At 44.8% G+C, this 144,179-nt stretch overlaps 2 protein-coding genes and 2 pseudogenes across 15 annotated transcripts; 2 read left to right on the plus strand and 2 right to left on the minus strand.

The window, feature by feature from the left end:
- Positions 1-18,126: 18,126 nt before the first annotated feature.
- Positions 18,127-75,101, minus strand: LOC129716391 (uncharacterized). 9 transcript variants are annotated; one of them, XM_055666260.1, is made up of 17 exons: positions 75,026-75,101; positions 73,441-73,464; positions 72,488-72,514; positions 69,498-69,573; positions 68,854-68,947; positions 64,673-64,705; positions 60,662-60,697; positions 51,817-51,852; positions 48,934-48,969; positions 48,710-48,745; positions 46,530-46,565; positions 44,413-44,448; positions 41,501-41,536; positions 35,724-35,759; positions 33,736-33,771; positions 26,918-26,959; positions 18,127-24,136 (listed from the first exon to the last, which is right to left on the minus strand). In XM_055666260.1, the coding sequence occupies exons 1-17, from the start codon at positions 75,075-75,077 to the stop codon at positions 24,020-24,022; spliced, it is 789 nt and encodes a 262-aa protein (XP_055522235.1). In that variant the 5' UTR covers positions 75,078-75,101; the 3' UTR covers positions 18,127-24,019. The 9 variants fall into 9 exon arrangements, with proteins under 9 accessions (XP_055522235.1, XP_055522236.1, XP_055522238.1 ...); XM_055666261.1 differs by lacking the exon at positions 72,488-72,514; XM_055666263.1 differs by lacking the exon at positions 48,710-48,745.
- Positions 75,102-86,155: 11,054 nt separating this feature from the next.
- Positions 86,156-86,306, plus strand: LOC129716393 (U1 spliceosomal RNA; annotated as a pseudogene).
- Positions 86,307-93,266: 6,960 nt separating this feature from the next.
- On the minus strand, positions 93,267-131,495 carry LOC129716387 (uncharacterized). 6 transcript variants are annotated; one of them, XM_055666254.1, is made up of 17 exons: positions 130,700-130,727; positions 129,700-129,732; positions 128,778-128,810; positions 127,859-127,891; positions 126,420-126,452; positions 122,347-122,379; positions 121,550-121,582; positions 120,594-120,626; positions 119,824-119,856; positions 114,538-114,570; positions 111,753-111,788; positions 109,094-109,126; positions 107,762-107,797; positions 102,955-102,990; positions 100,304-100,339; positions 98,216-98,257; positions 93,267-93,578 (listed from the first exon to the last, which is right to left on the minus strand). In XM_055666254.1, the coding sequence occupies exons 1-17, from the start codon at positions 130,709-130,711 to the stop codon at positions 93,438-93,440; spliced, it is 669 nt and encodes a 222-aa protein (XP_055522229.1). In that variant the 5' UTR covers positions 130,712-130,727; the 3' UTR covers positions 93,267-93,437. The 6 variants fall into 6 exon arrangements, with proteins under 6 accessions (XP_055522229.1, XP_055522230.1, XP_055522231.1 ...); XM_055666258.1 differs by lacking the exon at positions 122,347-122,379 and adding an exon at positions 123,611-123,643 and having other exon boundaries at positions 93,497-93,578; positions 130,700-131,495; XM_055666255.1 differs by lacking the exons at positions 122,347-122,379; positions 128,778-128,810 and adding an exon at positions 123,611-123,643.
- Positions 131,496-142,790: 11,295 nt separating this feature from the next.
- Positions 142,791-144,179, plus strand: part of LOC129716389 (nuclear distribution protein nudE homolog 1-like) — a 2,453-nt pseudogene continuing 1,064 nt past the window's right edge.

The raw sequence follows: 144,179 nt of genomic DNA on the forward strand, positions 1-144,179 counted from the left end.
CTTCTTCACGTATTCCCTCATCGTAACTCCTCATAAAATAAAGATCAAACTTCAAACTGGTAAATTCTCTTTTAATCTTACTATTAGATGGTACTAGCTTCTGATTTCTCAACCAAAGTGAACCAAAGCTAAGCTGAACTGCACTGAAATAGCCTGATCAGTAATGCACTGAACATAACTAAGCTAGATTAAAGTAATCTGAACTGCACTAAATTAAACGCAAAGGAAATGTATTATACTGCACTAAACTAAACTCAACTAACCTAACCTAAACTAAACTGAACTAAATGGAACTAAATGGAACTAAACAAAATCAAACCACATTAAACCAAACCACACTAAACTCAACTCAAATCAACTCACTGCACACAACTGAAACCTGGAGGGGAGCTTCGACCGCCGGCCCTGCAGTCTACGGTGCTTCTGCGGCCTACACCAACTTAAAGCCGCGGTCTCCGGTGAGGAAGAGCCGATCCTGGACTGACTCTGGACTCTGGTCCGGTCCACGGGGGGGGAAATGGAGGAGGACTGGCCAAATTTTTGTGCCTTCCACCACAGTGATGAATGCTGTGGTGGATGTTTGTGTTACATTTTTTATTGTGGTTGTGTGTTATTTATTATTGTATCGCTGCTGACAACCCAAAATTCCACCAGCCTGGCTGTGTGGTCATTAAAATACAATAGACTACAAAAAATTATTTACATTTGTAAATATATTCAAAATACAAAGCGATACGAACAAAGACACCACCATCATACAAATAAAACAAGTATTCTTCAATATCTTTGACTCCTTCATTGTTAAGGAAACATTTTAACCCGGGTGGCGCCCAGCGGTCCCGGGAAATCCTGAGGGTGACGTTGAACTGCACGTAATCCCTCTGTAGCACCACCCGGGCGCAGACATGACCCCGGGAAAGGGGCAGACAGCGGCTCGGGTGGAGCCCTCTTCCACCGAGGGCCATGATTCACGGATGGCCAGTTTGGCCAGGCCCAGGAGCAACCGAACCAGGACATCTTCAGCTCTGCCCAGTCAAATACGCTCAGGGAATCCAAAGATGAGGATGTTAGGTGTGAAGTGCAGCCAGAAGGCAAGGAGCTGCCCCCTTTGGATATTGGAACAGAGACTGCAACCTCACATTCTGCATATATACGTGGAACATAGACTAATCCAGGCCGCAAATGTGGTTGGTGAGTCTGTGACATAGAAACATAGAAAATAGGCGCAGGAGGAGGCCTTTCATTGTGATCACGGCTGATCGTCACCTATCAATAACCCGTGCCTGCCTTCTCCACATATCCCTTAACTCCACTAGCCCCTAGAGCTCTATCTACCCCTCTCTTAAATCCATCCAGTAATTTGGCCTCCACTGCCCTCTGTGGCAGGGAATTCCACAAATTCACAACTCTCTGGGTGAAAAAGTGTTTTCTCACCTCAGTCTTAAATGACCTCCCCCTTATTCTAAGACTGTGGCCCCTGGTTCTGGACTCGCCCAACATTGGGAACATTTTTCCTGCATATATCTGCGTTTTCTTGTGTCCACAGGTTTTATTGGAACCATCTAGATATTGCTGCTCCTTTCGCAGTTGCTACAATTCGACGGTGTAGGAAATGCATGTTTGCATTCATAGATGTATTCATAAGTTCATAAGTGATAGGTGCGGGATTAGGCCATTCGGGCTATCAAGATCGTGAATCCATGACAATTTACCTACCACCACATTAGATCATGGGGAATGCGATCTCGCTGGCTCTCCACTCAGCGCAGGACCACTTGGACCATAAAATCATAAACGTCAGGTTGTTGTCCCATAGCCACCAACGCCGCATTTATTGTGCCCACCTACACGTACACGGTTCGGTTGACAGTAGGTGCGTTAAGTCTTAGATTCACACAGGACAGAAACAGGCCCTAAAGATCAACTCGCTAATGGCAACCAAGATGCCCAATTCAATGTAGTTCATTTTGCCCACATGTGTGGCTATATGCCCTATTCCTCTAAACCTTTCCTGTCCATGTCCAAATAACATGAGATTCATTTCAGATCACCTCATCTACAGGGCGACACAGTGGTGCAGCAATAGAGTTGCTGCCTTAACAGCACCAAAGACCTGGGTTCAATCCTGACCACCGGTGCATTCTGTACAGAATTTGTACGTTCTCCCAGTAACATAGTTCAAGTTCAAGTTCAAGTGAGTTTATTGTCATGTGTCTCTGTATAGGACAATGAAATTCTTGCTTTGCTTCAGCAGACAGAACATAGTAGGCGTTTACTACAAAACAGATAAGTGTGTCCATATACCATAATAAATATATACACACATGAATAAATAAACTGATAAAGTGCAAATAACTTTATTTAGGGTGGTAAAGAAAGCTTTTGGTGTGCTGGTCTTTATAAATCAGAGCATTGAGTATAGAAGTTGGGATGTAATGTTAAATTGTACACGGCATTGGTGAGGCCAATTCTGGAATATGGTGTACAATTCTGGTCACCAAATTATAGGAAAGATGTCAACAAAATAGAGAGAGTACAGAGGAGATTTATTAGAATGTTGCCTGGGTTTCAGCACTTAAGCTACGGAGAAAGGTTGAACAAGTTAGGGCTTTATTCTTTGGAGTGCAGAAGGTTAAGGGGGGACTTGATAGAGGTCTTTAAAATTGTGTGAGTGATAGACAGAGTTGACATGGATAAAGTTTTTTTTTCATTGAGAGTTGGGAAGGTTCAAACAAGAGGACATGATTTGAGAATTAAGGGATGAAAGTTTAGGGGCAACATGAGGGGTAACTTCTTTACTCAGAGGGTGGTAGCTGTGTGGAATGAGCTTCCAGTGGAAGTGGTAGAGGCAGGTTTGATTTTATCATTTAAAAATAAATTGGATAGGTATATGGACGGGAAAGGAATGGAGGGTTATGATCTGAGTGCAGGTAGATGAGACTAGGGGAGAATAAGTGTTCGGCACGGACTAGATGGGCCGATATGGCCTGTTTCCGTGTTGTAATTGTTATATTGGTATATGGTTATAACAGAAAATGGGTTATTAATAATCAGAGTTTTGTCCGAGCCAGGTTTAATAGCCTTATGGCTGTGGGGAAGTAGCTATTCCTGAGCCTGGTTGTTGCAGTCTTCAGGCTCCTTTCTAGCTCAAGGTTGCAGGGAGATGAGTGTGTGGCCAGGATGGTGTGGGTCTTTGATGATACTGCCATCCTTTTTGAGGCAGCGACTGCGATAAATCCCCTCGATGGAAGGAAGGTCAAAGCCGATGATGGACTGGGCAGTGTTTACTACTTTTTGTAGTCTTTTCCTCTCCAGAGCGCTTAAATTGCCGAACCAAGCCATGATGCAACCGGTCAGCATGCTCTCTACTGTGCACCTGTAGAAGTTAGAGAGAGTCTTCATTGACAAACCGACTCTCCGTAATCTTCTCAGGAAGTAGTGGCGCTGATGAGCTTTCTTGATAATTGCATTAGTGTTCTCGGACTATGTATGGAAACATAGAAACATAGAAAATAGGTGCAGGAGTAGGCCATTCGGCCCTTCGAGCCTTCACCGCCATTCAATATGATCATGACTGATCATCCAACTCAGTATCCTGTACCTGCCTTCTCTCCATACCCCCTGATACCTTTAGCCACATGGGCCACATCTAACTCCCTCTTAAATATAGCCAATGAACTGGCCTCAAATACCTTCTGTAGCAGAGAATTCTACCGATTCACCATTCTCTGTGTGAAAAATGTTTTTCTCATCTCGATTCTAAAAGACTTCCCCCTTATCCTTAAACTGTGACCCCTTGTTCTGGACTTCCCCAACATCGGGAACAATCTTCCTGCATCTAGCCTGTCCAACCCCTTAAGAATTTTGTTCGTTTCTATTAGATCCCCCCTCAATCTTCTAAATTCTCTTGAGTACAAACCAAGTCTTTCCAGTCTTTCTTCATATGAAAGTCCTGCCATCCCAGGAATCAGTCTGGTGAACCTTCTCTGTACTCCCTCTATGGCAAGAATGTCTTTCCTCAGATTAGGAGACCAAAAACTGTGCGCAATACTCCAGGTGTGGTCTCACCAAGACCCTTTACAACTGTAGCAGAACCTCGCGGCTCCTATACTCAAATTTTACTTCGGAGGCACGTGAGTGACTAGGTGAAGAAGAACCCCACCTGGACGCATGCGTGTCATATCGCTACACGCATTGCGAAGCAGTCAGGCAGGGTGGAACGACTTTCCCCCTCAGCGGCAGTTTTAAAAGCCGGAACCTGCAGGTAAGAGATATTCTGCCGTCTTTTGTGTTGTTCGCATACTGATTTACAGGTGGGGATTCAATGGACAAGTCCAAGAAAACAACGAGGGCTGCGACAAAGCTGGCGGGGGAGGACCACGGAGTAGCGGGCAGCCAGCAGCGGCCAGCGGCACTTGAATCATCCGTAATGGGAACAGCTGTGCCCGACTTTGCCTCCGCACCGGCCAGATCCACTCCGCAGCCGGGCGGAAGGCAAAACAAAAAACTAGCAAAGTCGTTGACTCAGATGAGTCCAACTTAGAGCAGCCGCGAGTGGCCAGCGACCGTGAGCACTGGAGCCGGATGGAGCGGTGTGTGGAGCAGTTGCTCCATCGTGTCAGGCTCCGGGAGATGGAGTCTAGTCACTGTGGGCACTATGTTAAACCCACCGCAGCACCTCTTGTAGGGCTGCACAGTGCATCTCCCTCATCAGAGGGGAGTACTGGGGGTCAGTTCTGGGCTGATCCTGAAGAGGGGTTTGCAGAAGAGAAATCAAGTGTGTAAGGGGTGCAGGAACATGAAAATCTACTGGACATTGTGTCCAACTTCATACAGCCAGACAGGACTGGCCAAAACCTGGTACAAAAACTAGCTGCCAGTATAGATTATATGTCCTTTAACCAGCTACAGGAACAGGCTGTATTGGACACCACGGCAAGACACTTGGCACCTGGTAACTGTATATCCCTGAATGTTCCTGTTGTAAATAATTGCATATGGAAACATATCGGAGCAGGAGTTAGAGGCATGGATGTCAAACTCCAAAAGGTACTAAAGGCAAGGCAAGGCAAGTTAATTTGTATAGCACCATTCGTGCAAACAGCAATTCCAGGTGCTTTACAGGAAATAAAAAAATAAAATAGTCAATAATTAAAAATTGCAAAACAAGCAATACGACAAATGTATGAATAATAAAACAACGTCAATGAAACAATAAAACAATTTAAAAAAGCACATAAAAGGGTTTAAATTAGACGGTTAAGATTCCCTGCATGTCGGGTTATAAAGCTCCTAACAGCGGGAATAACAGCTTTCGCCTGCACAGTAGATGAGAAGGAGATGTCGCAGGACCAATAGGATGCACTGGCACTTCTTTGCAACACACAATATGAAATATTCAGCATCAGGAAGAGTGCCATCCGACCTGCTCTAAAACCCAAAATTCGCAGGTCTGTGCAAACCTGGAAACGTAAAACCACCAATTTTACTATTTGGAGGTAACCTATCGAAGCAAGTCAAGGAGCTCGATGAGGAGGCAAAAACCCTGGGGCTCATAAAAGCGACTTCATCAAAAACCTACTACGGCCATAAACAGCACCCTTACGCACCCACCAGTAGAACAACTCAAACTGGTGAAAGCTCAAGATTCAAGATTCAAGATTCAAGATTCAATTTATTTGTCATTTGGACCTCTTGAGGTCCAAACGAAATGACGTTTCTGCAGCCATACATTACAAACAAATAGACCCGAGACACAACATAATTTACATAAACATCCATCACATTGCTGTGATGGAAGGCCAAAAAAACTTATCTCGCCACTGCAACCCCCCCCCCCCCCCCCCCCGCTCGCTCCCCCCCCCCGAGGGCAGAGTCAAAGTCAAAGCCCCCAGCTGGCGATGGCGATTGTCCCGCGGCCATTAAAGCCACACCGGGTGATGCAAGGTCGCGCACCAGGTCTAGTTGTTAGAGGCCCCGGCGTGCGCTCGCAGAGTCCCGCGGCCATTCCAAGCCGCGGGGCGGTGCTGTAAGGCCCCGCTCCAGGAGCTCTTCAACCCCGCAACTCGGGCGGGAGAAGTCGCCGTTGCGGGAGCCCTGAAAAGCGGCCTCCCTCCAGGGACCCGCGGGCTCCCGGTGCCGCCGTCCACCAGACCCGCAGTTGCAGCCTCTGAATCTCCGGAGGTCGGGCCACAGCAGCGCTCCACCACCGCTCCACCCGCTCTGGACTCGGCCAGCTCCGCGACGGTGAGGTGAGTAGTCGGCACCAGAGCCCCCGGTCTTCCTGTTGGAGGCCGCTCCTCGTTGCAGCCCCAACGACAATGGAGACCCGACAAAGAAAAGGTCGGGTCTCCCGTGCAGGGAGAGATTTAAAAGTTACCCCCTCCCTCCCACCCCACCCCCACAACATATTGATACGTCAACATCAACGAAGGATTTACAAAAAGAAGTAAACTTGCCGCTGGTAACTATGGAGGTAGGTGGGTCTGGTTCCCTACAAATTGCAGGGAGCATGGAGGTTGGGGGGGAGATTACACTTCTTTCTGGATGCATGGAGTATGTTAACTACCAACACTTATATTTTAAGCAGTATCCAGGGATATACCATAGTATTTATACACAAATACAGCCCTCCAGTTCAGCATGTACCGAACCGAATGTTCGTACTTTCAGGCAAAGAAAAATCAGAAGCGCATGCTGAACTGGAACGGCTTTACGCAAAAGGGGTAATTGAAAAATCCCAACACGAATCGCTAGAATTCGTGTCCAATATCTTTACCAAAATCAAAAAAGATGGTGGTTGTCGCATCATCATAGATTTGACCAAATTGAATACATTTGTACAATATATTCATTTAAAAATGGAAACCTTTGTTGCAGCAAAACAATTGATTTCCAAAGATTATTTCATGACTAGCATCGATTTAAAAGATGCTTACTATTCAGTGCCTATACTGTGACCACAGATGTTACTTAATATTCCACTGGATGGGACAGCTCTGGCAGTATAGAGCGCTGCCAAATGAGTTAACATCAACCCCCAGGCTGTTCACAAACATTTTGAAACCAGCGTTTCTACGGAAACGAAAACACATGGTCATGGCATATCTAGATGACATACTTATTGTGGGCAAAACTTTGGAATTGTCCAAACAAACCATAACAGCCACAAAACAGTTATTTGAAAAATTGGGGTTTATTATCCATCCAGTTAAATCTAAATTAACGCCTTCCACTACTATGGACTATTTGGGGTTCACCATTGGCTCAGTTCACATGTCGGTGACTTTGCCAAAGGGAAAGGCTATAGAATTAATAGACGCTTGTAATAACCTAATTGACATCAGTAAACCGTCCATCAGATTGGTAGCAAAAGTAATTGGCAAAATGGTGGCTGCTTTTCCAGCCACACAATTCGGACCTTTACATTACCAAGATTTACAGAGAGCAAAAATACTAGCACTCAAAATTAATGCTGGTCATTTTGACAGACCAATGAAGCTACCAATCAAAGCTATAATGGAACTAAAATGGTGAAAAGATAACATTCGGCTTTGTTTCAATCCAATCATTATCAGAAACCCTTCTATGGTACTACAAACTGATGCCAGTGCACTTGGTTGGGGTGCCACCAATTCCATCTCCAGCTGTGGAGGTAGATGGACTGCACAGGAGGCATCATTATTACACACACTGGGCATAAACTACCTGGAAATGTTGGGTGCATTCCATGGCCTAAAGTCATATTGTTCTGGGTTATATCACCAGCATGTTAGACTACAGATTGACAATACCACCGTGGTAGCATATATCAACCACATGGGTGGAAACAAATCGACATCATGTGACAATCTGGCTAATACAATTTGGCAATGGTATATCCAGAGACATATTTGGATATCAGCTACTTACCTACCAGGTAAACTAAATTTAGTGGCAGACACCAGGTCACGCAAATTTAATGAAAACACCGAATGGATGTTGAATAAAAAAGTATTTGCTGAGATTACAACACGGTATGGAACACCAGATATCGATCTATTTGCATCCAGGCTTAATCACCAGTTATCAAACTATGTTTCATGGGAACCAGACCCTGGGGCAGCGGCGACAGATGCATTTTTGCTGCATTGGGGGAAATTGTTTGTTTATGCATTCCCTCCTTTCTGCCTCATCAGTCGGGTATTAAGGAAAATACAGCAAGACTCTGCGTCTGGTATTTTGGTAGTACCCGATTGGCCTACTCAACCATGGTTCCCTGTGATACTCAACATGGTATTAGAACCATGTTTCACCATCCCAAATAGACCAGATTTATTGGTTCATCCCGTAACAAGGGATAGCCACCCATGTCATAACTATATGAATTTATTAATTTGTAGAGTCTAAAAATACCTCTACTACAGCTGGGACTGACGGACCGAACAGTGAACATAATTTCGGCGGCCCACAAACAGTCCACCAATAAGCAGTATCTAGTCTATATCAGGAAATGGGAGATGTATTATCACAGAAACAGCATCACCTGCGGATCAATGAACATCCCGTCTGTTCTGGAATTCCTGGCAGGCCTCCATTATGATGAGGGGCTCAGTTATAGTGCCAGCAACTGCGCCAGAAGTGCCCTATCAACTTATCTATGACAAGCAACAGAGCGTCATGCTGTTGGGACTCACCCCCTGGTAACAAAACTTATGAGGGGAATTTTTAATACTAATCCCCCAAGAACCAGGTACTCTCAAATATGGGACGTGAGTATTGGCCTGACGATGCTAAGGAATTGGTCTCCAGCAACAGCTCTGTCCCTACATAGACTGACACTGAAAACAGTCATGCTAATGGCTTTGGTCACGGCACAAAGGGTACAGTCGTTACATAAATGAAGACTGGACAACATGACTTCTTCATCTGGAAATATTACGTTTCATATTTATGAATTAGTGAAACAGAACAGACAGTGATCAGCAGGCCTCAATATAGAATTTAGGTCTTACCCAATAGATGATCGTCTCTGTACAGTAAGACATTTGTTGTTATACATGGAGAACACGAAAATCATCAGAGAATAGAATAGAATAGAATGCTATTTATTGTCATTCAAACCTAGGTTTGAACGAAATGTCATTTCTATAGTTTTTTACATTACAAAACAAACCAAGACTCACACTTAACACAGTTTATATAACATAAACATCCATCACAGTGAGTCTCCAATATCTCCTCACTGTGATGGAAGGCAAAGTCTTTATCTCTTCCCTTTGTTCCTTCTCCCGTGGTCCAGCGGTCCAACTGCAGTGTCGAGGCGAACTGGGGCTCCGATGTTAAAGCCCCCGGCGGGCGATGGTAAGTCCTGAGGCCGTTTAAGCCGCGCCGGGCGATGTTAGGCCCCGGCTCCATGTCCTTAAACCCGCGATTCCAGCGGGAGAAGTCGCCGTTGCGGAGCTCGGAAAAGCGGTCTCCCACCAGGGACCTGCGAGCTCCCGATGTTCCCGTCCACCGGGTCTGCGGCCGGTGCCTCCGAACTCCAAAGTCAGGTCGCAGCCACGCGCCACCACAGCTCTTCCCACTCCGAAGTTGGCCAGCTCCGCGATGTCCATTCTGCAGGCTCTGCAACTGGAGCCCTCAGGTTAGTCCAGGCCCGAGGTCGCCGCCTGTTCCACGATGTTAGCCCCAACGACATCCGAGACCCGACAGGGAATAGTTGGGTGCCCGCACAGGGAAGAGATTCAAACGGTTTCCCCACAGCCCCCCCACCACCCCCCACATATACACAGTTAAAAAAAATAATAAAAACTGACTCAAAGACATACATTTAACAAGACAAAAATAAAAAAAGGGCAGACGACTGTAGTCGAGCCGCTGCCGTTAGGCGCCACCACTAACCAAAAAAAAAATGAGAGGCAATGAGAAGGCAGTTTTAATCAGCCACAAGCAACCACACAAAAAAGTGATGGTCCAGACCATCGCAAGATGGCTGAAATGGGTTCTAACACAGGCTGGGGTGGATACTAATATTTTTTAATCTCATTCCACTAGGGCTACAGCTACATCAGCAGCTATGCAGTTGGATGTACCAATGGACCAAATCCTCAAGACAGCAGGATGGTCAGGAGAATAAACATTCCAACTATTTTATCATAAACCAGTCATTAAACCTGGAACGTTTGCAGAAACAATTTTAAGTTCTGTAATTTAATTTACCCCATAAATAGGGGCTACAATTTGGTGTTAATAAATTTTTCATGGATTTCAATGTCGGATTCAATGTCTAAATTATGTTGACACAATTCCTCCCACAGTCATTAAGGCAGATGTGATGCATGGACTCGTTTCCACGGCATGAAATCACAGAGCTTTGAAATCTTCACGTAGTCACTCACGTGATTCCGAAGTAAAATAGTAAGATTAAACGAGAACTTACCCGTTCGAAGTTTGATCATTATTTTATGAGGAGTACGTTGAGGGAATACGTGCCCTCCGCTCCCACCCATGATCATATACTCAACTGGTATTTCTTCTCTAATCTTACTATGTTCAGTCATTACAGTTATCTGTGATTTCACACCGCTGCTTTGAAGAATGACACGCATGCGTCCTGGCGGGGTTCTTCTTCACGTATTCCCTCAACGTACTCCTCATAAAAGAACGATCAAACTTCGAACTGGTAAGTTCTCATTTAATCTTACTATTCTTTTGCTATGAAACGTGTGGGTGCAAAAGTCGTGCAGTATTTTAGGCACATTTGCTTCGGTAAAATATATAAGTTGTCCCTAGTGTGTACGATAGTGTTAATGTATGGGAATCGCTGGTCGTCCCCGACTCGGTCAACTAAATCAAACTATTCTCAACTAAACTAAACTACACACAACATATAAGGCCCATTATTTCATTGTCCCATTCGCATGTTACATTCATACAAAAAATGGGAATGTTGCATTTTCCGAAGTGTAACATGGGCACGGCCTGTATAATAAATGGTAGGGCACTGGGGAATTGGGTTGTCGAGCAGTGGGGTCTCGGAGTGCAGGTACATGGGTAGGACAGATTTAGAGGGCTATAGGTCAAACGCAGGCAGGTGGGACTAGTGTAGAAGGGAAATGTCGGTCGGTGTGGGCAAGTTGGCATGAAGGGCTTAGTTCCACATTGTATGGCACTGTGACTATAGCTCCATGCTTCACGCTCATTTGCCTTTGGCACAGCCCACATGCCAGGTTCCTGCCTCAAGCTTGGCAAAAGTGAGAGCCTGCAAAGGAATTGGCTGAACATGATGTGTTCTTTCTACTACAGATAATCATCTGAGAACAGTATGACCCTCATTTAATTTGCCATCGTCAAATAGTCGATACTCATGAACTCATGACTTGAATATAGGAGCAGGGAGGTTCTACTGCAGTTGTACAGGGTCTTGGTGAGACCACACCTGGAGTGTTGCGTACAGTTTTGGTCTCCTAATCTGAGGAAGGACATTCTTGCCATAGAGGGAGTGCAGAGAAGGTTCACCAGACTGATTGCTGGGATATCAGGACTTTCATATTAAGAATGACTGGATAGACTCGGCTTGTACTCGCTAGAATTTAGAAGATTGAGGGGGGATCTTATAGAAACTTACAAAATTCTTAAGGGATTGGACAGGCTAGATGCAGGAAGATTGTTCCCGATGTTGGGGAAGTCCTGTACCACCTTGTTTTAAACTTAAAAAAAGGAAAGTGGAGAGAGTTAGATAGGATAGTAAGTGCATGAAAGAGTGATCAGGAGAGCCGTAGAAACGTAAAACATGAAAAAGAGATAAAAGAAAACCAAAGAAAAAGAGAGAGAAAAATAGAGAACAGAAGATATAAGAAAGTACAATAAGATAAAAGGGATATACCTACTTCGTATCTTTACACACACCTCACCAGGTCCTGAAACCATTTATTTTCAAAGTTATGTTGCACCCTATACTTGAAATAACTCGAGAAATGGAGACCAAATCATTTGGAAATGGTCTGAAATGTTACACCTGGAAGACATGAGATTCCTCCTAGCAGGCAAATCAGACCATTTCCAAAAGATTTGTATCAATTTTTGAGGGGCCTACAACTGCTTCAGCATTGTAACATCGATTATCATAAAAATCATATTATCGGGGTGAATATTATCGGGGTGAATCACAGCTTAGCAACAGCTCCAACCAAGACAGCAAAAAAATTGCAGAGTATTGTGGACGCAGCCCAGCCGATCACACAAACCAACCTCCATTCGATTGACTCCGACTGCACCTCCACAATGCCACCAGCATAATCAAGGACTACTGTCACCCCGGACACTCCCTCGTCTCTCCTCTCCCATCGGGCAAGATATATAGAAGAGTGAAAATGCACACCTCCAGTTGCAGGGACAGTTTCTTCCCACCTGTTTTCAGGCAACTGTTCCATCCTACCAACAACTCGAGAACAGTCCTGAACTACTACCGATTTGGAGATGCTCGGACTATCTTTGATTGGACTTTACTGGCTTTATCTTGCACTAAATGCACCTCAATAATATCGCAGTCGCTGCCTCAAAAAGGCTGGCAGCATCATCAAAGACCCACACCATCCTGGCCACACACTCATCTCCCTGCTACCTTCAGGTAGAAGGTACAGGAGCCTGAAGACTGCAACAACCAGGTTCAGGAATAGCTACTTCCCCACAGCCATCAGGCTATTAAACCTGGCTCGCACAAAACCTTGATTATTAATAACCAATCATCTGTTATTTGCACTTTATCATTGTATTTATTCATGTGTGTATATATTTATATTATGGTATATGGACACACTGATTTGTTTTGTAGTAAATGCCTACTATGTTCTGTGTGCTGAAGCAAAGCAAGAATTTCATTGTCCTATCAGGGACACATGACAATAAACTCACTTGAACTTGAACCCCTCTATAATACACCTGAATAATATCACCACTCATCGCCACGCGCTACAAGGAATAAAGTATTTGCCTGCACACCCTCTCCCTGTAGCTCGGGAACCTACAGTCCTGGCAACCTCCTTGTAAATCTTTTCTACACCCTTTCCAGCTAAATAGCAACTTCCCTCCAAATATGTGCTTCTATAAAATCCTCTCAAACATTGTACCTGGCTCGTTCCAGGCATCCCCACCCTCTGTATGAAAAAAACACGCCCCGCTCATCTCATTTACGCTTTACCCCTCAGATGCCTCTGTCCCACTTAGGAAACCTGAACGGAAACCTCTGGAGACTTTGCGCCCCATCCAAGGTTTCCGTGCGGTTCCCGGAGATTTTTGTCAGTCTCCCTACCTGCTTCCACTACCTGCAACCACCTGCAACCTCCGGGAACTGCAGGGAAACCTTGGGTGGGGCGCAAAGTCTCCAGAGGTTTCCGTTCAGGTTTCCTAAGTGGGACAGGGGCATTACCTTTACGCCATGTCTTCTAGTCTGGTACATTTGCACCCTTGGGAAAAAGGTTTTTACTCTCCACCATATCTTTGCCTTTCATAATTTTAAATATTTTATCAAGTCTTCCCTCAACTTCCATCAGAAAATAATTCAAGTTTGTCCAACCTCTGCCTGTGCTCATACCCTCTCATCCCGGAAATGTCTAAGTGTATTGATCAAGCATGTGGAAAGGCCACCAAGAAAGTTTACCCAAGATTGCCACTAAATGCTCGAGTAACTCAGCGGGACAGGCATCATCTCTGCGTAGAAGGGTTGAATGACGTTTTTTGTCGAGACCCTTCTTCAGTCTGAAGAAGGGTCTCGACCCAAAACAGCACCCATTCCTTTTTTCCAGAGATGCCGCCAGTCCCGCTGAGTTACTCCATCATTTTGTGTAAATTTCCGGGGCAAACCAGCATATGCAGTTCCTTCCTAACAATAAAGGTTACCCATCCCAACTTTGGAAACTATGAATGGAATGTTCCTCCTTGCAACGAGCTGTCTCAGTAAATCTTCTTAACTCGCTATGGATGATGTTTGTAAATAATTTATATGTCATAAACCAATGTAAATTTTACTTTGGAGTCACGTGAGTGACTACGTGAAGAAGGCCGTCAGCCCGCATGCGCGTCATTACGTCTAACGCATGGCGCAACGACTGGCTGGCAGGCGCGTCGCTCCTCCAGCAGTAAGTTTCAAATCCTACAAGTAAGTTTTCAAACTTACTTTTCAGGTTGTCCTTTTGTTGCAGGAATCTCTTTTCGCAGAGTTTTCCTGCTGTATATTGTAATACGGGGCGAAACCCGGACAGACCGCGGGGGAAACTACAGACCGCGGGGGAACCGGCTATGGACTGCGGAAGTGCGGGTAGCCGGTGACTGTCGGGTTCGCTACCCAAGTCGCTGACAATGCGGTCAGCGACTTCGACTTCGGCAGCCCAAAATGTGGGCAACCACACGAAGTCGGAGAGGCCTGGGCTGGGATGAGACAGGCCAGGAGGGTTCCCCTCCGACATACAAGGGTACGTCCTCGGATGTTTAACCCATCCTGATACGGTCCACGAAATAGGGCCATATCAACGCAGGTCCTCGGGGGGGTGTACGGCAGCGCCTGCTTTCAGGGCTGCTTACAATTCGCCCTCTCTGTGGAGAGGAGTGCAAGGGGTCAGTGTGTTACTAACTCCAACCATGGAATTATGTCCATGGCACATACTGCAATTCATGAGCAAGATTCCAGGAAACCTGGGGGTGGGTGGCGGCACAGTTCCCCTCACGTTACTAACGGCAATAAACCCCACTACGCCACCAATGGCAGTAGCAATTCAGTGAAGCTGGTTGCAGCTTGGAAGCTGATCTCTGTGCAGAGGTCTAAGGCCTAGGCCCAAGCCGGCCTTCAGGGAAACTGTGTAATCCACGAACCCTGGCAGTTCTACCCTCCAAATCAAGGACGGGAATAGAACCTACATCAGGGGCCTCTGGGCTTACCTCAAGACCACCGGTAACTATGCAGGTACGTGAGTCTGAGTCTGGTTTTCCGAAACATGGGTTGTGTGGACCAGTTATAGTTATGTGTTAAAAGGGAGAAATTATCACTTACACCAATAAATTGTGTAGTGGAATAGGACCTGCCATGGTGGTCTAGAAGTACTAATCGGATCCAGGCACCGTAATCCATCCCGGGAGCGGGTCCCACACAATTTGAGCCGCCTTTCCTCGACACCCTTCGTCTCCCTCCAAGACGCAGGGAGGCGTGTCCTGTACAGGCTCCTCCTCCACACCCTGCACTTCCTCGCCCTGGTCCACCGTCCGGACACCAAGTGGCGGTCAGTGTTGCCTTCCGGTCGCGAGGGGGGTCCCCGGTGGGGGTCCCTCTACGCAGGGATTCTCCCCCTCTACATTGGGGACCTGGGGTGGAGGGTATTGCACCGAGGTGTTCCCTGCAACCTGTTTCTCTCGCAGTTCACAGACTCGCCAGCCGCCTGCCACTGTTGCGGGCTGGAAGAGTCTGTGTACCACGTGTACATGGAGTGTGTGAGGCTGCAGCCACTGTTTGAATATCTAAAGGGGCTGCTCCTTGCCTTCTGGCTGCATTTTTCACCCACCATCCTCATCTTTGGACACCCTGTGCGTAGGGGAGAGGGTAGGGCTGAAGATGTCCTGGTTGGGTTGCTCCTGGGCCTGGCCAAGCTGGCCATCCGCGAGTCACGGCGCCAGACGGCGGAGGGCTCTACCCGAGCCAGCTGCCTGCCCCTTTTCCGGGGTTACGTCCGTGCCCGGGTGGGATTAGAAAGGGAATACGCCCTGTCTGTGGGCACCCTGGGGGAGTTCCGGGACCGCTGGGCTCCGCAGGGTGTTGAATGTATCCTCAATAAGGATTGTATCATAATTGTATAATAGTTTATTATGGATATATGTTTGTATTGTATTTATGGTGGTGTGTTCTGGCTTGTTTTATTGTAGTGTAAATATTATTTTTTAATAATTGAATAAATATTTTGATTAAAAAAAAAAATAATAATAATAAAAATGGTGGTCTTGATCCCTGGCTTGGAAAGCCTTCTTAAGCTGTACCTATCAGTCACCTGTGCAAGCTACACATGGTGGCGTCATGGTAATTCTGCTCATTAAAGGGACTGTGGAAGATTCTTCCCCAAGACGCGGACTTCATTCATATCAATAAAGTGATCAAATCTCTGATTTAACTGGGATTGGCATCTTCATTCATGTAAACATCTTCGCCCATGACAAATAACTGGCAGGTTTTTTCCAGCATTTCTCCCACTATGTCTGGCGTACGGGGGCCAAAGGCGCCCCAGTCCTTCCCTATAGACTGCATTGGCATCGGAAAGGAGCAGGACTCGGCGTCACTAGCACATGCAGCCTGTTTGGGTAAAGAGGAAACCAACAAAGCATCGATTTGCACAGCTAGTCCTGGCGACTGCTGAAGGAAGCAACCTGCCAACCCCAACTCAGAGGGAGTGCCAAGTCTTGGGCATCTATGTCAGACAAGATTGTGACTCGTCGCAGTCAAAGAACGCTCCGTCTTAAGGCATGTCCGGCAGCAGCTCCTGGTTCAGGGTTGCAAATTTCCTCCCACTCAAATGAGCGGAGTGGTAGAGAGTGCTACAGAAGCGTGCACATATGCCTGAAGCAACGCCTGGTTCAGGGTTGCAAATTTCCTCCCACTCAAATGAGCGGAGTAGTGAAGAGGGTGCTACAGAGGTATGCACATGTGGCTGAAGCAACACCTGGTTCAGGGTTGCAAGTCCTCCACCTCGATTGAACATAGTGATGGAGATGGTGCTAAAATACACGCACACATGCCTGAGGCAGCTCCTGGTTCAGGGTACATAAGTCTTCCCATTCGGATGTATGAAAGATGAAGATGGTTGAGGCAGCTCCTGGTTCAGGTTGCATAATTTCTCCCATTCGGATGTATGACGGATGAAGGTGGAGCCACATATATTATGCCTCCTGTCACGGATGCATACACAGGCAGTTCAAGTCACATGCCTGCAGCTGCCTTGGTTCATGGTTTGCATTGCTTCCCATCCAAAAGACTATGGGAGATGGTGTCGTAAAACATGCTTGGTACAGAAGCATGCACACAGAATTTGAGGATGCAGATGGTACAACTGATTCAGGTGCAATCACTCCCACTCTAAAAGAGTGTCAAATGTTAGTATGGATTGACTCCAAAGAGGAACCCAAATATGACTATGTGCCGGGATCCCATGCTTGATGCATAATGTACAACAATCACATGAGGGAAAGCGGTGTGCTTTGCCTCTAATATTGCTGCTCCATTGGGGACGGACTAGCCACTACAAGAAAAGTTGGCCAGCAGCATCAGCAATCTAATGGAAATGACAACCATGATGGACAAAGTCTGCGAATGAAATTTCGCTGAAACTCCAGCAAAGGTAAGGGACCTGGAGTTAGAGACACTGGTAAGTAGGTCTCGTTATTTACCTCCATGAACTCTGAAGAGGTAATATCGAATTGTTTGCAGCTCAACTCAATCACCAGCTACCAAAGTGTGCAGACCCAGGGGCAATAGCGGTAGATGCATTCCCGTTACACTAGAGAGAAATGTCTTTCATACGTCCCCACCATGTTGCCTCATCATTCGGTGCTTGCTAAAGATCCAGCAAGACTCCGCCTCAGGCATTTTGGTAATGCCTGACTGGCCTACGCAGCCATGATTCCCACTCGCGTTGGGCATGAGAACAAAGCCTTTTAAGGCTGTTCCCAAACGCAGAAATCTGCTGGTTCACCCTGAGACTGGGAAGGACCATCCACTGCATGATTGAATCAAATCTTTGATTCAGAGTCTGAGAATACCTTACTTAGGGCTCGGTCGTACGTTGGTCATGATCACTGAGGCCTGAAGAGATAGTACCAAGAAATAGTGCATCCCCTATATCATTAAATGGGAAGTGTTCTGTTTATAGTCCAACATCTGTATGGCACGACACGTATAACAGATGTTTGCAATTCCTCTCTAAACTAATTTTGAGGAGGGATAGAGTTATAGTGCCATAATGTGTGCCAGTGGTGCCTTGTCGTCATACTTGTTGCTGGGATCGGGACATCACTCTGTCGGATCTCGCCCACTGATAACCAGATTTATGAAACGTATCTCCAACTCAAAATCTCCCAGGCCCAGGGACTCAGAGATATGGGATGTTGACATTGTGCTGGTGCTGCTTTGCTGGTGGGCTCCAACTACATCTCTGTCCTTGGTCAACTCACTTACAAAGTGGTTATGCACATGGTGCTGGTTTCAGTGCAACGGACCCAGTCGTTGCATAAGCTACGACTGGACAAAATGGTTACATCTGTAGCCAAAATAACATTCTATTTTATGACTTAGTCAAGCAGAGCAGACCAGGGACATCAGGTTTCAAACTAGAGGTTTTGGCATGCCCTATGGACCTTCGGCTGTGTGCGGTCACACATCTACAACAGTATGTTAAGGTCACCAAGAGCCTTAAAGGCTCTGAACTAGCTATGTTTGTTAGTTACATAAAACCTCATAAAAAAAAAAGTATCAGTACAGACCACCTCCAGGTGGCTAAAACGGGGTCTGGCTTGTGCAGGAATGAACACTGACAGTCTCAAATCTCACTCCACCAGGGCTGCAACAACATCAGCAGCAAGGGTTATGGACGTTCCGCTGGACCACATCCTAGCGGCTGCAGGATGGTCAAACGAAAGAACCTTTCCAAACATTTCATAACTAACCCATTGCCAGACCAGGGGTATTTGCCAACTCTATTTTAGGTTCTGTTTTATAGTTTCCTCCTGGATGAAAGGGGTTACTATTATTATTGTTTGTACATTTAATAGCATCAGCATGCTTTAAATCTATGTCATGACTGTATGTTTTTTTAATGTTCACTCATCTGTGGTCAACTGATGCAGTTGTGTTGTGTGGACTCGTGTGCACGGCATGAAATCACAGAGCTTTGAAATCTTCATGTAGTCACTCTCCGAAGTAAAATGGTAAGATTAAACGAGAACTTACCAGTTTGAAGTTTGATCTTTATTTTATGAGGAGTTACGATGAGCGATTACATCCGCTCCCAACCCTATTATCATAAAGGTCATCTGGTAGTTCTAGTTCTCTCCAATCTTACTATGTTCAGTTCAACACTGTTATCTGTGATTTCACACCGCTGCTTTGAAGATTGACGCGCATGCGGGCTGAAGGCCTTCTTCATGTATTCGCTCATCGTAACTTCTCATAAAATAAAGATCAAACTTCAAATTGGTAAGTTATCGTTTAATCTTATCATTTAATTCAGTCCCTTGCAAGGGGTGACATTGAAACAGGAGATGTGGAGTCAGTATGGATAGAACTAAGGAATTGTAAGGGTAAAAATACCCGAATGGGACTAATCTACAGGCCCCCAAACAGTAGCCTGGACATAGGGCGCAAGTTGAATCAGGAGTTAAAATTGGCATGTAGTAAAAGTAATGCTGAGGTTGTTATGGGAGATTTCAACATGCAGGTAGACTGGAAAAATCAGGTTGGTACTGGACCCCAAGAAAGGGACTTTGTAGAGTGCCTTCGTGATGGATTCTTAGAACAGCTTGTATTGGAGCCTACCAGGGAGAAGGCAATTCTGGATTTAGTGTTATGTAATTAATCGGATTTGATAAGGGACCTCGAGGTTAATGAGTCATTTGGAGGCAGAGACCATAGCATGGTCAGGTTTCATCTACAATTGGAGAGGGAGAAGAGTAGATCGGAGGTGTCAGTGTTGCAGTTGAATAAAGGAAACTATGAGGCCACGAGGGAGGAGCTGGACAAAGTTGACTGGAAAGATACACTAGCAGGGATGACAGTGGAACAAAAATGGCAGGTGTTTCTAGGAATAATACAGAAGATGCAGGGTCAGTTCATTCCTAGGAGGAAGAAAGATTCCAAGGGGAGAAAGGGGCGAGCATGGCTGACAAGGGACATCAGGGACAGTATAAAAATTAAAGCGAAGAGGTACAACATAGCACAGATGAGCGTGAAGCAAGAGGATTGGGCAATGTTTAAAGAACAACAGAATATAACCAAAAAGACAATACGGGGAGAAATGATGAGGTACGAAGGTAAGCTAGCCAAGAATATAAAGCAGGATAGTAAAAACTTCTTTAGGTATGTTAAGAGGAAAACAATAGTTAAGACCAAAGTTGGGCCCTTGAAGACCGAAAAAGGTGACTTTATTAATGGGTACATGAAAATGGCAGATAAGTTGCACAAGTACTTTGGATCTGTCTTCACTAAGGAGGACACAAACAATCTTTCTGATATAGTAGTGGCCAGAGGATCTGGGGTGACAGAGGAACTGATGGAAATCCACATTAGGCTTCATTAGGCAGGAAATCCACATTAGGCTTCTTTAGATATGTTTAGGGAAAAAGAGTAGCAAAGTCAAATGTGGGTCCCTTGAAGGCAGACACAGGTGAAATTATTATGGGCAACAAGGAAATGACAGAAGAGTTGAATAGGCACTTCGGATCTGTCTTCACTAAGGAAGACATAAACAATCTCCCAGATGTACTGGAGGACAGAGGATCCAAGGCGGTAGAGGAACTGAAATAAATTTCCATTAGGCGAGAAATAGTATTGGGTATGCTAATGGGACTGAAGGATGACAAATCCCCTGGGACTGATGGTCTGCATCCCAGGGTCTTCAGGTAGGTGGCTCTCGAAATAGTGAACGCATTGGTGATCATTTTCCAATGTTCAATAGATTCAGGATCAGTCCCTGTGGATTGGAGGATAGCTAATGTTATCCCACTTTTCAAGAAAGGAGCGAGAGAGAAAATGGGGAATTACAGACCAGTTAGCCTGACGTCAGTGGTGGGAAAGATGCTGGAGTCAATTATTAAAGAGGTAATAATGGGGCATTTGGATAGCAGTAAAAGGATTAGTCCAAGTCAACATGGATTTATGAAAGGGAAATCGTGCTTGACTAATCTTCTGGATTTTTTTGAGGATGTGACATGTAAAATGGATGAAGGGGTGCCAGTGGATGTAGTGTATCTAGACTTTCAGAAAGCCTTTGATAAGGTCCCGCACGGGAGACTGGTGACTAAAATGAGAGCACATGGTATTGGGGGTAGGGTGTTGACATGGATAAAAAAATTGGTTGGCAGACCGGAAGCAAAGTGTAGGAGTGAACGGGGTAATTTTCAGAATGGCATGCAGTGGCGAGTGGAGTGCCGCAAGGCTCGGTGTTGGGACCGCAACTGTTTACCATATATAATAATGATTTGGAAGAGGGAATTAGGAACAATACTAGCAAGTTTTTGGATGACACAAAGCTGGGTGGCAGTGTGAACAGTGAAGAGGATTTTAGGAGGTTGCAGGGTGACCGGGCCAGGTTGAGTGAGTGGGCAGATACAGTATAATATGGATAAATGTGAGGTTTTCCACTTTGGCGGCAAAAACAAAGGGGCAGATTATTATCTCAATGGGGTTAGGTCAGTTAAGGGGAGGTGCAGCGAGACATGGGCGTCCTTGTACACCGGTCATTGAAAGTTGGCTTACAGGTACAGCAGGCAGTGAAGAAAGCTAATGGAATGTTGGCCTTCAAAACAAGAGGATTTCAGTAAAGGAGTAAAGAGGTTCTTCTGCAGTTGTATAGAGCTCTGGAGAGACCACATCTGGAGTATTGTGTACAGTTTTGGTCTCCTAATTTGAGGAAAGACATCCTTGTGATTGAGGCAGTGCAGCGTAGGTTCACGAGATTGATCCCTGGGATGGCGGGACTGTCATATGAGGAAAGGTTGAAAAGACTAGGCTTGTATTCACTGGAGTTAAGAAGGATGAGGGGGTATCTTATAGAAACATATAAAATTATAAAAGGACTGGACAAGCTAGGACAATGCACGAAAAATGTTCCCAATGTTGGGCGAGTCCAGAACCAGGGGACAAAGGGGAATAATGGGGAGGTCATTTAAGGCTGGGGTGATAAAATACTTTTTCACCCAGAGAGTTGTGAATTTATGGAATTCCCTGCCACAGGGGGCAGTGGAGGCCAAATCACTGGAGGGATTTAAGAGAGAGTTGGATAGAGCTCTTGCGGCTAGTGGAGTCAAGGGATATGGGGAGAAGGCAGGCATGGGTTATTAATAGGGGACGATCAGCCATGATCAGAATGAATGGTGCTGCTGGCTCGAAGGGCCAAATGGCCTCCTCATACACCTATTTTCTAGGTTACTATATTTCTATGATGTTGGATAGACTGATGGGACTGAAGGCCGATGAATCCCCAGGGCCCGATGGTCTGCATCCCAGGGAATGCATCTTGAGGTAGTGGCTGTAGAAATCGTGGATGCATTGTCGATAATTTTCCAATGTTCTACAGACTCAGGATCGGTTCCTGTGTATTGGAGGATGGCTAAAGTTATCCCACTTTTTAAGAAAGGCGGGAGAGAATAAACAGAGAATTATCAACCAGTTAGCCTGACATCGTGCTGGGGAAGATGCTGGAGTCAATAATAAAAGATGAGATAGCCGCACATTTGGATAGCAGTAACAGGATCGGTCCGAGTCAGCATGGATTTACAAAGGGGAAATCATGCTTGACTAATCTTCTGGAATTTTTTGAGGTTGTAACTAGGAAAATGGATAAGGGAGAGCCAGTGGATGTAGTGTACCTAGACTTTCAGAGAGCATTTGATAAGGTCCCACATAGGAGATTAGCGGGCAAAATTAGGGCACATGGTATTGGGTGTTGAGTGCTGACATGGATAGAGAAGTGGTTGGCAGACAGGAAACAAAGAGTAGGGATTAACGGGTCCCTTTCAGAATGGCAGGCAGTGACTAGTGGGGTACCGCAAGGCTCAGTGCTGGGACCGCAGCTATTTACAATATACATCAATGATTTGGATGAAGGGATTCAAAGTAACATTAGCAAATTTGCAGATGGCACAAAGCGGGGTGGCAGTGTGAACTGTGAGGAGGATACAATGAGAATGCAGGGTGGCTTGGACAGGTTGGGGGAGTGGGCAGATGCATGGCAGCTGAAGTTTAATGCGGATAAATGTGAGGATATCCACTTTGGTAGCAAAAACAGGAACGCAGATTACTATCTAAATGGCGTCAAGTTGGGAAAAGGGGAAGTACAACGGGATCTGGGGGTCCTTGTTCATCAGTCTATGAAAGTAAGAATACAGGTACAGCAGGCAGTGAAGAAAGCAAACGGCATGTTGGCCTTCATAACAAGAGGAATCGAATATAGGAGCAAAGAGGACCTTCTGCCGTTGTACAGAGCCCTAGTGAGTGCACACTTGGAGTATTGTGTGCATTTTTGATCCCCTAATTTGAGGAAGGACATTCTTGCTATTGAGGGAGTGCAGCATAGGGTTACAAGGTTAATTCCCGGGATGGCGGGACTGTCATATGCTGAGAGAATGGAGCAGCTGGGCTTGTACACTGTGGAGTTTAGAAGGATGAGAGGGGATCTAATTGAAACATATAAGATTATTAAGGGCTTGGACACACTAGAGGCAGGAAACATGTTCCAGATGTTGGGGAGTCCAGAACCAGGGGCCACAGTTTAAGAATAAGGAGTAAGCCATTTAGAATGGAGACGAGGAAACACTTTTTTCTCTCAGAGAGTGGCGAGTCTGTGGAATTCTCTGCCTCGAAGGGCGGTAGAGGTAGGTTCTCTGGATACTTTCAAGAGAGAGCTAGATAGGGCTCTTAAAAATAGCTGAGTCGGGGGATATGGGGTGAATGCAGTAACAGGGTACTGATTGGGGATGATCAGCCATGATCACATTGAATGGCGGTGCTGGCTCGAAGGGCCAAATGGCCTCTACTCCTGCACCTATTGTCTATTGTCTATAATGCAAGAAACGCTGTTTTCATAATTGATGAGATCAGAATTAGGCCATTCGACCCATCAAGTCTACTCCTTCATTCAGGCTGATGTATCTCTCCTTCCTAACCCCATTCTCCTGCCTTCTCCCCATTCCCCCTAATATTCTGACGTGCTGTTTTACCAGCATCCCTCCACATTGCAATAAAACAGGCACCCACATTTTAATGATATCTTTTATTTTGCTAAGATGATTGTGTTTAAAGCCGTCTTTTCAAATCACAGTGAGAATGAACAATAAATGGGTTCATGAAGTCCATGCTAAGTAATAACAGCAACGCATTTTGTAGAGCTTTCAATCCGAGGGAACAGTTTGCCTGCAAAACAAAAAAAAAATACTTTTAATGGTAGACAAAAATGTTGGAGAAACTCAGCGGGTGAGGCCGCATTTATGGAGCGAAGGAACTAGGCAACGTTTCGGGTCTAACCCTTCTTTAGTCTGAAGAAAAGATGGCTCAAGCGACCATCTGGTTTGGGAATCGCTCTGCCCAGGACAAGAAGGCTCTGCAGAGAGTAGTGCGTTCGGCCAAACGCACTATGGGAACTTCACTCGCCCCCCTGCAGGAACTATACATTAGGAGGTGCAACTCCAGAGCCAATAAAATCATGGGAGACCCCTTCCACCCCTGCAACGGACTGTTCCAGCTGCTATGGTCAGGCAAACGCCTCCGTTGCCATGCTGTGAGAACGGAGAGGTTGAGAAGGAGTTTCTCCCCAGAGGCCATTAGGTCTGTAAACTCCTATCTCACCAGGGACTAACTTCTACTGTACCACTAACTGCTTTTCTATAAATTGCTGTTTTTTTCCCTTTTTCCTTCCGCCCACAATATTTAATATGTAAAAGAATATGTGATTCTTGTTTTTGTAGTTTGTTTGGTTGCTTGTTTGTTTGTCTTTTTGCACAAAGTCCGCGAGCATTGACACTTTTCATTTCACTGCACATCTCGTATGTGTGTGTGTGACGAATAAACTTGACTTGACTTGAGACAATTAACACTAGGGACAATTTACAATTGTACCAAGCCAAATTAACTACAAACCTGAAGGAATTTGGTATGTGGCAGGAATCTGGAGCACCTGGAGGAAACCAACGTGGCTCATGGGGAGAACGCACGAGCTCCGTACAGACAGCGCCCGTGGACACTATCGAACCAGGTTCTCTGGCGCTGTAACGCAGCAAGCCTACCGCTGTGCCACCGTGCACCGAGATGGGAACAGACTATTCTGGCAATGGTAGGCTGTCTGGCAGGAACTCTACAGAGTTTCATAACAGCAACATTTCATCGGGACGGGAGAAGATGTCAGACCATTTGTGCTTCTGCTCTTGTGTTTCTCTTACATTTGTTGCCGCTTCCTGGAAAGCCAGCCGTCGACTGCAGCAAGGGTTGCACGAGACGACATGCTGTACATCAGCATAGCAGCGGTAGAGTAAAGGGCCTGTCCCACCAGCATGCGACCTGCATACGGCGAGTGCGACCTAAAGGGCCGGTGCCCACCAGCATGTGGCAAGCGCGACCTGACGTGGTCGCTTGAGCCGTACGGCCTCGTGGGGCCGGTCCCACTTCGATCGCCGGAGCCGTATGGAGTTGTGCGGAGCTGGTCCCGACATCGCGCGGGGCTCCGAAAAACTGACCGTGTTCAAAAATTCCGCGCGGCAACGGCCTGCCGGCCCGCAGCCGTCTTGACGCCGTACGCAGCGCCTCAACGCAATGTCACTCACTCGACCTCCACGTGGCTCCCGCTTCTGGTTTGGTCGCACTTGGCGCATGCCGTATGGCTCAAGTGACCACGTTAGGTCGCGCTTGCCGCATGCAGGCGGACGCTGGTGGGACCGGCCCTTTAGGTCGCGCTTGCCGCATGCCGTACGGCTCAAGTGACCACGTTAGGTCGCGCTTGCCGCATGCTGGCGCACGCTGGTGGGACCGGCCCTTTAGGTCACGCTTGCCGCATGCAGGTCGCATGCTCGTGGGACAGGCCCTTTACTGCTTTACAGTGCCAGAGACCCAGGTTCGATCCTGACTACGCGTGCTGTCTGTTCAGAGTTTATCCACTCTCGCTGTGACTGCGTGCGTTTTCCCTGGGTACTTTCTTTTCCCCCTACACTCCAGAGAAGTGCAGGTTTGTAAATGAATTAATCTGGGATAACAGAACTAGTGAGAACGGATGCTTGTTGGTTGGCGCGGACTCAGTGGGTGGAAGAGTACGTTACCATGCTGTATAACTAATCTAAATTAATCTAAGATAAACAACACTAAACTAATATAATCCAAATTAAAATGCACTAAACTGAACGGCACTAAACTTAACTAAACTGAACTGCACTAAATTAAACTAAGTTGCATTGCACTAGACTGTTCTAATACAAACTGTGCTAAACTCAACTGCACTAATCTGAACAGCATTAAACTCAACTGCACATGAATAATCCAAACTGAAATGCACTAAATTAAACTAAAGTAAACTAAACTGAACTGTGCTAAACTACACAAAACTAAACTACACTAACCTAATTTAAAGTAAATTGAACCCAACTCGACCCAACCCAACTCACCCAACCCAACTCAACCCAATTTAAGTTCACTCCACTCCACTCATCACTACTCAATTCCACTCAACTCCACTCATCACTTCTCAACTACACTCAACTCATCACTACTCAACTCCTCTCCACTCAACTCCACTCCACTCAACTCTACTCCACTCTACTCCATCTACTCTACTCCACTCTACTCCACTCTACTCCACTCTACTCCACTCTACTCCACTCCACTCCACTCTACTCTACCCCAGTCAACTCCACTCCACTCCACTCCACTCAAATCAACCCAAGTAAATTCAACTCAGCCTAACACAACCAAACTCAATCCAATATCCCCAGTGTTGAACGCTAGGATTCCTGCTTAATTTAATATCCATTCACTCCCATGAACAGCCAAATGTGAGGGAATTCTCTCTGACAGGGTTTCTGCTGGCAGGACGTCGACATGAAACATTAAACTAGGTCCTCTGGCCTTCTGCATTATGAAAACATTGACTGTCACCTGTCCTTCAGTGTTTTGTGAAAACAGTGAAAAATACAATGAACACAATAAATTTACCATGTCCACCATCGTTATCATATCGAGATGATGATTAGTATCCTGTTGGAGAAACAGACTGGCATGAATAATGTTGGCAGGATTTAATTCGGAAATGAACATTTTAACTCAGTCGGTTACAGTTTATTTGTGGAATGGTCTGGAACAGGAGATAAAACTTAGCACAAACGTAATTCAGTTTAAAAAGATGTACAAAAACACTTTTTTTAAAGGACATCGGGATGAGGATAGATGATTGTGAATGGGATATTTGTTATACTGATTGAATTGGGAAGGGTGATTATAGGGTGATGGGTTGTATATATGACTAAGAGATACTGTGAGTATATGAGGGGTTTTTCTTTTCTTTTTTCTTTTTTTCTCTTTTTTGTATGGCTTTGTAAATATTTGATTAGTTCAAGTTCAAGTTTATTGGTCACGTACTCAATTATAGATGTATAACCAGTAGTGAAATGCTTAAGTGCCTGTCCAGTTGTGCATGGTTCCTCACTTACACATAACCCACATAAAACAATACCCACATATAACACATAATAAATATGTACCCCATAGATACCAAATAACCCACATAAAATAGTAAGATTAAACGAGAACTTACCAGTTTGAAGTTTGATCTGTATTTTATGAGGAGGAACGTTGAGGGAATACGTGAAGAACCCGCTTCCAATGCATGCGTGTCATTCTTCAAAGCAGCGGTGTGAGGTCACAGAAACTATAATGACCTAACATAGTAAGATTATCAAAGAGATACCAGTTTTTGATATGATCATAGGAGGGTGGGAGCAGAGGGCACGTATTCCCTCAACGTTCCTCCTCATAAAATACAGATCAAACTTCAAACTGGTAAGTTCTCGTTTAATCTTACTATTTTACTTCGGAGTCACGTGAGTGACTACGTGAAGATTTCAAAGCTCTTTGACCTCATGCCATGGAACGAGTCCATGCTTCACAACTGCCTTGGGTATTGGGAGAGAGTATCATTAGCAATTTTAAACACACTCATATAAAGACTTGTGTGATATAACGAAAAATAAATGTATTAAATTGAAATCATAGCCCTGTAACCTTTCGGGCAAATTATATTATTGAACGTAAAATGTTTTCAGAAAACGATGATGGCTCCAAAACTGGTTTGTTATAAAACCTTTGGAAAGTCCTTTCCGATGACCATCCTGTATGACTCGTGCAATGCGTGTAGCGATCTGACACGCATGCGTTGGAAGCGGGGTTCTTCACGTAGTCACTCACGTGACTTCGAAGTAAAACAATACCCACATATAACACATACCCCATAAATATACCACATAACAAGTAGTGCTGTTACAAGCAAAGTGACATTAGTGTATAAATGTAAATAATTTGGTGTACATATCGATGCTGGTGTACATGTGGTGTACATATAGCTGCTAAATTTGTATGATAATTATAAGCAGTTGAATAAGAGGTGGGAATTAATAAGCTTTGGCTTCTTCCTGCTCCTTTTCGGACACATACGATTTCATTTATTTATAGATATTGTTTATGACACATCATAAATATTCTTGTTTTGTTTTTTTGTATGCTGTTTCATACTTGCTTTTTATTCTTTTATTCTGTTCGAAATAAAGAATAAAATAAAATAAAAATAAAATCATCTTGGAGAATGACCCCTCATGACTTCCTCAATGAGTCCCTGGCCTGCTGATTTGATTTGATTTAATTTAATTTGTTGTCGTAGTCTTCAATTAAGAGACAACAAAATTATTTTTCTCTTAGTCATACAAATAATAATAAAAAACCCCACAAAAACACAGAGCACAGAAGTCTACAACACAAACATCCCCACAGCAGCACCAAAGTTCCCCACTGTGAGAGAAGGAACCAACGTCCAGTCAGCCTCCTCACTGATGTTCCCCAATGTTCACACGTGTTCGAGCACCCCGCAATCGCCGCTATGGGGGCCGGTTTTTCAGGCCCTCTCGCCGGGAATGACGGAACCCCGATGTCAAACGGGAGAACATCCTCAGCGGCCTTTAACTTTGAATCGGCCACCTTCCACCGATGTCCGCGGCTCCCGATGTCCACAGGCCGCGCTGGGCGGAGATTCGTGCTGGCGACCCCCGGCAAAAGATCCCAGGACTCCGCGATGTCGAGGTCAGCGCCGCCTGCGTAGGGAGCTCCGCACCCACAGCTCCGCGATGTTGGAGCAGCGGCCCAACACTCCGAGGTTCCAAGCGGCGTTCCAGGCAAGGCCTCGCCCGCTCCGCTCCGCTTTCCAGCATCTCGCCGCCGCCGCTGCTGAAGCTCTGGTCCAGTCCAGCAGGAAAGGCCGCGCCAATCCAGTAAGTAGGCCGCGATGGGGGGGGGGGGGGCAAGCGCGCGACTCAGATAACAGTCCCATCCTCGTCAGGAAGTGACTGAAGGACGGTTCCCCCTTGCCATACCATCTTCCCCCCACACAAAATACTGACCCCCCCCCCAAAAAAAACCCACACTTTACATATAGCAAAAAAAAAACCCAAAAGCCAACCAGACTGTGGGCGGAGGCAGCTAGTAACAACGCCACCGGATGTCCAGACTGACACAGTAATTTACTCATATTTTAACTAGCTTTGAACTACAGGATTCAATGTTGCACTAATATAACGGCAGGATCTCTGTGGGTTATTGAATAATAAACAGAGCCGTTCAAAAATTGAGCAGGTCAACTGGCATATATAGAGAAAGAGAGTCTGAAATGCCCCTGTCCCATTTAGGAAACCTGAACGGAAACCTCTGGAGACTTTGCGCCCCACCCAAGGTTTCCGTGCAGTTCCCGGAGGTTGCAGGTGGGTGCCGGAGGTTGCAGGTAGTGGAAGCAGGTAGGAAGACTGACAAAAACCTCCCGGAACCACACGGAAACCTTGGGTGGGGCGCAAAGTCTCCAGAGGTTTCCGTGCAGGTTTCCTAAGTGGGACAGGGGCATAATTAGACAGCGTGTTTAAGGATTGGGCCCAGACCCTCGCAAACTAAAACTACACCCCACAGTCAGAGAATTCATTATGCAGCCTCACAGCAATTTGGTTAGGGTGTATTGTGTTAAGTTATGGTCTCCCTAATACAAGAAGGATGTGAAAGTATTAGAAACTGTTTACCAGAATGACTCATAGATTAGTGAGTACTAGCTGCAGGTTACTAAACCATACTAATCCAAACTGAACCAAAGTAATCTGAACTGTACTGAAATAATCTAAACTAAAATGCACTCCGAGCAAACAATGCTAAGGGCACTGAACACGGGTGCACTACAAGAAAAGCTGCAGGCCCTGTATGGCACTGCACCAGAGTGAACTCAAAACCTGTGCTACAAAAGCATCAAGCTCCAGTGCTCACTACCATTACACTCAACTCTCTCCCATGGACAAGTCCGTGGTCCCTGCCTCAACCAAAAAATCCATACATCGTACCGGTAATACAAAACAATGCCTCCCCAGCCACCACCTGAATGACTACCGTCCGGTATTCTTGAATAACTACCTCGGTAGTCATGAAATGCTTTGAAACCTGAACGGAAACCTCTGGAGACTTTGCGCACCCATCTGCGCCCCGGAGGTTGCAGGTGGTTCGGAACATGGGAAGCAGGTTGCAGTTCGCATACTGACAAGAACCTCCCGCACGGAAACCTTGGGTCCAAAGTCTCCAGACGATTCCGTTCGGTTTCCTAAGTGGGACAGGGGCTAACTCCCCATGGACAGGTAATCCCTCTCTAGTACCACGTGGTCTCTCTAACCCCGGAAAAGAGGCAGCCAAGAAGGGGGTTCTCTTCCGCCTACGTGAGGGATGCCAGTTGGCATAGACTAACAGTCATAAGCCCTAGCCCGATGCTTCAATGTAACACGATAGCTAGAATTTACCAGACTGGCCGGGAAGCTACTGGAATTAGGGCTCAAGTGGTTGGACAGGCTCCCTGTGTTGTTCCTGGGTCCTGGAAGTCCACCGCCAAGGGGCCCAGGTAGTCAAGGATAAGGGGGAATACATCGAAGTCCCTCACCCTGAGCACAGGATCGCCCCAGGAGTGCGTGAATATTGTACTCCCTGTACACACATGACTGTGTTGAGGTTCAGCTCCAGTTCATTAATTAAGTTTGCTGGATGACACTGTGGTGGTGGCTATGATCTCAGACAATGATGAGAGACGGCCTACGGGAGGAGGAGGTGGCTGATCTAGCACTCTGCCAGGATAACAGCCTCCTCTGAACATCAAAAAAACGAAGGAGCTGATCATGGACTTTAGGAATGGCACATCATCCGAGGACGTTTCAATGTCCTATGCTGTATAAATGGGGATCCTGTGGATAGGGTGAACTGTTTTAAATATCTGGGAACCTCCACATCTCTGAGGATATGACATGGTCATCACACGCCTCGCAAAACAGTAAGGCAAGGCAGCGCCTTTGTGACCTCAGGAATTGAGGAAGATTCAGAGTGTCTCTGAGGATCCTCCAGTGCTTCTACGCAGCAAAGGGTGAGAAAGCATCTGCGTCCGGGGAACATTACCATCTGGTTCGGGAATTGCTCTGCCCAATGGACAAGAAGGCTCTTTCTGCAGAGAGTAGTGCCCTTCGGCCGAACGCACTATGGGAACTTCACTCACCCCCCTGCAGGAAGTATACAACAGGAGGTGCAACTCCAGAGCAAACAAAACCATGGAGATCTCTTCCCCCCTGCAACAGACTGAACCGCTTGGTTTTGTCAATAAAATCCGTTGCCATGCAGTGAGAACGGAGAGGTTGAGAAGGAGTTTTTTCCCAGAGGCAATTCGGACTGTAAACGCCTTTCTCACCAGGGACTAACTGTACAGAACGTTTTTCCTTCTATTATTTATTTGTAAAATAATATGTGTGTTATGATTGTGTTTATAATTTGTTTTCTTTGTTTTGAAATCGTGAGAGATTGCCACTTTCATTTCACTGCACATCTCGTATGTGTATGTGACAAATAAACTTGACTTGACTTGACTTGACTTGACTTGACTTGACTTGAAAGTATTAGAAACTGTATGTTTACCAGAATGACTCATAGATTAGTGAGTACTAGCTGCAGGTTACTAAACTATACTAATCCAAACTGAACCAAAGTAATCTGAACTGTACTGAAATAATCTAAACTAAAATGCACTAAATTAAACAATACTAAATTAAACTAAACTAAACTGCACTAAACTAAACTGTGCAGAACTGTAATATACTGCACCAGACTGAACTAATCAAAACTATACTAAACTAACATACAAAAGTGAATCAAACGACAGTAAAACAAAACCAAACCACACTCAACTCACTCCAACATGCACAGTGCTAAACCCTTTACTCAACCAATAATACATTTATTTAATTATATACATTAGTATGTATAATACAAAACAATACAAATAAATCCACCACCACAATTGAAGTAAAACTAATATTCTTGAATAACTATTTATTTCACCATCCGTACGCCCCTGTCCCACTTAGGAAACCTGAACGGAAACCTCTGGAGACTTTGCGCCCCACCCAAGGTTTCTGTGTGGTTCCCGGATGTTGCAGGTGGTTGCCGGAGGTTGCAGATAGTGGAAGCAGGTTGGGAGACTGACAAGAACCTCCGGGAACCGCACGGAAACCTTGGGTGGGGTGCAAAGTCTCCAGAGGGTTCCGTTCAGGTTTCCTAAGTGGGACAGGGGCTACCAACAGCGTGCCCATGGACAGCACGTAATCCCTCTCTAGTACCACGTGGTCGTGGACGTAACCCCGGAAAAGAGGCATGCAGCAAGCTCGGGCGGAGTTCTCTTCCGCCTGGCGCCGTGACTTGCGGATAGCCAGCTTGGCCTGGCCTAGGAGTAACCCAACCAGGACATCATAAGCCCTAACCAGTCCCGATGCTCAATGTATCCAAATATGGGGATGGTGGGCGTGTGCTCGCTAGAAATTAGAAGATTGAAGGGGGATCATATCGAAGCTTACAAAATTCTTAAGTGGTTGGACAGGCTAGATGCAGGAAGATTGTTCCCGATGTTGGGGAAGTCCAGAACAAGGGGTCACACGGTTTAAGGATAAGGGGGAAATCTTTTAGGACCGAGATGAGAAAAACATTTTTCACACAGAGAGTGGTGAATCTGTGGAATTCTCTGCCACAGAAGGTAGTTGAGGCCACAGTTCATTGGCTATATTTAAGAGGGAGTTAGATGTGGCCCTTGTGGCTATAGGGATCAGGAGGTATGTAGAGACGGCAGGTACGGGATACTGAGTTGGGTGATCAGCCATGATCATATTGAATGGCAGTGCAGGCTCGAAGGGCCGAATGGCCTACTCCTGCACCTATTTTCTATGTTTCAATGTTTCTATGCTGCAGCCAGAGGGCAAGTAGCAGCCCCTTTAGATATTTGAACAGATGTGGTAACCTCACACACACCTCATGTACGTGAAACATAGAGTGATCCAGCCCGCAAAACAGGCAGACGGCTGGCAAGTCTGTGAAACATGATAGATACAGATTACATGGGAGTCATCCATGAAGTACTCTCCACCCCCAGGTGTCCGATACAAAGGGGGAGAATCCCTGCGTCGAGGGACCTCCACTGTGGGGGCCTTTCATGGACTAAAGGCCCAATGCGTAAACCTAGGATTCCTGTTTCATTCACAAAACCCCTTCCCTCCATGAAGAGCCAGCCGTGAGTGAATTCTGTTCCTATCACTGGTGGGAAGTCTACTGGCATGTCATCGATATGAAACATTAACCCTGGTCCTCTGGCCTTCTATGTTTAACTCGAACATTGGTTTTGGAAATAAAATGAAGAATATATTGAACAACAATTAATTTACCGTAGTCACTCTTTTTCCCATATCCATCTGACGTTCCTGTAGGTGAAACAGACAGGTGTGAATAATGTTTGCAGGAATTGATTCGGAAAAAAAACATTTTAACTTAATCGATTGATTAACTTAAGTTGATTTCTTGGTTATGAAATCGTGGAGAATGACCCCTCACGAGTTCCTCGATGACTCCCTGGCCTGATACAGCCACTTGCTAATATTTTAACCAGCTTTGAACTAAATTACTCAATTTTGCACCATTATAATAGCAAGATGAGGGTGTATTATTGAATTAATGAACATTGCAGGTCAAACGCTGAGCAGATCAACTTGCATTTATAGAGAAACACAGTCTAATGGCCCTGTCCCACTTACGAAACCTGAAAGGAAACCTCTGGAGACTGCGCATCACCAAAAGTTGCCGTGTGGTTCCCGGAGGTTCAGTGTCCCGGAGGTTTTCTGTTAGTCTCCCTAATGGTTGAAAATGGTTTCTGATTCTTCTATGTTCCTGCGATTATTTCAAAAAATTCAAAGCCGGCTGCGACTAAAAATAGATTGCCGTTTTAAAAATCGGTAATTGTTTAGTCAAAGCTGGTTGGGATGCTAGTTGAAGGTGGTTCGGAAGGCCTTACCTTCCACTACCTGCAACCTGCAGAAACCACCTGCAACCTCCGGCAACCACCTTCAACTAGCATCGCAACCGGCTTCGACTAAAAAATTACCGATTTTTAAAACGGCAACCTATTTTTAGTCACGGCCGGTTTCGAATTTTTTGAAGTAATCGCAGGAACATAGTGGAAGTGGAAACCACTTTCGAACATTAGGGAGACTGACGAAAACCTCCGGGAACCGCACAGAAACCTTGGGTGGGGCGCAAGGTCTCCAGACGTTTCCGTTCAGGTTTCGTAAGTGGGACAGGGGCATAAGAGAGCATGTTCTCGGATCGGGCCCAAACCTTCCCAAACTAAAAATACATTGCATAGTCAGGAAAGTCATAAGGCAGCCCCACAGTAATTTGTTTCTGGTATATTATGTCAGTTATAGTCTCCCTAATACAGGAATTGTGTGCAGATTTAAAAAATAGTGTATGATTCCAATGATTCCTAGATTAGTGAGTACCAGCTACAGGTTACTGAATCAAACTAACCCAAACCCAGCTGAACTGCACTAAAATAATCGAAACTGAAATGCATCCCACTAAACTAAGCTAAATGAAACTAAATTGCACAAAATTGTAATGTAAGGCACTAAAGAGGAGATGAGTAAAACATTTTTCACAGATAGAGTGGTGAATCTCTGGAATTCCCTGCCACAGAAGGTAGTTTAGGCCAATTCATTGGCTATATTTAAGAGGGAGTTAGATGTGGCCCTTGTGGCTATAGGGATCAGGAGGTATGGAGAGACGGCAGGTACGGGATACTGAGTTGGGTGATCAGCCATGATCATATTGAATGGCAGTGCAGGCTCGAAGGGCCGAATGGCCTACTCCTGCACCTATTTTCTATGTTTCAATGTTTCTATGCTGCAGCCAGAGGGCAAGTAGCAGCCCCTTTAGATATTTGAACAGATGTGGTAACCTCACACACACCTCATGTACATGAAACATAAGGTGATCCAGCCCGCAAAACAGGCAGACGGCTGGCAAGTCTGTGAAACATGATAGATACAGATTACATGGGAGTCATCCATGAAGTACTCTCCACCCCCAGGTGTCCGATACAAAGGGGGAGAATCCCTGCGTCGAGGGACCTCCACTGTGGGGGCCTTTCATGGACTAAAGGCCCAATGCGTAAACCTAGGATTCCTGTTTCATTCACAAAACCCCTTCCCTCCATGAAGAGCCAGCCGTGAGTGAATTCTGTTCGTATCACTGGTGGGAAGTCTACTGGCATGTCATCGATATGAAACATTAACCCTGGTCCTCTGGCCTTCTATGTTTAACTCGAACATTGGTTTTGGAAATAAAATGAAGAATATATTGACAACAATTAATTTACCGTAGTCACTGTTTTTCCCATATCCATCTGATGTTCCTGTAGGTGAAACAGACAGGTGTGAATAATGTTTGCAGGAATTGATTCGGAAAAAAAACATTTTAACTTAATCGATTGATTAACGCAGGGATTCTCCCCCTTTGTATCGGACACCTGGGGGTGGAGAGTACTTCATGGATGACTCCCATGTAATCTGTATCTATCATGTTTCACAGACTTGCCAGCCGTCTGCCTGTTTTGCGGGCTGGATGATCCTATGTTTCAAGTTGATTTCTTGGTTATGAAATCGTGGAGAATGACCCCTCACGAGTTCCTCGATGACTCCCTGGCCTGATACAGCCACTTGCTAATATTTTAACCAGCTTTGAACTAAATTACTCAATTTTGCACCATTATAATAGCAAGATGAGGGTGTATTATTGAATTAATGAACATTGCAGGTCAAACGCTGAGCAGATCAACTTGCATTTATAGAGAAACTCAGTCTAATGGCCCTTGTCCCACTTACGAAACCTGAAAGGAAACCTCTGGAGACTGCGCATCACCAAAAGTTGCCGTGTGGTTCCCGGAGGTTCAGTGTCCCGGAGGTTTTCTGTTAGTCTCCCTAATGGTTGAAAGTGGTTTCTGATTCTTCTATGTTCCTGCGATTATTTCAAAAAATTCAAAGCCGGCTGCGACTAAAAATAGATTGCCGTTTTAAAAATCGGTAATTGTTTAGTCAAAGCCGGTTGGGATGCTAGTTGAAGGTGGTTCTGAAGGTCTTACCTTCCACTACCTGCAACCTGCAGAAACCACCTGCAACCTCCGGCAACCACCTTCAACTAGCATCGCAACCGGCTTCGACTAAAAAATTACCGATTTTTAAAACGGCAACCTATTTTTAGTCACGGCCGGTTTCGAATTTTTTGAAGTAATCGCAGGAACATAGAGGAAGTGGAAACCACTTTCGAACATTAGGGAGACTGACGAAAACCTCCGGGAACCGCACAGAAACCTTGGGTGGGGCGCAAGGTCTCCAGAGGTTTCCGTTCAGGTTTCGTAAGTGGGACAGGGGCATAAGACAGCATGTTCTCGGATCGGGCCCAAACCTTCCCAAACTAAAAATACATTGCATAGTCAGGAAAGTCATAAGGCAGCCACACAGTAATTTGGTTCGGGTATATTATGTCAGTTATAGTCTCCCTAATACAGGAATTGTGTGCAGATTTTAGAAATAGTGTATGTTTCCAATGATTCCTAGATTTGTGAGTACCAGCTACAGGTTACTGAATCAAACTAACCCAAACCCAGCTGAACTGGACTAAAATAATCGAAACTGAAATGCATCCCACTAAACTAAGCTAAATGAAACTAAATTGCACAAAATTGTAATGTAAGGCACTAAAGAGGAGATGAGTAAAACATTTTTCACAGATAGAGTGGTGAATCTCTGGAATTCCCTGCCACAGAAGGTAGTTTAGGCCAATTCATTGGCTATATTTAAGAGGGAGTTAGATGTGGCCCTTGTGGCTATAGGGATCAGGAGGTATGGAGAGACGGCAGGTACGGGATACTGAGTTGGGTGATCAGCCATGATCATATTGAATGGCGGTGCAGGCTCGAAGTGCCGAATGGCCTACTCCTGCACCTATTTTCTATGTTTCAATGTTTCTATGCTGCAGCCAGAGGGCAAGTAGCAGCCCCTTTAGATATTTGACCAGATGTGGTAACCTCACACACACCTCATGTACATGAAACATAGGATCATCCAGCCCGCAAAACAGGCAGACGGCTGGCAAGTCTGTGAAACATGATAGATACAGATTACATGGGAGTCATCCATGAAGTACTCTCCACCCCCAGGTGTCCGATACAAAGGGGGAGAATCCCTGCGTCGAGGGACCTCCACTGTGGGGGCCTTTCATGGACTAAAGGCCCAATGCGTAAACCTAGGATTCCTGTTTCATTCACAAAACCCCTTCCCTCCATGAAGAGCCAGCCGTGAGTGAATTCTGTTCCTATCACTGGTGGGAAGTCTACTGGCATGTCATCGATATGAAACATTAACCCTGGTCCTCTGGCCTTCTATGTTTAACTCGAACATTGGTTTTGGAAATAAAATGAAGAATATATTGAACAACAATTAATTTACCATAGTCACTGGTTTTCCCATATCCATCTGACGTTCCTGTAGGTGAAACAGACAGGTGTGAATAATGTTTGCAGGAATTGATTCGGAAAAAAAACATTTTAACTTAATCGATTGATTAACTTAAGTTGATTTCTTGGTTATGAAATCGTGGACAATGACCCCTCACGAGTTCCTCGATGACTCCCTGGCCTGATACAGCCACTTGCTAATATTTTAACCAGCTTTGAACTAAATTACTCAATTTTGCACCATTATAATGGCATTGGGGGTTCAGTATTGATGTGGATAGAGAACTGGCTGGCAAACAGGAAGCAAAGAGTAGGAGTAAACGGGTCCTTTTCACAATGGCAGGCAGTGACTAGTGGGGTACCGCAAGGCTCAGTACTGGGACCCCAGCTGTTTACAATATATATTAATGATCTGGATGAGGGAATTGAAGGCAATATCTCCAAGTTTGCGGATGACACTAAGCTGGGGGGCAGTGTTAGGTGTGAGGAGGATGCTAGGAGACTGCAAGGTGACTTGGATAGGCTGGGTGAGTGGGCAAATGTTTGGCAGATGCAGTTTAATGTGGATAAATGTGAGGTTATCCATTTTGGTGGCAAAAAATGGGAAAGCAGATTATTATCTAAACGGTGGCCGATTGGGAAAGGGGGAGATGCAGCGAGACCTGGGTGTCATGGTACACCAGTCATTGAAGGTAGGCATGCAGGTGCAGCAGGCAGTAAAGAAAGCGAATGGCATGTTGGCTTTCATAGCAAGAGGATTTGAGTAAAGGAGCAGGGAGGTTCTACTGCAGTTGTATAGGGTCTTGGTGAGACCACACCTGGAGTATTGCGTGCAGTTTTGGTCTCCAAATCTGAGGAAGGACATTATTGCCATAGAGGGAGTGCAGAGAAGGTTCACCAGACTGATTCCTGGGATGTCAGGACTGTCTTATGAAGAAAGACTGGATAGACTTGGTTTATACTCTCTAGAGTTTAGGAGATTGAGAGGGGATCTTATAGCAACTTACAAAATTCTTAAGGGGTTGGACAGGCTAGATGCAGGAAGATTGTTTCCGATGTTGGGGAAGTCCAGGACAAGGGGTCACAGCTTAAGGATAAGGGGGAAATCCTATAAAACCGAGATGAGGAGAACTTTTTTCACACAGAGAGTGGTGAATCTCTGGAACTCTCTGCCACAGCGGGTAGTTGAGGCCAGTTCATTGGCTATATTTAAGAGGGAGTTAGATGTGGCCCTTATGGCCAAGGGGATCAGAGGGTATGGAGAAAAGGCAGGTACGGGATACAGAGTTGGATGATCAGCCATGATCATGTTAAATGGCGGTGCAGGCTCGAAGGGCCGAATGGCCTACTCCTGCACCTAATTTCTATGTTTCTATGTTTCTATAATAGCAAGATGAGGGTGTATTATTGAATTAATGAACATTGCAGGTCAAACGCTGAGCAGATCAACTTGCATTTATAGAGAAACTCAGTCTAATGGCCCTGTCCCACTTACAAAACCTGAAAGGAAACCTCTGGAGACTGCGCATCACCAAAAGTTGCCGTGTGGTTCCCGGAGGTTCAGTGTCCCGGAGGTTTTCTGTTAGTCTCCCTAATGGTTGAAAGTTGTTTCTGATTCTTCTATGTTCCTGCAATTATTTCAAAAAATTCAAAGCCGGCTGCGACTAAAAATAAGTTGCCGTTTTAAAAATCGGTAGAGGAAGTGGAAACCACTTTCGAACATTAAGGAGACTGACAAAAAACCTCCGGGAACCGCACAGAAACCTTGGGTGGGGCGCAAGGTCTCCAGAGGTTTCCGTTCAGGTTTCGTAAGTGGGACAGGGGCATAAGACAGCATGTTTTCGGATCGGGCCCAAACCTTCCCAAACTAAAAATACATCGCATAGTCAGGAAAGTCATAAGGCAGCCACACAGTAATTTGGTTCGGGTATATTATGTCAGTTATAGTCTCCCTAATACAGGAATTGTGTGCAGATTTTAGAAATAGTGTATGTTTCCAATGATTCCTAGATTTGTAAGTACCAGCTACAGGTTACTGAATCAAACTAACCCAAACCCAGCTGAACTGCACTAAAATAATCGAAACTGAAATGCATCCCACTAAACTAAGCTAAATGAAACTAAATTGCACAAAATTGTAATGTAAGGCACTAAAGAGGAGATGAGTAAAACATTTTTCACAGATAGAGTGGTGAATCTCTGGAATTCCCTGCCACAGAAGGTAGTTTAGGCCAATTCATTGGCTATATTTAAGAGGGAGTTAGATGTGGCCCTTGTGGCTAAAGGGACCAGGTGTGTTATGGAGAGAAGGCAGGTACAGGATACTGAGTTGGATGATCAGCCATGATCATATTGAATGGCGGGCCGAATGGCCCACTCCTGCACCTATTTTCTATGTGTCTAAACTAAGCTATTTTAAACAAAAGTAATCTAGACTAAATTCAACTAACAGTAAAGCAAACCACACGAAACTCAACTCAACATAAATCAACACACATCCGCTGTGATTAACCATTTTTTAACCAATAATACATTTAATCAATTATTTACAATAATATGTATGATACAATGAAACCCACCACCATAATCCAAGTAAAGTAAATATTATTAAATAACTATTTTTCCATCCTTATTAAAGATGCATTCCACACCCAGTGGTCGCGGAATTTCGCCAGGGTTACAGTGGATAGCACACAGTCCCTCTCTAACACCACCCAGATGCAGACGTAACCCCAGAAAAGAGACAGGCGGCTGGGTCGGGCGGAGGCTTCAACATATGAGGATGGAGGGTGTGAAGGGCAGCCAGGAGACAAGGAGCAGCCACTTTAGATATTGGAATCAAGGCTGCAACCTCACATTCTCCTTCTCTCCGTGGAACACCGACTCATCCAGCCCGCAAAAGTGGCAGGCGTTTCACGAGTCTGTGAAGTGGAATAGAAACAAATTGCATGGGACTCGTCTGTGTAAACATAGAAACATACAAAATAGGTGCAGGAGGAGGCCATTCGGCCCTTCGAGCCAGCACCGCCATTCATTGTGATCATGGCTGATCATCCCCTATCAATAACCCGTGCCTGCCTTCTCCCCATATCCCTTGACTCCACTAGCCCCTAGAGCTCCATCTAACTCTCTCTTAAATCCATCCAGTGACTTGGCCTCCACTGCCCTCTGTGGCAGTGAATTCCATAAATTCACAACTCTCTGGGAGAAAAAGTGTTTTCTCACCTCAGTCTTAAATGATCTCCCCTTTATTCCAAGACTGTGGCCCCTGGTTCTGGACTCGCCCAACATAGGGAACATTTTTCCTGCATCTAGCTTGTAGTATCCTCCACCCTAGTTCCCCGATGTAAAGGGGGCTAATCCCTGCGGGGAGGGAACTGCACTGGGGGGCTCTCCACGGAAAAAAGGCACAGAGCTTAATCCTCGGATTCCTGCTTCATTCACTACCCCTTTCCCAAACGAACAGCCAACTGTTAGGGAATTCCACTCCTTTCATTGACAGGCTTTCTATTGGCAGGTCTCCGATATGAAACATTAACCCTGGTACTCTGGCCTTCAGCTTTATTGCAAAATTGACTGTCACCAGTCCTTCAGTGTTTTGTGAATAAAATGAAGAATATATTGATCAACAATTAATTTACCGTAGCCATCGTCTTTTTCATATCCATCTGACGTTCCTGCAGGAGAAAGAGACTGGTGTGAAGAATGTTCGCAGGAATTCATTCGGAAATAAACATTTTAACTCAGTCGAATACAGTTTATTTCTTGGTTATGTAATCCGAGAGTATGGCCCCTGGTGAGTTTCCCTTTGCCTGCCTGGCCTTGTACAGCCATCTGCTAATATTTTAACCAGCTTTGAACTAAATAGCTCAATGTTGCACAATTATAATGCCAAGATGTGGGTGGATTCTTGAATAAATAATCAGTGCAGGTCAAATGCTGAGCAGATCAACTTGTATTTATGCAGAACGAAGGTCCAAGAGCATGTTGTCAGATCGGGTCCAAACCTTCACAAACTAACAATACATCCCATAGTCAGGAAAGTCATGAGGCAGCCTCACAGTAATTTGATTGGCGTATATATCGTTCAGTTGTTGTCTCCCTAAGGATGTGGAGATTTCAGAAACAGTTTATGTTTACAAGGATTATTCCTAGATTTGTGAGTACTAGCTACAGGTTACCAAACCAAACTAAATCATACTGAACCAAACCCAGCTGAACTGCACTTAAATAATCTAAACTAAAATGCACTTAACTAAACTAAGCTAAATTCAACTAAACTAAACTGCACAAAACTGCACAGAACTAATCTAATCTGAACAAAAGTAATCTAAACATAGAAACATAGACAATAGGTGCAGGAGTAGGCCATTTCGGCCCTTCGAGCCTGCACCGCCATTCAATATGATCATGGCTGATCATCCAACTCAGTATCCTGTACCTGCCTTCTCTCCATACCCCCTGATCCCTTTAGCCACAAGGGCCACATCTAACTCCCTCTTAAATATAGCCAATGAACTGTGGCCTCAACTACCTTCTGTGGCAGAGAGTTCCAGAGATTCACCACTCTCTGTGTGAAAAAAGTTCTTCTCATCTCGGTTTTAAAGGATTCCCCCCTTATCCTTAAGCTGTGACCCCTTGTCCTGGACTTCCCCAACATCGGGAACAATCTTCCTGCATCTAGCCTGTCCAACCCCTTAAGAATTTTTTAAGTTTCTATAAGATCCCCTCTCAATCTCCTAAATTCTAGAGAGTATAAACCAAGTCCATCCAGTCTTTCTTCATAAGACAGTCCTGACATCCCAGGAATCAGTCTGGCGAACCTTCTCTGCACTCCCTCTATGGCAATAATGTACTTCCTCAGATTTGGAGACCAAAACTGTACTGAATACTCCAGGTGTGGTCTCACCAAGACCCTGTACAACTGCAGTAGAACTTCCCTGCTCCTATACTCAAATCGTTTTGCAATGAAAGCTAACATACCATTCGCTTTCGTTACTGCCTGCTGCACCTGCATGCCTACCTTCAATGACTGGTGTACCATGACACCAAGGTCTCGCTGCATCTCCCCCTTTCCCAATCTGCCACCATTTAGATAATAGTCTGCTTTCCCGTTTTTGCCACCAAAATGGATAACCTCACATTTATCCACATTATACTGCATCTGCCAAACATTTGCCCACTCACCCAGCCTATCCAAGTCACCTTGCAGTCTCCTAGCATCCTCCTCACAGCTAACACTGCCCCCCAGCTTAGTGTCATCCGCAAACTTGGAGATATTGCCTTCAATTCCCTCATCCAGATCATCAATATATATTGTAAATAGCTGGGGTCCCAGCACTGAGCCTTGCGGTACCCCCTAGTCACTGCCTGCCATTGTGAAAAGGACCCGTTTACTCCTACTCTTTGCTTCCTGTTTGCCAGCCAGTTCTCTATCCACATCAATACTGAACCCCCAATGCCGTGTGCTTTAAGTTTGTATATTAATCTCTTATGTGGGACCTTGTCAAAAGCCTTCTGGAAGTCCAGATACACCACATCCACTGGTTCTCCCCTATCCACGCTACTAGTTACATCCTCGAAAAATTCAATAAGATTCGTCAGACATGATTTACCTTTCGTAAATCCATGCTGACTTTGTCCAATGATTTCACCACTTTCCAAATATGCTGCTATCCCAACTTTAATAACTGACTCTAGCAGTTTCCCCACTACCGATGTTAGACTAACTGGTCTGTAATGCACCGTTCTCTCTCTCCCTCCCTTCTTAAAAAGTGGGGTTACGTTTGCTACCCGCCAATCCTCAGGAACTACTCCAGAATCTAAAGAGTTTTGAAAGACTATTTCTGGAACTACTTCCTTAAGTACTCTGGGATGCAGCCTATCTGGCCCTGGGGATTTATCGGCCTTTAATCCATTCAATTTACCCAACACCACTTCCCGGCTAACCTGGATTTCACTCAATTCCTCCAACTCCTTTGACCCGCGGTCCCCTGCTATTTCCGGCAAATTATTTATGTCTTCCTTAGTGAAGACGGAACCAAAGTAGTTATTCAATTGGTCCGCCATATCCTCGTTCCCCATGATCAACTCGATCCCCATGATTGCAGGCTCGAAGTGCTGAATGGCCTACTCCTGCACCTATTTTCTATGTTTCTATGTTTCTATCACCAGCTTGGCAAGGTCTAGGAGCCACCCAACCCATACATCTTCAGCCCTACCCAGTCCACGAAGCTTAGAGTATCAAAATATGAAGATGGTGGGTGTGAAGGGCTGCGAGGATGCAAGGTGTAGCCCCGTTAGATATTGGAACCGAGATTGCAACCACACACACACACACCGTTTCTTCGAAGAACACAGACTCATCCAGCCCGCAAAATTGGCAGGCGGCTGGCGAGTCTGTGAACCGGATTAGAAACAGATTGCATGGAACTCGTCGGTTTAGTACACTCCACCCCAGGTCCCTGATGCAAAGGGGGACAATCACCGCTTAGAGGGGACTCCACTGTGGGGGGGGGGGGGATATAAGAATATTGAACAACGATTAATTTACCGTAGCCACCGTCATTTTCGTATCCACTTGACGTTCCTGTAGGAGAAATAGGCTGTGGTGAATAATATTTGCAGAAATTCATTCGCGAATAAACATTTTAACTCAGTCGAATACTTTAATTCTTGGTTATAGAATCTTGGAGAATGACCCCTCATGAGTTCCTCTCTGACCCATTGGCCTGACACAGCCGCTTGCTAATATTTTAACCAGCCTTGAAATAACGGACTCAAATTTGCACAATTTAATGGAAGATGTGGGTGGATTATTGAATAAATCAACAGTGCAGATGAAACGCTGAGCAGATCAACGCATTGATGGAGAAAGAAATTCTAAGATAGCATGTTCTCAGATTGGGCCTACACCTTCACAACCTACAAATACATCCCATAGTCAGGAAAGTCATGAGGCAGCCGCACAGTAATTTGGATAGTGCATATTTCGTTCATCACATCACTGTGGAGGGATGAATATTGTTCCACACCTCCGCTCCATGCGACCTACAGCCCGTGGAGGGTGTCTGTAAGAGATTAGGGGTTGCCCCGAGGGATGCGCACCTTCCGCCGCTTACAACTTGGTGCTTGTGTTCAGATTGCCCAGTCACCTATTGCTTGTGTGGGAAAATGACCCACACCGTCCCTCCGTTGGAGACGGGAGCGTAGGGGTCATATTCCCATACAAGCCATAGGTGACTGGGAAATCTGAAACCGAGCACCAAGTTGTAAGGAGCTGAAGGAGCGCAACCCTCGGGGGGGGGGGGGAGGGGGGGGCGGAGGAGGAGTGGGAGGAAATAAAAGTGTTTGTTGTCATGCACACATCATCGGTCAGCCAAGGAACGTGTGCCCCCACCGTGTTTTAAAAGCGATTTACTAGGCCACGAGCCGACTGTCCCCATTGCCGTGGCGGGGGTGAATCACCCATTGTGTGTGTCAGGGTCCGGGGGGGGAATCGCCCTGGTGTGGGGGCTGGGATCCGATGGTGGTGCATCGTGGTCAGTGACTCTGGGTGAGCGGAGGGACCAGCCTGTCCAACAACTCTGCTCCACCCGACCCACAGCCCGTCACAGTGCGATCGCATGGGGGAGATGAGGCAGAGGGCGGTCGTGGCCGTGGGAGAGCGGGGGGTGTCCCGAGGGTACGCTCCTTCGGCCGATTACAAATTGGTGCTCGGGTTCAGGTTGCCCAGTCACCTATGGCTTGTGTGGGAAAATGACCCCCACCCACGCGTCTCTACCGGCAGGAGGGTGGGGGGTAATTTTCCCAATCAAGCCAAGCATCAAGCACCAAGTTGTAAGCGGGCAATGGTGCGCATCCCTCGGGACAGCCCCCTCTCTCCCACGGCCACCCTCCATGGGCTGTAGGTCGGATGGAGCGGAGGTGCAATACAATATTGCATTTAGGCATCCCATCCTTTCAGTTAGTTGGTGTTTCGGCTTTGTTTCCATTCCGTTATATGGTGTTTCGGTTTTGTTTCCATTCGGTTATTTGGCTTCAACTTCTTCGCTTCGGCATGTCGTCCGTCAGCGACACGCCCGCACACGCTCCCTAGTACCACCCAGGTGCAGACGTAACCCCAGAAAAGGGAAAGGCAGCCGGCTCAGGCGGAGTATCCTTCCACCTTGCGCCACCACTCGCTGATCACCAGCTTGGCCTAATCTAGGAGCAACCCCTTTAGATATTGGAACCGAGGCTGCAAACTCACACACTCCTTCTCCACATGGAACACAGACTCATCCAGTCCGCAAAAGTGCCAGGCGTTTGGCGAGTCTCTGAACCGGAATAGAAACAGATTGCATGGGACTCGTCGTTGTATTACCCTCCACCCCAGGCCCCTGATGCAAAGGGGGATAATCACTGCATAGGGGGAACTCCACTGGGGGGCAAAATGCACAGTGCTTAATCCTCGGAATCCTGCTTCATTCACGACCCCTTTCCTCCACGAACAACCAACTGTGAGAGAATTCCACTCTTTTCACTGACGGGGTTTCTACTGGCAGGTCGGCGATATGAAACATTAACCCTGGTTCTCTGGCAACCTGCGTTATTCCAACATTGACTGTCACCTATCCTTCAGTGTTTTGGGGAAAAAACGAAAAATAAATTGAACAACAATAAATATACCGTAGCCACCATCTTGTTCATATCCATCTGACGTTCCTGTAGGAGAAAAAAACTGGTCTGAATAATGTTTGCAGGAATTGATCCGCAAATAATCATTTTAACTCAATCGAATTCAGTTTAATTCTTAGTTATGGAATCTTAGAGAATGACCCATCATGAGTTAATCTTTCACCCCCTGGCCTTATCCAGCCATTTGCTAATATTGTAATCAGCTTTGAACTAAAGGACTCAATTTTGCACAATTATAATAGTAAGATGCGGATGGATTATTGAGTAATAGACAGTGAATTTCAAACGCTCAACAGATCAACTTGCATTTATGGAGAAATACATTCCAAGAAAACATGTTCTCAGATCGGGCCTAAACATTCCCAACCCAAAAATACATTCAGTACTCATAAAGGTCATGAGGCAGCCACACAGTAATTTGGTTAGGGTATATTGCGTTGGTTCTGGTCTCCCTAGTATCAGAAGGATGTAGAGATTTTATAAACAGTGTATGTCTACCAGAATTATTCCCAGATTTGTGAGTACTAGCTACAGGTTATTAAATCGAACTAAATCAAACTGAACCAAACCCAGCTGAACTGCACTAAAATAATCTAAACTGAAATCACTCAACTAAACCAAGTTCAATAAACTAAACTGCACAAAACGGCAATGTACTGCACTAAATTGATTTAAACAAAAGTAATCGAAACAAATCTAAACCAAATTAAACTAACAGTAATAATGCCCTTGTCCCACTTAGGAAACCTGAACGGAAACCTCTGGAGACTTTGTGCCCCATCCAAGATTTCCGTGCGGTTCCCGGAGGTTTTTGTCAGTCTCCGTACCTGCTTCAACTACCTGCAACCTCAGGCAACCACCTGCAACCTCCGGGAACCACACGGAAACCTTGGGTGGGGCGCAAAGTCTCCAGAGGTTTCCGTTCAGGTTTCCCAAGTGGGACAGGGGCATAAGCAAACCTCACGAAACTCAACACAACCAAACTCAACCCACATCCATAGAAACATAGAAACATAGAAAATAGGTGCAGGATAGAGGCCATTCGGCCCTTCGAGGCTGCACCACCATTCAATATGATCATGGCTGATCATCCAACTCAGTATCCTGTATCTGCCCTCTCTCCATACTCCCTGATCCCTTTAGCCACAAGGGCCACATCTAACTCCCTCTTAAATATAGCCAATGAACTGGCCTCAACTATCTTCTGTGGCAGAGAATTCCACAGATTCACCACTCTTGGTGTGAAAAATGATTTTCCGCAATGCTTGGTCCTTTCCTTTAAGCAATAATACATTTATTGTAATCAATTGTTGTAAATAATTAATCACAAAACAATACAAACAGACTCACCACCATATTACCAGTAGATTAAATATACTTTATACCTAATTAATAAATTGCTATTTTACCATCCTTAATAAAGATGCATTACAAACCCCGTGGTGCCCCGAAAATCCCCAGGGTGCCGGTGGACAGCGTGTAGTCCCTCTCTTGTACCACCCAGGCGCAGACATAACCCCAGAAACGGGACAGACAGCCGGGTCGGGCGGTCTTCCCCCACTGGCGCCACGACTCGCGGATTACCAACTTGGTCACGCCTAGGAGCAAACAAACCAGGGCGTCTTCAGCCCCACTACCCAGTCCCCGATGCTCAGAGTATCAAAATATAAGGATGGTGGGTGTGACGGGCAGCCAGGAGGCAAGGAGCAGCCAGATATTGGAACCGAGGATGCAACTTCACACATTCCTTTTCTACGTGGAATATAGTTTCATCCAGCGCGCAAAAGTGGCAGGTGTCTGGCTGGTCTGTGAACCAGAGTAGAAACATATTGCATGGGACTCGTCGGTGTAGTATCCTCCACCCCAGTTCCCGGATGTAAAGGGGGATAATCTCTGCGGGGAGGAAACTCCACTGGGAGGTTCTCTCGCGGAAAAAAACACAGAGTTTAATCCTCGGATTCCTGCTTCGTTCACTACCAGTACCCTCCACGAACAGCCCACTGTGAGGGAACTCCACTTCTCTCACTGATAGTGTTTCTACTGGCAGGTCGCCATAATGAAACATTTGCCCTCACCTTCTGCCCACCTGCGTTATTCCAACATTGACTCTCACCTGTCCTTCAGTGTTTTGGGAATATAATGAAGAATATATTGAACAACAATTAATTTACCGTAGCCACCGTATTTTTCGTATTCATCTGACGTTCCTATAGGAGAAATGTTTGCATGAGGGAATTCCACTCTTTTCACTGACGGGGTTTCTACTGGCAGGTCGGCGATATGAAACATTAACCCTGGTTCTCTGGCCACCTGCGTTATTCCAACATTGACTGTCACCTATCCTTCAGTGTTTTGGGGAAAAAACGAAAAATAAATTGAACAACAATAAATATACCGTAGCCACCATCTTGTTCATATCCATCTGATGTTCCTGTAGAAGAAAAAAACTGGTCTGAATAATGTTTGTAGGAATTGATCCGCAAATAATCATTTTAACTCAATCAAATTCAGTTTAATTCTTAGTTATGGAATCTTAGAGAATGACCCATCATGAGTTAATCTTTCACCCCCTGGCCTTATCCAGCCATTTGCTAATATTGTAATCAGCTTTGAACTAAAGGACTCAATTTTGCACAATTATAATAGTAAGATGCGGATGGATTATTGAGTAATAGACAGTGAATTTCAAACGCTCAACAGATCAACTTGCATTTATGGAGAAATACATTCCAAGAAAACATGTTCTCAGATCGGGCCCAAACATTCCCAACCTAAAAATACATTCAGTACTCATAAAAGTCATGAGGCAGCCACACAGTAATTTGGTTAGGGTATATTGCGTTGGTTCTGGTCTCCCTAGTATCAGAAGGATGTAGAGATTTTATAAACAATGTATGTCTACCAGAATTATTCCCAGATTTGTGAGTACTAGCTACAGGTTATTAAATCGAACTAAATCAAACTGAACCAAACCCAGCTGAACTGCACTAAAATAATCTAAACTGAAATCACTCAACTAAACCAAGTTCATTAAACCCCGGAAATCCCCAGGGTGCCGGTGGACAGCGTGTAGTCCCTCTCTTTTACCATCCAGGCGCAGACATAACCCCAGAAACGGGACAGACAGCCGGGTCGGGCGGTCATCCCCCACTGGCGCCACGACTCGCGGATTACCAGTTTGGTCACGCCTAGGAGCAACCAAACCAGGGCATCTTCAGCCCTACTACCCAGTCCCCGATGCTCAGAGTATCAAAATATAAGGATGGTGGGTGTGACGGGCAGCCAGGAGGCAAGAAGCAGCCAGATATTGGAACCGAGGATGCAACTTCACACATTCCTTTTCTACGTGGAACATAGTTTCATCCAGCCCGCAAATGTGGCAGGTGTCTGGCTGGTCTGTGAACTAGAGTAGAAACATATTACATGGGACTCGTCGGTGTAGTATCCTCCACCCCAGTTCCCGGATGTAAAGGGGGATAATCTCTGCGGGGAGGGAACTCCACTGGGAGGTTCTCTCGCGGAAAAAAAGCAGAGTTTAATCCTCGGATTCCTGCATCGTTCACTACCACTACCCTCCACGAACAGCCCACTGTGAGGGAACTCCACTTCTCTCACTGATAGTGTTTCTACTGGCAGGTCGCCATAATGAAACATTTGCCCTCGTCTTCTGCCCACCTGCGTTATTCCAACATTGACTGTCACCTGTCCTTCAGTGTTTTGGGAATATAATGAAGAATATATTGAACAACAATTAATTTACCATAGCCACCGTCTTTTTCGTATTCATCTGACGTTCCTATAGGAGAAATGTTTGCATGAATTCATTCGGAAATAAACATTTTAACTCAGTCGAATACACTTTCTTTCTTAGTTATGGAATTTTGGGGAATGACCCCTCATCAGTTCCGTTTTGACTTCCTAGTCTTATCCAGCCAGTTGCTAATTTTTGTAACCAGCTTTGAACAAAAGGACTCAATTTTGCAAAATTATAGTGGCAAGATGTGTGTGGATTATGCCCCTGTCCCACTTAGGAAACCTGAACGGAAACCTCTGGAGACTTTGCGCCCCACCCAAGGTTTCCGTGCGGTTCCCGGAGGTTTTTGTCAGTCTCCCTACCTGCTGCCACTACCTGCAACCTCCGGCAACCACCTGCAACCTCCGGGAACCTAATGGAAACCTTGGGTGGGGCGCAAAGTCTCCAGAGGTTTCCGTTCAAGTTTCCTAAGTGGGACGGGGGCATTATTCAATAAATAAACAGTGCAGATCAAACACTGAGCATTTATGGAGAAAGAAAGTCCTAGACAGCATGTTCTCAGATCTGGCCCAAACATTCTCAACGTAAAAATACATCCCATAGTCAGAAAGTCATGAGGCAGCCGCACCATAATTTGTTTAGGGTTTTTTGCCAAACTCAACTCAATGCACACCCGCTGTACTTGACACTTTTCTTTAACCACTAATACATGTAATCAATTATTTACAATAATATGTAGATTAGAACACAATACAAACAGACCCATCACCATAATGTCAGTAAAGTAAATAATCTTCAATAAATATTTTACCATTCTTATTAAAGATGCATCCCAGCCCTGGTGGTGCCCCCAGGAGCAGCCACAACCCCACAAAAGGGACAGACAGCCAGCTCTGGCGGTATTCTTCCGCCTGGCGCTACGACTGGCGGATCATCAGCATGGCCTAGGAGCAACCCAACCAGGACATCTTCAACCCCAATCCAGTATCCGACGATCATAGTATCAAAATATGAGGATGGTGGGTGTGAAGGGCCGCAAGGAGCAAGGAGGCAAGGAGCAGCCACTTTAGATATTGGCAGCGAGGCTGCAAATTCACAAACTCTTTTTCTCCGTGGAACACAGACTATCAAGCCCACAGAAGTGGCAAGTGTCAGGCAAGTCTGTGAAGCAGAATAGAAACACATTGCATGGGAATCCTCGGTGTAGTACCCTCCATCCCAGGTCCCCGATGCAAAGGGGGACAATCATTGCATCGAGGGAACTACACTGGGGTGCTCTCAAACGGACAAAAAACACAGAGCCTTATCCTCGGATTCCTGCTGCATTCACGACCACTTCCCTTCACGAACAGCCAACTGTGAGACAATCCCACTCCTCTCATTGACGGGGTTTTTATTGGCATGTCTCCGACAGCAAACATTAATCCTAGTGGCCGGCCTCGTGCGTTATTGCAACACTGACTGACCTATTCTTCAGTGTTTTGGGTATAAAATTAAGAATATATTGATCAACAATTAATTTACCGTAGCCACCATCTTTGTTGTGTTCATCTGACGTTCCTGGTGGAGAAACAGACTGGTGTAAGTAATTTTTGCAGGAATTAATTAGGAAACAAAATTTTAACCTATTTGATTTTTTAGTTATGGAATATTGGAGAATGACCCATCATGAGTACCTCTTTGACTCCTTGACATTATTCAGCCATTTGCTAATATTTAAACCATCTTTAAACTTAAGGGCCTGTCCCATGAGCATGCGACACCATGCGGCAAGCGCGACCTAACATGGTCGCTTACGCCGTACGGCCTCGCGGGGCCGGTGCTACTTCGATCGCCGGAGCCGTATGGAGTTGTGCGGAGCTGGTCCCGACACTTCGCGCGAACTTCAAAACTGTCACTGCTCAACTCGGCCTACCTCCCGCGCGGCCCGCACCGCCGCGACCCCGGTTAGGCCGCGCACTCACTCGACCTCCGCCGCATGCAGGTCCGCGCTTGCCGCATGCAAGTCGCATGCTCGTGGGAAAGGCCCTTAAAGGACTCAATTTTGCACAATTATAATGACAAGATGTGGCAGTGATTATTGAATACATAAACAGTGCAGGTCAATAGCTGAGCAGATCAACTTGCATTTATGGAGAAAGAAAGTCCAAGACGGCATGTTCTCAGATCGGAAACAAACATTCCCAACCGCAAAACACATCCCAGAGTCGGAAAAGCCATGAGGCAGCCGCACAGTAATTCGGTTAGGGTATGTTGCGTTCAGTTATGGTCTCCCTAATACAATAAGGATGTGAGGAGTTTAAATTGTTTAAAAGAATTATTCCTAGATTTGTGTGTACTGGCTAGAGGTTACTAAACCGATGAACCAAACCCATCTGAACTACACTAAAATAATCTAAACTCAAATGCACCCAACTAACAGCTAAAATAAACTAAACTAAACTGTACAAAACGGTAATGCACTGCACTAAACTAAACTAATTTAAACAAAAGTTATCTAAATTAAACTAAACTAACTGTAAACCAAACCACACAAAACTAAACTCAAGTGATCTCAACCCACATCCGCAGTACTGATCCTTTTCTTTCACCAATAATAAATGTAATCAATTATCTACAATAATATGTAGATTACAAAACAATACACACAGACCCACCGCCTTAACACCAGTAAAGTAAATATTCTAAATAACAATTTTACCATCCTAATTAAAGATGTATTCCAACCCAAGTGGTTGCCAGTATTCCCGGAAACACCGCAGGGTGCCAGTGGACAGCGCGTAGACCCCTCTAGTACAACCCAGGCAAACACGTAACCGCAGAGAAGGGACAGACAGCCGGCTCGGGGGGTATTCTTCCGCCTGGCGCCACGACTCACGGATCACCAGCTTGGCCAGGCCTAGGAGCAACACAACCAGGGCATCTTCAGCCCTACCAAGTCCTCGACGCTCGGAGTGTTAAAATATGAGGATGGTGGGTGTGAAGGGAAGCCAGGAGGCAAGGAGCAGCCCCATTAGATAGAGAAACCGTGGCTGCAACCTCACACAGTAGTTTTCTATGAGGAACAGAGACTCATCCAGCCAGCACGTGTGGCGTGCACAGCCTAAAGTTGTTGGACAACTTGTTCTATTTGATCTTCCGTTTGTGCACGTTGAGTTGATTGCAGTAGTCGAAACAGGACAGACCACGTGAAGGTTGCAATCTTCCACCCCAGCAAAAGTGGCAGGTGTCCGACGAGTCTGTGAACACATTGTGTGGGACTCGTCCGTGTAGTTTCCTCCACCCCAGTTCCCCGATGCAAAGGGGGACAATCACTGTGTGGAGGTATCTCCACTGCGGGGGGGCTCTCTCAAACGGAAACAAGGCACAGAGCTTAATCCTCAGATTCCTGCTTCATACACTACCCACTTCCTGCACTAACCGCCAAATGTGTGGGAATTCCACTCCTCTCAATGACGGGGTTTCTTCTGTCAGGTCTCCGATATGAAATATTAATCCTGGCGGCCGGCCTCCTGCGTTATTCCAACATTGACTGTCACCTATCCTTCAGTGTTTTGGAATAAAATGACGAATATATCGAACAACAATTAATTTACCGTAGCCACCATTGTATTTGTATTCATCTGATGTTCCTGTGGGAGAAAGAAACTGGTGTGAATATTTTTTTTACAGAATTGATTCGGAAATAAACATTTTAACTCAGTCGAATACAGTTTATTTCTTTGTTTTGGAATTTTGGAGAATGACCTCCCCATGAGTGCCTCTTAAACTCTCTGGCCTTATACAGCCATTTGTTAATATTTTAACCAGCTTTGAACAAAAGGACTTAATTTTGCACAATTATAAAGGCAGGATGTGGGTGGGTTATTGAAGGAAAAAATTGTGAATGTCAAACGCTGATCAGATCAGCTTGCATTTATGGTGAAAGAAAGTCCAAAACAGCATGTTCTCAGATCGGGCCGAAACCTCCCCAACCTAAAAATACATTCCATAGTCATAAAGTCATGAGGCAGGTGCAGAGTACTGCAACCACTGCTCTAGATGTCAGCTGATCTACATCTGTGAGACCAAGCGGAGGCTTGGCGATCGTTTCGCCCAATACCTCCGCTCGGTCCACATTAACCAACCTGGCCTCCCGGTGGCTCAGCACTTCAAATCCCCCTCCCATTACATATCCGATCTCTCTGTCCTTGGGCTCCTCCATGGCCAGAGCGAGCACCATTGGAAATTGGAGGACCAGCACCTCATATTCCGCTTGGGGAGTCTGCATCCTGGGGGCATGAACATTGAATTCTCCCAATTTTGTTAGCCCTTGCTGTCTCCTCCCCTTCCTATCTCACCCTCAGCCCTCGGGCTCCTCCTCCTCCTTTTTTACTTTCTTTTCCCAGAATTATTCCTAGATTTGTGAATACTAGCCACAGGTTACTAAACTGACCTAAATCAAACTGCATCAAACCCAGCTGCACTGCACGAATGTAATGTAAACGGAATAGCACTTAACTAAACTAAGCTAACTTGAACTAATCTAAACTGCACAAAACGGCAATGTACTGCACAAACCTAAACTAATTTAAACAAAAATAATCTAATCTAAACTAAACTAACAGCAAATCCAACCACACGAAACTCAACTCAACTGAAGTCAACCCACATCCACAGTACCTGACCCTTAGCTTTAGACAAAAATTGAATAAGCAATTATTTACAATAGAAACATAGAAATTAGGTGCAGGAGTAGGCCATTCGGCCCTTCGAGCCTGCACCGCCATTCAATATGATCATGGCTGATCATCCAACTCAGTATCCCGTACCTGCCTTCTCTCCATACCCTCTGACCCCCTTAGCCACAAGGGCCACATCTAACTCCCTCTTAAATATGGCCAATGAACTGGCCTCGACTACCCTCTGCGGCAGAGAGTTCCAGAGATTCACCACTCTCTGTGTGAAAAAAGTTCTTCTCATTGCGGTTTTAAAGGATTTCCTCCTTATCCTTAAGCTGCGACCCCTTGTCCTGGACTTCCCCAACATCGGGAGCAATCTTCCTGCATCTAGCCTGTCCAACCCCTTAAGAATTTTGTAAGTTTCTATAAGATCCCCTCTCAATCTCCTAAATTCTAGAGAGTATAAACTAAGTCTATCCAGCCTTTCTTCACAACACAGTCCTGACATCCCAGGAATCAGTCTGGTGAACCTTCTCTGCACTCCCTCTATGGCAATAATGTCCTTCCTCAGATTTGGAGACCAAAACTGTACGCAATACTCCAGGTGTGGTCTCACCAAGACCCTGTACAACTGCAGCAGAAACTCCCTGCTCCTATACTCAAATCCTTTTGCTATGAATCAAATCATTTTGCTATGAATCAAATCCTTTTGCTATGAATAATATGTAGAATACTCCATCATCAAGTTCACTGACGACACCACTGTTGTGGGACGTATCACTGATGGGGATGAGTCAGAGTATAGAAGATAGATTGAGCAACTGTCCATATGGTGCCAGCGCAATAACCTGGCCCTCAACACCAGCAACACCAAGGAACTGATTGTGGACTTTGGAAGGAGTAGGAGGGGGACCCACAGCCCCATTTATATCAACGGGTCGATGGTTGAAAGGGTCAAGAGCTTCAAATTCCTGAGCGTGCACATCTCTGAAGACCTTTCCTGGTCTGAGAACACTAATGCAATTTATCAAGAAAGCTCATCAGAGAGAAGGGGGAGAAGGGGAGAGAGAAGAGAGAGAAAGGGAGGGAGAAGGGGAGAGAAGTGGAGAGAAGGGAAGGGAGAGACAAGGGGAGAGAAGGGGAGAAGGGGGAGAGAAGGGGAGAGAGGAGGGGAGAGGAGGGGAGAGAGAAGTGGAGAGAAGAGGAGGAAAGGGGGAGAGGAAGGGGGAGAGGGGGGAGAGAGAGGGGAGAAGAGGGGAGAAGAGAGCGGCGCAGTGTGAGGGGGGGAGAGAGGGGAGGGAGAGGGGGAGGGAGAGAGAGGGGAGAGAGAGAGGGGAGAGGGAGGAGGAGAGAGGAGAGAAGGGGGAGAGAGGAGGGGAGAAGGGGAGAGAAAGGAGAGAAGACCAGGAGGAAGGGGGAGAAGGGGAGAGAGAAGGGGAGGAGAAGGGGAGGAAGGGGAGAAGGGGGGAGAGAGAAGGGGGGAAGGAGAGGGGGAGGGGAGAGGGGAGAGAGAAGGGAGAGAGGGGGAGAGAGAGGGGAGAGAGAGAAGGGGAGAAGGGGAGAAGGGGAGAGAAGGGGAGAGGGGGGAGGGGAGAAGGGGAGGAGGAGAAGGGGAGGAGGAGGGGGGAAGGGGAGGAGGGGGAGGAGAAGGGGAGGAGAGGGGGGGGAGGGAGGGGAGAGAAGGGGAGAGAGAAGGGGGAGAAGGGGGAGAAGGGGGAGAAGGGGGAGGGGAGGGGGAGAGGGGGGAGAAGAGGGGAGAAGGGGGAGAAGGGGAGAGAAGGGAGAGAAGGGGAGAGGAAGGGGGAGAAGGGGAGAGGAGGAAGAAGGGGAGAAGGGAGAGAAGGGAGAGAAGGGGAGAGAAGGGGAGAGAAGGGGAGAGAAGGGGAGAGAAGGGAGAAGAAGGGGAGAGAGGGAGGGAGAGAAGGGGAGAGAGGGGAGAAGGAGAGGGAGAGAGAGAAGGGGAGAGAGGGGAGAAGAGAGGAGAGGGGAGGGGAGGGAGGAGAAGGGGAGGAGAAGGGGAGGAGAAGGGGGAACAGGATTGAAGACAGTTTAAAGAAGTTTAGTAAAGTTAGCGGGCATTTTACCAACCAGCGGGTCTTCTAGGACCTGAAAACTCCAAACAGCCAATCGAAATGGTCAGCAAAGGACACAGCCTTCGACTGCCTGTAAGTAAATAACGACCTCACTCCACTGGCTTCGACCAAACGCGTTTTTGAATTTGTTGAAACAATCGATGCAACCTAGATGAAGCCTCGACTACGCGGAAACTACTTTCCATTAGGGAGAGTGACCAAAACCTCCGGCGACCTGATGGAAACCGTGGGTCGCGGGCAAGGTCACCAAAGGTTTCCGTTCAGGTTTCCTAAGTGGGACAGGGGCACAACGGTCCCGGATATCCCCCAAGATCCTCCCTGGCCTGATGCAGACTTTCGCTAATATGTTGACCAGCTTTGAAGTAGCCGACTCAATTTTGCACAATTATAATGGCTAGATGTGGGTAGATTATTGCATGAATAAATAGTGCATGTCAAACGCTGAGAAGGTCGACTTGCATTTATGTATATCAATGATCTGGATGATGGTGTGGTAAATTGGATTAATAAGTATGCAGATGATACTAAGATAGGTGGGGTTGTGGATAATGAAGTAGAGTTTCAAAGTCTACAGAGAGATTTATGTCAGTTGGAAGAGTGGGCTGAAAGATGGCAGATGGAGTTTAATGCTGATAAGTGTGAGGTACTACATCTTGGCAGGACAAATCAAAATAGGACGTACATGGTAAATGGTAGGGAATTGAAGAATGCAGGTGAACAGAGGGATCTGGGAATAACTGTGCACAGTTCCCTGAAAGTGGAATCTCATGTAGATAGGGTGGTAAAGAAAGCTTTTGGTGTGCTGGCCTTTATAAATCAGAGCATTGAGTATAGAAGTTGGGACGTAATGTTAAAATTGTACAAGGCATTGGTGAGGCCAACTTTGGAGTATGGTGTACAATTTTGGTCGCCTAATTATAAGAAGGATGTCAACAAAATAGAGAGAGTACAGAGGAGATTTACTAGAATGTTGCCTGGGTTTCAGCAACTAAGTTACAGAGAAAGGTTGAACAAGTTAGGGCTTTATTCTTTGGAGTGCAGAAGGTTAAGGGGGGACTTGATAGCGGTCTTTAAAATGATGAGAGGGATATAGAGTTGACGTGGATAAGCTGTTCCCGCTGAGAGTAGGGAAGATTCAAACAAGGGGACATGACTTGAGAATTAAGGGACAGAAGTTTAGGGGTAACATGAGGGGGAACTTCTTTACTCAGAGAGTGGTGGCTGTGTGGAATGAGCTTCCAGTGAAGGTGGTGGAGGCAGGTTCGTTTTTATCATTTCAAAATAAATTGTATAGTTATATGGATGGGGAAGGTATGGAGGGTTATGGTCTGAACGCAGGTATATGGGACTAGGGGAGAATACGTGTTCGGCATGGACTAGAAGGGTCGAGATGGCCTGTTTCCGGGCTGTAATTGTTATATGGTTATATGGTTATATGTAGACTGATAGGCTAAGACAGAATTTAGAATTTAGAAGATTGAGGGGAGATCTTATAGAAACTTACAAAATTCTTAAGGGGTTGGACAGGCTAGATGCAGGAAGATTGTTCCCGATGTTGGGGAAGTCCAGAACAAGGGGTCACAGTTTAAGGATAAGAGGAAAATCTTTTAGGACCAAGATGAGAAAAACATTTTTCACACAGAGAGTGGTGAATCTCTGGAATTCTCTGACACAGAGGTAGTTGAGGCCAATTCATTGGCTATATTTAAGAGGGAGTTAGATGTGGCCCCTGTGGCTAAAGGGATCAGGGGGTATGGAGAGAAGGCAGGTGCAGGATATTGAATTGGATGATCAGCCATGATCATATTGAATGGCGGTGCAGGCTCGAAGGGCCGAACGGCCTACTCCAGCACCTATTGTCTATGTTTCTATGTTTCTATGACATTCTCGGATTCGGGCCCAAACCTTCCTAACCTTAAAATACATCCCATATTCAGGAAAGTCATGGGGCAGCCTCACAAAAATTTGGTTAGTGTATATTCCGTTCTGTTATTGTCTCCCGAATACAAGAAGGATGTGGAGATTCACCAGAATGTATCTTTACCAGAATGATTCCTAGATTTGTGAGTACGAGCTACAGGGTACCAAACCAAACTATATCAAACAAACAAACAAACATATATACACTAGATACAATATAAACAAACCAACCACCATAATAGAAGTGAAGCAAATGTTCGTTAGTAACTAATTTACCATCCTTATTGAGGAAGCGTTCCACAACCCAGCTGTCCCCGAAGTTTCCCAGTTTGAACGTGGACAGCGTCTAGTCCGTCCTGAGCGCGGATGTAATCCGGAAATGGGGCAGGGGAGCCGGCACGGGCGGAGTCCTCTTCCACCCGGCGCCGTGACCCGCGGATAGCCAACTTGGCCAGGCCTAGGAGCAACCCAACCAGGACATCTTCAGCCCTACCCAGTCCACTAAGGTCAGGGTATCCGAGGATGAGGATGGTGGGTGAGAAATGCTGCCAGAAGGCAAGGAGCAACCCGTTTAGATGTTGGAACCAAGGATGCAACCTCACACACCGTGCCAACCATATCCGTGCAACAGACTCAACTAGCCCGAAAAAGTGGCATCGGCAGTCAAGACTATGAACCGGGATATAAACAGATTGCATATGACCCCCTAGATGCAGTATCCTCCACCCCACATCCCCTATGTAAAAGGGGCGAATCCCTGACAAAACCACAGTGCTTAATCCTCGGAATCCTGATCCTTCATTACCCCTTCCCTCATTGATGGGTGGGGGGCACGACCAAAGTTGCAGCGGCCTCTGCAGTCCGTCTGTCTTTTTTTAATTTTTTGTCCCGTTGAGGGTATGGTTTGTAGTGGGTTTTTAACTGTGTATGTGTGGGGGGCGGAGGAAACTTTTAAATCTCTTCCCTGTACGGGGACCCGACCTTTTCCCTGTCGGGTCTCCGTTGCCGTTGGGGCCTAGCACCGTGGAGCGGCCTCCAACCGGAACAACCTGGGGGCTCAAGTCACGGAGCCGGCGGAGCTGCGGACCTACCATCGTGGAGCTGGCCGGCATCGGAGCGTGGAGAGCGCGCTGCTGCGACCCGGCTCCGGTGGATGGTGACACCATTAGCTCACGGGTCCCCGGTGGGAGACCGCTTCACGGAGCACCAGCAACAGTAACTTCTCCCGCCCGAATCGCGGGGTTGAAAGTGACCTGGAGCGGGGCCTTACATCGCCCGGCGTGGCTTATAGAGCCGCGGGACTTGCTGCCGCCCGCCGGGGGCTTTGACTTTGACGGGAGAAGAATGGAGAGCAGGGGAGAGACAAGACTTTGCCTTCCATCACAGTGAGGAGGAGATTCACTGTGATGGATGTTTGTGTAAATTGTGTTGGTGTGCGTCTTGGTTCTTTTCTTGTTGTATGACTGCAGAAACCAAATTTCGTTTGAACTTCATGTAAGGTTGAAATGACAATAAACGGATTTGTATTCTTGTATTGTTGTTCCTCTCACTGTCGTATTATCTACTGGCAGATCACCAACATGAAGCATTAACCCTGGTCCTCTGGCCTTCTACATTCTACCAACATTGACTGTCACATGTCCGGCAGTGTTTTTGGAGAAAAATAAAGAATATATTGAACAACAATAAATTTACCGGAGCTACATTCTTTATCGTCTCCATCTGATGTTCCTGTGGGAGAAACAAACTGGTGTGAATAATGTTTGCAGGTATTAAATCGGAAACAAACATTTTAACTCAGTCGAATACAGTTTATTTCTTAGTTATGTAATCTTGGAGAACGACCCCTCATGAGTTCCTGAATGAGTTCCTGCCCTGATACATCAAATTGCTAATATTTTAACCATCCTTCAACTATAGACTCGGTTTTACACCATTATAATGGCAGGATCAGAGTGGATTATTGAACAAATAAACAGGTCAAACGTTGAGCAGGTCCACTGGCTTCATTGGAGAAAGAAAATCTAAAGGGCCTGTCCCACGAGCATGCGATTCCATGCGGCAAGCGTGACCTAACGTGGTCGCTTGAGCCGTACAGCCTCGCAGGGCCGGTCCCACTTCGATCGCCTTAGCCGTATGGAGTTGTGTGGAGCTGGTCCCGACATCGCGCGGGGCTCCGAAAAACTGACCGTGTTCAAAAATCCACGCGGCAACGGCCTGCTGGCCCGCAGCCGCCTCGACGCCATACGCACCGCCTCGACGGGCGTGCGCGGCATCTTGACGCTGTATGTCATGCGCGAACTTCCCGCGGACTTCGCTCGAACTTCACGTCACTCACTCGACATCCGCGCGACCCCCGCTTCCGGTTTGGTCGCGCTCGCCGAATGTAGGCGCATGCTGGTGGGACCGGCCCTGTACAGGGATCACTCGACTTCCGCGCAGCCCCCACTTCCGGTTTGGTCGCGCTTGCCGCATGCAGGTCACATGCTCGTGGGGGAGGCCCTTAAGACAGTGTGTTATCCAATCGGACCTAAACCTTGCCTAGTAAAAATACATCCCATAGTAGGGGAAGTTATGATGCAGCCTCACATCAATTTGGTGAGGGTGTATTGCATTCAGTTATGGTCTCCCTAATACAAGAAGAATGTGGATGTTTCTGAAAGAGTGTATGTTTACCAGAATGATTCAATATAGACAATAGACAGTAGATAATAGATGCAGGAGTCGGCCATTCGGCCCTTCAAGCCAGCACCGCCATTCACTGCGATCATGGCTAATCATCCACAATAAGTACCTTGTTCCTGCTTTCTCCCATATCCCTTACCTCCGCTCTCTTTAAGAACTCTAACTCTCTCTTGAAATCATCCAGAGAATTGGCCTCCACTGCCATCTGAGGAGAGTAATTCCACAGATTCAAAACTCTCTGTATGAAAAGATTTTTCCTCATCTCCGTTCCATATGGACTACCCCATATTTTTAAACTGTGGCCACTGGTTCTGGACTTCCCCAACATCGGAACATGTATTCTGCCTCTAGCGTGTCAAATCCCTTGATAATCTTATATATTTCGATAAGATTACCTCTCATCCTTCACAATTCAAATGTATACAAGCTCAGACTCTCCATTCTTTCAACACATGACAGTTCCGCCATCCCGGGAATTAACCTCGTGAACCTACGATGCACTCCCTAAATAGCAAGAATGTTTTTCGTCATATTTGGAGACCAAAACTGCACGCAATACTCCAGCTGTGATATCACCACGGCCCTGTACAACTGTAGAAGGACCTCTTTGCTGCTATACTCTACTCATCTTGTTGTGAAGGCCAACATTCCTAGATTAATAAATGCTTGCTACAGATTACTAAGCTAAATTAAACTAAACTGAACCAAACTAAGCTGAACTGCAGTGAAATAATCTAAACAGATGATACCAAGATAGGGGGTGTTGTGGATAATGAAGAGGATTTCCAAAGTCTACAGAGTGATTTAGGCCATTTGGAAAAATGGGCTGAAAGATGGCAGATGGAGTTTAATGCTGATAAATGTGAGGTGCTAACCCTTGGCAGGACAAATCAAAATAGGACGTACATGGTAAATGGTAGGGAATTGAAGAATACAGTTGAACAGAGGGATCTGGGTATAACCGTGCATAGTTCCTTGTAGGTGGAATCTCATATAGATAGGGTGGTAAAAAAAGCTTTTGGTATGCTAGCCTTTATAAATCAGAGCATTGAGTATAGAAGCTGGGATGTAATGTTAAAATTGTACAAGGCATTGGTGAGACCAAATCTGGAGTATGGTGTACAATTTTGGTCGCCCAATTATAGGAAGGATGTCAACAAAATAGAGAGAGTACAGAGGAGATTTACTAGAATGTTGCCTGGGTTTCAACAACTAAGTTACAGAGATAGGTTGAATAAGTTAGGTCTTTATTCTCTGGAGCGCAGAAGGTTAAGGGGCGACTTGATAGAGGTCTTTAAAATGATGAGAGAGATAAACAGAGTTGATGTGGACAAGCTTTTCCCTTTGAGAATAGGGAAGATTCAAACAAGAGGACATGACTTCAGAATTAAGGGTCAGAAGTTTAGGGGTAATATGAGGGGGAACTTCTTTACCCAGAGAGTGGTAGCGGTGTGGAATGAGCTTCCAGTGGAAGTGGTGGAGGCAGGTTCATTGGTATCATTTAAAAATAAATTGGATAGGCATATGGATGAGAAGGGAATGGAGGGTTATGGTATGAGTGCTGGCAGGTGGGACTAAGGGAAAAAAAGTTGTTCGGCACGGACTTGTAGGGCCGAGATGGCCTGTTTCCGTGCTGTAATTGTTATCTGGTTATATCGTTATATCGTTATAAATGGAAATACACTAACCCAAACTAAGGTAAAGTAATCAAGCTGAACTGCGCTAAATTAAACTGCACAAAACTGCAATGTACTGCACTAAACTAAACCAAATTCAACTAAACTAAACTAAACTTAAACAAACCACGGTAAACCAAGCCACACAAAACTCAACTCAAACCAACATCCGCAGTGCTTAATCCTGTTCTTAAACCAAAAATAGATGTTAATGTCTATTTACATTAATGGGTACCAAATTAAGATGTACCAAACTAAGCTGAACTGTGCTACACTAAACTAAACCAAACCATTGTAAACCTAACCAAACCACACTGAACCAAACACAACTCAACACAACACAACACAACTGAGCACAACTCAACACAACTCAACACAACTCAACACAACTCAACACAACTCAACACAACTCAACACAACTCAACACAACTCAACACAACTCAACACAACTCAACACAACTCAACATAACTCAATACGACTGAACTGACCTTAACTCAACTCAACTCAACATCCTCACTGTTGAACCCTGCGATTCATCTTATGGCCATCTCACGGCCAAAAGGCACAGGCCTTAGCTCTGTGATTCCCTCCTAATCTGAGGAAAGACATTCTTGCATTGAGGGAGTACAGAGAAGGTTCACCAGACTGATTCCTGGGATCTCAGGACTTTCATATGAAGAAAGACTGGATAGACTCGGCTTGTACTCGATAGAATTTAGAAGATTGAGGGGGGATCTTATAGTAATGTACAAAATCCTTAAGGGGTTGGACAGGCTAGATGCAGGAAGATTGTTCCCGATGTTTGTGGAAGTCCTGAACAAGGAGTCACAGTTTAAGGATAAGGGGGAAATCTTTTAGGATCGAGATGAGAAAAACATTTTTCACACAGAGAGTGGTGAATCTGTGGAATTCTCTGCCACAGAAGGTAGTTGAGGCCAGTTCATTGGCTATATTTAAGAGGGAGTTAGATGTGGCCCTTGTGGCTAAAGGGATCAGGGGGTATGGGGAGAAGGCAGGTACAGGATACTGAGTTGGTTGATCAGCCATGATCATATTGAATGACGGTGCAGGCTTGAAGGGCCGAATGGCCTACTGCTGCACCTGTTGTCTATGTTTCTATGTTTCTATGATTCCTACTTCAATCACATTCCCCTTCTTTCCTTCAGCAGCCAATCATGAGGGAATTTTACTCCTCTCACTGACAGAGTTTCTACTGGCAGGTCGCCGACATGCAACATTAACCCTGTTCCTCTGGCCTTCTGCGTTATTCCAGCATTGACTATCATCTGTCCTTCCCTGTTTTGGGAATATAATGAAGAATATATTGAGCCAAAATAAATTTACCGTAGCCACCCTTATTGTATCCATACGACACTCCTGTGGGAAGAACATACTCGTGTGAATAATGTTTGCATTATTAATTAATTCAGAAATCAACATTTCCATTCGGTCAGATGCAGTTCATGTTTTTAGCGATGGAATCTTGGGATAAGACGGATCCTCAGCCTCTCAGCCAATTACTAATCTGACCCAGCCATTTGCTAATGTTTTAGCAGGTTCTTGAAATAACGGGGAAATTGTGTAGTATTTTGGGGGGTTATTGAATAATACAGCATGTCCAAAGCTGAGCATCTCAGGCGGCATCTGTGGAGAGAAAAAACAGGTTAACAGAGTCCGTTCTCAGATTGGGCACTTTATCCGCTGTCTGTACACTGTGGAAGGCTTGATTGTAGTGATGTCTGTGTATTGGCTGATCGGAAAGCACCTTACAAACTTAAAGATTTTCACTGTACCTGTAATGGAATTAAATTAAATAATAATATAAACTATACAAAACCATCGTAATATAAAAATGCTCCCATAGTCCGCAAGTCATTATGTACTTTTATCGGACTTTAGTTTAGTTTAGTTAAGAACAACAACTTGGAATCAGACCCACTGTCCCACCGTGTGCACACCGACCATCGATCACCTATTCATACTGGTTCTCTATCACCTCAGTTTCGCGTCCACTCCCCACGCACTAGGGGGCAATTTGCAGTAGCCAATTGGCCTACAAACTTGCATGTCTTTGCAGTGTGGGAAGAAACTGAGCAGCAGGAGAAAACTTGTGCGATCACGGGGAGAATGTAACGGACAGCGTACAGACTGCACCTGCAGCCAGGATTGAAGCAGTGTCTCTGACGCTGTGTGGCAGCAATTCTACCGCTGCGACACTGTCCCGCCCTTGGTTAGGCCGAGTATTAAGGGCCTGTCCCGCCAGCCTGCGACTGCATGCGGCTAGCGCGACCAAACCGGAAGCGGGGGCCACCCAGAGGTCGAGTGATCCCGTACGAGTTGACGTGATATTCGAGCGAAGTCCGTGGGATGTTCGCGCTAGGCGTACGGCGTCGAGACGCTGTGCACGCCCGTCGAGGCGGTGCGTATGGCTTCAATGCGGCTGCGGGCCGGCAGGCCGTTGCCGCGCGGAATTTTTGGACAGTGTCACCAACTCCATCCACACAGCTCTGGTGATCGAAGTGGGACCGGCCCAGCGAGGCCGTACAGCTCAAGCGACCACGTTAGGTCGCGCTTGCCGCATGGAGTCACATGCTCGTGGGAAAGACCCTTTACACCCAGCTCTGGTTACACTTTTCCAAGGCATTGAAGAGGGTGCTGAAGGTTTACTAGAAGGATGCCTGGATTCGGGACAATTAGCAACAAGAAGCAGTTGGAGAAACACAGTTTGATTTCTCTGTACCCTGGAGGTTGAGGGGAGACCTGATACAAACATATACAATTATAGAGGTGCAGATAGGGCAGACAATCAGAAGCTTTTTTTCTTACGATAGAAACTATAGATATTAGATGTTGTAGCTTTAAACTCAAATGAGCAACATTTAAAGGATACGCACGGCATCAGTGTCGCAGCGGTAGAATTGCTGCCTCATCATGACATTGCCTCGGATTTGTTCCTGGATATGAACTAGGGGATTGAATCCTTAGCGGCAAAGTTTACGGATTATACGGAAATCGGTGGCGGGCAGGGAGTGTAGAGATAAGGGACTCTACAGAAGGATTTGCGCAGATTGGGAGAGGGGGCAGATAAGTGGCAGATGGAATATAGTGTAGCAAAGTGTGCAGACATAAATTTTAGAATTACGAATAAAGGCGTAGACTATTTTCTGAATGGGGGGAGATTCCAGAAATCGGAGGTGCATAGGGATTTGGGAGTGCTGGAGTAGGATTCCCAAAAAGGTAATCTGCAAGTCGATTCAGTAGTAAAGAAAGCAAGCTCAATGATAGCATTTATTTCAAAAGGGCTGGAATACAAAAACAGGGATGTAATGTTGATGCTCTCCAAGGGATTGGAAAGGCCACATTTGGAATATTGTTAGCAGTTGTGGGTGCCATGTTTCAGGAAGGATGTTTTGGCTCTGGAGAGGTTCCATGCCAGTTTTAAGAAGAATGATCCTAAGTAGGAGCAGGTTAATCTATGATGAACATTGCTCAGCACTGGGTACACAAAAATGCTGGAGAAACTCAGCGGGTGCAGCAGCATCTATGGAGTGAAGGAAATGGGCAATGTTTCGGGCCAAAACCCTTCTTCAGTCAGCCCGAAACGTTGCCTATCTCCTACGCTCCATAGATGCTGCTGCACCCGCTGAGTTTCTCCAGCATTTTTGTGTACCTTTGATTTTCCAGCATCTGCAGTTCCTTCTTAAACACATTGGGCAGTACTGGCTGGAGTTTAGAAGAATGGGGTGGGACTTCAATGAAACAAACTAGTGAAAGGCTTAGACAGAGTAGATGTGGTGAACATGTGTTCACTAGTGGGTGAGTCTAGTTCTAGAGAGCGTAGCCTCAGAATTAAAGGATGTTATTTTAGGAAGGAGATTACTTTAGTCAAATGGTGGTGATTCTGTAGAATCCTTTGCTACAGAAGGCTGTGGAGGACATTGGTGGACCTTTCTAAGGCAGAGATAGACAGAATCTTGACTAGCACAGGTTCCGTGTTTATGGGGACAAGGCAGGAGAATGGGGTTAGGAGGGAGAGATCGGTCAACCCTGAATGAATTACGTAGACATGATGGGGCGAATGGCCTAATTCTACTATCCCTTACAAACCTATGACCTTTTGACCACAGGTGCTGTATGTACAATTTTTATATTCTCCCTCAGACTGTGTGTGTTTTCCCCAAGTGCTCCGGTTTGCTCCCACACGCCGAAGATGTACAGGTTTGTCGGATAGTTGGCTTTAGTAAAATATTATAACTTGTTCCCAGTGTGTAGGATATTGCTAGTTAGGGTACGGAGATCGTTGGTCGACACAGTCTTGGTGGGCCGAAGGGCCGTTTCCATGCTGTATCTCTGATCTGAATGGTGGCCGATTAGGAAAAGGGGAGATGCAACGAGACCTGGGTGTCATGGTACACCAGTCATTGAAAGTAGGCATGCAGGTGCAGCAGGCAGTGAAGAAAGCGAATGGTATGTTAGCATTCGTAGCAAAAGGATTTGAGTATAGGAGCAGGGAGGTTCTACTGCAGTTGTACAGGGTCTTGGTGAGCCCACACCTGGAGTATTGCGTACAGTTTTGGTCTCCTAATCTGAGGAAAGACATTCTTGCCATAGAGGGAGTACAGAGAAGGTTCACCAGACTGATTCCTGGGATGTCAGGACTTTGATATGAAGAAAGACTGGTAGACTCGGCTTGTACTAGCTAGAATTTAGAAGATTGAGGGGAGGATCTTATAGAAACTTACAAATTTCTTAACGGGTTGGACAGGCTAGATGCAGGAAGATTGTTCCCGATGTTGGGGAAGTCCAGAACAAGGGGTCACACAGTTTAAGGGTAAGGGGGAAATCTTTTAGGACCGAGATGAGAAAAAAAATGTTTACACAGGGAGTGCAGAATCTGTGGGATTCTCTGCCACAGAAGGTAGTTGAGGCCAGTTCATTGGCTATATTTAAGAGGGAATTAAGATGTGGCCCTTGTGGCTAAAGGGATCAGGGGGTATGGAGAGAAGGCAGGTACAGGATACTGAGTTGGATGATCAGCCATGATCATATTGAATGGCGGTGCAGGCTTGAAGGGCCGAATGGCCTACTACTGCACCTATTTTCTATATTTAAATGCGTGGGCAGGCTACGACTTTATTCCTTGGAGTACACGAGGTTAAAGACTGATCTGCTGGAGGCTTATACAATTGTGAAGGAAATAGATAGGTTGAATATACAGACTTTTACTCAAAATAGGGCAATCAAGAAACAGAGGATATAGGTTTAAGTTTAAGAAAGACGCAAAGTGCTGGAGCAACTCAGCGATCAAGCAGCATCTCTGGAGAAAAGGAATAGGTGACGTTTCATATACAACTTGCAAACAGGCTCTTCCAATCTGTGCCGACCAACGTTATCCCCGTACAGTAACACTATCCTATACATTATTGACAATTTACAATTTTACCGAAGCAAATTTACCTTCAACCCTGCACGACTTAGGGACATGGGAGAAAATCGGAGTACCCGGAAGAAACTCACGCGCTCACAGGGACACATACAATATCTGGACTGACAGCAGCCGAGATCAGGATCGAACCCCGATTTGTGGCACTGTGAGGCTGCATCTTTATCGCGACGTTTCTGTATGGCCAGATGAAGAGAGAGAAGCAGAATATTTACCATAACCATCATGTCGGCCTCCACCGTGTCCACCATACACGCCAAGCTTGCCATATCCACTGTGTTTACCGTGTCCACCATACACGCCAAGCTTGCCGTATCCACTGTGTCCAACGTATCCACCATGCCCGCCGTGCCCACCGTGCCCGCCATGCACGCCGTATCCACCGTGCACGCCGTATCCACCGTGCCCGCCATGCACGCCGTATCCACCGTGCACGCCGTATCCACCGTGCCTGCCATGCGCCGTATCCGCCATGCACGCCATATCCACCGTACCCGCCATGCACACCGTATCCACCATGCCTGCCATATCCACCGTGCCCGCCATGCACGCCGTATCCGCCATGCACGCCATATCCACCGTGCCCGCCATGCACGCCGTATCCACCATGCACGCCGTATCCACCATGCACGCCATATCCACCGCCCGCCATGCACACCGTATCCACCGTGCCTGCCGTATCCACCGTGTCCGCCATGCACGCCGTATCCACCGTGCCCACCATACCCAGCGTAACCGCCATGCCTGCCGTATCCACCATATCCACCGTAGCCGCCATGCCCGCCATGTCTGTGCCAATATCCTGTGGGGGGCAACAGATATGCATGAATAATGTTTGCAGAAACAATTCAGATATAAACTGTGTGTTTTCATTTTACCAGGCGAATCTTGTGTTAAAGTGGATTGACAGCTATAAAGTCACAGCTTCATAGAGCATGTAAACATGCCCATTGGCACGAGTTGCCTTTGCCGAGCAATCTGACCCATCTACCATAATCCCACCAGTCTGCATTTGCCCAATAATAGTCTATCAGCCAGTCCCTGATCTGTTCCAGGCCGTGGTTGATATTTTACCAGACGTTGAGCTACAGGGTGGCCCAGTGGAGGAGCTGATATATCCGCTGCCTCACAGCGCCAGAGAACCGGTTTGATTACTGGTTTGGGAATTACAGAGACATGGCTGCAAGAGGACCAGGGCTGGGAAATTAATATTCAGGGATATACGTCCAATCGAAAAGACAGACAGGTGGGCAGAGGGGGTGGGTAGCTCTGTTGGTAAGGAATGAAATTCAATCCCTTGCGAGGTGTGACATTTTTTCAGCAGATGTAGAGTCAGTATGGATAGAACTGAGGAATTGTACGGGTTTAAAGCCCCAATGGGAGTTATCTACAGGCCCCCAATAGCCTGGATATAAGGTGCAAGTTGAATCAAGAGTTAAAATTGGCATGTCGCAAAGTTAATGCTACAGTTGATATGGGAGATTTCAACATGCAGGTATACAGAGAAAATCAGGTTGGTACTGGACCCCAAGAAAGGGAGTTTGTGGAGTGCCTCCGAGATGGATTCTTAGAGCAGCTTGTACTGGAGCCTACCATGGAGAAGGCAATTTTGTATCTAGTGTTGTGTAATGAACCGGGTTTGATAATGAAACTTGAGGTAAAGGGGCCATTAGGAGGTAGTGACCATAATATGATAAGTATTATATATTATAAGACCAGTTAGCCTGACTACTGTGGTGGGAAAGATGCGGGAGTCAATTATTAAATAGGTAATAATGGGGCATTTGGATAGCAGTAAAAGGATTAGTCCAAGTCAACATGGATTTATGAAAGGGAAATCATGCTTGACTAATCTTCTGGATTTTTTTGAGGATGTGACATGTAAAAGGGATGAAGGGGTGCCAGTGGATGTAGTGTATCTAGACTTTCAGAAAGCCTTTGATAAGGTCCCGCATGGGAGACTGGTGAATAAAATTAGAGCACATGGTATTGGGGGTAGGGTGTTGACATGGATAGAAAATTGGTTGGCAGACCGGAAGCAAAGAGTAGGAGTGAACGGGTCCTTTTCAGAATGGCAGGCAGTGGCGAGTGGAGTGCCGCAAGGCTCGGTATTGGGGCCACAACTGTTTACCATATATATTAATGATTTGGAAGAGGGAATTAGGAACAACACTAGCAAGTTTGTGGATGACACAAAGCTGGGTGGCAGTGTGAACTGTGAAGAGGATGTTAGGGGGTTGCAGGGTGACCTGGACAGGTTGAGTGAGTGGGCAGATGCGCGGCAGACACAGTATAATATAGATAAATGTGAGGTTATCCACTTTGGCGGCAAAAACAAGGGGGCAGATTATTATCTCAATGGGGTTAGGTTAGGTAAGGGGGAGGTGCAGCGAGACCTGGACATCCTTGTACACCGGTCACTGTAAAATGTTCTTCTGCAGTTGTATAGGGCTCTCGTGAGACCACATCTGGAGCATTGTGTACAGTTTTGGTCTTCTAATTTGAGGAAGGACATCCTTGTGATTGAGGCAGTGCAGCGTTGGTTCACCAGATTGATCCCTGGGATGGCGGGACTGTCATATGAGGAAAGGTTGAAAAGAATCGGCTTGTATTCACTGGAGTTTAGAAGTATGAGGGGGATCTTATAGAAACATATAAAATTATAAAAGGACTGGACAAGCTTGATGCAGGAAAAATGTTCCCAATGTTGGGCGAGTCCAGAACCAGGGGCCACACACACAGTCTTAGAATAAAGGGGAGGCCATTTAAGACTGAGGTGATGAAAAACTTTTTCACCCAGAGAGTTGTGAATTTATGGAATTCCCTGCCACAGAGGGCAGTGGAGGCCATGTCACTGGATGGATTTAAGAGAGAGTTAGATAGAGCTCTAGGGGCTAGTGGAGTCAAGGGATATGGGAAGACGGCAGGCACTGGTTATTGATTGGGAGCGATCAGCCATGATCAGAAGGAATGGCGGTGCTGGCTTGAAGGGCCGAATGGCCTCCTCCTGCACCTATTTTCTATGTTTCTATTAATCTACAATTTGAGAGGGAGAAGGAAAAATCGAAACTGTCAGTCTTACAGTTGAGCAAAGGGAACTATGGAGCCACGAGGGAGAAGCTGGCGAAAGTTGACTTGAATGAGACTCTAGCAGGGATGACAGTGGAACAATAATGGCAAGTATTTTCAGGGAATAATACAGAAGATGCAGGATCAGCTCATTCCAATTACAAAGAAAGTTTCGGGAATAAGAGGCGATCGTGGCAGGCAAGGGAAATCAAGGGCAGTATAAAAATAAAAGAGTAGAGGTATAACATAGCAAAGATGAGCGGGAAGCAAGAGGATTGCGAAACTTTTAAAGAGCAACAGAAGATAACGAAAATGGCAATAAGGGGAGAAAAGATGAGGTACGAAGGTAAGCTAGCCAAGAATATAAAGGAGGACAGTAAAAGCTTCTTTAGGTATGTGAACCGCACGGAAACATTGGGTGGGGCGCAAAGTCTCCAGAGGTTTCCGTTCAGGTTTCCTAAGTGGGACAGGGGCATTAGAGATGCAGCACGGAACAGGCCTTCGGCCACAATTACATGCTGACCATCGATCACTACTTCTATGTTTTCCAATCTGTGCATACAAGCGGCAATTTACAGAGGGTTAATTAACCCACAAACCCACACATTGGAATAAATGGAGAACAAATTCAGACAAAAAGTTATTACCATAGCCACCTTGACCGTACGATTTACCTGTTGAAAAAATAGAAACATAGAAAATAGGTGCAGGAGTAGGCCATTCGATATGATCATGGCTTATCATCCAACTCAGTATCCTGTACCTGCCTTCTCTCCCTACCCCCTGATCCCTTTAGCCACAAGGGCCACATCTAACTCCCTCTTAAATATAGCCAATGAACTGGCCTCAACTACACATTCTGTGGCAGAGAATTCCACAGATTCACCACTCTCTGTGTAAAAAATGTTTTTCTCATCTCGGTCCTAAAAGATTTCCCCTTTATCCTTAAACTGTGACCCCTTGTTCTGGACTTCCCCAACATTGGGAATCATCTTCCTGCATCTAGCCTGTCCAACCCTTTAAGAATTTTGTAAGTTTCTATAAGATCCCCCCTCAATCTTCTAAATTCTAGCGAGTACAAGCCGAGCCTATCCAGTCTTTCTTCATATGAAAGTCCTGACATCCCAGGAATCAGTCTGGTGAACCTTCTCTGTACTCCCTCTATGGCAAGAATGTCTTTCCTCGGATTAGGAGACCAAAACTGTACGCAATACTCTAGGTGTGGTCTCACCAAGACCCTGTAGAACTGCAGCAGAACCTCCCTGCTCCTATACTCAAATAATTTTGCTATGAATGCTAACATACCATACCGTTTCTATAAGATCCCACCTCGATCTTCTAAATTCTAGCGAGTACAAGCCGAGTACAAGCCAAATAGATTAGGATAAGCATTGTTTGCCGGGAGAACGTGCACACTCCTCAAAGACAGCACTTGAGGATATGATCAAACTCACTGTGAGACAGCGATGCCACCAACTGCACCACAGTTAAAAGTTCGATCCTTAAATCAGAAAGTTTCCAATCCGAAGTTTAACAAAAAAACACCTCCATTTATTCTGTTTTTCCTAAAGTGCAAGATAAGCTGAATGAAAAACATTACCTCCGTGTCTAACTGGAAATGAATCTGTAAAAAAAAAACAGAATTGTGATATTATTGTCTTTAATAAATCGTGTGAATAATCACTTTTCAAGCACAGGTGCAATGTTCCACCACCTTGCCATTTCCCCGTAGATCTATCAGTAGGAAATGCAAACACCCCCACACAGAAATTAAATAACTCCAGCCAGGCTAATGAGAGACTGTGGTGCTGATGATAACATCATGTAACCCAAGTCATTGTTCCCATTCTCAGGGAATGTGGACCACCTCCTTCTCACTTTCCATTCAATGCGTGCCTGCCATAATGTTATACTAGAGCTTCGTAAGTTATAAGTTGTAGGAGCAGTATTAGGCCATTCGGCCCATCAAGTCAATCATGGCTGCAAGAGGATTTCAGTATAGGAGTAAAGAGGTTTTTCTGCATTGTATAGGGCTCTGGTGAGACCACATCTGGAGTATTGTGTACAGTTTTGGTCTCCTAATTTGAGGAAGGACATCCTTGTGATTGAGGCAGTGCAGCGTAGGTTCACGAGATTGATCCCTGGGATGGCGGGACTGCCATATGAGGAAAGATTCAAAAGACTAGACTTGGATTCACTGGAGTTTAGAAGGATGAGGGAGAAATCTTATAGAAACATATAACATTATAAAAGGACTGGACAAGCTAGATGCAGGAAAAATGTTCCCAATGTTGGGCGAGTCCAGAACCAGGGGCCACACAGTCTTAGAATAAAGGGGAGGTCATTTAAGACTGAAGTGAGAAAAAGCTTTTCACCCAGAGAGTTGTGAATTTATGGAATTCCCTGCCACAGAGGGCAGTGGAGGCCAAATCACTGGGTGGATTTAAGAGAGAGTTAGATAGAGCTTGTGGAGTCAAGGGATATGGGGAGAAGGCAGACACGAGTTATTGATAGGGAATGATCAGCCATGATCACAATGAATGGCGGTGGTGGCTCGAAGGGCCAAATGGCCTCCTCCTGCACCTATTTTCTATGTTTCTATGTTTCTATCTTTCCCTCTCAGCTCCATTCTACTGCCTTCACTCCTTAACGCATGACATAATTATCATTCAAGTGTCTGTCAACCTCCACCATTGAACTATTCATTGGTTTGGCCTCCACAAACATATGTCCCCAATAACTCTCACCAAGGCTGCCTGCATAATCAAGGATGAGTCGTAACATGGCCACTCCCTTTTCTGCCCTCCCCTATTGGGCAAGAAGAACAGAAGTGTGAGGACACACCTCCAGAGTCAGGTTCAGTTCTTTCCCAACTGTTTGAGGCAAAATGACCATTCTACCAACAACCAGAAGGCAGTCCTGAACTACTGTCTACCTCCTTGGAGACCGACAGACTATCATTGATCAGAACTTGCTGGCATCATCTTGCACTAAATGCTATTTCCTTTATCATGAATCTGTACACTGTGGAAGGCTCGATTGTAATCATGTATTGTCTTTCCGCTGACTGGTTAGCTCACGACAAAATCTTTTCGTTGTACTTCAGTACAATTGGCAATAAACTGAGCTCAAAATCAAACTAGGTCACCTTCGATATCCAGGGACCTCCTCAGAGGAAGACTTACCAACATCGATGGCTGCAACGAGGAAGGCCAAGACGAGACAAAGGCACGGCATGTTCGCGGTGCGTTGTCAGAATCGGGGGTGATGTGTGCTGTGTGAACCAGGCCTTTTATATGCCACAGAACCATCCGACCAAAAAGTTGGCTCCATCCGCAACGTGGCATTCGCCAAAAGCAATGAATCTTCAACACTCTAACTTGGCAGGGATGAGAGAACATGTAATGTACTGGCTGGCAAAGTTAAGAAATTGCAAGTACTTGTACGGTCGGGCGGATTCAGAATTTATTATTTGCTGCCAGTTACATAGAAACATAGAAAATAGGTGCAGGAGGCCATTCGGCCCTTTGAGCCAGCACCACCATTCATTGTGACCATGGCTGATCGTCTCCAATCAATAACCCGTGCCTGCCTTCTCCCCATATCCCTTGATTCCCATAGCTCCTAGAGCCCTATCTAACTCTCTTAAATCCATCCAGCGATTTGACCTCCACAGCCCTCTGTTGCAGGGAATTCCATAAATTCACAACTCTCTGGGTGAAAACGTTTTTTTCTCACCTCAGTCTTAAATGGCCGCCCCTTTATTCTAAGTCTGTGGCCCCTGGTTCTGGATTCGCCCAACATTGGGAACATTGTTCCTGCATCTAGCTTTTCCAGTCCTTTTATAATTTTATATGTTTCTATAAGATCCCCCTCATCCTTCTAAACTCCAGTGAATACGAGTCTAGTCTTTTCAGTCTTTCCTCATATGACAGTCCCGCCATCCCAGGGATCAATCTCGTGAACCTACGCTGCACTGCCTCAATCACAAGGATGTCCTTCCTCAAATTAGGAGACCAAAACTGTACACAATACTCCACATGTGGTCTTACCAGAGCCCTATACATCTGCAGAAGAAGAACATATCAACCACTTAGGTCCAGCTTGTTGAACTTTAACCACACCATTGACCGCTGGCTGTTCATGTAGTTGATCAGAGGATATGTGTACTGAACGATGGGCGGCGCGGTGGCACAGATAGCAGAGTCACTGCCTCACGACACCAGAGACCCGGGTTCGATCCCCACGTTTGGTGCTTTCTGTGTTTTGCTTTATTTAATCTAGAGAGACAGCTTGGACACTGATCCTTTGGCCCAAGGAGTGCGCCCCGACCAGCGACCCCCGTACTGCACTACAATGCCCGTACACTAGCACCACAGACAATTTACAATGTTTACAAAAGCCAGCTAATCCCACAAACCTGCATTTATTTGGTGTGACTATTTCCTGATGGGCCAAATAATCTAATTCCGCTCATAACTTATTGAAACATAGAAACATAGAAAATAGCTGCAGGAGGAGGCCATTCGGCCCTTCGAGCCAGCACCGCCATTCATTGTGATCATGGCTGATCGTCCCCAATTAATAACCCGTGCCTGCCTTCTCCCCATATCCCTTGATTCCCATAGCCCTTAGAGTATCTAACTCTCTCTTAAATCCATCCAGTGGCTTGGCCTCCACTGCCCTCTGTGACAGGGAATTCCACAAATTTACAACTCTCTGGGTGAAAATTTTTTTTTCTCACCTCAGTCTTAAATGACCTCCCCTTTATTCTAAGACTGTGGCCCCTGGTTCTGGACTCGCCCAACATAGGGAACATTGTTCTTGCATCTAGCTTGTCCAGTCCATTTACAATTTTATATGTTTCTATAAGATCCATCTCATCCTTCTAAACTTCAGTGAATACATGCCTAGTCTTTTCAATCTTTCCTCATATGACAGTCCCACCATCCCAGGGATCAATCTCGTGAACCTACGCTGCACTGCCTCAATCACAAGGATGTCCCTCCTCAAATTAGGAACTTGAAATTTGGCCTGTTTCTCACGACTCCGTCTAAAAATCATACTGTCAAAGTCGCAGATTCATAGGTCCTTCAGACCCTGTCCATGTCTACAATAATCCCCACTAAGCTAGTCTCAGTTGCTGCACACTTGCCTGCATTTATTTGGTCCATATTCCTCTCAACTTTTTCCATCCATGGCACCTGTCCAAATGTCTTAGCAATGATGTTATTGTACCTACCCTCTGGCAGCTCATTCCATGTAGCCACCAATCTCTGTGAAAAAATTACCCTTCATGTTCTGATTAAACCTTGACCCTCTCACCGTAAACATATGTACTCTTGTTTTTGGTTTCTCTACTCTGGTTAAAAGACTATGTCCATGTCCACACCCACATCTGTATAAAAATCTTTCCCCAAACACCTCCTTTAAACTTTACCCATCCCACCGAGGGCGGTATGGTGGCACAGCGGAGGAGTTGCTGCCTTACAGCGCCAATGTCGAGTGTTCGATCCTGACTATGTGCGCTGCCCGTATAGACAATAGGTGTAGGAGTAGGCTATCCGGCCCTTCGAGCCAGCACCGCCATTCAATGTGATCATGGCTGATCATCCACAATCAGTACCCTGTTCCTGCCTTCTCCCCATGTCCCCTGACTCCGCTATTTTTAAGAGCCCTATCTAGCTCTCTCTTGAAAGCATCCAGAGAACACGCATCCACCTCCCTCTGAGGCAGAGAATTGCACAGACTCACCACCGTGGTAACCATTGTTAGGGGATGATTTTTTTGTGTGTAAGTTAATATGTTAGTCTGTGTCCAAGATGGCTGTCGGAAGGGAGAGTGCACGCTGGCGCGGTTTAGCTGCCGCTGCTCTCTCTTCACATTGTGTTTTTGTTTTTTTGTCTTTGGAGCGACTTCTGTCTTTAATTTGTGTATTGGTGATGTCCTTATTATTTATTTTACTCCGACTGTATGTTTTTTCTCTCTTGTTAATTTCTGTAAGGTGTCCTTGAGACTTTGAAAGGCGCCCGCAAATAAAATGTATTATTATTATTATTACTCTCTGTGAGAAAAAGTGTTTCCTCACCTTCGTTCTAAATGGCTTACACCTTATTCTTCAACTGTGGCCCCTGGTTCTGGACTTCCCCAACATCGGGAACATGTGTCCTGCTTCTAGTGTGTCCAAACCCTTAATAATCTTATACGTTTCAGTGAGATGCTCTCTCATCCTTCTAAATTCCAGAGTGTACAAGCCCAGCCGCTCCATTCTCTAAGCATATGACAGTCCTGCCATCCCGGGAAGTAACCTTGTAAACCTACGCTGCACTCCCTCAATAGCAAGAATGTCCTTCCTCAAATTAGTGGACCAAAACTGCACACAATACTTCAGGTGTGGTCTCACTAGGTCTCTGTACAACTGCAGAAGAACCTATTTGCTCCTACATTCGATTCCTCTTGTTATAAAGGCCAACATGCTATTCACTTTCTTCACTGCATGCTGTACCTGCATGCTTATAGTTTGTAGTTTTTCTTCGTTGCCGTGTGGGTTTACTCCAGGAGCCCCAGTTGCCCCCCAAATTAGAACTACACACAATTTAAGTTACTAAGTAATTAAGTTTATTGCCCAAGTATTCAAATAAAATGAATTTGCCTTGGTGCTCCGCCCACAAGTAACACCATGACATACAGCGACAGTTACGAATGACTCAGAAAACACTAAACACTAATAATAATAAAACATTAATGATAAAACACCATTGATCAAGCATGTGAACCAACCAAATACCAGATCAAAGGGAGACGACAGATTTTTGGCTGTTGAATAGAGCAACTACTCGTGGATAAAAACTGTTTTAATATCTGGCTGTGGCAGCTTTGAATCACCTTCCAGAGGGAAGTGATTCAAAGAGTTTGTGGCCAGGGTGAGAGGGGTCAGAGATGATCTTGCCCGCTCGCTTCCTGGCCCTTGCAGTGTACAGTTCATCAATGGAGGGAAGGTTGCAGCCAATAACCTTATTTGCTGATCGGACGATTCGCTGCAGCCTCCAGGTGTCGTGCTTGGTGGCTGAGCCAAACCAGACCATGATGGAGAAGGTGAGAACAGACTCTACGATGGCCGTGTAGAATTGGACCATCATTGCCTGTGGCAGATTGTGCTTCCTCAGCTGCCGTAGGAAGTACATCCTCTGTTGTGCCTTTTTGACTGTGGAGTCGATGGTAGCCCCCCCACTTAAGGTCCTTGGAGATGATGGTTCGCAGGAACTTAAAAGACTCCACAGATGTGACTGTGGTGTTGTTGATGGTGAGTGGAGTGAGGGGAGGGGGAGCTCTCCTAAAGTCTACAATCAATTCCACTGTCTTAAGATCACTGAGCTCTAGGTTGTTGCGATGGCACCAGGATGCCAGCTGTGACACTTCCTGTCTGTAGGCAGATTCCTCCCCATCCTGGATCAGTCCAATCAGGGTTGTGCCGTCCGCAAACTTGAGAAGCTTGACAGAGGTGTCTGTGGAGGTGCAGTCGTTGGTGTAGAGAGAGTAGAGGAGAGGAGAGCGCCTTGCGGTGCTCCTATGCTGAGCATTTGCAGGTCCGAGATGTGCTTTCCCAGCCTCACAAGCTGCTTCCTGTCTGTCAGGAAGTGGGTCATCCACTGACAGAGTGGTTCAGGCACAGTCAACTCAGAAAGTTTGGAGTGTAGTAGCACTGGCACAATGATGTTGAATGCAGAGCTAAAATCAACAAACAGGATCCTCGCATAGGTCCCCTAGCGGTCTAGGTGCTGTAGGATGAAGTGCAGGCCCAGGTTGACTGGTTAGATCTATTGGCTAGATATGCAAACTGCATAGGATGGTGATATTTTTCACCTTGGCCAGCACAAGCCATTTTTTTGTCTTCATGACAACAGAGGTCAGTGCGACAGACCAGTAGTCATTTAGACAAATAATCCTTGCCTTTTTGGGTACAGGACCAATAGTGGAAACTTTGAAGCAGGCAGGGCCAGTACATGTTTGCAGGGACTAGTTGGAAATGTCTGCATAGACCAGTGCCAGCTGTTTGGCACAGAGCTTAATAGTCGAGGGGGAAACATTGTTGGGTCCTGGAGCTTTCCGTCTTTTTTGCCTTCCGGCTTTTTGTAGGCTAATTCGCTTGGTGAAATAGTCGAATGTCCCGTGTGTGTGTATGATAGTGCTACTGTAAGGGTTTGCTGCTCGTCACGGACATGGGGAGCCGAAGGCACTGTTTCTGCGCAGTATCTCTGAACTAAATTCATCAAAATTAAACTATGCCAATCGTTCTTGAAATATCCATTCTGAGAAATAGGTTCCGACTGACTATTCCTTTCCTAAATTTGTATACTTCTCCGAGGTCACTCCTCAACTCCCTACGTTCTTGTGAAAACAATCTGAAAAAATATCCAATTCCTCCTGATAGCCAATAGCCTCTATCCAGGCAACGTTTAAGAAACAATTGGACTGTTACATAGACAGGACAGGACAGGTTTAGAAGTATATGGGCCTGGTGGGAGGTGGGACTAATATAGATGGGACATGTTGGTCGGTGTGGGCAAGTTGGGTTGAGGGCCTATTTCCACATTGTATCACTCTATAACACCTACGTATGTGACACATGCCTTCATGATTGCTTTGCACTTGGCTGTGTCGACATGCCACGTTAGTGCCTCGAGCTTGGCAAACGAGGGAGCCTGTGGAAATATTGGCTGAACATTGTGTTTTTTTTCCTACTTGAGATAACCATCTGAGGACAGTATGCCCCTTATTTCATTTGCCATCTTCAATTATCCCATCAGGACTCATGAACTGGTCCCGATGGGATCCGCTGCAGTGTTTCCATTTGATAGGGGGCTATTACTTCAGTATGGTAACATTGATAGCATGTTATCGGTGTGCGTCACAGCTTGGTTTGGGAACAGCTTCATCCAAAACCGCAAGTGGAAGTGGTGGAGGCAGGTTCGATTTTATCATTTAAAAATAAATTGGATAGGTATATGGATGGGAAAGGAATGGAGGGTTATGGTCTGAGTGTAGGTAGATGGGACTAGGGGAGAATAAGTGTTCGGCACGGACTAGAAGGGCCGAGATGGCCTGTTTCCGTGCTGTAATTGTTATATGGTTATATGAATTGTAGACGCAGTGCAGACCATCACAGAAACCAACTAACCCTCCAGTGACTCCATTTACACCGCACACTGCCTCAGCAAGGCCAACAACTTAATCCAGCAGCACTCTAACGCCTAACACTCCCTCTTCTCCCGTCTCCCATCGGGCGAACGATTTTGTGTAGCAAGGAAATGCAGATGCTGTTTTACACCGAAGATAGACACACACAAAATGCTGGATTAACGCAGCGGGACAGGCAGTATCTCTGGAGAAGTCTCTCGACCCAAGTTGTCACCCATTCCTTATAACCAGAGATGTTGCCTATCCCGCTGAGTTTCTCCAGCATTTCGTGTCTATGTTTAGGGCAAACATCCAGAATCATGAACGGTTTCTTCTCAGCTGCTATCAGCCAACTGATCCATTCTCCCAAAAACTAGACAGCAGTCCTGAGCTATTAACTATTTGATTTGAGACTGCTGGACTATTTTGATCGGACTTTACAGGTATTATTTTACACTAACGCGGAATATTTGAACACGGTCAGTTTTTCGGTGCCCCGCGCGATGTCGGGACCAGCTCCGCCCAACTCCATACGGCTCTGGCGATCGAAGTGGGACCGGCACCGCGAGGCCGTACGGCTCAAGTGACCACGTTAGGTCGCGCTTGCCGCATGGAGACGCATGCTGGTGGGACAGGCCCTTAACAAAATGTTATCACTGTACCTCGGTACACAGAACAATAAACTGAACTAAACACAGCAATTGAGAAGAGTTTTTACAAAGAGCACAGGTCAGTACAGAAAAGGTACACTACAATTTTTAAATAATTTTTCGGAGTCATAAGCAATTGTAAAGTTTACTTTAGTTCAGAGTTACGCCGAAACAGGCTCTTGGGCACACCGAGTCCACGCCGACCATCGACCTCCCCACACACCAGGAACAAGGACAAGTCTCACCCCACTATTTTGACCGTATCAGTATTGTCTTTATTAAAATTGTATTTATAGACGCAGTGTAAAAACAGTCCCTTCAGCCCACTTAGATCATCAGCGATCACCTCATGCACTAACCCAGTGATTCCCAACCTGGGGCCATCATGGTAAATTTCAGGGGGGGCCACAGAAAAATGTTGGGATTTAGGGGGACACAGGTTCAATGAAGGGGGTCACAGAGCTACCACCATATAGCCTCCTAAATTTCACCTAATAAATTTAAATCTATGTAGTTGAAATATTTTTGATGTTTGTGGAATAGAATAAAAGAGAATATATGTGCAATTAATAGATACTGATATTTTTATGGAAGGTATTATAATATTGAATTACTTTTTTTCCGCTAATAATGTCAGGGGGGGGGCCACAGAAAAATTAAAAGATCCCAAGGGGGCCATGAGCTAAAAAAGGTTGGGAGCCACTGCACTAACATCCACCCATAAATTATCCTACCTATAAACCTATCCTATCTGCCGCTTCTCAAGCATGCCAATGAAGCTACGTTCTACATTGCACAGGAATAAGTAACATCCTTGCCCTGGTTTCCTTCCACAACAGTCCTTTGCAACCACCCGATTCGAATATTAGCCTGAGAAAAAATTCCAAGCAATACCTGGTGAAGCAGGTCACCGACTGCAAAGGTCAACTTATCTGATTAACAGCAATTGCCCAGTTCTTGATCATGTAAGCAATGAATTACTGTAAAATGCTGAATATGACATGACGAGAAAACGTTTGGCAGAGATTAAAGCGTTCAAGCTCACAGTGTAGGAAGGTAGAGCAGGAGGAGCATTCCATGTCTCCAAAGACATAGAAACATAGAAACTAGGTGTAGGAGTAGGCCATTCGGCCCTTCAAGCCTGCACCGCAATTCAATATGATCATGGCTGATCATCCAACTCAGTATCCTGTACTTGCCTTCTCTCCATACCCCCTGATCCCCGATACCCACTGATCCCCTCCCACAAGGGCCACATCCAACTCCCTCTTAAATATAGGCAATGAATTGGTCTCAACTACCTTCTGTGGCAGCGAATTCCACAGATTCACCACTCTCTGTGTGAAAAATGTTCTTCTCCTCTCGGTCCTAAAAGACTTCCCCCTTATCCTTAAACTGTGACCCCTTGTTCTGGACTTCCCCAACATCGGGAACAATCTTCCTGCATCTAGCCTATCCAACCCCTTAAGAATTTTGTAGGTTTCTATAAGATATTCCCTTAATCTTCTAAATTCTAGTGAGTAAAAGCCGAGTGTATCCAGTGTTTCTTCATATGAAAGTCCTGACATCCCAGGAATCAGTCTGGTGAACCTTCTCAGTACTCCCTCTATGGCAAGAATGTCTTTCCTCAGATTAGGAGACCAAAACTGTACTCAATACTCCAGGTGTGGTCTCACCAAGACCCTGTACAACTGCAGTAGAACCTCCCTGCTCCTATAATCAAATCCTTTTGCTATGAACGCTAACATACCATTCGCTTTCTTCACTGCCTGCTGCACCTGCATGCCTACTTTTAATGACTGGTGTACCATGACACCCAGGTCTCGTTGCATCTCCCCTTTTCCTAATCGGCCACCATTCAAATAATAGTCTACTTTCCAGTTTTTGCCACCAAAGTGGATAACCTCACATTTATCCACATTATACTGAATCTGCCAAGACTTCACTCACTCACCCCGCTCTTTCTTTCTCTGCTCCCTTTGCGAGAATGGTACAGAGATGGTACACGCACACCACTAGACTCAGAAACAGCTTCTTCCATCCTGTTTTCATACTTCTGAACGACCTGTCCATAAGCTAGGTTAGTGTCCGATACATGTGTAAACCAGTGAGGACATTGGATTTTGTCTTTGGTCCATCCATTAGCCTGGCGTTCTCTTCAATTCACCTCTACCCCATTACAGACACTGGACTTTGTCTCTGGAACAAATATGTTTCAATGCTAAGAAGTGCTTGATTAGTTTATTAGTTGATTAGTACAGGTATCAGGGGTTATGGGGGAGAAGCCAAGCGTAAGCTGTTGAGAGAGAAAGATAGATCAGCTACGATTGAATAGCAGTGTATACTTGATGGATCAAATGGCCTAATTCCGCTCCCATAATTTATGAACTTACGAACTACATTCTGTACACAGTATATTCTCCTTCTCTCCACCTATTGTCCTTAAGTTTGACTGGATCTGATCATGCCGAACAAAGCTTGAAACTGTACCTTGGTACATAGAAACATAGAAAATAGGTGCAGGAGTAGGCCTTTCGTCCCTTCGAGCCTGCACCGCCTTTCAATATGATCATGGCTGATCATCCAACTCAGTATCCTGTACCTGCCTTCTCTCCATACCCACTGATCCCTTTAGCCACATGGCCCACATCTAACTCCCTCTTAAATATAGCCAATGAACTGGCCTCAACTACCTTCTGTGGCAGCAAGTTCCACAGATTCACCACTCTCTGTGTGAAAAATGTTCTTCTCATCTCAGTCCGAAAAGATTTCCCCCTTATCCTTAAACTGTGACCCCTTGTTTTGGACTTCCCCAACATCGGGAACAATCTTCCTGCATCTAGCCTGTCCAACCCCTTAAGAATTTTGTAAGAACTAGCTATAAAAATTTCAAAAGAGAGCTGGGATAAACACTTACTATATGTGCATAAATGCTCGATCAACTTACGACATACTCTAATTCAATATAATACATTACATAGACTATATTATTCGAAAACTAAAATAAATAAACTTTTCCCCAATGTCTCACCCATTTGTGATAAATGTCAGTCACAAGAAGCTACCATAGCGCACTCTTTTGTTTTTTGTATAAAAATCCAAAAATTTTGGAACTAAATATTTGAAATCTTCACAAAATTATTTAAAATAAAACTTGTATCAAAAGCAGAATGGATCATTTTTGGAATATCGGAAGGTAACCCCGAATTAAACGTGTTTCAAAAGAACTTACTGAATTACGGGCTAATAATGGGAAAAAAGCTTATACTCAAATTTTGGAAAAATGCTCCAACACCAACAATAAAAATGTGGATTTCAAACATGTTCGAAACACCACACTTGGAAGAGATGAGACTCCTCCTAGCAGGCAAAGCAGACCACTTCCAAAAGACGTGGTCTGCATTTATGGAACTATTACAAGCACAAGGTGCAATAGTAATTTAAAATTTTACTTCGGAGTCACGTGAGTGACTACGTGAAGAAGCCCGCTCAGTGCGCAGGTGCGGCATTATCGTACAGCTGTGCACACGCGGCCCAGCGTGAGTCGTGCGCTCCCGCAAACCAGCCTGAAATAAGGAACGTTAGGTAAGTACCTACCTTAATCGGGCCTTGTGTTTTTTGCTCCAGGGGGAGCAAAGCAGCAGAGGAAGCGGCCCCCGTTCGACTCCAGCGAAGGAGCCGACAGTGGAGGGGGATAGGCGCAAACGGGACCGTACACGCTGCGGACCACTGGCAGGGAGCTGCGCTGATACCGGTCCGCTGAACAGCTGTTCGGTTAACAGTAGCACACCGGAGGGAAATTTGAAAACCCGACCGGCACCCCTGCAGACTCCTGACAAGGAGAATCGCCGCCCGGGAACCGCTAGAATGCCGCCCAAAAGACGGCAGGCAGCCTCTAACGACAGGTAAGACAACCTTACCAAAAATACAGGTTGTACAGGAATCAACTTTCCTCCAACACTGGAACAGGCTGGAGACAGCAAAAACAAGTATGTCTGTCTCCCCAAGCCAGAGGAGGTCATGGAGCTAAAAACCTCCAGCAAAACGAGGGGTCACTGGCTGAATGCCAAGGGAGCTGACACTCCTACCCCAGTGCTATTGCACTAGCCATCTCCCTTGTCGAGGGATTGATGGGACAACGGAGGTAGGGCATATGCCTCCTCCACAGAATTTATAGCACCCCCTTTTGCTCCCTCTTTATTCGAGGCTAGCTAAGGAGGCCAGGGCTGGGCTGGCTTAACCGCTGGGCAGGCGGACGAGAACAGGAGTATGCCAGGGGAGCAGGATCGGGAAGAGCTGCTGGGTGTCGTGGGCCACTACATGGCTCCTCCACGCGACCATCTTCCCAACAAAGCCCTGCAGGAGAAGGCCTTTCCAGAGGTAAATCTGCAGGCAGCTGGGTCAGCAGACTCGCAGTCAAGAGCTAAAAGCAGCGAATTCTGAAGCTCCTAACACCAAAAATCACCGCCTTTGCTCGTTCCACGGATCATACTCACCTGGCAGCCGAGACGCCATGATCACCAAGGTGGTTCTCCCAGGACGAGGCTATCCCATTGCACTTCGAGTGTGCTGACGCCTAAGATGTTCCCAAATGCGGGATACTCGACTGCCATTTGTGGCATATAAGACCTGCCCTCAACCCCAAAAATGTGGGGCAATGCAAACCGCTGCAGCGGGAAGAGAGGCAGCTAAACCTGTGCGCCTCATGAGGGCAGGCCCGGGAACGAGCAGGACATCTCATCCAACACCCAGCTGGCAGCACCCCTCGGCATCCACCAGTCAACACCCACATCCAAGGACTGGTGAAAGCAAGGGACCGCTGCTTATTACCCCCAAAGGTCTTTTTAGACAGGGGCCCAGAGCGGAACCATTGGAAGATGCGCCGCCCCACCGACAGCACCAGCGTACCAGCAAAGCTGAGCCTTCATGAAAAAACAATGAACATGGAGGTAGGTAGTCTGGTTCCTCCCAGTTTACACAAAATAAGGGTGCTCTACTAACTGCGGGGGGGGGGCATTTACACTTGTTGAAAGAAGCATGGGGTGCTGTCACAAATAACAAATATATACTCAACAGTATTAGTGGATAAAAACTTGAATTCAAATTGGGCATATTACCGCCAGTTCAGCAATGCGCCCAAAGGGCATTTTCCCTCTAAGAAAGAGAAGCGAGAAGGTCAAGCTGAACTAGAAAGGCTCATTACAAAAGGGATCATGGGAGCAAACATGAACCATTGGAATTTGTATCGAATATATTCACCAAAACTACAAAAGATGGTGAATGTAGCATCATCATTGACCTAATATCACTAAATAAATCTGTTGAGTATATACACTTTAAGATGGAGACGTTTTGTCACTGCCAGACATCTGATCTCCAAAGGATACTTTATGGCAAGCATTGATATGGAAGATGCATACTATCTTATACCCATACACAAGGATCATTGTAGATACCTAAAAATTTATCTGGATGGGGCAACTATGGGAGTATAGAGCATTCCCAATGGTCTAACCTCAGCCCTAAACTAATTACAAAAATACTAAAAATAGCCATGAAAATATTAAGAAAACAAGCATAATCATGGCATATATTGGATGATATCCTCATATTAGGGAAAAACAAAGGAATTAGCTGTGGCAGCAGTTTCTAGCTACGAAACAGCTCCTTAAAACACTGAGGTTCATCCTACACCCAGATAAACCAAAATTGAAGCCGTTAACTACCATGGATTATCTGGGCTTTAATATCAATTCTATCCATATGACTGTTACTTTGCCAAGGTGCTCGGGTCACTATAATCAAATCATGAATGTACCCACTGAAGCTATATCAGAATTACAGTGGTGGGCAGACAATGTTTGGCATAGTTTCAGCCCTATTATTATCACCAATCCTAACTTGGTTATTAAAAACCGATGCCAGTGCTTTAGGCTGGGGAGCAACTAACTCCATATCCAGCACAGGTAACAGATGGACCAATTCAGAATCATCGTTACTACACACACCGGGCATCAACTATTTGGGATTGGTGGTCGCCTTTTGGGTTAAAAGCATATGCATTTCAAATACAGCACGTGCATATATGTTTACGGATTAATAATACTATGGTGGTGGCTTATATTAACCGTATGGGGAGCATAAAATCATTATCGTGCAACAAATTCGTCAAACAGATCTGGCAATGGAGTGTCAAAAGATATTTTAACTATCGGCTGCCTATCTCCTAGGTAAGCTAGAACACAGTGGGAGACACCACGTCACGGGGGAAAAATTGAATGGATGTCAAACCCAAAATATCTGCCAAGTTATTAAGCAATTTGTACGTCAGATATCAATTTGGTTGCAACAAGACGGAATCACCAGTAACCTATGTATGTGACTTAGGAACCAGATCAGAGGCAGCAGCGGTAGATGCCTACATGCTGGATAGGGGGAATTTCTGCTTTTGCTTCCCTCCCTTCTGCCTCATCAGTCGGGCACTTCGCAATACAGATGGAATCTGCCTCTGGGATATTGAAGGTGCCCGACCGGCCTACATAGCCATGGTTCCCAGTTCATCACGACATGGTGGTCGAGTCACCTATAGATTTCCCTAGTGGACCACGGTTGTTGACTCACCCAGTATCAGGCATAAGCCACCCATGCCATGAACACATCAAACTCCTGGGTTGTAGGTTTTGAATAGACCTTACCAGGGACTGGGAGTATCCAAATGAACCATTACCACCATGTCGGCATCCCTGCGAACAGTCACCAAGAGCAAACATGGGAAAAATACTGCCACGACGCAGGGACAACATACCAAACTATTCAACCACTGACGTATTGGAGGTCCTGGACCATCTACACCATGATGAAAAGGTGAGTTACAGTGCCGTAAATACAGCACGAAGCGCCCTGTCTGCTTATCTAAAAACAGCAGGACAGCAGAGCATGGGATCCCATCCACTGAAGATAAAACTTATGAAGGGCATTTATAATAACAAGCCCCAAAAACCCAGGTATACCCATGTATGGGATATCAGTGTGATATTGACATATCTCAGAGAATGGCACCAGCTAGATCCCTCAGTCTTGCACAATCTATGTTAAAAACGCTCATGCTTATGGCTCTCGTATCCGCTCACAGAGTCCAGTCACTCCATAAAACTAGACTGGATAACATGGTGATTACCCCAGACCGCATCACGTTCATCATTCTAGGTCTGGTAAAACCTAAGCGACCAGGAACGCCCAATTCACTGGTGGTATTCCGGGCCTAACAAACAGAGTCCAGGTTGAGTGTGGTGACCCATCTACAACAATATATAGATACAACCCACAATCTTAGAGGGAGAGGAAAAGCCTATGGGTCAACCACAAGAAACCCCAAGACGGGGTACGAGCCAAACCACTTCAAGGTGGCTCAAACAGGTACTGAAAGCTGCCGGAATAGATAATAATACATTTAAATCCCATTCCACTAGGGCAGCATTGATATCAGCGGCTGAACGAATGGACATCCCGGTTGACCACATTCTCAATACGGCAGGATGGTCAAGGGAAACGACGTTCAGAACATTTTTTATTGTAAACCGTTGATAAGCCTGATTTAATTGCAGACAGAATATTACAAACTGCAAATATTTAATTTAAGCTCAGGGGAGCTATTTATGTTGTTATTGTTAACAAATACCTTTCTGTTTCTTGAGAAAGCAGATCCATTGGTTGATTACGATAACACTTCCTCCCTCAAGAACTTCGGCAGTGAGTGAAATAAAACTGTTACACGGTTTGAAATCACAGACCTTTGAAATCTTCACGTAGTCACTCGCGTGACTCCGAAGTAAAATAGTAAGATTAAACGAGTACTTACCAGTATGAAGTTTGATCTGTATTTTATGAGGAGTTACGATGAGGGATTACGTGCCCTCCGCTCCCACCCTCATTATATAGATCAAACTAATAAACTGATGTCTCACTGATCTTTATTATGTTACTTCAAATATTGTGTCTATCTGTGATTCCACACCGCTGCTTCAAAGTATGCCGCACCTGCGCACTGAGCGGGCTTCTTCACGTAATCCCTCATCGTAACTCCTCATAAAATACAGATCAAACTTCGCACTGGTAAGTACTCGTTTAATCTTACTATATAAATGGTACCAGGATCTGGTAACGGAATGTATAAAATAGTAAGATTAAACGAGAACTTACCAGTTTGAAGTTTGATCTTTATTTTATGAGGAGGAACGTTGAGGGAATACGTGAAGAACCCCGCTTACGACGCATGCGTGTCATCCTTCAAAGCAGCGGTGTGAGGTCACAGATACACTATAATGACCTAAAATAGTAAGATTATTAAAGAGATACCAGTTTAAGATATGACCATTCGAGGGTGGGAGCAGAGGGCACGTATTCCCTCAACGTTCCTCCTCATAAAATAAATAAACTCTATCAGATATCCCTTAATACTGCTAAGAATATATCTGTCCATAGTTATATTACACCATGCTTCCAAATGAAGTTGCAATGTCCCTCCAACTTCCGTGCTCCCTATTAATTCTGGAGCCCCAGATTCACCTACCTCCATGGTTATCGGTGGTAACTGAGTTATTTTCTTGGTTTCATTCGTGGTTGTGGAGGGCCTTGAGGTTGAGGTTGGGGTAGATGCTGAAGTAGAGGCTTTCGCATCTTCCACAGTGGTCGTCCCGGGCCAAACCCTCACCATGTCACTCACGGCCGAACCTGCTGCAGCCACTCGTACCGGTTTCCCAGCTCCACAAAAGTGGCCGCTGCTGGCTGCGCTATATCTTGCAGCTGCTCATCCTCACTCCGGTATCGGTAAGTATTATCCGGAGGATGTTTCTCCACATCACTTTCGCAGTGATGTCTTTATTAACACTGGCAGCCATCCTGGCCTCGAGATCCTTCCCAGTTTGTTCTTGTTGGAAGTACTGGCCCACCATGTCCAGCAACTTGTTTTTCTCCCCTTCAATAGGGGAAGGTGGCTCCATCACCTGCTCAGATTCTGACCCAGTCAGACCTTCAATACCCTCCTCAGAGGCGTCTGATATTTCATGCAGCCCTTATGGGAAACTGCTGTGGGACTTATATTTTTTGCCCACTGTGGCTATCCTCCAATCCCGGAGCCTGCCACTGTGGAGAATTTCCTCCAGCAACCGCTCCAGCCGACTTACATGCTCTCGGGCACTAGTCGATCGCGGGTGCTTTAATATATCGGACCGCTCCTGCCGACCTTGGTGCTCTCGGGCACTAGTCGCACGCGGTATTTCCCGCAGCCGGTCCCCATGCCTACGGGCACTGGTCGCTCCCGGCCGCCCGATATAACTATGCCGCTCCTTGCGGTCCCAGTACTCACGGGCACCTGCTGGCGACTGATCATCCTGCAGCCACTCGTACCGGCTTTCCAGCTCCCTGCTCCGGTACTGGTAGGTTTTATCCAGTGACTGCTCCAAATCCACATCACTTTCACAGTAATGTAGTTTTCTCTTTGCCTTCCCGCCCGGCCGAGAAGTTGATTTTGCCGACGCGGGAATAAGTCAGGCACAGCTCTCCATCCGAGACTCCTGTGCCTCCTGACTTACTTCCTGCACCTTCTCCGCAGCCTTCCTTCGCGTTACTCTGTCCATTCCTAGAAATTCAGAATGCAGTGCAACAAACCTGTTAATTCCAACCACTGGAACCGCCCCCGGTGCTCACGCACTGGTCCCTCGTGGTTGTTCTGCAGCCGGTCAAACCAGCACCAATGCCCTCAGCACACTGGCCGCTCCTGGCTGCTAGCTCTCGCCACTGGGACCGACACTGGTGCTTACAGCACTGGTCCCTCGCGGTCTTCTGCAGCCGTTAAACCCAGCACCAATGCCCCCAGCACTGGCCGCTCCCGGCTGCTCGTTCTAGCCGCTGGGACCGACTGGTGCTTACAGCACTGGTCCCTCGCGGTCTTCTGCAGCTGTTAAAACGAGCACCAATGCCCCCAGCACTGGCCGCTCCCGGCTGCTCGTTCATGCCGCTGGGACCGACACTGGTGCTTACAACACTGGTCCCTCGTGGTCGTCTGCAGCGGTAAAAACCTGCAGAAATGCCCCAAGCATAGGCCACCCGCAGCTGCTCGTAGGGCTTCAACCCCTCTGACCAACCCCGTACTCACGGTACTGGTCGCTCGCCCCGGTCCTCCAGCCGCTTCAATCGGCTCCGATGCCGCTAGCGACTGCATCCAACCCGGGACTTGTTGCTTCGCTTCCCGCCCGGTAGCAGTGAATCTTGCCGGTGTGGGGAGCGACATCGGGCACAGCTGTTTCCTCTCCGGAGGATTCACGTGACGTCGGCTGCTGCTGATGTTGCTGGCTGCCCGCTGTCTCCATGGTTCTCCCCTCCAGCTTTCTTCATCCTGCAGTTTCCTACCTGCAAGGTAAGTGGCAAAAATTTTGCAGTCTCTTACCTGCTTCTTTCCATTTACCTCTAGGGAGACGTCCTCTCCCATGTCTGACTCGTGCAATGCGTGTATGCGATATGACACGCATGCGTCGTAAGCGGGGTTCTTCACGTAGTCACACGTGACTCCGAAGTAAAATTAAATTTTTTTTTTAAAAACACGGTTGGTATATCCTTTTTTTCGAGTTTTGTGTTACGATAGAGCGATTGGTTTTCCTTTTTTTTCTTTTCTTTCTAGGGTCTTATTTCCTTTCTTTACTTCCTTCTCTAACTTCTTCCCCAAGGGGCTTTCGTTTCCCAACACTTTCCTGCACCTTCGCGATTCTTGCTCACTTTCCTTACTTCTTTTATTTCTACCTTTTTTAAAGCTCAAAAAAACGAAGTGGTACAACAAATGTAATAAGATATGTCTGATGTGTATTTTTGTAATTTACTGTACTTCTAATTAAAATAAAATTATAAAAAAAATAATAATTTTGTAAGTTTCTATAAGATCCCCCCTCAATCTTCTAAATGCTAGCGAGTACAAGCCGAGTCTATCCAGTCTTTCTTCATATGAAAGTCCTGCCATCCCAGGAATCAGCCTGGTGAACCGTCTCTGTACTCCCTCTATGGCAAGAATGTCTTTCCTCAGATTGGGAGACCAAAACTGTACGCAATACTCCAGGTGTGGAGTTCCCCGAGGTCATGACCGGGATTCCCTTCGGGAGTGTCGCTGACCTCCTTGTCAGCGACTGGGGTAGCGAGATCAACTTTCCTTGGTCTACCCCCTTTCTTGGGGAAACCACCAATGATTTACCGCACATGATAAAGGAATAATGTTTAGTGCAAGCCAGTCAAGTCCAAACAAAGATATCCCAGGGCACCAATGAAGTACATGGCACCAATGAAGCACTGACAACAGCTGGGAATATACTGCCCCTGAATCTGGAGGTGTGCGTTTTTACACTACTACACCTTTTGCCTGATGGGAGAGGGAAAAGAGGGATTGACCAGGGTCCCTGATTATGCTGCTGGCCTTGCCGAGGCAGCGTGATGTATGAATGGAGTCAATGGAAGGGATGTTGGGGGGGGGGGTGGGGGGGGGGGGGGGGGGGGGGGGGGGGGGTTACCTGTGAAATGCATGCAAGAAACGGGCTGTAATCAGAAGCGTTAGGACCAGAAATATCCCATCAAGTCTACACCACCATTCATTCATAGCCAATGCATCACGCCCTCCCAACCACATTCTCTTACCTTCTCCCCATAACCCTTAACACCCCGACATGCTGTTTTACCAGCATCCCTTCCCATTGAAATAAAACAGGCACCCAAATTTTATTGATATGAGATTTTATTTTTGCGAAGATGATCGCGTTTCAAGGCGTCTTTTCAAATGACAGAGAGAATTAACAATAAATTGGATCATGAAGTCGATGCTAAGCGACGGCAGCAACATCGTTTGTTGAGCGTTCAGTCCGACAGCACAGTTCGCCTGCAAAACAAAGTTTTTACATTTAAACGTCAGTTGATCGATGTCCCACGGTACAAATTCATTCCAAGAGCTCTCTCCCGAGTTTGCCCCGATTCCAACTCGGGGATTTACGTAATGGCCACTCGTCGGTACTCGGGGCTCTCGTGGACATTTTTCAGCATGTTGAAAAATCTTCACGGGTCTTCCCGTGCTTACCTGCTGTTAGCAAGTCTTCCCGAGTACCTGTCGTTAGCGCTAAGAGACGTCCCCGAGCTCCAACATACCCGCTACGTTCATTCTCCGTGCTTACCACGAGTTTAATTTTTTTTAAACTCGGGAGAGCTCTTGGAATGAACTTGTACAGTGGGACAGGGCTTTAAGAGGCATATATATGGTAGAGTCTCGACTGTTATGTTCAGAGGGGAAATGCATATAGTCTAGTTTTGTTTACTTTATTTTACTTTAGTTTAGTATAGTATAGAGATACAGGACGGAAACAGGCACTTCAGCCCATCGAGTCCGGGCCGACCAATGATCTCCGCGAATTCCCACTATCTTACACACGCTCGGGACAATTCACAATTTTACCCAACAAATTAGCCACATTTGTACGTCTTTGGAGTGTGGAAGGAAACTGGAGGTTCTGGGAAAAAAACCTATGCAGAGCATAGGCTGACCATGGAAAGGGGGCAAGTTTACAATAGTTGTGCGGGGTAGGTTTTTTTACACGGTGGGTGGTGTGTGCCTAGCACCCGCTGCCCGGAGTGTTGGTGGGGGCAAATACGACAGTGTTTTGTCAGACTTTTAGATAGGCACATAGAGATCTACGGAATGGAGCTATATGGACGTGCATGCGCTACTAATTAGTTTAAACTTGCATCATGTTCGGCACTGTCAGACTGCCTGACAGCGTAAAACATGGAACAGTGCCTCACAACAACAGACGCTTAGATGTATAGGGCTCTGGTGAGACCACATCTGCAGTATTGTGTACAGTTTTGGTCTCCTAATTTGAGGAAGGACATCCTTGTGATTGAGGCAGTGCAGCGTAGGTTCACGAGATTGATCCCTGGGATGGCGGGACTGTCATATGAGGAAAGATTGAAAAGACTACGCTTGTATTCACTGGAGTTTTGAAGGATGAGGGGAGATCTTATAGAAACATATAAAATTATAAAAGGACTGGACAAGCTAGATGCAGGAAAAATGTTCACAATGTTGGGCAAATCCAGAACCAGGGGGCACACAGTCTTAGAATAGAAGGGATGTCATTTAAGACTGAGGTGAGAAAGGACTTTTTCACCCAGCGAGTTGTGAATTTATGGAATTCCCTGCCACAGAGGGCAGTGGAGGCCAAATCACTGGATGGATTTAAGAGAGAGTTAGATAGAGCTCCAGGGGCTAGTGGAGTCAGGATATGGGGAGAAGGCAGGCATGGGTTATTGATAGGGGACGATCAGCCATGATCACAATGAATGGTTCAAAGGGCCGAATGGCCTCCTCCTGCATCTATGTTTCTATGTTCTACGTTGGAACAATCTGATTCACACGCTGTTGATTTCAATGAGCTCCATAAAAGACAAAAGATTACACTCTGCCGAATAGCATGAATAACACCGAAGATATGCATTGTTTCAAGTTAACGAGCATTTGTATATTGCCACAAGCGTGCAGAGAATAGAAACATAGAAACATAGAAAATAGCTGCAGGAGTAGGCCATTCGGCCCTTCGAGCCTGCACCGCCATTCAATATGATCATGGCTGATCATCCAACTCAGTATCCTGTGCCTGCCTTCTCTCCATATCCCCTGATCCCTTCAGCCACAAGGGCCACATCTAACTCCCTCTTAAATATAGCCAATGAACTGGCCTCAACTACCTTCTGTGGCAGAGAATTCCAGAGACTCAACACTCTCTGTGTGAAAAATGTTTTTCTCATCTCGGTCCTAACAGATTTCCCCCTTATCCTTAAATTGTGACCCCTTGTTCTGGACTTCCCCAACATCTGGGACAATCTTCCTGCATCTAGCCTGTCCAACCCCTTAAGAATTTTGTAAGTTTCTATAAGATCCCCCCTCAATCTTCTAAATTCTAGCGTGTACAAGCCGAGTCTAATCAGTCTTTCTTCATATGAAAGTCCTGACATCCCAGGAATCAGTCTGGTGAACCTTCTCTGTACTCCCTCTATGGCAAAAATTTCTTTTCTCAGATTAGGAGACCAAAACTGTACGCAATACTCCAGGTGTGGTCTCAACAAGACCCTGTACAACTGCAGTAGAACCTCCCTGCTCCTATACTCAAATCCTGGATGGGAACGTGGGATAACGTAGAACTAGTGTGAATGAGTGATCGATGGTCGACATAACTCGGTGGGAGGAACAGTCTTTTTCCATGCTGTATATTTTGTTTTGTTTCAAATCATTTCATTTCATTTAAATTCAATTCAATGCAATTTAATTCAATTTGGTCATGATACAAATAAAGGCAAACGCAATGCTAGCAATTATTTTGAGACAAGAAGACTAGTAGACAAAAATATGGATGTAATGCGGAGGATCTATGAGGCACTGCTAAGACTGCATTTGGAAAGTTGTGAGCAATTTGGGGGCCCATATCTGAGGAAGGATGTGCTGGCACTACAGATGAGGTTTGCGAGAATGATCCCAGGGATGTTCGGGTTGACATATGATGAGCTTTTCAAGGCGGTTGGTACTCACTTGAATTAAGATGAGAGGGGATCTCATTGCAACTTACCGAATAGTGAAACAACTGGATGGAGTGAATGTGGAGAGGATGTTTCCACTAGTGGGAGAGTCGATGTGGTTCCTCGAGGAAGAGGATGAGGAGGAATTTATTTAGTCTGAGGGTGGTGAATATGTGCAATACATTGCCATCGAAAATATATAGAGGTGGCCGGGGTTTTGGGGAGAAGGCAGGAGAATGGGGTTGAGAGGGAAAGATAGATCAGCCATGATTGAATGACGGAATAGGCTTGATGGGCCAAATGGCCTAATTGTAGTCCTAAAACAGGCTCTTCAGCCCACGGAGTCCAATCCAACTACCGATCCCGCTACAGACTAACACCATCCTACACACACTGGGGACAGCTCGTCTGAAGAAGAGTCTCAAATTCGAAATGTCACCCATTCTTTCTCTCCAGAAATGCTGCCTGTCCTGCTGGGATAATTCAGCGTGGGGACAATCTACGGGGGACAATTTACAATTCTACAAAGCCAATTAGCATTCAAATCCGTAGGTTGTTGGGATGTGGGAGGAATCCGGGGGAAACCCATGTGGGTCACGGGGAAAACCGCACAAATTCCGTGCACACAGCATCCGTGGTCAAGATCGAACCGGGGTCTCTGGCGTTGAAAGGCAGCAAATCTCCCGCTGCAGAACCGTGTACTGAGGTGTGAACAGATTATTCTATACGGAGTTTGTACATTCTCCCCATGACCTGCGTGGATTTTCTCCGGGTGTTCCAGTTTCCCGACACACTCCAAAGACCTGCCATTTTGTAGATTAATTTGCTTATACAATTTGCCCTATTGTGAAGGAATCGACACAAAATGCTGCAGTAACTCAGCGAGACAGGCAGCATCTCTGGAGATAAGGAATGGCCTGCACTAAACTCAGCTGCACTAATCTGAACAGCAATAAACTAAAATAAAACTCGACCAAACAATTCAATATCCGCAATGTTGAATCTAAGTGTGGAGAGAGTGTCCAGCTTTAAGTTTCTGGGCACTCACATTTCAGAGGACCTCACATGGTCCACCAACACCGCTGCGCTGGTCAAGAAGGCACAGCAACGACTGTTCTTCCTGAGAACATTAAAAAAGACTGGTCTGCCCTAACAGCTGCTGACAACCTTCTACCACTGCACCACAGAGAGCATATTAGCGTATGGCATCTCTGTGTGGTATCTCAGCTGCATGGAGGTGGAGAGGAGAGCTCTTCAGCACGTCGTCAACAGAGCGCAGAAGATTACTGGGACACAGCTACCAGCCTTGGAGGGCATCTACCACACACGGTGCTTCAGGAAGGCCGTCAGCATCCATAAAGACTCCTCACACCCTTGTAATTGACTGTTCGAACTACTTCCCTCCGGCAGACGTTACAAGGCCTTCTACGCCCGAACCTCCAGACTCAGGAACAGCTTCATTCCCAGAGCTATAGCGGCTCTGAACCGGCCCTGCTGAGTGACCCCCACCCCCCCCTGGACTGTCTCCCTCGGATGGTCACGTCACACAGACACATCTGCACTTTAGTCTGTTTGAACTGTTTTGACTATTTTACTGTTGTAATGTTCTTTTAACAAACCATGTTCTCAGGGTATCTAAATCTAAATTTTATTAGTTATTTAAGTTATGACATCGGATGGAAGCTGCATACCAAATCTCGTTGCACTTATGTGCAATGACAATAAAATATTATTATTATTATTATTATTATTATGTTCATTCACTACCCATTCCCTCATTGAACAGCCAATGGTTAGGGAATTATGTTCCTCTAACTGACGGGGTTTCTACTGGCAGGTCGTCGACAGGAAACATTAACCCTGGTCCTCGGGCCTTCTGCGTTCTTCCAAACTTGACTGTCATGTGTCCTTGGGAAAACCAGTAAAGAATATATTGAAGCAGAATAAATTTACCGTAGCCAGCATAGTTATCATGTCCAGACGTTGATCAGTATCCTATGGGAGAAACAAACAGGCATGAATAATGTTTGCCTGAATTAATTCAGAAATGAAAATGTCAACTCAGTCGGATAAAGTTTATTTATTAGCCATGGAATCTTCGAGAATGACCACTCATGAGTTCCTCAATGAGGCCCTGACCTGATACGGCTATTTGCTATTGTTTTAACCAGCTTTGTACTATAGGACTCAACTTTGAACAATGAAAATGGCAGGATGTGGTTGGTTTATTGAATAAACAAACAGAGAAGATCAAACGCCGAGCAGGTCAACGCATCTGTAGAGAACGAATAATGCCCCCGTCCCAAGATGCTAGTTTACCCAAGAGTTCTCTCGAGTTAAAAAAAAAAAATCAAACTTGTGGTAAGTATGTAGAATGTACATAGTGGGTACGTCGGAGCTCGTGGGTATCACATAGCGGCTCGTAATGCTAACGGCAGGTACTCAGGAAGTTTTTTCAACACTGTGAAAAATGTCCAAGAGTAAAAAAAAATGAAGAACCATGAATTTGATATTTTTTAAACTCGGGAGAGCTCCTGAGTAAATTTGCATCGTTTGACAGGGGCTAAAAGTCTAGACCGCGTGTTCTCAGATGGTCCCCATACCCTCACAACGCAAATATACATCCCGTTGTCAGGGAAGTCATGATGCAATCTCATAGCAATTTGCTTATTGTGTATTGTGTTCAGTATGGGCACCGTAATACAAGGATGTGGATGTTCGAGAAAGTGCTTGTTTGCCAGAATGATTCCTAGATTCTCGAGTACAAGCTACATATTACCAAACCAAACTAAGCTCAACCAAACTGAACCTATCTAAGCGGAACTGCACTAAAATCATCGAAACTTACATGCAACAAACCAAACTATGCTCAATTAAAGTAAACTAAACTGCACTAAACTCAACTGCACAAAACTGTACTGTACTGAACTAAACGAAACAAAACTAAACATACTGAACGAAACCATTGTAAATCAAACCAGACTTAACTCAACTCAACTGCGCTCAGCACAACTCAGCCCAGTGAAGTGCAGTCAACCCTTCACAGTGCTCCTTTTATGTTAATCAAAAATAAATTAAATCAATTATTTACAATGATATGAACAAACAAAAGAATACAAACAAACCCACCCATCGTAATACAAATAAAGGAAACATTCTTAAATAACTATTTCCGCATCCTTAAGGGTGCATTCCTATCCCCGTGGCACCCAGCGGTCGGTGAACACCCCCAGAGAGCGCGTGCCTGGGTTGTCCCTCTCTGGTACCACCCGGGCGTGGATGTAACTTCGGGCAAGGGTCAGGCAGTCGGCTCGGGTGGAGCTCTCTTCCGCCTGGCGCCGTGACTCGCAATGACCTGCTTGGCCAGGCTTAGGAGCAAGCCACCCAGGACATGTTCACCCCTACCCAGTCCCCTACGCTCAGGGTATCCAAAGATGAGAATGATGGGTGTGATTTGCAGCCAGAAGGCAAGGAGCAGCCCCTTTAGATATTGGTACAGAGGCTGTAAAACCACACACTCCATATGTAGGTGGAGCACAGACTCATCCAGCCGGCAAAAGTGGCAGGTTGCTGGCAACTCTGTGAAACACGTTAGAAACAGATTGCATGGGACTACTCGGTTTAGTACCCGTCACCCCAGATCCCCGATGTAAAGGGATACAATTCCTGCTTAGAGGGGACTGAAGAATGGTTTTGGCCCGAAATGTTGCCTATTTCCTTCGCTCCATAGATGCTGCTGCACCCGCCGAGTTTCTCCAGCATTTTTGTGTACCTGCATAGAGGGACCTCCACTCTAGGGCCCTCTCACCCTCAAAAGACAGTGCTTAACCGAGGATACCTGCTTCATTCATTACACCCTCCCTCCTTGAACATTGAGTGAAATCTGCACCTCTCACTGACGGTGTTTCTACTGGCAGGTCGCCGACATAAAACATTAACCCTGGTTCATTAACCTTCTGTGTTATCCCACTACTGACTGTCCCCTGTCCATCAGTGCTTTGTGGAATAAGAGAAAAATATATTGAATCACAATAGATTTACCGTAGCTGCCGGTGTTATAGGATACACTTGTCCCTCCTGTGGGAGAAACAGACTGATGTAAATAATTTGATGGAATGAATTCAGTAATTAACATATTAGCTCAGTCATATACAGTTACATCTGTAGCAAATTAATCTTGGAGTCAACCAGCATCTGTGGAGAAAGTAAGTTGTGATGACGTCATCAGATTGGGCCAAAACTTTCCATAATCCACTCCGAAGTCAGTGAAGTCATGATGCATCCTTACAACAATTTGGTTACGGTGTATTGAGTTCAGTTATGTTTGCCCTAATACGAAAAGAATATGGTGGTTTTAAAAATATTGCATTAGAGGTTGACCAGAATTCCTAGAGTAGTGGGTACTAGTTGCACGTTACTAAACTAAACTAATCTAAACTGAAATTCACTAAACTAAGTTAAAATCAACTCAAATGCAATAATCTCTGCACTAGATTGCAGCGATTACTGCATTATTCTTACCTAAACTCAACGGCACTAAACTCACCTCAACTCACCTGCACTAAACTCACCTCAACTCACCTGCACTAAATTCAGTGCAACCCTACTAAGCTCATCTACTCAACTGCACTAACATCAACACAAATCAACTGCACTAAACCAAACTGCACAAAACTCAACTCTGAAAATCTGCACTAATCTCAACACATCTGCATTAAATTCAACTCAAGTTCACTAAACCCAACACACATAACCCAACTAAACTGTAAACTGCACTAAACCCAACTGCACTAAACACAACTCAGCGAACTTGCCCAAATTTCAACCCAACTGCACTCAACTCAGCTCACGTGCACTCAACTCTACTGCAGTAAACAAGTCTGCTCAACTGCACTCGACTCAACCGCACTCGACTCAACCGCACTCGGCTCAAATTTACTAACCTCAAATCTACTAACCTCAACTCAACAGCACTAAACGCCACTCAACTTCAACGCCACTCAACGTCAGCAAATTCAAATGCACAGCAAATAACCATTCAACTGCTTTAAACTGACCACAACTGCATACAACTGCGCTGCACTAAACTCAACATCATTAAACTCAACTGAACTGCACAAAAAACTGAACTGCACTCTAGTCAACTGCAAGTAACTGCGCCGAAATCAACTGCAATGAAGTCAATTCAAGCCAACTGCAGTCAATTCAACTGCAGTAACTCAACTGCAGTAACTCAACTGCAGTAACTCAACTGCAGTAACTCAACTCCTAGTCTGCACTAACGTCAACACCATATAACCATATAACAATTACAGCACGGAAACAGGCCATCTCGGCCCTACAAGTCCGTGCCGAACACTTATTTTCCCCTAGTCCCATCTACCTGCACCCAGATCATAACCCACCATTCCTTTCCCGTCCATATACCTATCCAATTTATTTTTAAATGATAAAATCGAACCTGCCTCCACCACTTCCACTGGAAGCTCATTCCACACAGCTACCACTCTCTGAGTAAAGAAGTTCCCCCTCATGTTACCCCTAAACTTCTGTCCCTTAATTCTGAAGTCATGTCCTCTTTTTTGAATCTTCCCTACTCTCAATTGGAAAAGCTTATCCACGTCAACTCTGTCTATCCCTCTCATCATTTTAAAGACCTCTATCAAGTCCCCCCTTAACCTTCTGCTCTCCAAAGAATAAAGACCCAACTTATTCAACCTTTCTCTGTAACTTAGTTGCTGAAACCCAGGCAACATTCAAGTAAATCTCCTCTGTACTCTCTCTATTTTGTTGACATCCTTCCTATAATTGGGCGACCAAAATTGTACACCATACTCCAGAATTGGTCTCACCAATGCCTTGTACAATTTTAACATTACATCCCAACGTCTATACTCAATGCTCTGATTTATAAAGGCTAGCACACCAAAAGCTTTCTTTACCATCCTATCTACATGAGATTCCACCTTCAGTTATTTTTAATAACTGCACTCAATAACTGCACTCAGAGCAACCCAGTTACTCTGAACTCAACTAAACTGCATAAAGCCCAACTTAACTCACCATCACTAGTCTCAACTCAACTAACAACAACTGCACTAAACTCAACTCAACTGCACGAAACTTAAATCAACTCAACTGCACTAAATCCAACTCAAATACACTCAGCTCAACTGCACTAAACTCAACTCATTTTAACTGCACTAAACTAAACTGCACTGATCTCAAGCCAATTGAACACAACTCAACTGCATGAACTCAACTCACTTTACCCAACTCAACAGCACTGAACTGAATTCAACTGCACTTACCTCAACACAATTGCATTCAACTCAACAAAACTGCACTAAACTCAACTCACCTGCATGAACCCAAACACAACTCAACCCAATTGGACTAAAAACTCAACTGCACTAAACTCAGCTAAATTCAGCTCTACTGCACTGAACTGAACTCAACGCAACAACATCCACCGTGTGGATCCCTGGGATTCCTGCTTCATTCACTACCCTTTCCCTACTTGAAAAGCCAAACCTGCTCCTCTGACTGGCAGGGTCACCATTGGCAGGTCGTCGACATGGAACATCAACCCTGGTCCTTTAGTCTTCTGCGTTATTCCAACATTGACTGTCACCTGTCCATCAGTGCTTTGTGGATTAAGTGAAGAATATATTAAAGGACAATAAATGTACCTGAGCCTCCGCTCTCATCGTATCCACTTGACACTCCTGTAGGAGAAACAAACTGGCGTGAATAATATTTAATGACATGAATTCAGAAATGAACATTTCAACTCAGTCGTATACAGATTAATTTGTAGCAAAGGACTCTTGGGGTCTACCAGTACCTGTGGAGAAAGAAAAATTTTAATGACAAATTATCGGATCGGGCCCAAACCTTCAAAACCTAAAAATACACCCTGAAATCAGGGACGGCAGGATGCAACCTTACAGCAATTAGGTTAGGGTGTATTGTGTTCAGTTATGTTCACCCTAAACCAAGAAGGATGTGGCGGTCTTAGGAAGAGTGCAGAAGACGTTGACCAGAATTATTCCCAGAGTTGTGGGTGCGAGCAGCTGGTTAGTGAACTTATCTAAACCAATCTAAACTGAAATTACTTAAATTAAATTAAAATCAACTCAACTGCACTAATCTCAATTCAACAACTCAATTCACCTTAAGTCAACTGCAGTAAACACAAATCAACTCACCTGCATTTAAACCCAACTCAACGAAACACAGAGAAACCACACTATCAACATAACTGCGCTCAATTGCATTGACTGAAGTGCACAATACGGAAATCAACTACACTAAACCCAACTTAACTGCACTTAAATCATCGCAACTCAACTGCAGCACACTCAACTCAACTGCAATAATCAAGTCAACTAAATTATACCTAACACAACAACTGCATTAAACTCAACTGCACTAATCTCAAATCAACTGCACTAATCTCAAATCAACTGCACTAAACTCGACTCAACTACACTCATCTCAACTACTCTAATCACATCTCCACAAAACTCAGCACAACTGCACTAAACTCCGTTCCACTAAACTAAACTCAACTGCGTTATATTCAACTGAACCACATTAAACACAATAGCACTACGCTCAATTCAACTCAAATGCAATAAACCCAACTGCACTAAACTCAACTCGACACAAATCAACAGCATTCAACTCAAGTGCATTTACCTCAACACAACTGAACATAACTCAATTCAACTTATCTGCATTCAACCCAATTGAACTAAACTCAACTGCACTCGATTCAACTGCTCTAAACTTAATTCATTTCAACTACTCTAAACTCAACTGCACTGAACTCAACTAAGCTCCACTAACCTCAACCCAATTGTATTCAACTCATCTCAACTGCTCTAAAATCAACTCAACTGCACTCAACCACTCAACTCGACAGCATAAACTCAACTGCATTCAATTCAACTCAACTAAATTGAACTATACTCAGATCAACTCAACTGCAATGAACTCAACAACATTTGCAGTATTAATCCGTCGAATTCCTGTTCCATTCACTACCCTTTCCCTCCTTAAAAATACATCCGTGAGGAAATTCTGCCCCCTTCACTGACGGGGTCTCCATTGGCAGGTCGTCAACATGAAACATTAACCCTGGTCCTTAGACGTCTGCGTTATTTCAGCATTGGCTGTCACATGTCCATCAGTGGTTTGTGGATTAATTAAAGAATATATTAAACTATAATAAATTAACCGTGGCTTCCGTACTTATCATATCCACTTTAGAGAAACAGACTGGCGTGAATAATATTTGATGATGTGAATTCAGAAATGAACATTTTAACTCAGTCGCATACAGATTATTTTGTACCCAAGGAATATTGGAGTCTACCAGTTCCTGTGAAGAGAGAAAGTATTTGTTGACGAGTTATCGGATCGGGCCCATTCTTCACAACCTAAAAATACACCCCGAAGTCAGGGACTACAGGATGCAACTTTGCAGCAATTAGATTAGGTTGTATTGTGTTCAGTTATGTTCACCCTAATCCAAGAAGGGTATGGTTATTTTAGAAAGAGTGCAGAAGATTTCAGTATAGGAGTAAAGAGGTTCTTCTGCATTTGCATAGGGCTCTGGTGAGACCACATCTGGAGTATTGTGTACAGCGTTGGTCTCCTAATTTGAGTAAGGACATCCTTGTGATTGAGGCAGTGCAGCCTAGGTTCACGAGATTGATCCCTGGGATGGCAGGACTGTCATATGATGAAAGATTGAAAAGACTAGGCTTGTATCACTGGAGTTTAGAAGGATGAGGGGGTGTCTTATAGAAACATATAAAATTATAAAAGGACTGGACAAGCTAGATACAGGAAAATTTTTCCCAATGTTGGGCGAGTCCAGAACCAGGGGCCACAGTCTTAGAATAAAGGGGAGGTCATTTAAGACTGAGGTGAGAAAAAACGTTTTCACCCAGAGAGTTGTGAATTTAGGGAATTCCCTGCCACAGAGGGCAGTGGAGGCCATGTCGCTGGATGGATTTAAGAGAGAGTTAGATAGAGCTCTAGGGGTAGTGGAGTCAAGGGATATGGGGAGAAGGCAGGCATGGGTTATTGATAGGGGACGATCAGCCATGGTCAGAATGAATGGCGGTGCTGGCTCGAAGGGCCGAATGACCTCATCCTGCACCTATTTTCTATGTTTCTAAGACGTTGACCAGAATTATACTTAGAGTAGTGGGTACGAGCTACAGGTTAGTAAACTTAACTGAACCAATCTAAACTGAAATTCACTAAACTAAGTTAATATCAACAACTCTGCACTAATCTCAAATCAACATGATTCTCCTCAACTGCACTAAACACAATTCAATTCACCTGCACTCAACTCAACTAAGCTGCACCAAACACAATGCTGCTGCAGCAAACGCAACGCAGCTGCACTAAACTCAACTCCTCAACTGCACTAACATCAACCCAGAGAGTACACTTAACACAACTCAACTGCACTAATCTCAACACAATTGCACTCAACGGCATTGAACTTAACTCAAGTGCACCATACTAAAATCAACTGCTATAAACACAACTCAACGTCAATCATCGCAACTCCAATTAATTCAACTCAACTGCAATAAACTCAACAACTAAGCACAATTCACCTCCGCACATCTGCACTAAACTCAACTCCACATCTGCACTCAACTCTGTTCCAATAAATAAGCTAAACTAAACTCAACTGCATTATATTTAACTGAACTACATTAAACTCAACAGCACTAAACTCAAATGGAATAAACCCAACTGCACTAAACACAACCACACAAAACTGCACGAAACTCAACTGAACTCAATTACACTAAACTCAACTGTACTCACCTCAACTACACTAAACTCAACAACACTAGACTCAACTCCACAACTGCATTAAACTCAACATAACTGGACTCAACTCCGCTCCAATAACTAAACTAAACTCGCATGTATTCAACAACTTGTATTCGATTGAATAACATTAAACTCAACAACACTTATCTCAAATCAACTCAAAAGGAATAAACTCAACTTACCTCAACACAACTAAATTCAACTTATCTGCATTCAACTCAACCCAATTGCACTAAACCCAACTCATCTGCATTAACCTCATCACAACTAAACTCAATTCCTCAACTGCACTCAACTTAACTGCACGAAATTTAAGACCACTAAATTCAACTGCATTTACCACAGCACAACTGTACCCAACTCAACTACACTAAACTCAACTATATTCAACTTAATCACACTGAACTCAACTCCACAACTGCATTCAACTCCGCTCCGATAACTAAGCTAAACTCAACTGCATTATATTTATCTGGACTACATTAAACTTAACAACACTAAACTCAAATAGAATAAACCCAACTGCACTAAACTCAACACAAATCAACTGCACGAAACTCAACTCAACTGCAATACCTGAACACAACTTACCTGAATTCAACTCAACCCAACTGCACTAAACTCAACTCAACTGCACTTAATTTTACTTCGGAGTCACGTGAGTGACTACGTGAAGAACCCACCCAGTGCGCAGGCGCGGCATTACGCCAGCAGCGCAACAGCGGCGGCAGCTGGAGCCAGGCTCTCCAGCTGCAGGACAAAAGACAAGACCTCAGGTAAGTGAGTCTTTTGTATTACAGAGTCGCTAGCATGGCTACCCGCAAGCGACAAAGCAAACGGACTGCCTGCCCAACTCCCCCCGAGGAAATGCATCTGGGCATCAGCCACAACGGTACACCACTTTCAGCTACATTCAACTCAACCGCTCACTGAACTCCGACTTCAACTATACACAGGGACGAAACACAACCGTCAAACTCAGCTGCACTAAACTCAACTCCTCAAGGAACTGCGCTAACCTCAACACAAACTACACTCACACTCCGCTCAATCCAAGAGGCACTATACTCAAACAAATGTCAATTGCAGGAAACAGGCAAGGCATCTCCAGGGAGGACGGGCTGAGGCTCCACCACAATCACCTTACCCCTCACTAACTCCCTCACGTTTGAGGAAATAAATTACACACAACTGGGCTGGCTTATCGCAGGGGCAGGCGGAACTCAAAGTTAATTGCACGAAACCCAACATAACTGCACAAAACTCAACACAACTCAACTGCACTAACTCAACTCCCATTATATTGAACTCAATTGGACTAAACTCAACTCATCTCAAATGCATTAAACTCATCCAAATTCAACTCAACTGCACTGAACTCAACTCAACAACATCTGTCATGTTGATCCCTGGGATTCCTCCTTCATTCACTACCCTTTCCCCTCCGTGAAAAGCAAACCGTGCGTGAATTCTGCTCCATTCGCTGACGGGGTCTGCACTGGCAGGTCGTCCACATGAAATATTAACTCTGGTCCTTTAGCCTTCAACGTTATTCCAACATTGGCTGTCACCTGTCCATCAGTGTTTGTGGATGCAGTAAAGAATATTAAACATCAATAAATTTACCGTAGTCTGTGTTCTTATCGGATCCACTTGACCCTCCTGTGGGAGAAACAGACTAGCGTGAATAATATTGCAAGGACATGAATTCAGGAATTTACATTTTAACTCAGTCGTGTACAGTTTATTTTGTAGCTAAGGAATATTGGAGTCTATCAGTACCTGTGGGGAAAGAACGATTTTGATGACAATTGATCGGATCGTGCACAAACCTTCACAACCTAAAAATACACCTCAAAGTCAGGCAAGGCGGGATACAACCTTACAGCAATTTGGTTTGGGTGTATTGTGTTCAGTTATGTTCACCCTAATCTAAGAAGCATATGGTGGTTTTTGAAAGAGTGCAGAAGAGGTTGACCAGAATTATTCCCAGAGTGGTGGGTACGAGCTACAGGTTAGTAAACTTAACTAAACCATTCTAAACTGAAATTCAGTAAACTAAATTAATATCAACTCAACTGCACTAATCTCAACTCAACGCAATTCACTTCAACTCAACTGCGGTAAACAGAAATAAACTCACCTGCAGTGAACTCAACTCAGGTGCACTATACGTAACGCAGCTGCACTAAATTCATCTCCTCAACTGCACGAACATCAACACAACTCATTTAACCCAACTTAACTGCACTAACTCAACTGCAGTAAAGCAACTGCACTAAACTCAACTCAGAGAAACTGCACTAACATCAACACAACTGCATTAAACTCCACTCAACCGTTTTGAACTTGACACAAGTGCACCATACTAAAATCAACTACACTAAACCCATCAACTGCACATAAACCATCGCAACACAACTGCAGTACACCCAACTCTACTGCAAAATACAAATCAACTAAATAGCAACTATCTCAACTGTAATAAACTCAACTGCACTAATTTCAACGTAACTGAACTGCACTAAACTCAACTCTACTACACTAAACTCAAGTCAACTGCACTAACCTCAAACTAATTGCATTCAACTCAACTGCTCTAAACCCAACTCAACTGCATGAACATAACAACATTAAATTCAACTCAACTCAATTGGACGAAACTCAACTTAACTGCACTAAACTCAGCTAAATTCAACTCAACCGCCATAAACTCAACTTATCACAATATCGGCAGTGTAGATCTCTGGGATTCCTGTTTCATTCACTACCTTTTCCCTCCTTGTAAAGCCAACTGTGAGGGAATTCTGCTCCTCTCACTGACGGGGTCACCACTGGCAGATCGTCGACATGGAACATTGTCCTTTAGCCTTCTGCGGTATTCCAACATTGACTGTCACCTGTCCATCATTGTTTTGTGGATTAAGTGAAGAATATATTAAACAATAATATATTTACCGTAGCCTCCGTTATCGTATCCACTTGACCCTCCTGTGGGAGAAACAGATTGGCGTGAGTAATATTTGATGACAAATTCAGAAATAAGCATGAACTCAGTCGTATACAGTTTATTTTGTAGTCTAAGGAATCTTGGAGTGTACCAATACCTGTGGAGAAAAAAGTTTGCGATGACAAGTTATCGGATCATGCCCAAACCATCACAACTTAAAAATACACCCTGAAGTCAGGGAAGGCAGGATGCAAACTTATAGCAATTAGGTTAGGGTGTATTTTGTTCAGTTATGTTCACCCCAAACCAAGAAGCATATGGTGGTTTTAGAAAGAGCGCAGAAGATATTGACCATTATTATCCCAGAGTGATGGGTACGATCTACAGGTTAGAAAACTGATCGAAACCAATCTAAACCGAAATTCACTAAACTAAATTAAAATCAACTCAACTGCACTCATCTCAACGCAACTCAACACTATTCACCACAACTCAACTGCAGTAAACACAAATCAACTCACCTGCACTTAACTCAACTCAGATGCACCATACACAACGCAGCAGCTCTAAACTCATCTCCTCAACTGCACGAACATCCACAAAACTACACTTAACCCAACTCAACTGCACTAAACCAACTGCACTAAACTCAACTCAGAGAAGCTGCACTGACATCAACACAACTGCACTCAACTCCGCTTCACTATACTAAACTAAAGTCAACTCAGATGCACCATACGCAACGCATTATATTCAACTGAACTACATTAAACTCAACAGTACCCACTTCACTCCACTAAAACCATCTCAACTCAACTGCATTTACCTCAACACAACTGTTTTGAACTCAATTCTCACATCAACCACACCCATGTCAACCGCACTCAACTCAACTCCGCTCCACAGAACTAAACTAAACTCAACTCAACTCATCTCCATTATGATCAACTGAACTACATCAACAGCACCAAACTTAACTCAAATGGAATAAACCCAACTGCACTAAACTCAACACAAATCAACTGCACGAAATTCAACTGCATTTACCGGAACACAACTTATCTGCATTCAACTCAACCCAACTGCATTAAACGCAACTCAACTGCACTTAAATCAACTGAACTCAACGCAACGTATCTGCACTCAACTCAACACCTCAACTGCATTAACCTCATCACAACACATAATTCCTCAACTACACTCAACTTATCTGCACGATATTTAACACCACTGAACCCAACTGCATTTCCCGCAACATAACTGTATTCAACTCAACTACTTGAAACTCAACTTCACTAAAATTAACTGCATTATACTCAATTCAACTGAACTACACTAAACCCCACTGCACTATATTCATCTCTACCGCACAAAACACAACTCCACTCAGCTGCACTAAGCTCAACACAGCTTAACAGCCCTCAATTCAACTCCTCAACTGCACTAACTTCATAACAAAATAAACTCAACTCCGCTCAATCCAAGTGCACCATACTCAACTGAACTCAATTGGATGAACTTCAACCAACTGCACTAAACACAACCCAGCTCCACTACAATCACCTTCACTAAACTCAACACGTTCACTGAAATAAACTACACACAACTGCACCAAATTCAAATGCACTGAACTCAACTCCACAACAGCATTAAACTTAACACAACTGCAGACAACTCCGCCGCTTTAAACTCGACTCAACATCATTTAACTCGAATGACGTTCACTAAACTCAACACGTTCACTGAAATAAACTACACACAACTGCACCAAATTCAAATGCACTGAACTCAACTCCACAACAGCATTAAACTTAACACAACTGCAGACAACTCCGCCGCTTTAAAGCTGTGACTCGACTCAACATCATTTAACTCGAATGAACTGCACTAAACTCAACTCAAATGCACTCGACTGCATCAAACTCAACTGCTTTGAACTCAACCGAACTGCACTCAACTCAGCTCAACAGCACTAACATAACCTCAACAGCATTAACATCAACTCAAGAGCATTAACATTAGCTCAACAACATTAACATCATCAGCATTAACATCAACTCAACAACAGCACTAAACTCAACTGCAGTGAACTCCAGCAATAAAGTCATCACAACTGCACTCAACTATGTTCCACTCAACAGCATTACACTCAAACGCAGTAACTGAACTCCTCAATTACACTCATCACAACAGAATTGCACAGAACTCAACCGCACAAAGCTAAACGTAACTCACCTTCACTAACGACAACTGCACGAAACCCAACACACCTGCACGAAACCCAACACAACTCAACTCCGCTAACCTACTCAACTCAACAGCATTAACTCAATGCCATTATATTCAACTCAATTGGACTAAACTCAACTCATCTCAAATGCATTCGACTCATCTAAATTCAACTCAACTGCACTGAACTCAACTCAAAAACATCTGTCATGTTGATCCTTGGGATTCCTGCTCTATTCACTACCATTTCCCTCGGTGAAAAGCAAACCGTGAGGGAATTCTGCTCCATTCGCTGACGTTGTCTGCACTGGCAGGTCGTCGACATGAAATATTATCTCTGGTCCTTTAGCCTTCAGCGTTATTCCAAAATTGGCTGTCACCTGTCCATCAGCGTTTTGTGGATTAAGTAAAGAATATATTAAACTACTATAAATTTACCATAGCCTTCGTTCTTATCAGATCCACTTGACCCTCCTGTGGGGGAAACAGACAAGCGTGAATAATATTGCATGACAAGAATTCAGAAATTGACATTTTAACTCAGTCGTATGCAGTTTATTTCATAGCTAAGGAATCGTGGAGTCAATCAGTACCTGTGGAGAAAAAACGATTGTGATGACAATTGATCGGATCGTGCACAAACCTTCACAACTTAAAAATACACCCCAAAGTCAGGCAAGGCGGGATGCAACCTTACAGCAATTTGGTTTGGGTGTATTGTGTTCAGTTATGTTCAACATAATCTGAGAAAGTCATGGTGGTTTTCAAAAGAGTGCAGAAGAGGTTGACCAGAATTATTCCCAGAGTGGTGGGTAGGAGCTACAGGTTAGTAAACTTAATTAAACCATTCTAAACTGAAATTCAGTAAACTAAATTAATATCAACTCAACTGCACTAATCTCAACTCAACACAATTCACATCAACTCAACTGCGGTAAATAGAAATAAAATCACCTACACTTAACTCAACTGCACCACACGCAATGCAACTGCACTAAACTCATCTCCTCAACTGCACGAACATCAACAAAACTACACATAACCCAACTCAACTGCACTAAACTCCTCAGAGAAGCTGCACTAACATCAACACATCAACACACCAAAACAACTGCCTTAAACTACACTCAACTGCATTGAGCTTGACTCAAGTGCACCATACTAAAATCAACTGCACTGCACTAAAACCATCGCAACTCAACTGCAGTACACTCAACTGCAATAAACAATCAACTAAATTGCAACTAATTCAACTGTATTAAACTGCACGAATCTCAAGGCAACTCAACTGCACTAAACTCGAATCAAATGCACAAAACTCAACTGAACAAAAAACTCAACTGCAATAACCTCAACCATTTTCATTCAACACAACTGCACAAAAAACTCACCATGAACTCAACTCAACTGTACTAAACTCAACTAACCTCAACCCAATTGCATTGAACACAACTGTGCTAAGCTCAACTCAGCTGCATGAACGTAACTACATAAATCCAACTCAACTCAATTGAATTTAACTCAACTGCACTAAACTCAGCTAAATTCAACTCAACTGACCTAAGCTCAACTCATCACAACAACATCAGCCGTGTTGATCCCTGGGATTCCTGCTTCATTCATTACCTTTTCCCTCCTTGTAAAGCCAACCGTGAGGGAATTCTGCTCCTCTCACTGACGGGGTTACCACTGGCAGGTCATCGACATGGAACATTAACCCTGGTCCTTTAGCCTTCTGCGGCATTCTAACATTGACTGTCACCTGTCCATCAGTGCTTTGTGGATTAAGTGAAGAATGTACTAAACCACATATATTTACCGTAGCCTCCTTTATCGTATCCACTTGACCCTCCTGTGGGAGAAAGAGGGTCAAGTGGATACTTGAGTAATACGTGATACGTGAGTAATATTTGATGACGAATTCAGAAATAAATATTAATTCTGTCTTATCCCGTTTATTTTGTAGCTAAGGAACCTTGGAGTCTACCAATACCTGTGGATAAAAAGGTATGTAATTACAAGTTATTGGATCGGGCCTAAACCATCACAACATAAAAATACACCCCAAATTCGGGGAGGGCAGGGTGCAACCTTACAGCAATTAGGTTAGGATGTATTTTGTGCAGTTATCTTCACCCCAAACCAAGAAGCATATGGTGGTTTTAGAAAGAGCGCAGAAGATGTTGACCACTATTATCCCAGAGTGATGGGTACGATCTACAGGTTAGAAAACATATCTAAACCAATCTAAACTGAAATTAACTAAACTAAATAAAAATCAACTCAACTGCACTCATCTCAACGCAACTCAACACAATTCATCACAGCTCATCTGCAGTAAACACAAATTTACTCACCTGTACACAACCCAACTCAGATGCACCATTTATGTTTAAGACTCTTTATTATTGTTATATCTGTATTTTTTTATTTTTTTTTATGTGCTGCATTGGCAACAAGCATTTCACTACACCTACGGTGTATGTGACCAATAAATAACCTTTGAACCTTTCAACTCAAAAGCATTAACATCAACTCAACAGCACTAAACTCAACTGCAGTGAACTCCAGCAATAAACTCATCACAACTGCACTTAACAACGTTCCACTCAACGGCATTCTACAACCGCGTTCCACTCAACCGCAGTGACTGAACTCCACAACTGCACTCAACGCAACCCAATTACACCAAACTCAACTCAACTGCACTAAGCTAAACTTAACTCACCTTAACTACATTCAACTAAACTAACGATAACTGCGCTAAACCGAACTAAACTGCACTAAACCCAGCTCAACTGCACAAAAACCAATTCAACTGCTCGAAACTCAAGACGACTGCACGAAACACAACTGCACCAACCTACTCAACTCAACTGCATGAACTCAACTGTATTATATTCAACTCAATTAGACCAACCTCAACTCATCTCAACAGCACGATTCATCTAAATTCAACATAACTGCACTGAACTCAATTCAACAACATCCATCATGTTGATCCCTGGGATTCCTGCTTCATTCACTACCTTTTCCCTCCTTGTAAAGCCAACCGTGAGGGAATTCTGCTCCTCTCACTGACAGGGTCACCACTGGCAGGTCGTCGACATGGAACTTTAACCCTGGTCCTTTAGCCTTCTGCGGTATTCTAACATTGACTGTCACCTGTCCATCAGTGCTTTGTGGATTAAATGAAGAATATATTAAACTATAATATATTTACCGTAGCCTTCGTTATCGTATCCACTTGACCCTCCTGTGGGAGAAACAGACTGGCGTTAGTAATATTTGATGACGAATTCAGAAATAAACATTAACTTAGTCGTATACAGTTTATTTTGTAGCTAAGGAATCTTGAAGTCTACCAGTACCTGTGGAGAAAAATGTATGCAATGACAAGTTATCGGATCGGGCCCAAACCTTCACAACCTAAAAATACACTCTGAAGTCAGGGAAGGCAGGATGCAAGCTTACAGCAATTAGGTTAGGGTGTATTTTGTTCAGTTATCACCCCAAACCAAGAAGCATATGGTGGTTTTAGAAAGAGCGCAGAAGATGTTGACCACTATTAGCCCGGAGTGATGGGTACGATCTACAGATTAGAAAACATATCTAAACCAATCTAAACCGAAATTCACTAAACTAAATTAAAATCAACTCAACTGCACTCATCTCAACGCAACTTGACACAATTCACCACAACTCAACTGCAGTAAACACAAATCAACTCACCTGCACTTAACTCAACTCAGATGGACCATACGCAACGCAGCAGCACTAAACTCATCTCCTCATCTGCACGAACACCTACAAAACTACAATTAACCCAACTCAACTGCACTAAACCAACTGCACTAAACTCAACTCAGAGAAGCTGCACTGACACCAACACAACTGCACTCAACTCCGCTTCACTATACTAAACTAAAGTCAAATGCATTATATTCAACTAAACTACATTAAACTCAACAGTACCTACTCAACTCAAATGCAACAAACTCCACTCCACTCATCTCAACCAACCCAGCTGCATTTACCTCAACACAACTGTACTGAACTCAAGTATAACGTCAACCACTCTCACCTCAACCACTCTCACCTCAACCCCACTGCACTCAACGGCACTCAACCCAACACAAACCCAACACAAACCCAACACAAACCCAACACAAACCCAACACAAACCCAACACAAACCCAACACAAACCCAACACAAACCCAACACAAACCCAACAACATTATATTCAACTGAACTATATCAACAGCACTAAACTCAGCTCAAGTGGAATAAACCCAACTGCACTAAACTGAACACAAATCAACTGCACAAAACTCAACTCCACTCAAATGCATTTACCTGAACACAACTCATCTGCATTCAACTCAACTCAACTGCATTAAACGCATCTCAACTGCACTCAGTTCAACTGCACTAAACTCAACGCATCTGCACTAAACTCAACTCCTCAACTGCATTAACCTCAACACAACACACAATTCCTCCAATATTTAACAGCACTGAACATAACTGCATTTACTGCAACATAGCTGTTTTCAACTCAACTACTTGCAACTCAACTTCACTGAAATCAACTGCATTATTCTCAATTCAACTGAACTGCGCTGCACCCCACTCCACTGCATTCATCTCAACCGCACGAAACAAAACTCAACTCAGCTCAACACAGCTTAACAGCCCTCAACCCAACTCCTCAACTGCACTAAATTCAAAAAAACTACTCAACTCCGCTCAATCCAAGTGCACCATACTTAATTGAACGAAATTCATAACAACTGCACCAAACACAAATCAGATCCACTACAATCCCCTTCACTAAACTCAAATGCACTGAACTCAACTCTTCAACAGCATTAAACTCAACACAATTGCATACAACTCCGCTGCACTAAACTCGACTCCACATCATTAAACACAACCGAACTGCTCTACATTCTACTCTACTGCGCTCGACGACACTGAACTCAACTGCACTGAACTCAGCCTAACTGTACTAAACTCAACTCAACAGCAGTAAACTCAACTCAACAGCAGTAACATCAACTCAACACCATTATCATCATCTCAACGTCATTATAATCAGCTCAACGTCATTATCATCAGCTCATCGTCATTATCATCAGCTCAACAGCATTAACTTCAACTCAACTGCAATGAAACATCATGGAGCTGCGGGTCTGTGGAGCGGTCAGCCGCGGGCAGCGGCGCTGATTTTAACATCGGGAGCCTGGGATATCTCTACAAGATCGCCAATGGTGGAGCTCCATCCAGCGCGGCCTGCCAGCTTCGGAAGCTGCGGTCTCGGGGGAGGAAGGGGCATTTCCAGGTTTCCCATGCCGCTGAGAGGGTTCCCCCGACGACGGAGCACCATCATGTGGCGAGAAAGGCCTGGAACATCGTGCCTCCATAAAGACGACTGCGGAGGGCTCAATAGGCCCGACTATGGGTGGACATGGGATGGGGACTGGACATTGTGCCTTCCCTCATAATGGGAACCATTGTGGGGAGCAGTTTTTTTATGTTTAAATCTCTTTATTATTGTTATGTCTGTATTTTCTTTTTAATGTGTTGCATTGGCAACAAGCATTTCACTACACCTATGGTGTATGTGACCAATAAATAACCTTTGAACCTTTCAACTCAACAGCATTAACATCAACTCAACAGCACTAAACTCAACTGCAGTGAACTCCAGCAATAAACTCATCACAACTGCACTCAACTCCATTCCACTCAATCACATTACACAACCGCGTTCCACTCAACCGCAGTGACTGAACTCCCCAACTGCATTCAACGCAACCCAATTACACCAAACCCAACTCAACTGCACTAAGCTAAACTTAACTCACCTTAACTACATTCAATTAAACTAACAGAAACTGCACTAAACTGAAGTAAACTGCACTAAACCCAGCTCAACTGCACGGAAACCAACTCATCTGCTCGAAACTCAAGGTGACTGCACGAAACTCAACTGCACTAAACTACTCAACTCAACTGCATGAACTCAACTGTATTATATTCAACTCAATTAGACCAACCTCAACTCATCTCAACTGCACGAATCATCTAAATTCAACAACTGCACTGAACTCAATTCAACAACATCCATCGTGTTGATCTCTGGGATTCCTGCTTCATTCACTACCTTTTCCCTCCTTGTAAAGCCACTGAGGGAATTCAGCTCCTCTCACTTACGGGGTCACCACCGGCAGGTCGTCGACATGGAACATTAACCCTGGTCCTTTAGCCTTCTGCGGTATTCTAACATTGACTGTCACCTGTCCATCATTGTTTTGTGGATTAAGTGAAAAATATATTAAACTATATTTACCGTAGCCTTGGTTATCGTATCCACTTGACCCTCCTGTGGGAGAAACAGACTGGTGTGAGTAATATTTGATGACGAATTAAGCATTAAAGCAGTCGTTTTCAGTTTATTTTGCAGCTAAGGAATCTTGGAGTCTACCAATACCTGTGGAGAAAAATGTATGCGATGACAAGTTATCGGATCAGGCCCAAACCTTCACAACCTTAAAATATGCCTGGAAGTCAGGGAAGGCAGGTTGCAAAACTAACATCAACACTTCAACACAACTGCCTTAAACTACACTCAATTGCACCGTGCCTCCATAAAGGCGAATGTGGAGGCCTCAATAGGCCTGACTATGGGTGGACATGGGATGGGGACTGGACTTTGTGCCTTCCCTCATAATGGGAACCATTGTGGGGAGATGTTTTTATGTTTAAATCTTTTTATTATTGTTATGTCTGTATTTTTTTAATGTGCTGCATTTGCAACAAGCATTTCACTACACCTATGGTGTATGTGACCTATAAATAACCTTTGAACCTTTGAACTCAACAGCTTTGACATCAACTCAACAGCACTAAACTCAACTGCAGTGAACTCCAGCAATAAACTCATCACAACTGCACTCAACTCTGTTCCACTCAACGGCATTCTACAAACGCGTTCCACTCAACCGCAGTGACTGAACTCCACAACTTCACTCAATGGAACCCAATTACACCAAACTCAACCATACCGCACTAAGCTAAACTTAACTAACCTTAACTACATTCAACTAAACTAATGACAACCGCACTAAACCAAACTAAACTGCACTAAACCCAGGTCAACTGCAGGAAAACCAACTCAACTGCTCGAAACTCAAGACGACTGCACGAAACTCAACTCAACTGCATGAACTCAACTGTATTATATTCAACTCAATTAGACCAACCTCAACTCATCTCAACTGCACGATTCATCTAAATTTAACTTAACTGCACTGAACTCAACTCAACAACATCAGCCGTGTTGATCTCTGGGATTACTGCTTCATTCACTACCTTTTCTTTCCTTGTAAAGCCAACCATGAGGGAATTCAGCTCCTCTCATTGACGGGGTCACCACTGGCAGGTCGTCGACATGGAACATTAACCCTGGTCCTTTAGCCTTCTGCGGTATTCTAACATTGACTGTCACCTGTCCATCATTGTTTTGTGGATTAAGTGAAGAATGTACCAAACCACATTATATTTACCGTAGCCTCCGTTATCGTATCCACTTGACCCTCCTGTGGGAGAAACAGACTGGCGTGAGTAATATTTGATGACAAATTCAGAAATAAACATTAAAGCAGTCGTATACAGTTTATTTTGTAGCTAAGGAATCTTGGAGTCTACCAGTACCTATAGAGAAAAATGTATGCGATGACATGTTATCGGATCGGGCCCAAACCTTCACAAACTAAAAATACACCTGGAAGTCGGGGAAGGCAGGTTGCAAAACTAACATCAACACTTCAACACAACTGCCTTAAACTACACTCAACTGCATTGAGCTTGACTCAAGTGCACCATACTAAAATCAACTGCACTAAACCCAACTCAACCGCGCTTAAACCATTGCAACTCAACTGCAGTACACTCAACTGCAATAAACAAATCTACTAAATTGCAACCAATTCAACTGTATTAAACTCAACTGCACGAATCTCAAGGCTACTCAACTGCACTAAACTCAACTGCACTAAAAACTCAACATGAACTCAACTCAACTTCTTTACTCAAATCAACTCCACTAAACTCAACCCAATTGCATTCAACACAACTGCGCTAAGCTCAACTCAGCTGCATGAACGTAACTACATAAATCCAACTCAACTCAATTGGACTTAACTCAACTGTACTAAACTCAGCTATATTCAACTCAACTGACCTAAGCTCAACTCATCACAACAACATCAGCCGTGTTGATCTCTGGGATTCCCGCTTCATTCACTGCCTCTTCCCTCCTTGTAAAGCCAACCGTGAGGGAATTCTGCTCCTCTCACTGACGGGGTCACCACTGGCAGATCGTCAACATGGAACATTAACCCTGGTGTTTTAGCGTTCTGCGGTATTCTAACATTGACTGTCACCTGTCTATCAGTGCTTTGTGGATTAAGTGAATAATATATTAAACTATAATATATTTACCGTAGCCTCCGATATTGTATCCACTTGACCCTCCTGTGGGAGAAACAGACTGCTGTGAGTAATATTTGGTGACAAATTCAGAAATAAACATTAAAGCAGTCGTATACAGTTTATTTTGTAGTTAAGGAAGCTTGGAGTCTACCAGTACCTTTAGAGAAAAATTTATGTGATGACATGTTATCGGATCGGGCCCAAACCTTCACAAACTAAAAATACACCTGGCAGTCAGGGAAGGCAGGTTGCAAAACTAACATCAGCACAACTGCCTTAAACTGCACTCAACTGCACTAAACTCAACTTAACTGCACTAAAAACGCAACATGAACTCAACTCCTCAACTCTCTTTACTCAAATCAACTCCACTAAACTCAACCAACCTCAACCCAATTGCATTCAACACAACTGCGCTAAGCTCAACTCAGCTGCATGAACGTAACTACATAAATCTAACTCAACTCAATTGGACTTAACTCAACTGCACTAAACTCAGCTAAATTCAACTCAACTGGCCTAAGCTCAACTCATCACAACAACATCCATCGTGTTGATCCCTGGGATTCCCGCTTCATTCACTACCTTTTCCCTCCTTGTAAAGCCAACCGTGAGGGAATTCAGCTCCTCTCATTGACGGGGTCACCACTGGCAGGTCGTCGACATGGAACATTAACCCTGGTCCTTTAGCCTTCTGCGGTATTCTAACATTGACTGTCACCTGTCCATCATTGTTTTGTGGATTAAGTGAAGAATGTACTAAACCACATTATATTTACCGTAGCCTCCGTTATCGTATCCACTTGACCCTCCTGTGGGAGAAACAGACTGGCGTGAGTAATATTTGATGACAAATTCAGAAATAAACATTAAAGCAGTCGTATACAGTTTATTTTGTAGCTAAGGAATCTTGGAGTCTACCAGTACCTGTAGAGAAAAATGTATGCGATGACATGTTATCGGATCGGGCCCAAACCTTCACAAACTAAAAATACACCTGGAAGTCAGGGAAGGCAGGTTGCAAAACTAACATCAACACTTCAACACAACTGCCTTAAACTACACTCAACTGCATTGAGCTTGACTCAAGTGCACCATACTAAAATCAACTGCACTAAACCCAACTCAACTGCACTTAAACCATTGCAACTCAACTGCAGTACACTCAACTGCAATAAACAAATCAACTAAATTGCAACTAATTCAACTGTATTAAACTCAACTGCACGAATCCCAAGGCTACTCAACTGCACTAAACTCAACTTAACTGCACTAAAAACTCAACATGAACTCAACAACTCAACTCTCTTTACTCAAATCAACTCCACTAAACTCAACCAACCTCAACCCAATTGCATTCAACACAACTGCGCTAAGCTCAACTCAGCTGCATGAACGTAACTACATAAATCCAACTCAACTCAATTGGACTTAACTCAACTGTACTAAACTCAGCTAAATTCAACTCAACTGACCTAAGCTCAACTCATCACAACAACATCAGCCGTGTTGATCCCTGGGATTCCCGCTTCATTCACTACCTTTTCCCTCCTTGTAAAGCCAACCGTGAGGGAATTCTGCTCCTCTCACTGACGGGGTCACCACCGGCAGATCGTCGACATGGAACATTAACCCTGGTCCTTTAGCCTTCTGCGGTATTCTAACATTGACTGTCACCTGTCTATCAGTGCTTTGTGGATTAAGTGAATAATATATTAAACTATAATATATTTACCGTAGCCTCCGTTATCGTATCCACTTGACCCTCCTGTGGGAGAAACAGACTGCCGTGAGTAATATTTGATAACGAATTCAGAAATAAACATTAAAGAAGTCGTATACAATTTATTTTGTAGCTAAGGAATCTTGGAGTCTATCAGTACCCGTGGAGAAAAATGTATGCAATGTCAAGTTATCGGATCGGGCCCAAACCTTCACAACTTAAAAATACACCTGGAAGTCAGGGAAGGCAGGTAGCAAAACTAACATCAACACTTCAACACAACTGCCTTAAACTACACTCAACTGCATCGGGGCTCCATAAAGGCGACTGCGGAGGCCAACTCAACAGGCCCGATTGTGGAACTAAACTCCTCATGGGGACTTTCACTTGTGCCTTCTCTCATAAACTCAACCAACCTCAACCCAATTGCATTCAACACAACTACACTAAGCTCAACTCAGCTGCATGAAAGCAACTACATAAATCCACTTCAACTCAATTGGACTTAACTCAACTGCACTAAACTCAGCTAAATTCAACTCAACTGGCCTAAGCTCAACTCATCACAACAACATCCATCGTGTTGATCCCTGGGATTCCCGCTTCATTCACTACCTTTTCCCTCCTTGTAAAGATAACCGTGAGGGAATTCAGCTCCTCTCATTGACGGGGTCACCACTGGCAGGTCGTCGACATGGAACATTAACCCTGGTCCTTTAGCCTTCTGCGGTATTCTAACATTGACTGTCACCTGTCTATCAGTGCTTTGTGGATTAAGTGAAGAATGTATTAAACTATAATATATTTACCGTAGCCTCCATTATCGTATCCACTTGACCTTCCTGTGGGAGAAACAGACTGCCGTGAGTAATATTTGATAATGAATTCAGAAATAAACATTAAAGAAGTCGTATACAGTTTATTTTGTAGCTAAGGAATTTTGGAGTCTATCAGTACCCGTGGAGAAAAATGTATGCGATGTCAAGTTATTGGATCGGGCCCAAACCTTCACAACTTAAAAATACACCTGGAAGTCAGGGTAGGCAGGTAGCAAAACTAACATCAACACACTTCAACACAACTGCCTTAAACTACACACTCAACACTGCATCGGGCCTCCATAAAGGCGACTGCGGAGGCCTCAACAGGCCCGATTGTGGATGGACATGGGATGGGGATATGGACCTCCGTTATTGTGCCTTCCCTCATAATGGGAACCATTGTGGGTGAGATGTTTTTTTATGTTTAAATCTCGAAATTATTGTTATGTCTGTATTTTTTTTTTTATGTGCTGCATTGGCAACAACTACATTTAACTACACCTATGGTGTATGTGACCTATAAATAACCTTTGAACCTTTCAACTCAACAGCATTAACATCAACTCAACAGCACTAAACTCAACTTCAGTGAACTCCAGCAAAAAACTCATCACAACTGCACTCAACTCCATTCCACTTAGCGGCATTCTACAAATGCGTTCCACTCAACCGCAGTGACTGAACTCCACAACTTCACTCAATGGAACCCAATTACACCAAACTCAACCATGCCGCACTAAGCTAAACTTAACTAACCATAACTACATTCAATTAAACTAACGACAACCGCACTAAACCGCACTAAACTGCACTAAACCCAGCCCAACTGCAGGAAAACCAACACAACTGCTCGAATATCAAGACGACTGCACAAAACTAACACTGCACCAACCTACTCAACTCAACTGCATGAAGTTAACTGTATTATATTCAACTCAATTAGACCAACTTCAACTCATCTCAACTGCACGACTCATCTAAATCCAACTTAACTGCACTGAACTCAATTCGACAACATCGGCCGTGTTGATCCCTGGGATTCCTGCTTCATTCATTACCTTTTCCCTCCTTGTAAAGCCAACTGTGAGGGATTTCTGCTCCTCTCACTGATGGGGTCACCACCGGCATGCTGTCGACATGGAACATTAACCTTGGTCCTTTAGCCTTCTGCGGTATTCTAATATTGACCGTCACCTGTCCATCATTGCTTTGTGGATTAAGTGAATAACATATTAAACTATAATATATTTACCGTAGCCTCCGTTATCATATCCACTTGACCCACCTGTGGGACAAAAAAACAGACTGGCATAAGTAATATTTGATAACGAACTCAGAAATAAACATTAAAGCAGTCATATACAATTTTGTAGCTAAGGAATCTTGGAGTCTACCAATACCTGTGGAGAAAAATGTATGCGATGACAAGTTATCGGATCGGGCCCAAACCTACACAACCTAAAAATACACCTGGAAGTCAAGGAAGGCAGGTTGCAAGACTAACATCAACACTTCAACACAACTGCCTTAAACTACACTCAATTGCATTGGGCAACCATAAAGGAGAATGTGGAAGCCTCAATAGGCCCGACTATGGGTGCACATGGGATGGGGACTGGATATTGTGCCTTCCCTCACAATGGGAACCTTTGTGGGGGGATGTTTTTTATGTTTAAATCTCTTTATTATTGTTATAGAAACATAGAAACATAGAAATTAGGTGCAGGAGTAGGCCATTCGGCCCTTCGAGCCTGCACCGCCATTCAATATGATCATGGCTGATCATCCAACTCAGTAACCCGTACCTGCCTTCTCTCCATACCCCCCGATCCCCTTAGCCACAAGGGCCACATCTAACTCCCTCTTAAATATAGCCAATGAACTGGCCTCAACTACCCTCTGTGGCAGAGTGTTCCAGAGATTCACCACTCTCTGTGTGAAAAAAGTTCTTCTCATCTCGGTTTTAAAGGATTTCCCCCTTATCCTTAAGCTGTGACCCCTTGTCCTGGACTTCCCCAACATCGGGAACAATCTTCCTACATCTAGCCTGTACAACGCCTTAAGAATTTTGTAAGTTTCTATAAGATCCCCTCTCAATCTCCTAAATTCTAGAGAGTATAAACCAAGTCTATCCAGTCTTTCTTCATAAGACAGTCCTGACATCCCAGGAATCAGTCTGGTGAACCTTCTCTGCACTCCCTCAATGGCAATAATGTCCTTCCTCAGATTTGGAGACCAAAACTGTACGCAATACTCCAGGTGTGGTCTCACCAAGACCCTGTACAACTGCAGTAGAACCTCCCTGCTCCTATACTCAAATACTTTTGCAATGAAAGCTAACATACCATTCGCTTTCTTTACTGCCTGCTGCACCTGCATGCCTACCTTCAATGACTGGTGTACCATGACACCCAGGTCTCGCTGCATCTCCCCCTTTCCCAATCGGCGACCATTTAGATAATAGGAACGGGGATTCCCCTCCGCCACCATAGATGAGGCTCGCACCAGGGTCTCATCCATACCCCGTAACACTGCTCTCTCTCCCCATCGCCGCACCCACAACAAGGGCAGAGTCACTCTAGTCCTCGCCTTTCACCCCACCAGCTGGAAAATACAACACATAACCCTCCGCCACCTCCGCCACCTCCAACGCGCTCCCACCACTCGCTAGATCCTCCCATCCCCCCCCATGTCTGCCCCCCGTATAGACCGCTCCCTCCGCAACTCCCCCGCCAACCCCTCCCCTCAACTCCCGCACCACCAACCGCCACACCCAGGCAACCCCCCACCGCAACCGCAAGAAATGCAACACCCCCCCCCCCCCCCCCCCCCCCCCCCCCCCCCCCCCCCCCCACGACTCCAGCCAAGGACCCAAGCAGTCGCTCCAGGCACGACAAAGGTCACCCTGCATCTCCTCCAACCTCATCCACTGCATCCGCTGCTCTAGACGCCAGCCGATCCATATCGGTGAGACCAAGCGGAGGCCGGGCGATCGCCTCGCCGAACACCTCCTCCCGGCCCGCAACCACCCACCTGACCTCACGACGGCTCAGCACCCCAACTCCCCCTCCCACTCCCAACCCGACCTCTCCGTCCAGGGTCCCCTCCACCGCCAGAGCGAGCAACACCGGAAACTGGAGGAACAGCATCCCACACTCCGCCTGGGGAGTCTGCATCCCGGGGGCACGAACACCGAACTCCCCCAGCCCCGCCAGCCCCCTCCGTCTCCTCCCCCTATGTCTATTTATGTCTATGTTATGTCTATTTTTTTTCTTAATGTGCTGCATTGGCAACAAGCATTTCACTACACCTCTGGTGTAAGTGATCTATAAATAACCTTTGAACCTTTCAACTCAACAGCATTAACATCAACTCAACAGCACTAATCTCAACTGCAGTCAACTCCAGCAATAAACTCATCACAACTGCACTTAACACCGTTCCACTCAACGGCATTCTACAACCGCATTCCACTCAACCGCAGTGACTGAACTCCACAACTGCACTCAATGGAACCTAATTACACCAAACTCAACCATGCCGCACTAAGCTAAACTTAACTAACCTTAACTACATTCAATTAAACTAACGACAACCGCACTAAACCGAACTAAACTGCACTAAACCCAGCTCAACTGCAGGAAAACCAACTCAACTGCTCGAAACTCAAGACGACTGCATGAAACTAAAACTGCACCAACCTACTCAACTCAACTGCATGAACTCAACTGTATTATATTCAACTCAATTAGACCAACTTCAACTCATCTCAACTGCACGACTCATCTAAATTTAACGTAACTGCACTGAACTCAACTCAACAACATCAGTCCTGTTGATCTCTGGGATTCCTGCTTCATTCACTACCTTTTCCCTCCTTGTAAAGCCAACCGTGAGGGAATTCTGCTCCTCTCACTGACGGGGTCACCACCGGCAGATCGTCGACATGGAACATTAACCCTGGTCCTTTAGCCTTCTGCGGTATTCTAACATTGACTGTCACCTGTCTATCAGTGCTTTGTGGATTAAGTGAATAATATATTAAACTATAATATATTTACCGTAGCCTCCGTTATCGTATCCACTTGACCCTCCTGTGGGAGAAACAGACTGCCGTGAGTAATATTTGATGACAAATTCAGAAATAAACGTTAAAGTAGTCGTATACAGTTTATTTTGTAGCGAAGGAATCTTGGAGTCTACCAGTACCTTTAGAGAAAAATGTATGCGATGACATGTTATCGGATCGGGTCCAAACCTTCACAAACTAAAAATACACCTGGAAGTCAGGGAAGGCAGGTTGCAAAACTAACATCAACACAATTGCCTTAAACAACACTCAACTGCATTGAGCTTGACTCAAGTGCACCATACTAAAATCAACAGCACTTAACCCAACTCAACTGCACATAAACCATTGCAACTCAACTGCAGTACACTCAACTGCAATAAACAAATCAACTAAATTGCAACTAATTCAACTGTATAAAACTCAACTGCACGAATCCCAAGGCTACTCAACTGCACTAAACTCAACTTAACTGCACTCAACTCAACTCAACTGCACTAAAATCTCAACATGAACTCAACTGAACTCTTTACTCAAATCAACTCCACTAAACTCAACCAACCTCAACCCAATTGCATTCAACACAACTGCGCTAAGCTCAACTCAGCTGCATGAACGTAACTACATAAATCCAACTCATCAACAGCACTAAACTCAAATCCAACACATCAACAGAACTAAACTCGCCTCAAGTGGAGTAAACCCAACAGCACTAAACTCAACACAAATCAACTGCACAAAACTTAACTCCACTCAACTCAACTGCATTTACCTGAACACAACTTATCTGCATTCAACTCAACCCAACTGCATTAAAAGCAACTCAACTGCACTTAATTCGACTGCACTTAATTCAACGCATCTGCACTAAACTCAACTCTACAACTGCACTCAACTACACCAAACTCAACTGTACTAAGCTAAACTTAACTCACTTTAACTACATTCAACTAAACTAACGATAACTGCACTAAACCGAACTAAACTGCACTAAACCCAGCTCAACTGCACAAAAACCAATTCAACTGCTCGAAACTCAAGACGACTGCATGAAACTAAAACTGCACTAACCTACTCAACTCAGCTGCATGAACTCAACTGTATTATATTCAACTCAATTAGACGAACCTCAACTCATCTCAACTGCACGAATCATCTAAATTCAACGTAACTGCACTGAACTCAATTCAACAACATCCATCATGTTGATCCCTGGGATTCCTGCTTCATTCACTAGCTTCTCCCTCCTTGTAAAGCCAACTGTGAGGGATTTCTGCTCCTCTCACTGACGGGGTTACCACCGGCATGTCGGCGACATGGAACTTTAACCCTGGTCCTTTAGCCTTCTGTGGTATTCTAACATTGACTGTCACCTGTCCATCAGTGCTTTGTGGATTAAGTGAAGAATATATTAAACTATAATATATTTACCGTAGCCTCCGTTATCGTATCCACTTGACCCTCCTGTGGGAGAAACAGACTGCCGTGAGTAATATTTGATGACAAATTCAGAAATAAACATTAAAGCAGTCGTATACAGTTTATTTTGTAGCTAAGGAAGCTTGGAGTCTCCCAGTACCTTTGGAGAAAAATGTACGCGATGACATGTTATCGGATCGGGCCCAAACCTTCACAAACTAAAAATACACCTGGAAGTCAGGGAAGGCAGGTTGCAAAACTAACATCAGCACAACTGCCTTAAACTGCACTCAACTGCATTGAGCTTGACTCAAGTGCACCATACTAAAATCAACTGCACTAAACCCAACTCAACTGCATATAAACCATTGCAACTCAACTGCAGTACACTCAACTGCAATAAACAAATCTACTAAATTGCAACTAATTCAACTGTATTAAACTCAACTGCACTAAACTCAACTTAACTGCACTAAAAACTCAACATGAACTCAACTCAACTCTCTTTACTCAAATCAACTCCACTAAACTCAACCAACCTCAACCCAATTGCATTCAACACAACTGTGCTAAGCTCAACTCAGCTGCATGAACGTAACTACATAAATCCAACTCAACTCAATTGGACTTAACTCAACTGTACTAAACTCAGCTAAATTCAACTAAACTGGCCTAAGCTCAACTCATCACAACAACATCAGTCCTGTTGATCCCTGGGATTCCAGATTCATTCACTACCTTTTCCTTCTTTGTAAAGCCAAACGTGGGGGAATTCTGCTCCTCTCACTGACGGGGTCACCACTGGCAGGTTGTCGACATGGAACATGAACCCAGGTCCTTTAGCCTCTGTGGTGTTCTAACATTGACTGTCACCTGTCCATCAGTGCTTTGTGGATTAAGTGAAGAATGTACTAAACCACTTTATATTTACCGTAGCCTCCGTTATAGTATCCACTTGACCCTCCTGTGGGAGAAACAGACTGCCGTGAGTAATATTTGATGACGAATTCAGAAATAAGCATTAAAGCAGTCGTATACAGTTTATTTTGTAGCTAAGGAATCTTGGAGTCTACCAGTACATGTAGAGAAAAATGTATGCGATGACATGTTATCGGATCGGGCCCAAACCTTCACAAACTAAAAATACACCTGGAAGTCGGGGAAGGCAGGTTGCAAAACTAACATCAACCATTCAACACAACTGCCTTAAACTGCACTCAACTGCATTGAGCTTGACTCAAGTGCACCATAGTAAAATCAACTGCACTAAACCCAATTCAACTGCACTTAAACCATTGCAACTCAACTGCAGTACACTCAACTTCAATAAACAAATCAACTAAATTGCAACTAATTCAACTGCACTAAACTCAACTCCACGAATCTCAAGGCTACTCAACTGCACTAAAAACTCAACATGAACTCAACTCAACTTCTTTACTCAAATCAACTCCACTAAACTCAACCCAATTGCATTCAACACAACTGCGCTAAGCTCAACTCAGCTGCATGAACATAACTACATAAATCCAACTCAACTCAATTGGACTTAAATCAACTGCACTAAACTCAGCTATATTCAACTAAACTGACCTAAGCTCAACTCATCACAACAACATCAGCCGTGTTGATCCCTGGGATTCCCACTTCATTCACTGCCTTTTCCCTCCTTGTAAAGCCAGCCGTGAGGGAATTCTGCTCCTCTCACTGACGAGGTCACTACCGTCAGATCGTCAACATGGAACATTAACCCTGGTGTTTTAGCGTTCTGTGGTATCCTAACATTGCCTGTCACCTCTCTATCAGTGCTTTGTGGATTAAGTGAATAATATATTAAACTATAATATATTTACCGTAGCCTCCGTTATTGTATCCACTTGACCCTCCTGTGGGAGAAACAGACTGCCGTGAGTAATATTTGATGACAAATTCAGAAATAAACATTAAAGCAGTCGTATACAGTTGATTTTGTAGCTAAGGAATCTTGGAGTCTACCAATATCTGTGGAGAACAATGTATGTGATGACATGTTATCGGATCGGGCCCAAGCCTTCACAACCTAAAAATACACCTGGAAGTCAAGGAAGGCAGGATGCAAGACTAACAACAACACAACTGCCTTAAACTACACTGAACTGCATCGGGCCTCCATAAAGGAGAAGTGGAGCCTCAATAGGATCGACAATGGGTGGGAATGGGATGGGGACTGAATATTGTGCCTTCCCTCATAATGGGAACCATTGTAAGGAGTTGTTTTTAATGTTTAAATCTCGTTATTATTGTTATGTCTGTTTTTTTTCTTTATGTGCTGCATTGGCAACAAGCATTTCACTACACCTATGGTGTATGTGACCTATAAATAACCTTTGAACCTTTCAACTCAACAGCATTAACATCAACTCAACAGCACTAAACTCAAGACGACTGCACGAAACACAACTGCACCAACCTACTTAACTCAACTGCATGTACTCAATTGTATTATATTCAACTCAATTAGACCAACCTCAACTCATCTCAACTGCACGACTCATCTAAATCCAACTTAACTGCACTGAACTCAATTCGACAACATCGGCCGTGTTGATTCCTGCTTCATTCACTACCTTTTCCCTCCTTGTAAAGCCAACTGTGAGGGATTTCTAAGGTACACGTGAGGGAATTCGAAGGAAATAGGCAACGTTGTGAGGGATTTCTGCTCCTATCACTGACGGGGTCACCACCGGCAGATCGTCGACATGGAACATTAACCCTGGTCCTTTAGCCTTCTGCGGTATTCTAACATTGACTGTCACCTGTCTATCAGTGCTTTGTGGATTAAGTGAAGAATGTATTAAACTATAATATATTTACCGTAGCCTCCATTATCGTATCCACTTGACCCTCCTGTGGGAGAAACAGACTGCCGTGAGTAATATTTGATAATGAATTCAGAAATAAACATTAAAGAAGTCGTATACAGTTTATTTTGTAGCTAAGGAATCTTGGAGTCTATCAGTACCCGTGGAGAAAAATGTATGCGATGTCAAGTTATCGGATCGGGCCCAAACCTTCACAACCTAAAAATACACCTGGAAGTCAGGGAAGGCAGGTAGCAAAACTAACATCAACACTTCAACACAACTGCCTTAAACTACACTCAACTGCATCGGGCCTCCATAAAGGCGACTGCGGAGGCCTCAACAGGCCCGATTGTGGATGGACATGGGATGGGGACTGGACATTGTGCCTTCCCTCATAATGGGAACCATTGTGGGGAGATGTTTTTTATGTTTAAATCTCGTTATTATTGTTATGTCTGTATTTTTGTTTTTATGTGCTGCATTGGCAACAAGCATTTAACTACACCTATGGTGTATGTGACCTATAAATAACCTTTGAACCTTTCAACTCAACAGCATTAACATCAACTCAACAGCACTAAACTCAACTGCAGTGAACTCCAGCAATAAACTCATCACAACTGCACTCAACTCTGTTCCACTCAACGGCATTCTACAAACGCGTTCCACTCAACCGCAGTGACTGAACTCCACAACTTCACTCAATGGAACCCAATTACACCAAACTCAACCATACCGCACTAAGCTAAATTTAACTAACCTTAACTACATTCAATTAAAATAACGACAACCGCACTAAACCGCACTAAACCGCACTAAACCCAGCTCAACTGCAGGAAAACCAACTCAACTGCTCGAAACTCAAGACGACTGTACAAAACTAAAACTGCACCAACCTACTCAACTCAACTGTATTATATTCAACTCAATTAGACCAACTTCAACTCATCTCAACTGCACAACTCATCTAAATCCAACTTAACTGCACTGAACTCAATTCGACAACATCGGCCGTGTTGCTCCCTGGGATTCCTGCTTCATTCATTACCTTTTCCCTCCTTGTAAAGCCAACTGTGAGGGATTTCTGCTCCTCTCACTGACGGGGTCACCACCGGCAGGTTGTCGAGATGGAACATTAACCCTGGTCCTTTAGCATTCTGCGGCATTCTAACATTGACTGTCTCCTGTCCATCATTGTTTTGTGGATTAAGTGAAGAATATATTAAACTACATTATATTTACCGTAGCCTTTGTTCTTATTGTATCCACTTGATCCTCCTGTTGGAGAAACAGAGAAAAGAACACAGAAGATATTGAACATTATTATCTCAGAGTGATGGGTACGATCTTCAGGTTAGAAAACATATCTAAACCAATCTAAACCGAAATTCACTAAACTAAATAAAAATCAACTGAACTGCACTCATCTCAACGCAACTCAACAATATTCACCACAACTCAACTGCAGTAAACACAATTCAACTCACCTGCACTTAACTCAACTCAGATGCACCATTTATGTTTAAATCTCTTTATTATTGTTATGTCTGTATTTTTAAAATTTATATATGTGCTGCATTGGCAACAAGCATTTCACTACACCTATGGTGTATGTGACCAATAAATAACCTTTGAACCTTTCAACTCAACAACATTAACATCAACTCAACAGCACTAAACTCAACTGCAGTGAACTCCAGCAATAAACTCATCACAACTGCACTCAACTCCATTCCACTCAATCACATTACACAACCGCGTTCCACTCAACCGCAGTGACTGAACTCCACAACTGCACTCAACGCAACCCAATTACACTGAACTCAACTCAACTGCACTAAGCTAAACTTAACTCACCTTAACTACATTCAACTAAATTAACGACAACTGCACTAAACCGAACTAAACTGCACTAAACCCTGCTCAACTGCACGAAAAACAACTCAACTGCTCGAAACTCAAGACGACTGCACGAAACTCAACTCAACTGCATGAACTCAACTGTATTATATTCAACTCAATTAGACTAACCTCAACTCATCTCAACTGCACGACTCATCTAAATTCACTAAACTAAATTAAAATCAATTCAGCTGCACTCATCTCAACGCAACTCAACACTATTCACCACAACTCAACTGCTGTAAACACAAATCAACTCACCTGCACATAACTCAACTCAGATGCACCATACGCAACGCAGCTGCATCTCCTCAACTGCACGGAGATCAACAAAACAGGCAACAGACTACCAGTGGTACAGAGGCAGACTTGGAGGAGTACACATCCACTGTGCTCTCCTACATCAACTGCTGTGTGGAGACTGTCACAGTGGACAAGCAAATAAAGATGTTCCCAAACCGGAAACCCTGGATGAACAAGGAGGTTCAGGATCTGGTAAGGGCACGCAATAATGCCTTTAAATCCAGGGACACTTCTGCCTACAGTGCGGCCAGGTCGAACCTGAACAAAGGCATAAAAAAGGCCAAAGACATCCACAGGCAAAGGGTGGAAGACCACTTCAATACCGCGGACACCAGAAGTATGTGGCAGGGTGTCAGGGACATCACTGACTACAAGAGCAGCCCCGCCTGCCCCCACGGTGATATCACACTGGCCAACGAACTAAACAGCTTCTTTGCCCGCTTCGAAACGGGCAACACCACCAGTAGTGGAATAACCCCGACCATGGTGGAGGGACAGGCCTTAACACTGAGCAATCAGGAGGTACAGTGCGCTCTGCGTAGGATCAATCCACGCAAGGCTGCAGGCCCGGATGGAGTCCAGGGAAGGGTACTAAAGGACTGGGCTGTACAGCTGGCGGAGGTATTCACGAGAATCTTTAATCTGTCTCTATCTCTGGCAACGGTCCCCAAGTGCCTGAAAACAGCCACCATGGTGCCGGTGCCGAAAAAGTCCTAAGTCACCAACCTGAACGACTACCTCGCGGTTGCCCTAACTCCAATCCCAATGAAGGCCTTGGAAAGGCTGGTCCTCTCCCACATCAAATCCAGCATCCCTGCCTCACTGGACTCTCATCAATTTGCAAACAGGGCAAATAGATCAACAGAGGATGCCATCTCTCTGGCTCTTCACACTGTCCTGACTCACCTCGACGGACAGGGCACATACGTGTGGATGCTCTTCATTGACTATAGCTCTGTATTCAATACGGTCATCCCCACCAATCTCACCACCAAACTCCACCAGCTAGGCCTCAGCTCGCCGATATGCGATTGGATCCTGAACTTTCTGACGGAGCAACCGCAGGCAGTGAGACTGGGCCCGCACCTGTCCTCCACTATCACCCTGAGCACCGGCACACCACAGGGCTGTGTACTAAGCCCCATGCTCTACTCCCTCTTCACTCACGACTGTGTTCCCGCATTCGACACCAACACCATCGTCAAGTTTGCAGACGACACAACAGTGATTGGGCTGATCACCAACGATGCGGAAACAAAATACAGAGCGGAGGTACCGAACCTGGCGGACTGGTGCGCACGTAACAACTGGTCACTAAACACCTCCAAGACCAAGGAGCTGATTATTGACTTCAGGAGGTCCCATAATGGAGAATACGCCCCAATCTCCATTTACGGGGAAAGTGTGGAGAGAGTGTCCAGCTTTAAGGTTCTGGGCACTCACCTTTCAGAGGACCTCACATGGTCCACCAACACCGCTGCGCTGGTCAAGAAGGCACAGCAACGACTGTTCTTCCTGAGGACATTAAAAAAGACTGGTCTGCCCCAACAGCTGCTGACAACGTTCTACCGCTGCACCACAGAGAGCATATTAACGTATGGCATCTCTGTGTGGTATCTCAGCTGCACGGAGGTGGAGAGGAAAGCCCTTCAGCGCATCGTCCACAGAGCGCAGAGGATCATTGGGACAGAGCTACCAGCCTTGGAGGGCATCTACCACACACGGTGCCTCAGGAAGGCCGTCAGCATCCATAACGACTCCTCACTCCCTTGTAACGGACTGTTCGAACTACTTCCCTCCGGCAGATGTTACAAGGCCTTCTACGCCCGAATCTCCCGACTCAGAAACAGCTTTATTCCAAGAGCTATAGCGGCTCTGAACCGGCCCTGCTGTGTGCCCCCCCCCCCACCCACCCCCCTGGCCAGTCTCCCTCGGATGGTCACGTGACTCAGCTTGCTTATTTATTTATTTTACTTTCCTTGTACATCGGTGGAGCTGCATACTAAATCTCGTTGCACTGACGTGCAATGACAATAAAGGATATTATTATTATTATTATACAACTCCGCTGCACCAAACGTAACTCAACATAATTTAACTCAACCGAACTGCTCTAAACTCAACTCAACTGCACTCAAATGCACCGAACTCAACTGCGCTGAACTCATCCTAACTGCACTAAACTCACCTCAACAGCATTAGCGTCACCTCAACAGCATTAGCGTCACCTCAACAGCATTAGCGTCACCTCAACAGCATTAGCGTCACCTCAACAGCATTAGCGTCACCTCAACAGCATTAGCGTCACCTCAACAGCATTAGCGTCACCTCAACAGCATTAGCGTCACCTCAACAGCATTAGCGTCACCTCAACAGCATTAGCGTCACCTCAACAGCATTAGCGTCACCTCAACAGCATTAGCGTCACCTCAACAGCATTAGCGTCACCTCAACAGCATTAGCGTCACCTCAACAGCATTAGCGTCACCTCAACAGCATTAGCGTCACCTCAACAGCATTAACGTCACCTCAACAGCATTAACGTCACCTCAACAGCATTAACGTCACCTCAACAGCATTAACGTCACCTCAACAGCATTAACGTCACCTCAACAGCATTAACGTCACCTCAACAGCATTAACGTCACCTTAACGTCACCTCAACAGCATTAACGTCACCTCAACAGCATTAACGTCACCTCAACAGCATTAACGTCACCTCAACAGCATTAACGTCACCTCAACAGAATTAACATCAGCTCAACACCACTAAACTCTACTGTAGGAAACTCCAGCGATAAACTCATCACAACTGCATTCAACTCCTTTCCACTCAATCGCATTCCACACAACCGCATCCCACTCAACTGCTGTAACTCAACTCGTCAACTACACTCAACGCAACCCAATTACACTGAACTCAACTCAACATCACTAAGCTAAACTTAACTCAACTTCACTAGACTCAACTAAACTAACGGCAACTGCACGAAACCCAACTCAACTGCACACAATACAACTCAACTCCATTGCATGAAATCAACTGCACTTTATTCAACTCAATTGTACTAAACTCATCTCAAATACATTAAACTCATCTAAAGTCAACTCAACTGTGCTGGCCTGAACTCAACAACATCTGTCGTGTAGATCCCTGGGATTCCTGCTTCAATCAGTACCCTTTCCCTCCTTGAAAAGCAAACCGTGAGGGTATTCTGCTCCTCACTGATGGGGTCTGCACTGGCAGGTCGTCGACATGAAATATTAACTCTGGTCCCGTAGCCTTCAGCGTTATTCCAACATTGGCTGTCACCTGTCCATCAGTGTTTAGTGGATTACGTAAAGAATGTATTAAACTACAATAAATTTACCATAGCCTCCATTCTTATAGTATCCATTTGGCCATCCTGTGGGAGAAACAGACTAGCGTGAATAATATTTGATGACATTAATTCAGAAATGGACATTTTAACTCAGTCGTATACAATTTATTTTGTAGCTAGGGAATCTTGGAGTCTACCAGTACCTGTGGAGAAAGAAAGATTTTGATGACAACAATACACACAGAAGTCAGGAAAGGCAGGATACAACCTTACAGCAATTTGGTTAGGGTGTATTGTGTTCAGTTATGTTCACCCCAATCCAAGAAGCATATGGTGGATTTAGAAAGAGTGCGGAAGAGATTGACCAGGATTATTCCCAGAGTAGTGTGTACGAGCTACAGGTTAGTAAACTTAACTAAACAATTCTAAACTGAAATTCAATAAATTAAATTAATATCAAATCAACTGCACTAATCTCAACGCAACTCAACACAATTCACCTCAACTGCGGAAAACACAAATAAACTCACCTGCACGTAACTCAACTCAGCTGCACCAAATGCAATGCACCTTAACTAAACTTAACTCCTCAACTGCACGAACAAAACTAAACTTAACCCAACTGAACTCAGCTGCACTAAACCAACTGCACTAAACTCAACTCAATAGCACTAATCTCAATCACACTAAACTCAACTCCGCAAATGGGCTCACCGCCGCTCCAATAACTAAGCTAAACTAAACTCAACTGCATTATATTCATCTGAACTACATTAAACTCAACAGAACTACTCTAATGGAATAAACCCAACTTCACTAAACTCAACACAAAACAACAGCACGAAACTCAACTGAAATTAACTCAACTGCATTTACCTCAACACAACTGTACATAACTCAAATCAACTTATCTACATTTAACCCAACCGCACTAACCTCAACCGCACTAACCTCAACTCAACACATCTGCACTAAAATCAACTCAGCACAGCTGCACTCAACTCCGCTCCACTCAACTCAACTCAACTCAACACAGCTGTACTCCTCCGCTCCACCCAACTCAACCGCACCAAGCCCAACTCAACCGCATGAAACTTAACACAACTGCACGAAACTTAACACAACTGCACTGAACTCGTCTAAATTCAACTCAACTGCACTGAACTCAATGCAACAACATCCATTGTGTTGATCCCTGGGATTCCTCCGTCGTTCACTACCATTTCCCTCCTTGAAAAGCAAACCGTGAGGGAATTCTGTTCCTCTCACTGACGGGGTCTGCACTGGCAGGTCGGCGGCATGAAATATGAACTCTGGGCCTTTAGTCTTCAGTGTTATTCCAACATTGACTGTCACCTGTCCATCAGTGTTTTGCGGAATATGAAGAATATATTAAACTACAATAAATTTACTGTAACATCCGTTCTTATCATATCCACTTGACCATCCTGTGGGGGAAACTGACTAGCCCGAGTAATATTGCATGACCTTAATTCAGAAATGGACATTTGAACCCAACACAACTCAACTCCACAAACCTACTCAACTGCATTAACTCAACGCCATTATATTCAACTCAATTGGACTAAACGCAACTCATCTCAAATGCATTAAACTCATCTAAATTCAACTCAACTGCACTGAACTCAACTCAACAACATCTGTCATGTTGATCCTTGGGATTCCTGCTTCATTCACTACCATTTCCCTCGGTGAAAAGCAAACCGTGAGGGAATTTTGCTCCATTCGCTGACGGTGTCTGCACTGGCAAGTCATCGACACGAAATATTAACTCTGGTCCTTTAGCCTTCAGTGTTATTCCAAAATTGGCTGTCACCTGTCCATCAGTGTTTTGTGGATGCAGTAAAGAATATATTAAACTACAATAAATTTACCATAGCCTTCGTTCTTATCGGATGCACTTGACCATCCTGTGGGGGAAACAGACAAGCGTGAATAATATTGCATGACAAGAATTCAGAAATTGACATTTTAACTCAGTCGTATACAGTTTATTTCATAGCTAAGGAATCTTGGAGTCTACCAGTAGCTGTGGGGAAAGAAAGATTTTGATGACAATTGATCGGATCGTACACAAACCTTCACAACCTAAAAATACACCACAAAGTCAGGGAAGGCGGGATGTAACCTTACAGCAATTTGGTTTGGGTGTATTGTGTTCAGTTATGTTCAACCTAACCTAAACTCAACTCAACTGACCTAAGCTCAACTCATCACAACAACATCAGCCGTGTTGATCCCTGGGATTCCCGCTTCATTCACTGCCTTTTCCCTCCTTGTAAAGCCAACTGTGAGGGAATTCTGCTCCTCTCACTGACGGGGTCACCACCGGCAGGTTGTCGACATGGAACATTAACCCTGGTCCTTTAGCCTTCTGCGGTATTCTAACATTCACTGTCACCTGTCCATCATTGCTTTGTGGATTAAGTGAAGAATATATTAAACTATAATATAATTACCGTAGCCTCCTTTCTTATCGTATCCACTTGACCCTCCTGTGGGAGAAGCAGACTGGCGTGAGTAATATTTGATGACGAATTCAGACAAAAACATTAACTCTGTGGTGTACAGTTTATTTTGTAGCTAAGGAATCTTGGAGTCTACCAGTACTGGTGGAGAAAAACGTATGCGATGACAAGTTATCGGATCAGGCCCAAACCTTCACAACCTAAATATACACCCCGAGGTCAGGGAAGGCAGGATGCAAACTTACAGCAATTTTAGGTTAGGGTGTATTTTGTTCAGTTATGTTCACCCCAAACCAAGATGGATATGGTGGTTTTAGAAAGAGTGCAGAAGATGTTGACCATTATTATCCCAGAGTGAGGGTTACGATCTACTGGTTAGTAAAGTTATCTAAACCAATCTAACATGAAATTCACTAAACTAAATTAAAATCAACTCAACTGCTCACATCTCAACGTAACTCAACACAATTCATCACAACTCAACTGCAGTAAACACAAATCAACTCACCTGCACTTAACTCAACTCAACTGCACGAACATCAACAAAACTACACTTAACCCAACTCCTCAACTGCACTAAACACAACTCAGAGAAAATGCACTAACATCACCACAACTGCACTCAACTCCACTCAACAGCATCGAACTGGACTTGTGCACCCTACTAAAATAAATTGCACTAACCCCAACACAACTGCACTTAAATCATCGCAACTCAACTGCAGTACACTCAACTCAACTGCAATTTCCAGTCAACTAAATCGTACCAAACTCAAATGTATTAACCTCAACTGCACTAACCTCAACGGCACTAATCTCAACTCTGATAAGCTCAACTCACCTCAACTGCACTAACCTGAACTAAACTACACTAAACCTAACTCAACTACACCAAACACAACTCCAGAACTGTACTAATCCCAACCCAACTGGACTCAACTCCGCTCCACTATAGTAAACTAAACTCAAATGCATTATATTCAACTGAACTACATTAAACTCAACAGCACTAAACTCAACTCAACACAAATCAACTGCACTAATCCAACTGCACTAAACTCAATTCAACTAAACTTAATTCACCTCAACACAACTGCACTAATCTCCACTCAACAACATTGAACTTAACTCAAGTGCACCATACTAAAATCAACTGCACTAAACCCAACTCAACTGCAGTGAACTCAACTCAACTTCAATAAACAAGTCTACTAAATTTTACCAACAGTTTAGTACTGGACTAAACTGCACTACTCTCAACTCAACTACACTAAACTCAACTCAACTGCATTTACGGCAACTCAACTTCACTGATCTCAACTGCACTCAAGTCAACTCCACTGTAGTCAACTCAACCGCACTAAACACAACCTAACTCAGCTGCACTAAGATCAACACAACACAACTCAACTCCTCAACAGCGCTATCTTCAAAACAACTACACTCAACTCCGCTCAATACAAGTGCACCATACAGAACTGAACTTAATTGCACAAAATTTAATCAACTGCACTAAACACAACTCAGCTCCACTACAATCACCTTCACTAAACTCAACTCAAGTCCACTGAATTAAGCTACACTGAACTGCACCAAATTCAAATGCACTGAACTCATGTCATCAGCAGCATTAAACTCACCACAACTGCAGACAACTCCACTGCACTAAACACGACTCAGCACCATTTAACTCAACTGAACTGCTCTAAACTCAACTCAACTGCACACGAATGCATCAAACTCAACTGCTCTGAACTCAACCTATCTGCACTAACCGCCTCAACTCCACTAAACTTAACTGCACTCAACTCACCTGCACTAAACTCAACTCACCTGCTCCAAACTCAACTTACCTGCTCCAAACTCAACTCAACAGCATTAACATCATCTCAACATCACTAACATCAATTCAACATCACTAACATCAACTCAACAGCATTAACATCAAACATAGAAACATAGAAAATAGGTGCAGGAGGCCATTCGGCCCTTCGAGCCAGCAGCGCCATTCATTGTGATCATGGCTGATCGTCCCCAATCAATAACCCGTCCCTGCCTTCTCCCCATATCCCTGGATTCCATGCACCCCTAGAGCTCTATAGAAGTCTCTCTTAAATCCATCCAGTGATTTGGCCTCCACTGCTCTCTGTGGCAGGGAATTCCACAAATTCACAACTCTGAGTGAAAACGTTTTTTTCTCACCTCAGTCTTAAATGGCCTCCCCTTTATTCTAAGACTGTGTGGCCCCTGGTTCTGGACTCGCCCAACATTGGGAAAAATTTTCCTGCATCAAGCTTGTCCAGTCCTTTTATAATTTTATAGGTTTCTCTAAGATACCCCCTCATCCTTCTAAACTCCAGTGAATACAAGCCTAGTCTTTTCAATCTTTCCTCATATGACAGTCCCGCTATCCCAGGGATCAATCTCATGAACCTACGCTGCACTGCCTCAATCACAAGGATGTCCTTCCTCAAATTAGGAGACCAAAACTGTACACAATACTCCAGATGTGGTCTTGCCAGAGCCCTATACAACTGCAGAAGAACCTCTTTACTCCTATACTGAAATGCACTTGTTATGAAGGCCAACATTCTATTAGCTTTCTTCACTGCCTGCTGTACCTGCACGCCAAATTTCAATGACCGGTTTACAAGGACGCCCAGGTCTCGCTGTACCTCCCCCTTACCTAACCTAACCCCATTGAGATAATAATCTGCTCCCTTGATTTTGCCGCCAAAGTGGATAACCTCATATTTATCTATATTATACTGCATCTGCCACACATCTGCCCACTCACTCAATCTGTCCAGGTCACCCTGCAACCTCCTAACATCCTCATCACAGTTCACACTGGCACCCAGCTTTGTATCATCCGCAAACTTGCTCGTGTTGCTACTAATTCCCTTTTACAAATCATTAATATATATGGTAAACAGTTGTGGCCCCAACACCGAGCCTTGCGGCACTCCACTCGCCACTGCCTGCCATTCTGAAAAGGTCCCATTCACTCCTACTCTTTGCTTCCTATCTGCCAACCAATTTTCTATCCATGTCAATACCCTACCCCCAATACCATGTGCTCTAATTGTAGTCACCAGTCCCCCGTGCAGGTCCTTATCATAGGCTTTCTGAAAGTCCAGATACACTACATCCACTGGCACCCCTTTACCCATTTAACCAGTCACATCCTCAAAAAATTCCAGAAGATTAGTCAAGCATGATTTCCCTTTCATAAATCCATGCTGACTTGGACTAATCATTTTACAGCTATCCAAATGACCCATTATTACCTCTTTAATAATTGACTCCAGCATCTTTCCCACCACCGAAATCAGGCTAACTGGTCTGTAATTCCCAGTTTTCTCTCTCACTCCTTTCTTGAAAAGTGGGATAACATTAGCTATCCTCCAATCCACAGGAACTGATCCAGAATCTATTGAACATTGGAAAATGATCACCAATTTGTAGAGTCACATCCCTGAGGACCCAGAGATGCAGACCATCAGGACCAGGGGATATATCATTCTTCAGTCCCATTAGCCTACCCAATAATATTTCCTGCCTAATGAAAATCTCTTTCAGTTCCTCTACCCCCTTAGATCCTCTGTCCTCCAGTACATCTGAGAGATTGTTTGTGTCTTCCTTAGTGAAGACAGATCCGAAGTATCTGTTCAACTCTTCTGCCATTTCCTTTTAGCCATAGTAATAATACCCATCAACAACAGCAACATCATCAACTCAACAGCATAAAAATCAACAGCATTAACATCAACTTAACAGCACTAAACTCAACTGCAGTGAACTCAAGCAATAAACTCATCACAACTGCACTCAACTCAGTTCCACTCAACCGCAGTAACTCAACTACTCAACTGCACTCAACGCAACCCAATTACACTGAACTCAACTCAATTGCACTAAACTAAACTTAACTCCCCTTCACTACACTCAACTAAACTAACGACAACTGTGCAAAACCCAACGAAACAGCACTAAACCCAACTGAACTGCACTAAAGCCAAGTCAACTGCACGAAAACCAACACAACTGCACGAAAACCAACACAAATTTAAAGAGCTGGGAGCCGGCGGTGAGGTGACAAACACCGGTGGTGGTGGTAGTGGGCGGCGACCAGTGATGAGCGGACAATGGGGCCAACCGGTAGCAAATTTGAGATAGTCGCAATGGATGATTTGGAAAGATGTAATTTCAATTCGGTTGATGAAGAAATAAGTTATTGGAAAGAGCTTGCTCTGAAATACCAACATTGTGCACAGAATTCTCGGGATGAACTAATTGAGTTCCAGGAAGGAAGTCGGGAACTAGAAGCAGAATTGGAAATTCAACTCGAGCATGCTGAAAATAGAAATCGTGAATTGCTGTCCGACAACAATCGTCTCCGTATGGAGCTTGAGTTGTTTAAGGAAAAGCTAGAAGAACACCGTTCGGAGAATTATAAACGCGTTTTCTGCAAGATGGGCTCACTGAAACCACAGCAGTTAAAGATCAACTGCAAAAGTACATCAGAGAACTGGAACAAGCCAATGACGACTTGGAAAGGGCAAAAAGAGCGACTATTATGTCCCTGGAAGACTTTGAGCAGCGCCTGAACCAGGCAATTGAGAGAAACGCCTTCCTGGAGAGTGAACTCGATGAAAAAGAAAACCTTCTGGTTTCTGTACAAAGACTGAAAGATGAAGCAAGATCAGCCATGATCATATTGAATGGCAGTGCAGGCTCGAAGGGCCGAATAGCCTACTCCTGCACCTAATTTCTATGTTTCTATGTAACTGCACGAAACTCAACACAACTCAACTCAACTGCACTGAACTCAACTCAACAACATCCGTTGTGTGGATCCCTGGGATTCCTGCTTCATTCACTACCATTTCCTTCATTTAAAAGCAAACCGTGAGGGAATTCTGCTCCTTTGACTGACGGGGTCTTCACTGGCAGGTTGTCGGCATGGAACATTAACTCTGGTACTTTAGTCTTCTGCGTTATTCCAACATTGGCTGTCACATGTCCATCAGTGTTTTGTGGATTAAGTGAAGAATATATAAAACTGCAATAAATTTACCGTAGCCTCCATTCTTATCGTATCCACTTGGCCATTCTGTGGGAGAAACAGAATGATATTTCATGACATTAACTCAGAAATTGACATTTTAACTCAGTCGTATACAGTTTATATTGTAGATAAATAATCTTGTAGTCTACCAGTACCTGTGGAGAAAGAAAGATTTTGATGACAATTGATCAGATCGTACCCAAACCTTCACAACCTAAAAATACATCCCAAAGTCAGGGAAGGTAGGATGCAACCTTACAGCAATTTGGTTTGGGTGTATTGTATTCAGTAATGTTGATCCTAATCTAAGAAGGATTTGGTGGTTTTAGAAAGAGTCCAAAAGCGATTGACCAGAATTATTCCCAGAGTGGTGGGTAGGAGCTATAGGTTAGTAAACTTAAC

This window comes from Leucoraja erinacea, unplaced genomic scaffold (assembly GCF_028641065.1).
Source record: "Leucoraja erinacea ecotype New England unplaced genomic scaffold, Leri_hhj_1 Leri_225S, whole genome shotgun sequence".
Lineage (NCBI taxonomy): Eukaryota > Metazoa > Chordata > Chondrichthyes > Rajiformes > Rajidae > Leucoraja > Leucoraja erinaceus.

Coding starts and splice junctions, on each gene's coding strand:
- LOC129716391 (XM_055666260.1), bottom strand. CDS start 75,077: ATGCCGTGCCTTTGTCTCGTCTTGGCCTTCCTCGTTGCAGCCATCGAT. Junction 73,465..75,025: donor CGTTGCAGCCATCGATGTTG/GTAAGTCTTCCT, acceptor TTTTTTTTACAG/ATTCATTTCCAGTTAGACAC. Junction 48,746..48,933: donor TGAACAAGATGGTGGCTACG/GTATATTTATTG, acceptor TTTCTCCTATAG/GAACGTCAGATGAATACGAA.
- LOC129716387 (XM_055666254.1), bottom strand. Junction 128,811..129,699: donor ATACAATAACGGAGGCTACG/GTAAATATATTA, acceptor TTTCTCCCACAG/GAGGGTCAAGTGGATACTAT. Junction 121,583..122,346: donor ATACGATAATGGAGGCTACG/GTAAATATATTA, acceptor TTTCTCCCACAG/GAGGGTCAAGTGGATACGAT.